The sequence below is a fragment of the Haliotis rubra genome, unplaced genomic scaffold (genome assembly GCF_003918875.1).
Source record: "Haliotis rubra isolate DU_JTF1 unplaced genomic scaffold, ASM391887v1 Scf635, whole genome shotgun sequence".
NCBI lineage: Eukaryota > Metazoa > Mollusca > Gastropoda > Lepetellida > Haliotidae > Haliotis > Haliotis rubra.
In genome coordinates this window covers 183,269-302,573 of record NW_025767341.1, presented here as the reverse complement: position 1 = coordinate 302,573, position 119,305 = coordinate 183,269, and the positions used below count along the sequence as shown (strand labels likewise).

At 40.4% G+C, this 119,305-nt stretch overlaps 2 protein-coding genes across 3 annotated transcripts; both read right to left on the bottom strand.

The window, feature by feature from the left end:
- Positions 1–843: 843 nt before the first annotated feature.
- Positions 844–17,402, bottom strand: LOC124256682 (signal peptide, CUB and EGF-like domain-containing protein 3). Of its 2 annotated transcripts, none has more exons than XM_046690653.1 (6): positions 17,069–17,401; positions 9,952–10,059; positions 9,025–9,183; positions 7,127–7,246; positions 4,862–4,981; positions 844–1,450 (listed from the first exon to the last, which is right to left on the bottom strand). In XM_046690653.1, exons 2-6 carry the CDS (start codon positions 10,046–10,048, stop codon positions 1,347–1,349), a joined length of 600 nt encoding a protein of 199 aa, XP_046546609.1. In that variant the 5' UTR covers positions 10,049–10,059; positions 17,069–17,401; the 3' UTR covers positions 844–1,346. The 2 variants fall into 2 exon arrangements, with proteins under 2 accessions (XP_046546609.1, XP_046546610.1); XM_046690654.1 differs by lacking the exon at positions 844–1,450 and adding an exon at positions 3,539–3,669 and having other exon boundaries at positions 17,069–17,402.
- A 13,512-nt stretch (positions 17,403–30,914) lies between these two features.
- On the bottom strand, positions 30,915–103,960 carry LOC124256692 (fibrillin-1-like). Its single transcript, XM_046690665.1, has 57 exons — positions 103,784–103,960; positions 92,486–92,584; positions 92,080–92,346; positions 87,997–88,125; positions 84,286–84,398; positions 83,437–83,736; positions 82,534–82,741; positions 80,881–81,134; positions 79,950–80,154; positions 78,440–78,679; positions 76,234–76,365; positions 75,597–75,791; positions 74,064–74,318; positions 72,426–72,657; positions 70,961–71,139; positions 69,741–69,902; positions 68,502–68,615; positions 66,846–67,029; positions 66,333–66,454; positions 64,811–64,927; positions 64,146–64,394; positions 63,022–63,141; positions 62,382–62,507; positions 60,130–60,261; positions 59,000–59,131; positions 58,106–58,360; positions 57,042–57,161; positions 55,080–55,205; positions 51,621–51,740; positions 50,884–51,021; positions 49,849–50,103; positions 48,554–48,820; positions 45,472–45,591; positions 43,641–43,775; positions 43,197–43,328; positions 42,636–42,770; positions 42,180–42,311; positions 41,650–41,784; positions 41,191–41,322; positions 40,661–40,795; positions 40,205–40,336; positions 39,662–39,796; positions 39,206–39,337; positions 38,742–38,873; positions 38,212–38,346; positions 37,749–37,880; positions 37,219–37,353; positions 36,763–36,894; positions 36,233–36,367; positions 35,775–35,906; positions 35,223–35,357; positions 34,767–34,898; positions 34,301–34,432; positions 33,076–33,195; positions 32,696–32,806; positions 31,453–31,517; positions 30,915–31,048 (listed from the first exon to the last, which is right to left on the bottom strand). The coding sequence occupies exons 1-56, from the start codon at positions 103,824–103,826 to the stop codon at positions 31,486–31,488; spliced, it is 8,640 nt and encodes a 2,879-aa protein (XP_046546621.1). The 5' UTR covers positions 103,827–103,960; the 3' UTR covers positions 30,915–31,048; positions 31,453–31,485.
- Between the last annotated feature and the right edge of the window lie 15,345 nt (positions 103,961–119,305).

Sequence of the window (119,305 nt, the reverse complement as noted above, 5' to 3'; positions counted from 1 at the left end):
AGTAGGGGACCTGATTAGGGCGAGTGTCGCAGGCGCTGTCGGTTATCCAAAAATACTGGAAGATCGAAAAGGTGACTTCGTTGACTGTACAGTCAGCACTCCAGTCCTTAAACAGGTTTATCTACCACGCCGTCTATGGCGCAATTATAACACTTTTACAATGGGCTCAAAGTCCTATTATGATCACTGTTGGTCGTAGAGTTTCATTCCATTACATATATTGTCGGCAACTTTTCATTAACGATTCAGTCAGGTTATATCTCAAACATATCGGAACAGATAACTGATTTTGCATAGGGAATCGCTGGTGATCTTAGTCTTTATCCCGGCTGGGACAGATTAGCTGTTCTTTATTCCAGTATTATCGTCAGTGCATTTCTGTCCACCATATCGAGACGGCCATTATCACCCTCAGGCACTTGTGTTGATTCCTCGATCTTCACGTAAAGTGGCTGCCTGTGAACTGAAATATGGTAACTCAGAATTACTATTTTTTTACGGGTTGTATGCGTGTTGCGTTACCCTATATTTAATGGTATCAATATTTTGCCATTACATATAGCAAATGTACTTATCCAAACCACAATTTAACTTTCCGCAAGAATAACGAAATTTTAAAGTGTATAACGGCAAACACTGTCTCCTTTTGTATTGTTGATTTACTGTGGGACGCATGACATTATTAAGTGATTCTGGCATACAACCCCCAAGAAATCGCTTAAGAATCAATAACCGAGCAGAATGGCAATAACTGCTTTACCTTGAACTGCAAAAACATCCTTGACCCTACTCCTTGAATTTTTTCAGACATTGAATGTGACGTTGAGGTACTGCGTTCCTTTCTTGGTGGAAGGCTTCTTCCATTACACTAGGATATTGTACTGTAGTAGGATCTTTCAGGCGTGCGATCCATAATGTCCAAAACATGCTCTATAGCATTGAGATTTGGTGGGCCAAGTTAGAGTTGCTACCGCCTCTTGATGTAAGAAATCACCAACGGCAAGAGCACGCACGATGTGACAAAACATTGCTTCTCATGAAGGCTGGTCTTGTAGAGGATGGTTATCGAAATGTGGTACAACCCTATCTGAGATGTCAATGGCGTACCGTTGTCCATTCAGATTTGTCGGATCGTCAAAAACAACGGCGGTTGCGATACTTTATTCCATGTGTACATTTTGGCAATTCAACCACTTTCAGCATGCAAACAGACTAAGGCTTACTATTCACATCGAACCAGGCCAAAATGTACCCTGTCCGTATGCCCAATATGTCTTGCAACACGGCCAGTAGCCCTCTCCCAGAACCCATAGATTCCTTTAACATGTTCGCGTGCTACAGAATCCTCACTTGTTCATTGGAATTCGATCACACGACATTGTGATTTTATGTTTTGCTATCTTCTTACATCTTTCCCTGGATGTGACTTGATCTGGACCCCATTTATTCCCTGAAATGAGGTATAGTAACATTTTGTTATTATTGTGTCATGATCTATGTCCTTTCTGTATTAAAACAGGGGGGCGATGGAGTGGCCTAGTGGTTAAAGCGCCCACTCGTCACGCCAAAGACCAGGGTTTAATTCCCCACATGGGTACAATGGGTGAAAGTTCATTTTGGTATCCTCTGCCTTGATATTGCTGGAATATTGCTAAAAGCGGCGTAAATCCATACTCACTCACTTTCCATAACACGCCATCGATGTTGGCTTCGTGTTTTTCTTGGTCTCTGCTGATGGCTTACCTCGGACACCAAGCCAAGAACAAGCCAGCATCAATGTACCGTTCCAGAGAGGTAGAACCGTACAGAAAATTCTTCATACCAATGGCAGACCAACCCCAACAAACAAAGAAGACTCCACAAGTGCAGTTAACCAAATAAAATGTGACTGCGGTCATTCGTTTATAGGCCAAAGTACCAGGCCCCTCCCTGTAAGAATTAAAGAACACCAACCTTCAGAGAAGAGCAAAGACTCTGTGCTCAGACCACAGCATCCTTTGGAGCAGCATTAAGGTACTCCTCAGCTATCAGGCCACTACAAGACTGAAACTACAAGAAGTCATTCACACCTACCAGCCAACAGAGACCAAGGTTATTGCATACGTACTGCCTACGATCAACTCCTAACTTAACAGCCTTAATTCCATCTCTCATTTCGCTCATTGTCCATCTCATTGCGGGCTTGCTCATAATCTCTTCCTTGTTATAATCCTGCATTGTATAAACATTATCCTTATTGTGTAAACACCCATCACACTTTGTACATCAGCCGTATGTATTGTGTACACCAGTTAACATCATCAGTCTGTATAAACATTATCCTTACTCATGTGTATAAATGCTTTACCTGCAGTACTGTACATCATTTGCTTGATAACGGTGTTAGCCGTGAAGATCCGGGTTTGAGTTGATCTTCAGTAACCCATGTTTGTCGTAAGAGGCGACTAAACGGATCGGGTGGTCAGGCTGGCTGACTTGGTTGACGTATGTCATCGTATCCCAACTGCGAAGATCGATGTTCAATCACTGGATTGTCTGGTCCAAACTCGATGATTAATAGGCCGCCGCCATATAGCTGGGATATTGCTGAGTGCGGTTTTAAGCAACAAGCAAGAAATACACCGACACATTGTATATATTGTAATAAAGAAGTTGTATATTCATAAAACTGCCTCCCTTGTTCTTCTAAATGTCAGCTTAGTTTGATCCTCAGTTTATATCCTTGTCTGACCCGTGAAGATCCGGGTTAGAATTGATCTTCAGCAACCCATGCTTTTTGTAAGAGGCGACTAACGGCACCAGGTGGTCAGGTTCTCTGACTTGGTTGACACATGTCATCGTATTCCAATTGCTCAGATCGATGCTCATGCTGTTGATCACTGGATTGTCTAATCCAAACTCGATGATTTACAGACTCGATGATTTGCATTGGTTCTGATCAGGGTCAAACTGTGCGCGTTATGTAGCAATATGAGACCCTGGACCAAGTGGGCCCTAGTTTACGCCTTTTCTATGTTAAAAATAATTGGCCTTGGTTTTTATCTTAAGCATTCATTTATATGTTTACTCACTGTCAACCCCTGGGTGTGCCTTGTCACTTCAAGTTGCTGAACTTTCCAAGCTATACATCGGATCTCCAAGCTAGTGATGTTTATATTTGTTTGTGTAGTCCCTTCTTTCGTTTTTTTTGTACATGAAAATAAATGTTGTTTCAAAAGTATAATTTCGTAGTATATTTTTGATCAGTTATAACGTCATATGCCAGTTTCAAACAGCGGATCAGGAGAGAATGGAGATGTTAAACAAAGCTGTGTATACTTTACATCACCATAGCAATGAAGTGACCCAGGGAGAAGCGCATCCACTATTATTGTGGGTGTTTCTCATGGTCAGATTCAGTGGGAGGAGGGTTTGAGAAACAATATACGAAATGATATATTGTTGACGATACAACTAAGAAGTTACGATGTTTGTGCAAAATCTTGTGCAGAATCTTGATCTTATCAAAACATTGCCATTAATTTTGAACGTTTGTCTGTTTTCTGTGAAATATATATATAATCTGAAAAGAGTGACAAGACTTTCCATTGCGTTAAAAGACTTTCCCTGTTCGGAAGCGTTCCGAATAAGACATTGGAATCTTCTCTTCAGCAGTGTTCCCAACCAGACCTGGAAACAAACTCTTGGTAGTGTTCAGTTGTGTATCAATAAACTGCAAATATAATTCCTGACATGGCCCTTTATGGATGCCCCGTCTACTAGTAAGCACTATTTACACCTGCCTTTATGGAGGCACCTTACAAGGGAAAGCTTGCATCTCCACCATGATAAAAACAAACAAACAAAAACATCAACAACAAAACAAACAAAAACAACAAGAAGCAGAACAGAAAAAAAGAGATGCCGAACCAACTCGCCATGGTAAACAAAAGAAAAAATGAAAGAAATTGCGCCTGTAAGAACATATTTCGATTGTACATCTTAAATCTTATTTTTATCTTGTTTTGTCCTTATGGCTTAAAATACGTACAACGTTCATTTTATGGTTACACGGTGTATGGATAGATATTATAAGTTGCGAGTAAGGCTGCATCACAATTGTCATATATTAGGATAAAACGTAAAAGAGTTAACGAGCATAATACATGTGTGTTGTTTCGAATCGGTTTATTTTAACACTTTCAGTGGCAATCGACAGACAATATAAACAAAGGGTTTATCTCCCTTTATCACTTTTCATAGCGCTCAATGAGCGTGCAGAGCGGAGATATATGTGACCCTGTGCTGTAACCATAGATGGGATAATCACTTCTGTAGCTGCCACGGAATATGCTTACCTTTGGATCAACGTCTGGACCGTCTTCCTGGTCCTCAATGACGGCATCAGAGTGTCCAGGCGACTCACCTGTTGCTGTTCCAGTTCCATGTCTAGCTCAACAGTCTCTCAACCCGTCACTCATGTCTCTCACCCTTCTCTCATGTACTTTCACCCCTCTCATCCCTCCCCTTTGTACATTCACCACTCTCGTCGTCTCTCTTCACTCTCACGCACTCTCCAATAAAGCTTCACAGTGACAATACGCCTTACACACGTCAGGACATAATAAATAATTCGAAGGGGGATACAAATAATAAAACTATATTTATATAACATTGTTAATCACAATCAGTTTAAAAATAGAACGTTATTTAATACAAAGTGTGATTGCATCTGCATCTTCATCTACGGATGCAACCTAATGTACAACATACCATATTTGTATACTTATCACATGTTTATTTTATTGTTTACGAGAGAGAGATTTTATAATGTAAGTGTATATCTGTATTTCTACCAGTCAAACCTATACTGATATCTCACCCGTGCAGTTGTTACCCTCCTCCTCGTAGCCCTCAAAACAGGTGCAGTTGAATCCTCCATCTGTGTTTGTGCAGTTCTGTAGACACGTGTTGAGGTCCGGATCCAGACATTCGTCGACATCTGAAAGGAGAAGATAACTCCTTCCTGCTACCTCTACGTGAACCGTGTGGCATTTGAGACACATTATTACCTTGAACACATAACAAGGTAGACCCTGAAAACATAGCATCATGGTAGATGTTGAACACAAACTCCCCGGAACACATAAGTAGGAAACTCCTGAACACATAACAAATTCGACCCTGAAAAATAGCTACTTCGTAGATGTACTACACGTAACTCTCCGGGAGACAAAACTAGGAAACACCCGAACACACAGCGAGTTAAAACCCCGAAAACATACTTGCTAGCTTCCTGGTAGATGCTGAACACATAACTCCGGAAGACAAAACTAGGAAACCCCCCGAACACATAACAAGTTAGACCCTGACAACATACTTATTAGCTTCCTGGTAGATGCTGAACACATAACTCTCCGGAAGACAAAACTACGAAACCCCGGAACACATAACAAGTTAGACCCTGAAAACATACTTATTAGCTTCCTGGTAGATGCTGAACACATAACTCTCCGGAAAACAAAACTACGAAACCCCGGAACACATAACAAGTTAGACGCTGAAAGCATACTTATTAGCTTCCTGGTAGATGCTGAACACATAACTCCGGAAGACAAAACTAGGGAACCCCCGAACACATAACAAATTAGATCCTGACAACGTACTTATTAGCTTCCTGGTAGATGCTGAACACATAACTCTCCGGAAGACAAAACTAGGAAACACCTGAACACATAACAAGTTAGACCCTGAAAACTTACATTTCTGTAATGATTTGATTACAGTGCCTATCTAATTTTGAATTCGTACTAACGGATGTTTTTTGCTGCTGAGTATATATATTCTGGAAAGAGTGGCAAGGCTTTTCCACTGCGTTAAAAGACTTTCCCTGTTCGGAAGCGTTCCAAATAAGACATTGGAATCTTCTCTTCAGCAGTGTTCCCAACCGGATCTGGAAACAAACTTTTGTTAGTGTTCAGTTGTGTATGAATAAATAGCAAATATAATTCCTGACATGGCCCTTTATTGAGGCTCCGTCTACTAGTAAGCACTATTTCACCTGCCTTTATGGAGGCACCTTACAAGGGAAAGCTTGCATCTCCACCATGATAAAAACAAACAAACAAAAACATCAACAACAAAACAAACAAAAACAACAAGAAGCAGAACAGAAAAAAAGAGATGCCGAACCAACTCGCCATGGTAAACAAAAGAAAAAATGAAAGAAATTGCGCCTGTAAGAACATATTTCGATTGTACATCTTAAATCTTATTTTTATCTTGTTTTGTCCTTATGGCTTAAAATACGTACAACGTTCATTTTATGGTTACACGGTGTATGGATAGATATTATAAGTTGCGAGTAAGGCTGCATCACAATTGTCATATATTAGGATAAAACGTAAAAGAGTTAACGAGCATAATACATGTGTGTTGTTTCGAATCGGTTTATTTTAACACTTTCAGTGGCAATCGACAGACAATATAAACAAAGGGTTTATCTCCCTTTATCACTTTTCATAGCGCTCAATGAGCGTGCAGAGCGGAGATATATGTGACCCTGTGCTGTAACCATAGATGGGATAATCACTTCTGTAGCTGCCACGGAATATGCTTACCTTTGGATCAACGTCTGGACCGTCTTCCTGGTCCTCAATGACGGCATCAGAGTGTCCAGGCGACTCACCTGTTGCTGTTCCAGTTCCATGTCTAGCTCAACAGTCTCTCAACCCGTCACTCATGTCTCTCACCCTTCTCTCATGTACTTTCACCCCTCTCATCCCTCCCCTTTGTACATTCACCACTCTCATCGTCTCTCTCTCACTCTCTCACGCACTCTCCAATAAAGCTTCACAGTGACAATACGCCTTACACACGTCAGGACATAATAAATAATTCGAAGGGGATACAAATAATAAAACTATATTTATATAACATTGTTAATCACAATCAGTTTAAAAAATAGAACGTTATTTAATACAAAGTGTGATTGCATCTGCATCTTCATCTACGGATGCAACCTAATGTACAACATACCATATTTGTATACTTATCACATGTTGATTTTATTGTTTACGAGAGAGATATTTTATAATGTAAGTGTATATCTGTATTTCTACCAGTCAAACCTATACTGATATCTCACCCGTGCAGTTGTTACCCTCCTCCTCGTAGCCCTCAAAACAGGTGCAGTTGAATCCTCCATCTGTGTTTGTGCAGTTCTGTAGACACGTGTTGAGGTCCGGATCCAGACATTCGTCGACATCTGAAAGGAGAAGATAACTCCTTCCTGCTACCTCTACGTGAACCGTGTGGCATTTGAGACACATTATTACCTTGAACACATAACAAGGTAGACCCTGAAAACATAGCATCATGGTAGATGTTGAACACAAACTCCCCGGAACACATAAGTAGGAAACTCCTGAACACATAACAAATTCGACCCTGAAAAAATAGCTACCTCGTAGATGTACTACACGTAACTCTCCGGGAGACAAAACTAGGAAACACCCGAACACACAGCGAGTTAAAACCCCGAAAACATACTTACTAGCTTCCTCGTAGATGTAGTACACATAACTCTCCGGAAGACAAAACTAGGAAACCCCTTCGAACACATAACAAGTTAGACCCTGACAACATACTTATTAGCTTCCTGGTAGATGCTGAACACATAACTCTCCGGAAGACAAAACTACGAAACCCGGAACACATAACAAGTTAGACGCTGAAAACATACTTATTAGCTTCCTGGTAGATGCTGAACACATAACTCTCCGGAAGACAAAACTACGGGAAACCCCTGAACACATAACAAATTAGATCCTGACAAGCGTACTTATTAGCTTCCTGGTAGATGCCGAAGACATAACTCTCCGAAGACAAAACTAGGAAACCCCCGAACACATAACAAGTTAGATCCTGAAAACATACTTATTAGCTTCCTGGTAGATGCCGAAGACATAACTCTCCGGAAGACAAAACTAGGAAACCCCTGAACACATAACAAGTTAGATCCTGAAAACATACTTATTAGCTTCCTGGTAGATGCTGAACACAAAATTCTCCGGAAGACAAAACTAGGAAACCCCAGAGCACATAACAAGTTAGACCCTGAAAACATACTTATTAGCTTCATGGTAGATGCTGAACATACATAACTCCCCAGAAGACATAACTCCCACAGAACAATTTAGACAAACATATTTATTAGCTAGGAAACCCCCAGAACACATAACACAATTTCCTGAGGACTTCATGGTAGATGCTGAACACATAACTCTCCACACGAAACATATTTATTAGCTTCCTGGTAGATGCCAATATAACTCTCGAAGACATAACTCTCGCAGAAGACAAAAACTAGGAAACCCTGAACACACATAACAAGTTAGATCCTGAAAAACATACTTATTAGCTTCCTGGTAGATGCTGAACACATAACTCTCCAGAAGACAGGGAAACCCCTGAACACATAACAAGTTAGATCCTGAAAACATACTTATTAGCTTCCTGGTGGTCAATGAAACCTCCGGAACACATAGGAAACCCCTTAACATTAGACCTGAAAACATGCTTATGGTAGCTGCTGAACATAACTAGATGCTGGAACCCCAGAGACATAACGATTTAGGACTCTGACAACATATTTATTAGCTTCCTGGTAGATGCGAAACATACTCTCCCAGAAACCCCCCTGAACACATAACAAGTTAGACCCTGAAAACATACTTGCTAGCTTCCTGGTAGATGCTGAACACATAACTCCGGAAGACAAAACTAGGAAACACCCGAACACACAGCGAGTTAAAACCCCGAAAACATACTTATTTGCTTCCTGGTAGATGCTGAACACATAACTCTCCGGAAGTCAAACTCTAGATATGTAACCCCCGAACACAAATCCCGGAAGACAAAACTGGGAACCTCACAATCATGGTTTAGCACAATAATTTTATCACAATTAGTTTGAAAATATAACGTTATTTGTTACAAAACGTACCAATTAGGGCCTGTGTCAAATCTGGTAGATCTACTCACCATCACCTGAAGACTGAACATCTCGCTTCTCTCGCTCCTGTTGAAGGTTGGTCTCTGAAGGGAGTAGGTCAGAATTCAAAGCGTCCTCTGACAACAGGTCAACTTCTGACGAATACTTCCGGTACAGGGATGTAAAGACCGCAATCTGATATTCATCTTCTAGAATTGTAACATTATGAAAGAATTAAGACTTGTCCATGTGTGCCCCACCCTTATAAATATACAACAAAACACCCTTGTCTCAATACACGCTTTCCATAAACGCATTTTATTGTCTTCATTGGCATATTGTTACCTAAGTAATGCATTCCTACTGTTAAACTGTAAATTGTCAAGTGCATGCTTTCAACGTCCCAACAGTATTTCACATGGACTTGGTGTTAACATATTGTCGCCTGTCTGTCTTTCTCAAACCCGGGGAGATCCGGGGTAGAATTGCTCTTCAGCAAACCAAGCTTGTTAACACATGTCATCGTATCCCTACTGTGTAGATCGCTACTCACGATGTCAATCACTGGATTGTCTCGTCCAGAGTCGATTATAGTTGCTGAGTGCGGCCTTAAACAATAAATGTTCAAAATCATGTGGAACTGGTTAGAGGTTTTCTTCAACATAGAACCTCGATGTCTGGAGCTCCATTATCCAGTCAAAGGGGCCCCTAGTGCATAATTGATTACACATTCCTCAAGCTACGAAGATGACGATTGTCCAAGTAGATACCGGTCAGGACTGAGTCCAAAATATAAATGAAAATGAATTAGGAGTGGGTTAACTAGTACGGTGGTCATCAACATATCTTGGAAATGTTGGCAGGAAATCAGATCTGTTACACAAGAAACAGTGACTCCTTACAATACCTTCAGGGTGACCAAAAGGTAAGAGCGCAAGTTAAACGTCATTTGCTATTGTTTTCAAGAGAGTTATCACCTTCAGGGAAGTCGGCAGCCGGGTTGAGCGTGGGTTGTGTGAAGAATACTGTCGCGATTGCAAGCCATCGAAAGTATTTCCATCTGTTTGGACTCATACCTCTTACACCTGGAAATATACAATGTTATTGAAGCGTATATTAAAAACTTTGCTGTGGAAAAAAAATTGGATTCAGAACAATTTACGAGTGCCACGCATTACCATTTTGATCTCGTTTCACATGTCAACATATTGTCGGGTAAATCACAATATGACGTAGACATTTTGATCTCGTTCCACATGTCAACTTATTGTTGGGCTAAATCCCAATATGACAAAGATATATTTATCTCGTCTCACATGCCAACTTGATGTTGGAGGAAATCCCAATGTGACCTTGATATTTTGATCTCGTTCCACATGTCAACTTATTGTTGGAGAAAATCCCATTGTGACCTTGATATTTTGATCTCGTCTCACATGGCAACTTGATGTTGGAGGAAATCCCAATGTGACCTAGCTATTTTGATCTCGTTTCACATGGCAACTTATTGTTGGAGGAAATCCCAATGTGACCTTGATATTTTGATCTCGTCTCACATGGCAACTTATTGTTGGAGGAAATCCCAATGTGACCTTGATATTTTGATCTCGTCTCACATGTCAACTTATTGTTGGAGGAAATCCCAATGTGACCTAGCTATTTTGATCTCGTTTCACATGTCAACTTATTGTTGGGGGAAATCCCATTGTGACCTAGCTATTTTGATCTCGTTTCACATGACAACCTAATTGGAGGAAATCCCAATGTGACCTAGATATTGTGATCTCGTCTCACATGTCAACTTGATGTTGGAGGAAATCAAAATGTGGCCTTGATATTTTGACCTCGTCTCACATGTCAACTTATTGTTGGAGGAAATCCCAATGTGACCTTGATATTTTGATCTCGTTTCACATGTCAACTTATTGTTGGAGGGAATCCCAATGTGACTTTAGACATTGGTCTTGGACGTTTACCATTTGGCGAACTTCACCACAACGAGTGCTATTAAACAGAGAAACGTATTCAAGATCAATCTTGGATACTAACCAATGATTTCTGTCACACATGCATAACGTAAGTTTGCAAAGCGAACGGCACCACTAGGAAGGGGTGGAAAATACAACAGCCCAAGATATGTCAAGTTTTAAACTACTGGCAATTGGTCACGAGGTGTAACACAACATAACATAACATAACATCACATCACATCACATCACATCACATACCATCACATACCATACCATACCATACCATACCATACCATACCATACCATACCATACCATACCATAACATAATCTCCCAAAAAAGAAACGCATCATGAAAATAGCAATTTCATGTAGCAATGAATTAAAACGTGATTCATTTTACAAAAGGTTTTGCTCTGTTTATGAGTCCTATGGTGTTTATGTTTTGAAACATCACAACAAAACGCACCATCCGTAATATACCCGTATTTAACAGCATGATTTTCAATTTCGGCGTGTAGTGTCACAGGATACACAATTCACATGCAATGCACGTGAAAGTTGGGGATCAGATAGTCTCAATGATGGGTATAAAAGGTTGATCGCTGTCTGTCGATTATTCACTGTATTTGGAATATTGTTGACGAACGCAAAATGCCATGTCTAAGTGAAGCCAACCGTCATATCGCCATTGGTTTGCTTGAAGCTGGCCAGTCTCAACGTGCAGTTGCCCGACGCATGAATGTTCACCAAAGCACAATTTCACGTCTCTGGGAGAGATATCGCCGGCAGAATGCGGTAGCAGACCTCGAGCGACCACTGCGGCGCTGGATCGCTACATCCGGGTACATCACCTGCGTCATCAAACAGCTACGGCGACCAGTACCGCTCGACAAATACCCGGATTGAGGAGGCTTTCTGCACAGACCGTCAGGAACAGGTTGAGAGAGGCTGGTTTACGTGCCAGAAGACCTTATTTTGGCCCTGTGCTTCGACAACAACATCGTCGACATCGAGTTCAATGGTGCACCAACGTTCAGGCCTGGAACCTACCGAATTGGCGTCGAATCTGGTTCAGTGATGAATCACAATTTCTATTGGAACGACGCGATGGAAGAATGCGGGTGTACTGACGTCGACGTGAACGTTTCGCCGACGCTTGCGTACCCCAGGTGGACAGATTCGGCCGGGACAGTGTTATGATGTGGGGAGCGATCACCTGCCGTAGGAGAAGTGATTTGGTGATGATCCAGGGTAACCTGACAGCTCAACGGTACTGTGACGAAATCTTACGCCCACACCTCCTTCCAATCATTGATCGCCAGAGGGAGTTGTTTCAACAGGACAATGCCAGGCCCCACACAGCACGTCACACTAGAGACTTCCTCCAGAACCACAACATCAATGTGCTCCCCTGGCCCTCAAGATCACCGGACTTAAACCCGATCGAACATCTGTGGGATGCCCTGGACAGACGGGTGCGACGCCGTAACCCTCAGCCCCAGACACTTCAGCAACTCGCACAGGCACTACAGGCAGAGTTGGCTGCGATTGGGCAACACAAGATTCTGAGACTTATTCGTTCGATGCCGAGGCGATGCCGTGCAGTTCTGGATGCCCACGGTGGTCACACGAGGTATTGACTTCAGCGCCACCACACGTCTCCATGTGACACTCAAACTGACTTTCCTCGAGTTGGTGCCAAAGACGGATAAGTCTGCATTCCCAGTGTGCAATTTCGCTATATTTCATTGACTCATAAAGCCTACAAGATGTTTCAAAATAAACATAAAAATACAGTTGAAATTCTATATGCGTTTCCTTTTTGGGAGAGTATATAAAACAAAGCAAAACAAGAAAAGACATGACATAACGATTTAATATGGTGAAACGTGAAAAGTTTCATCTTGTTTTCATCGTGTTTCCATCTTGGGAATAGGGTTGGGATACGATGGGAATTGGGATACGATGGCATGATAAAGCAAGTCTGTAAACCTGACCACCCGATCCCGTCAGTCACCTCTTACGACAAGCATGGGTTACTGAAGATCTGTTCTAACCCGGATCTTCGGGGTCGTTTCATCTTGTACAGGCATTTGTTTTCGAACTGTAATCCATATCAATCAGGCATGCTTGCACAGAAACAAACGGGTTTATGCCCGGACTGTCGACAACAAGAAATAATCCGTCCAAATTACTTGGCGACAGTCCGGGAAAAGGGAGGTGATGTTCTACATGAGTGATTTCACTCCCAGTGTTCTCGAAATTAACAAACTAATTAAAACAGAGTGTGATATATATATTAGACAATATATTTATTCAGTCAATATAACAACATACATGTATCATATGTCACACAATATAGCATATTTGTTAATATATTTCATAAAGCTCACACAATATATTTGTGTGTGTGTTTTATATAAATAAGTGATTTCTGTTGGTGTATAAGTAATAAATATATAAAAGATGAGTCCAGTTATTTCTACTTGCCAAAAGTCGTTTATATGTGCACTGAAGTAATCTGAATGTTCAGCCAGGATGAAGCAACTCTGACACATGGTCTGTGTAATTCAAATCAGTAAGTCTGTCGGCAAGAAGGTCGGCCTTCAAGGATCGAATCCTAGCGTCGATGATTCGGTAGCGACGTCTACGGACAGGATCTCTCTGCTGACCTTGGATCTGCTGAATTTTTACTTCAGTAGATGACTGTTCTTTTTGTAGCATTCGCACAACCTCAAATACATTCGGATGTGTCTTCATGGCATACTTGTTGATTTTGTTGTGCCAACCTTCCAAATTATTGTTAGTTCTGTGTCCATCATTTTCAAAATGATTCCAAGTTGACAGTGTCCATGGACCTTCTACCCAGGTGGTAGTAACGTAATCCATCAGCTGTGTCGCCTTTTCACCTAGTGGTGCGTCTGCAATGGCATCAAGCCAGACATCTTCAACTTTATCCAGAGGCACTAAAGGTAGAGCTGCAGCTCGACGCACTAGTCTTTTCACATTGTTGTCTGACTTGTACTCTGAAGCAAGGCCTACTTTCTGTGTGACTTGAACGCATCAACCTTAGTAAGAAACGGAATAGCAGGATGGTTGTGACCTTGACCGACCATATTCAGCAGGTTGTTTTCTGTAACCAGATATGATGGACAGGTTGGATCTGTACATCTCCAGTATGTTTTCTGACCTCTGCGTCTGTTGACTCTGTACTTGAATCCATTGTGGTAAAGATTCTGACCTCTATGAATGTTGTCAATCAATTAAACCCGCACCATAGCATTTGCCATTTTGACAGTGGTAACAAAATATTCATGTTCTATTATATATACCCACATGCGAAATGTTTACAAAAGCATTTCGATAATCCTTCTACTCCCAATATCACAAAATAATTTGTAAGCTCTCTGTTTCTCATGTTGTTGCATGTTAAACTCCAAAATGGTAATCCTTCCACTCGCATAACGTAAAATAATAATCTGGTTTTTGCAACCTTAATTCTCTTGCAAATTGTTAAAAAGACATTCTCTTTAATCTACTTAATTCATTTACTCATGATACGAGCATAGCTGTAGCCGCCATGGCCACTTGCAACCACTAAGCAAACATTCTCTTTCATTATTTAACACCGTCACGGTATGTTGACCACGCGATGTCGACATTCCGGGTTTTTTGTTTTGTCGACGGTTAGGAACATCCTATTTTTCATTTGTCGACAGATCGGGCTGACACCAAACAAACAGAAACATTTGGTAATCAATACGAGGTTACTGACAACTGAAATATGCTCCAAATGGCTACCATAAAATTCGTGAATATTTTTCTTTGGTGGGTGACCCCTGAAGATCCGGGTAGTGGTGTTGCTGTTACTGTCGGTCATAATGCAAATTCTGAAAAAGTGGATGTACTTAAGGTGATATCAAATTGAACCCTTGACGATCCGGGCTAGAATGTGTCTTCAGTAACCCATGCTTGTCGTAAGAGACGACTAACAGGATGGGGTGGTCAGACTCGTTGACTTGGTTGACACATGTCATCGTATCCCAATTGCGTAGATCGATGCTCAGGCCGTCGATCACTGGATTGTCTGGTCCAGACTTGATTATTTACCGACCGCCATCCTAAAGTTGTAATATTGCTGAGTGCGGCGTAAAACTTAGCTCAATCAATCAATCATTTTTTGGTGGGTGGAGTCATCAATGTTTGTAAAAGAGCGTATGACCAGTTCAGTCGTGCCAGAAAAAGTACGCCCGACAACGACAAAATGCGTCCTGAATAGAACTCCGTGTGACTTGTTCAATAGGGATAGATAACACACAGTCTACTGTAGTCTGTGAAGTGTGGACATAATGCAGCGTAAAAATCTCCCTTTTGTTCCTGATACCTCACAGTCACGTTGCATCAGTACAATGGACCCCAGCTACAACATTAGATCTCGCGAAAACGGATGTGATAAATCTTCTGTTGCACCTTCAGTTCAGTAACTCAGTTTATCCCGGATTTACCGAGCTCGATGTTTTGAACAAATGTTGCCTTGAACTTAATTGATATTTTCCCAAGTATAAAACAATAACAACGCTTACTCTCATAGGTTAGGTTGAACTCTCATTTGCGTGTGTGTGTATGTGCGCGTGTATGCGTGCGTGCGCATGTGCGTAATCATACATGTTCCAATAACGGTGATGACTTCCAATAACGGTGATGACATATACAGTTGGTAATTCCATTTTTTATTTGAACATTTTTGCCATTATACTTTGAAAACACCCACCCCAAAACAACTCGCCATTACGGAAGGATTAGACGAATATAGAATAAGTATTTCTGTGACAGTCGGCAGTATTCTATCCGTATCTTGGTGTTGCTCCCAGTAAACAATTTTGATGTTAATTGACGCTACACAAAGCTACGGAATATTCCACCTTATTTCTCTAACAAATTCTCGATTCGGAACATCCCGGACCTGCATGAGAAGATCAAGCTATCTAGGTCATATTGGGATGTTCCCCAACATCAAGATCCGGGTAATATCCGGGATCATTCCAGATAACATCCGTGAAGATTCGGGTTAGAATTGTTTTTCAGTAACGCATACTTACTGAACCCATTGACACATATCATCCTATCCCTGCTTAGATCAATGCTCATGATGCTGATCACTGGATTGTCTGGTCTAGACTCGATTATTACAGACCGCTTTCATATAGCGTTAAACAACAAACCAAACCAAACCGGAACATGCCACAGGGGCAGTGGGGTAGTCTGGTGGTTAAAGGGTTGGCTCGTCACGCCGAAGACCCGGGTTCGAATCCCCACATAGGTACAATGAGTGAAGCCCATTTCTGGTGTTCCCCGCCGTGATATTGCTGGAATATTGCTAAAAGCGGCGTAAAACCAAACTCAGTCAGTCAGTCAGTCGGAACATGTCACAGTAACAACCCTCAGGCAATGTATGTGAATTGAAATAAATATATAACTGCAACAGGACTTAATTGCCTTCAAATATATGTGCTCTTAAAATCAATCATACTATTCTCCATGTTCTTATCATATTGGAATGATCAAAATGTACGAATGTTTGGCCATTGCAAAGCGGAAAAAAGTGTTTACCTGTCGGATCTACAACTCATACGAAAATAATATATTTTGTTTGGTGGGTTGGGGTTGGGTTGATTGGGCGGCACTGTACAAAGCAAACACAGCAGTATGGCGATCGTAACTCCCAGACCTTAACACAGACCTACGTCAATCTCAGCGCAAAGGTCGTTTTGTACCACACCACCCTGAACGTATAAGTTCTGTTATTTGAAAGCAGAAGTCTTAGTAAGTGAATTGTTATCTGTTTGTCGTTAGAAGCATGAAGCATATAAAATACAATACAGATTAATATCAGGGATTTATGACGAAAACATTTAAACTATGAAACATTTCGTAGCTGTGTGCAGCTACAAGTTGAAATCCTAGCCCTTTATAGGGAGTTGGAGAATTGTGGTTACCGCACGCAGCAATAGCAGTTAAATCATGGTGGGGTATATATTATGACAAGCATGGGGTACAAGCAACCAACTTACGCTTTCTGTGATATCAGCTGCGTTCTGAGCAGAGGTGAAAGACACAACTTACCTCGTCTGATCAGATGCACCTCTAAAGGAGTCCAAAGGTGAAAGCTGGTCACGTGATCGAATGCTACCTGTATTTGTATTCACATGAGAGCAGGTGCAGGACGACCTGGGCGTGACTACGTATTGACTTTAGGCACATACAATTGAACCTGGATTCCTTTCAAGCGTGCACGTATTTATTGTGGACAGAAGGAAAACCACACGGTCTTAGTCTCTATGCATGCCCATCATGCAAAACGAACGAGGGAAAAACAAAGCGCCTTTGAGCAGCTGAGCTTAGCTGGATATCGGCGCTATACAAATGTTAGTATGTATGTATCATACCACTCCGTGTGTTATCTACACATTACTATGTTGTACACAATCATATCATAAAATACGTTGCTTCAAAAAGGAAGTAATAAATTAAAATCAGCTCCAAACATGGAGGGTCTAGAGGGGTGGGAGTACACAACCCGCTAATATACACAATATACATTTTGTGTATCTTTTGTTTGTTTGTTTGTTGCCACCGTATCCCAATTGCGTAGATCGATGCTCATACTGTTGATCACTGGTCCAAACACGATTATTCACAGACCACCGTCATATACCTAGAATATTGCTGAGTGCGGCGTTAACCAACCGACCAATAGCATTACATGTTGCTGAAGTTGCAAATGTGTTGGCGAGTGAGTAGGTGTATCTGCGATGTGTATTCATCAAGGCAACAAAAGATACACCCACGTTCATCTATAGTCCGTTTGGCTCAAAATCAACCGAAATCTAACTCGAAAACGATAGAATTCAATGAAACACTGATCATAATCAAAACATCAGACCAACTCTGTGATTTTTGTGTACTAGACATGCAAAGAATATTGCATGAACAACGCTGCAAGTACTGTAAGTCACTGACAAAATAGTGCCATGGATCGATGTTGTAGTGTTGTTCTTACCGTTCTCAGTGTACATACAGATTCAGTAAGGGCAGTGATGTGCTATATTTAGAGTACTGTCTATTTGTGTCTCATCCTATGTTACATCTCAAGTCATTATGAGACCAGCATTGTGTGATGAGACTAACATTGTGTCATTATACCCTGTATAAATTGCCTAGTTGCAAGTGCCGCATACCAACTGGTTGAATTTCTAATTTCAGAGTTTTAAAATGCAGTCACCAAATGAGCATTGCGATCTTTTACTTAGGTTATTCAGGGAGAATAGAAGATGCTGTAGATTATCCCTGTTATAACTAATGGGTCGTATGACTAATGGGGTGCTGTAGATTATCCATGTTATAACTAATGGGTCGTATGACTAATGAGTCGTATGACTAATGGCTGACTGACTGAGTTTGGTTTTACGCCGCTTTTAGCAATATTCCAGCAATATCACGGCGGGGGACACCAGAAATGGGCTTTACTCATTGTACCCGTGTGGGGATTGGAACCCGGGTCTTCGGCGTGAGGAGCCAACGCTTTAACCACTAGACTACCCCACCGCCCCTATGACTAATGGGGTGCTGTAGATTATCCCTGTTATAACTAATGGGTCGTATGACTAATGGGGTGCTGTAGATTGTCCCTGTTATAACTAATGGGTCGTATGACTAATTAGTCGTATGACCAATGGGGTGCTGTAGATTATCCCTGTTATAACTAATGGCCATGACTAATGAGTCGTATGGCTAATGGGGTGCTGTAGGTTATCCCTGTTATAACTAATGGGTCGTATGACTAATGGGTCGTATGACCAATGGGGTGCTGTAGATTATCCCTGTTATAACTAATGGGTCGTATGACTAATGGGGTGCTGTACATTATCCCTGATATAACTTATGAGTCGTATGACTAATGGGTCGTATGACCAATGGGGTGCTGTAGATTATCCCTGTTATAACTAATGGGTCGTATGACTAATGGGGTGCTGTAGATTATCCCTGTTATAACTAATGGTCGTATGACTAATGGGTCATATGACCTATGAGGTGATGTAGATTATCCTTGTTATAACTAATGGGTCGTATGACTAATTGAGTGATGTACATTATCCCTGTTATAACTAATGAGTCGTATGACTAATGGGTCGTATGACCAATGGGGTGCTGTAGATTATCCTGTTATAACTAATGGTCGTATGACTAATGGGTCATATGACCTATGTGGTGATGTAGATTATCCTTGTTATAACTAATGGGTCGTATGACTAATTGAGTGCTGTACATTATCCCTGTTATAACTAATGGGTCGTATGACCAATGGGTCGTATGACTAATTGGGTGCTGTAGATTATCCCTGTTATAACTAATGGGTCGTATGACTAATGGGGTGCTGTAGATTATCCCTGTTATAACTAATGGGTCGTATGACTAATGGGGTGCCACCGTCATTGCGTCATCAACCAGGTGAAATATCTTCCAACACTTGGCACACGCCTTTGCAGGAACTGACAGTTCCAACAGCAGAGACACAATATTATCCATATGCGTTTGCGTTATTCTTTCTAAAGAACCTTATGCACTTTCCACTGACGACCCACGCATGGACAAAATGGAGAGTATCCGGGTTTGCACCCAATGCGTACGAGAATTTATGCTATTGACTAAATTCGCATTGCAGACCCTTAACTAGCTCGGGTAACGTATATTAAAACGAAGACACACCCCAACAGCAAGAAATGCAAACAACTTTATATATATTATGTAAATATATATTTTTATTTCAAGAATATGTAAATATTACTTTATCATAAAAGAAGTAGTAAATATGTATAACAAAACAATAATGAATATGTCTGTTAATCTCTCATACACTGTTGGCATATAAGGAATATATTTACAATGACAATATAAGTATGGTTCCCGATTTTAGATATCGACTATATATACACAAAGCGAGAAATACTGCACTCTAACATGATAACCCAGAGGCTCCAGCTGTACACATGACGGCAAGGGAGATAATCGCTCTATGGTAATGACACTGTACATTATAAGTGAAAGCCCTTGATCCAACCTGCACTTGGGGGGTTTGGGGGTGGTGGGGGAGAAAATAAAAAAATACACAACATGTATGGTGCCCAACTCTGCTCAGAAAAAGTGCACAGGAAAGCACCTTTGGGCATCGGACTGTGGTGGGTGTGTGAGACAAAGTTTAGTTTTACGCCGAATTTAGCAATATTTCAGCAATATCACGTCAGGGTACACCAGAAATGGGCTTCACACATTGTATCCATGTGTCAAAGTCAAAGTCAAAGATATTTATTGTACTTAAGGCCTCCGGCCCATATACAAGTAATACAAGTATATATACAGCACATGTTACAGACATTTCACAAAGAAATTACAGGTCAGATAAGATATTGCTTCTAAGGAAAACAGCTTGTTTTACATAAAGCGCAAGATTAAGTGTTACATTTTCATTTTGGGAGGATAGAATGGAAGCAAAGGCAGATGAAGGATATTTTAACAGGTAATTATTTGGGATATATTTTTTTCTTAAATCAGCATAATGTGGGCATACAAAAGCGAAGTGAATTTCATCTTCTATAGCCGAGTTACATAATGGACATATCCTTAAACGTCTCTCTATTGAAAATCGTCTGCCCTTATTTACTGATAAGTCTAACAAGCCCAATCGAAAATTGACAAGTGTGCGACTAATGTTTCTCGATGTCAATACAGATAGATATAGTTCTGGTTGAATTAAGCTCTTATGTGATCTATACAACTGGTATCTTGAACTATTGTCTAGGCAGTAATGCCATTCTTGATAATACATGCTAACAGATTGTTCTCGAAATTGCTTAAGAAATTGCTTAATATTACCAACTGCTTTAGCCACACAAATCCAAAGCCATGAGAAAATAAAAGAGTTCTAATATGAGACGCCCATGTTGTCTTACCCCCATCATCTAAATGTACAAGCATGTGGGGAATCGAACCCGGGTCTTCGGTGTAACCACCGAACACTTTAACCACTAGGCTACCCCACCGCGCCTGGAATGTGGTAGCGTTGTCTCTTTATGGCGCAAAACCAGTCCCAAGAAGGTAAACTGAAGATGTGCAGTTTGAGAACTAGATTTCCTGTGTTAATACAATCCTGTACTAAATACTTTACTTTCATTCCATTCCATTCTTGCATAGTTCCCTTCGGTGACACAAATATCACTCATCCTCGCGAGTCAGGGCTTTATTATTTTCTCTCGGTAAATACACGTGTACTGGACCTGGGCCCCGTTTCACAAAGTGATCGTAGCGCTACGACTGTCCTAAGTCTATGTTAAAGTATCCGCGCTATGATCAGCTTAGCTCTACGATAGCTTTGTGGAACGGTAGACTATGATGCTGGGAGTGTGCAGCGAGTGACGGACATGCGCGGAACCAGCCGCTCCATCGTGACCCAAACTCCACGATAATCAAGGTAACAAACAGCAAGCCTACAACATCGGTAGCATCATAGTCGACAGTGACAGAAATCTGATTAAATGTCAACCAAAGCAATATGTAGTTCACCGTCTCCGTGATATAGTGAAACAACTTTCAGTACTATATGGACCAATAAAAGTGGGTGTAAGTACAGTATTACGACCCTTTAAAAGTATACTGAACAAATACAGTTAGGCATCATGACTATTTGGGGGGATAAGAAGACATAATTCGTCTTGAATAAAACTAACACTAAATTGCCGATTTTTCAAAATGCAATTGCAATGGTTGATGATCTTTTTCCGTATTTATACTTCTGAAATGTTTCGTTATTTAGATGACTCAAAACACAATCAGTCATTGGAGTCATTTATGGAGATATAGATGGCCCTATAGACTATTTATGTTAAAAAAATCAAGAACATATTTGAACATATACAACTCAGCGTTTGTTAGAGATACTGATAATGTAATGTTTACACATACATACAAAGATACTTAATTAGGTATATGATGGTGTAATATATTATCCCTTCCAAATGGTGAGTGGCATACCAAGGATTCCTTTCCTCAGCATCCATAAAACCAGCAGGTAATCACACATTGCATCTGTCAGTCAACACGACGTAAGCACATACTCAACAGTCGTGAACCGTTAGGTATTTGTTGGTATGCATTACGAGAAATAACATACCAGCAATGCCAGCATACTGGAGAACAATAGCCAGTCACGTGTGCTCAATGTGTTCAGTGTATACAGTAAAATATAGTTTATACTGAATGATATATTATGAGGAAATATGTAATGTACATTGTCCTGGTTGCGGTAAGTGAGTTTAGTTATACGCCGCTTTTAGCAATATTCCAGCGGGGCTATTGGCTGCATCCTTGAGTTCCACAGATTCTTTTAATCAGGTTGACCATTCATGAGGCGAAGAAGACATGAATCATATGTCACATAATTGTGCAGTTGGGATGCCCTAATTGTGAAAACTCGCCACCGTTTTACTTGAAGAATACCTGACATACCCAACAGTCACCATCAAGGATTATTTGTGATTAGTTCTTGGCATTTAAATGTCGATATCATTCAAGCATGATTACAACATCCCATGGTGACTATGATTTATACAGTGAAGAGTGTTGCCAAGACGGCTTCTGATGACTGTATGCTTTCTTGCAAGGGTCTCAGGCACTGGAGAACGGGTGCTGGCGGCTGGACTGTAACACAAGGTGAGAAAGTATACTACATGCGGGTGTTGTCAGATAATTACAGGACACTATACAACATATGGAAGTTCTCACACAATTACAGGGCACTATAAAACATGCTGATGTTCTCACACAATTACAGCACACTATACAGCATGCTGATGTTCTCACACAATTACAGGACAATATACAGCATGCTGATGTTCTCACACAATTACAGGACAATATACATCATGCTGATGTTCTCACACAATTACAGGACAATATACAACATGCTAATGTTCTCACACAATTACAGGTCACTATAAAACATGCGGGTGTTCTCACACAATTACAGAACACTATACAACATGCGGGTGTTCTCACACAATTACAGGACAATATACAACATGCTGATGTTCTCACACAATTTCAGGTCACTATACATCATGCTGATGTTCTCACACAATTACAGTACAATATACAACATGCTAATGTTCTCACACAATTACAGGTCACTATAAAACATGCGGGTGTTCTCACACAATTACAGAACACTATACAACATGCGGGTGTTCTCACACAATTACAGGACAATATACAACATGCTGATGTTCTCACACAATTACAGGACACTATACATCATGCTGATGTTCTCACACAATTACAGTACAATATACAACATGCTGATGTTCTCACACAATTACAGGACACTATACAACATGCTGATGTTCTCATACAATTTCAGGACAATATACAACATGCTGATGTTCTCACACAATTACAGGACACTATACCACACACAGATGTTCTGAAACCTTCTCTAGACAACGTACCACACACAGAGATTCTGAAACCTTCTCTAGACAACATACCACACACAGATGTTCTGAAACCTTCTCTAGACAATATACCACATGCAGATGTTCTCACAAATTTTTTGCATACCACACACAGATGCTCTGACACATTCTCTAGACAGAACAACACATGCTGATGTTCTAACTTTACAAGAGAAATATATCACATACTGGTGTGGGCGATGGGGTAGCCTAGTGGTTAACGTGTTTGCTCGTTATGCCGAAGACCCTGGTTCGATTCCACACATGGGTACTATGTGTGAAGCTACCCCACCGCCTCTTCTTCACAGGATGTGTTATCACTGGATGGTCAATAGATGCAGAACCTTACCTTCAGTTGTGATCTCGACGAGGGGGGCGCGTTAATTTGAGGTCTTCTGATCTCGAACTGAAAGGTAACACAATATATTGATTAAATTTTGCCTTGAATGTTTTTGACAAGGTATCACGGGTACAAATAATGCAAATAACACTTCGTCAAATTACAGTTTATATTTGTCCGCTCGTTCTCTCAATAACGATGCCTTCGACTTGTTCGACTATTTTAGATAATTAGCAAGTAAGTGAATAAATAAGTACAAGGCAATGAATCAGATATATAAATGTTGTTTTTAATTCCGACAGGTAGTTTTAAGGAAGGCCTAACTAAAGTATTACAATCATGACTATACATATCCTTCACCCGAATCATTTTATCCAATTGTGGCAGAATGGATATGACAAGAACTTCGTTCATCAATTTAATTCATAAGATAATGTTTGTACATTATCTAAAGTCCTACAGCTGTGTCTACCGCTGATGTGAGGTGGAGAAAATATTCTATTGTTTTTTCGTTGCTTCGAGTATTATCTCGTTACTTCAAGTTTCTGTCCAATACTTGAAATTTAGAGTATTTCCTCGTTACTTCGATCATTTTTCTTGTCACTTCAATTATATCTTCGTTACTTCGAGTATTTTCACGTTGTTTTTAGTATTTTTCTCGTTGCTTCAAGTTTTTGGAAAAAAGTTGAAAGAACGAGAAAATAGTCAAAGCAACGAGAAATTTATCGAAGCAACGAAACAACAATTGAAGTAACGAGTAAATACTCGTAGGAAGGAGTAAATATTCGAAATTTCAAGTTTTTGAAAGAACTTGAAGTAACGAGAACATACTCAAAGCAACGAGAAAATAATCGAAGTAACGAGAAAATAATCGAAGCAACGAGAATTGTCCCTACAAAAATATTATATGCTATGAATGTGGCAGCAATAGGCTTTCGTAAATACAGACACTGATATGCAATGTTCAAGATTTATATCATGGTTCCATTGTACTCACCGTTTCATTCGGTGGCATGATCCGGTACAGGAAGTCCCAGGAGAAGTTGGAAAGGTCGGCGTCGTCAGCTGTCGGGAAGAAGTTGTGTTATTCATAATTTCAAACAGAAGAATGCAAATAAAACAACCCACATGTAATGACAGCAGATCTCACAGAGTCTACAACACATTGCGACTAAGTTTAGTTTTACCGCACTCAACAATATTCCAGCGGTCTGTATATAATCGAGTCTGGACCAGACAATCCAGTCATCAACAGCATGAGCATCGATCTACGCAATTGGGACACGATGACATGTAGCAACAAAGTCAGCGAACCTGACCACCCAATCCCATTAGTCGCCTCATACGACAAGCATGGGCTACTGAAGATCAGTTCTAACCCGGATCTCCACGGGTACAGCATGATGTCTACCACTAAGGCGCCGAAATTTGCTTTTGCAAAGTTGCATCCCTTGAGTGTTAAAGAATCCAATTGGGTTCGAATCTCACAGTCACCCTGAATATGATTATTGCTAGTCTAAACCATATCCGAGTTCTTTAGCTTTTTGGACGATTTTTGGAAACACCTTAAAACAACATTTGAGGCATTCTGTTAAGTAAAAAATCTGTTTTAAGCATCGACATAGCTACATTGAGCATTTTGTGGACATCTCTGTAAAACAGCCTATTCCACTCAGTACGCTGATGTGATCTATGTTGATGTGATCTTTTAGGATCACATCTGACATCATACAGGAAGTTTATTGAAAGAATCATATGTTTTGATAGCATTTTACGCCGTTTTGAACAGTAATGATAATATCCAGCCAGCTCAAATCACATTGATTATTTATCTTCAAATGATGGTTGCCATTTTCACAATAATTTCTCTTCACTTATAACTTATACTTTCTTTGTTCGGAACAGTTTGAACGTCAAATAATTATCTTCTGAACAATTGTCAGTTTCATAACAACTTATAACCGTAATAATGTTTAACTGAATTATTTAGAATGTCCCCACCAGACATTTCCCCATCACCTGATGACAATTCCCCACACCTTAGTTTTTTATGATTTGTGTTGTTGAGTTCTGGAGCAAAGGAGGATGTTATGTTGTTTTTGTAATTTTTATTTAGGTGATGATGTTATGTTGTTTTTGTAATTTTTATTTAGGTGATGATGTTATGTTGTTTTTGTAATTTTTATTTAGGTGATGATGTTATGTTGTTTTTGTCTGGACTCAACCTGAAGGGCCCGGGTAAGATTTCCAACATGGGTACAATGTGTGAAACCCTTATCTGGAGTCCCCCGCCTTGATATTGCTGGAATAGTGCTAAAATCGGCGTAAAACCTGACTCACTCACTCTTGTTTTGCTTCATTGTCACTTCCGTTACTGTTAGTATGTTTGTATACTGTTCATTGCTATAAAGAACCTACGTCGTGGTTGTTGGTGATCTTTAGCGAACCAAGCACTGTCTCTGAAGCTGCCCCGAGCATTCCTCTTTCTTCGCTTGTGGCTGTCGTCACTGGATGCCGCGGAGAGGGAGTCAGGGTAGTACATGCCGCGGTTGGCGCTGTAGAAGCCGCCGCGAGTGGCGATCTGACTGGAGAATGGTTGAAGGTTGGAGTCGTATCTGAAATATATTGCATATAGATGTACTTAGCAAAACCGATCTCTCGTAACCACCGCTCACTTGCCAACAACCTTTCTACTGGTCTAACTTTCTGCTGCTTCCTACTTGTACTCATACAACAACTCAACCTGTGTAATATCATTTCACTATCCTACTTGTACACCTACTGGCTAGTTTTCCATCTATATACTCATATATATACATATATATATTCGTTACATTATTATTTACAAACACCAAATTCAAAAACAAGCAATTCGTCATTCACATTACACAGTTACAATTTATGATACAATTGATCATGTCTACCCTATTTGTACACCTACCAGTTAGTTTTCGATTTCACTACCCTACTTGTACAGCTACTGGCTATTGTCTCATTTCACTTTAGCACTGGAACAGCTGCTGGCTAGTTTGCTAAGTAGTACAATTTCAACACCCTACTTGTACAGCTACTGGCTATTGTCTCATTTCACTTTAGCACTGGAACAGCTGCTGGCTAGTTTGTTAAGTAGTACAATTTCAACACCCTACTTGTACAGCTACTGGCTATTGTCTCATTTCACTTTAGCACTGGAACAGCTGCTGGCTAGTTTGCTAGACAGTACAATTTCAAAACCCTACTTGCGCAGTTCCTTGCTAGGTGTTCACTTCACTACCCTATCTGTATAGTTGTTGGATAGGTGTTAACTTCACTACATTTTAAGTACAAAATCCAGATGAGCTTTATTTTTAACCACCCCCAAAAACAACAACAAACAAACAAACAACCCCAAAACCACCCCCAACTAACATATATATTAATTACATAATTATTTACAAACACCAAATTCAAAGACAAGCAATTCATCATCCACATTACACAGTTACAATTTATGATGCTGGTCTACCCTATTTGTACAGCTGCTGGCTAGTTTTCCATTTCACTATCCTTCTGGTACAGCTGCTGGCTATTGGATCATTTCCCTCAACTATTTTTACAGCTGTTACTAGTTTTCCAGTTCACTACACCACTGTTACAGTACCCAACTGGAGAATGATTACATCTCAACTCGATATGCTGAAGTCATTCACTATATCTAGGGAAACTCCACTCACCGTTCATCAGAAGACCTCTCGAACTCCTTCCTCTTGTTTCTGATCCTCATGAAGATGATGGCGATGATGCACGCCAGGATGACGACGAAGAGAGGGATACCCACAGAGAGGCCGATGATAAGCCGAATGTCACCTGAACACGTACGTTATTGGATAAGTTTAAGAAGGTTCATTAGCATACACTGAGCATCGATCATATGAACAGATCGATCACAGTAACACTGAATTCGATTGACATCAACTACAGTCTGTTACAATATTTTGACACATAAAATTGATTTGAGGTCGTGATTTCTATGAAACAAAATGTGGTACTGATGGTTTATTCTTCATAAAGAAACACAATCAGTAATTGATGCACCGGTTGATTCATTCTTGATCCTTCTACAGAACCATCTGTGAGTGAGTGAGTTTAGTTTCACGCCGCATTCAGCAATTTTCCAGCTATATGGCGGCGGTCTCTAAATAATCGAGTCTGGACCAGACAATCCAGTGATCAACAGCATGAGCATCGATCTGCGCTGTTGGGAACTGATGACATGTGTCAACCAAGTCATCGAGCCTGACCACCCGATCCCGTTAGTCGCCTCTTACCACAAGCATGGGTTACTGAAGATCAACTCTAACACGAATCTACACCATCTGTGATTGATGTGGAATGGGGAATCGTCGTTTAATATCACAAGTGATCGACAGAGAATTTTTTCTCTATCGTAATATTATATTTTCAGGTGGAAAGGTATTTAATTCTATATCGTCACACAACGCCATCTATGACTCTGAAGAAACACATAATATTTGGCAAAACTAATTAGAAAGATGATTTCCAATCATCCTAAGAAATTATGTTTCAAGGAAAGAAACACATACACGACCAATCACATAATGTTGTACTTACTTTCTGCTGGGACGGTGCTGAAAGGTAAGAAAAAAATGATGCTGAAGATAAGATGCAACAGTTGGACTTGAAGTCATATTCTTTGATCCGCAATGTATATTTGACACAATTATTTGGTATCAAAATATTATTTTTCAGTTAAAGTAAGTTGACAAAATGATATCATACCTGCACGCTGGTATACCGTCAGTCGTGATGCAGACTTGATTACTGTCACAGGTGGTTTTACTGTGTACGTCACACGCATCTGCCGTCACTGAAAGATAACGGAGAATACTAATGACACCTTGTATAGTGTATAAGTGACAATTTAGCACAGATGGATGTTGAGAACGTCCAACATGGTGTACAAATAACAACACAGGAAAGAAGAATGTTGAGAACAAATGAAACGGGGTACACGCTAATAGGGGATATACAATACAAATGTAGTTGGGAACAGGGAAATGATATACGATTGGCAGTATAGGAGAAAGACCGTAAAGAACGAAAGAAAAAGGGTACGAGTAACAACATAGGGCAGGACAATGTAGAGAACAAATGAGACGGGGTACACGCTAATAGGGGATATACAATAGTTCAATGATGTACAATTGACAAATGACAACATAGGACAGAAAAATGATGAAAATACTTGTCATGATAATGCAGCACAGAGGAACTGTCATTTGACTTTATACACATTGTCAATAAAATGATGGTACATTTGTTTATTACATGTTACTATAACACGCATCATGTATTTTACATGGTTCACTCCGAAAACTTTTACAGAGAGTTGTCATGGTTGATTGAGTTTACCTACCCTCTTGTTATAATGGTATAGTCCTACGGGGGGATTAGAATCCTGTATAGGGGATTATAAACTATAGCCCCTCTTGTTTTCCGTATACCTAAATAATCTTGAACAACACTTATTTGACAGTACTGCAATGGTTTTAAATATGAAACGCAAACTAACAGTATTGACCATTTACAGCATTTTATTTCATCGTTATATGCAGATGATGCCGTACTCTTCAGTGAAAAATCTAAAGGATTTACCCAAATTCCTGAATGTCTTCTTTCATTATACTGTAAGAAATGGAAACTTACAGTAAATTTGTCCAAAATAATAGTAGTTATCTTTGGAAGCGGCCCCGCGAAATCTTCAAAACTTCACTTTACCTATGGAACTGAAACTATCGATATTGTAGATACATACGATTACCTTGGAATTAAATTCCACGGGAATAGGCGATTTGTCCAAACAATTAACGCACTTACGGAAAGCGCTACAAAAGCAATGTATTGCCTTTTTGTTATCATCCCAGATAATATATTACTGTGTTAACCATATCTGTGAAAATACAATAAAATCCCATGGTTACGTTTTGTGAAACATATCCTTGATAACTGCGGTCTATCCTACGTGTTTCTGAATCCGACTGTATTGCATATGCTCGACGCCCTGGCTTGTCTCAATGGTCGAAAACACCTACAGATCCAAGTTTTTCCAAAATTGGAAGTCTAATGTTGATTCAAGTTCCAAGGAGATTACAGAGCAGCATTAAACTAGTGCAAAAAGTGTGTGTACTATTTATTTATACTAGTGCTATATGAATAAGGTATTTGAAATAAATTGTCTTCATTATATGTAATTTTATGTTATGTTTTGTTGTATAGTATTTGAAATTGAAATATAGAAGTGAAATAAAATATACAATTGTCAAACTGTAGAAGTGCAAAAACTCCTACACTTAATTAATTGGACTGTTCCAATCACTGCCCAACAGGTAATAGCCAGGAGATTAGTGGTGCAGTGGACCATAAACTTTGTTGTTTTAAGCTGTAGAAGTTTTGGGAGGACACCTTTTACATCTATTGTGCTACTATTTACAACCTCCCAACTGATTACTGGTATGCAGTATTCGTCACAGACATATTCCTCCCTCCTACCCTGCACTTATTCTTTGGTGATATACAATCATTCGGGTGTGATCGTCCCCCAGAAAGGTGGATGGTCCACACTCGACTATTTACAGGTAACCATCATTATCTGGAATATCTGCCCGTGTTTAACGCCGCACTCAGCAATATTACAGCTATATGTAGGCGGTCTGTAAATATTCGAGTCTGGATCACACAACCCAGTGATCAGCATCGTGAGTATCGATCTAGGTAATCGGGATACGATGACATGTGTCAACCACGTCTGCGAGCCTGACCACCGGATCCCGTTAGTCGCCTCTTAAGACAAACATGGGTTGCTGAAGACCAATTCTAACTCGGATTTTCGCGGGTCGCCTCTCATGACAAGCATGGGTTACTGAAGACCAATTCTAAAGGGATCTTCACGGATATTATCTGGAATGACGCAGAGTAACAATAATCTGACAAGAATAAAAACTAATCCAACAAGCAGTACATGGTACGCCTCACCCACCGGAAACTCCTTGAACTGTTTGAGACAGAACCGGTGCGTCTTCTCCATTGATCATTAAGTTCGCATTAGTCAGGTTTGTCACTGCCTTTGTGAAGATTCCTTTCGGGTTATTTTCAATTTTCGTGTTAATATCGGTTGTGTAGTCAGCGATGACACTACCGTTCCTGAAACACAAGCCACAAACGTCACAATGATGACAACGTTGATAGTAATCTGTTACGCATGTATTTTTCGTGAGACTGTATTGCGTTCAGTGATTATCTGTGCAGATGCTGTAGGAAGGGTGAGGGATGGGGAGCAATTCGATCAGGCGTGAAATTTGGAACGAGAGTTAGGTCCCTGACAGAAACATGATGGTTGGTTGGAATCCTGTTCGCCCTGATCATGTTGTTAGGCCTGCCAGCACCATACCTGTGCTCATAGGTTCATCAAAGGAGGCAAACGTCTGAGAACTGTATCATTTTCCTCGAACATTTAGCTTATACGCCTTAAAAGACCAGTCAACTCCCTCGATCAATGTACCTATACAAGGTCTTCAGTACACTCCGAACAAGATGGAACTGCTCACCTGATTTCGATGACAATAAGCTGGACAAAGGCTTCACCCAGCTGCACTCTGAAGTACTTGATTAGCTGGAAAACATATAGAACGATAAACACTGTGAATAGCTCATGAGGTATAAAGTCAAGATTTTGACTGACTTTGGTTTTATGCCGCTTTTAGCAATATTCCAGTAACATCACGGCGGGGGACACCAGAAATGGGCTTCACACATTGTGCCCATGTGGGGATTCGAACCCGGGTCTTCGGCGTGACGTGCCAACGCTTCAACCATTTGGCTACCCCACCGCCCCGACAAGATTTAGAACTATAAACAACATAATGGGAATGTTGAGTGTGTCTGAGCCTCGGTAATGTACACCTTGAGGTGAGGTGAAATGGGGTTTAACGTCGTACTTGAGAATATTTCGCTCATATGACGACGTGCATGCGTGTGTATGTGTGACTGTTTGTACCAGCCCAGACTTAAGCTGGTTCTATAGTGCTAGCTGACTGAGATAATATGCCGCAGTTAAGCATGAATAACCCACTCAGACACATTATCCGAGCCGACCAGTCCTTATTGTACCTATTAATGCCGAGCGCCAGACAGGGATCAACAAGTACCATATTTTAACGTCTTTGGGTTTGACGCGGCCGGGGATCGAACCCGCGACCTTCCGCTCTCCGGGCGGACGCTCTAACCACTACACCACGGAGGCGGTCGCTTTATAACTTGAAGAGTGCTGGCGTCCACTGATTGTGGCACCAAACCACCGATTAGCTCTGATCAGAAAGTTTGGTTTAGCAGTATTATACCCATGCTCATGCTTTTCGTAATAAAGAGGTACATTACAAACAGTTGACCAAGTGGAGACGCTCTGATTTTACTGAAGAAATTTCAAGTGACGTGATCCAGGTTTCAACGTTATAATCATGTTCTGTTGGGTACAGAGTTAGACTGAGACTCAGGTGGACTAGTCATTTAAGGCGACAGAATTGCGTCCCTTGGGCGTTCCAGGAATCTCTGATCGTGGGTTCGAATCTAAGTTTGCTTTCATTTTGTTTCTAGGTTCTTAAACCATGCTCGTGGGTTTTACCTCAGTGGTAAAGGACTTGCACCAGCTCGGAATTGATATACTTGAAATACTGTTCAAAGTGGAATTAACGCAACTATATTAACTCAAAATCAAATAAACAACAATGCATCTGCAAGGCTAAAAGCGATATACAACATCACAGGACAACCTGAGACGCAACGTCATCTTACCGCATCCTGTATGTCTCGGAGAAGATCGAGATATTTCGTGGAGTTTTTTGTGCGAAGTCGATGTCGGAAACATCCTGTCCAGGCGGATAGTTGCATTGATCTTTTCAACAGCTGAAAAGATAGACACAATTCAAATCCTCTGTAGGAACCTGTAATGCCGGGATATACCATGACATACCTTGTGCTGAAAAACGTTGATAAGACTGAAGAGAATAGGAAGAAAACAATACACTGGAAATGAATTACACATTTTGCCTGTGTGTGAAAATCTAACACTTTGTTTGCTGATATAGCAGAAAAATATTTTACATCCACCGTGTAATAATAATAGTCATATGTTTCATATAGAAAGTGTGGTATAAATGTGGAGGATATATTACCGTCGCACGCCTTTCCGTCCTGGTTGAGAGTTTGCCCATCTGGACACTCACACTTGAATGACCCGTCTGTGTTCGAACAAGAACCACCACAGCCGTGATTGCCTTTACACTCGTCTTTGTCTGGGAATAAAAACATTTTCAAGTGTTTGTTTTTTTAAATATATATATTCCATTTCAATTAATATTTCATATACATGACATCATTGAGGTTTTGTCGGTTATTCTCAATACATACTATGACAGATGAATGTTTCATATTCCTTATAAAGGGATTGTAATAGTATTATTGTAGTGACAGCTATATAATTTTCATGAACCCATATACCCTTAATAATTTAAGGCAGATAAATCTTTCCACTCCATCTAGGGCTAAAACACTCCATTCCAGCTATAACTGGTGGGACATTCTGTATATGTCAAAACACACATTCAGGAAATCGTAGCAAGCCATTTTTTCGTTAGGTAAGGCCGAAAGGTTGCAAAGCTTTAGGTTTTAGATAGTATTTAGGGCTTTGACTTTTTAGCAGCAATCATGACAAAGCCCGGGCTTTTTGGTAGCTACGCCCCTGACCATTGTTACATGACCATGTGTGAGCATATCTTGAAGAACTGACACACACCGTTGTGCTGAAGTTGAAACAGACCTACGTAAATGTTTCGATATCAAACAGATATGGACATTAAATGTCTTGATTAGAGCCAAATAATTTCGTTCTATTTCAATCAGATATGGCCATTAAATGTCTTGATTATAGCCAGATACTTTTGTTCTTTTTCAATCAGATATCAAGCAGACATTGCCATTAAATGGCTTGATAATAGCCAAACACTTTCGTTCTATTTCAATCAGATATCTAGCAGATATTGACATTAAATGGCTTCATTATAGCCAAATACTTACGTTCTATTTCAATCAGATATCAATCAGATATTGCCATTAAATGGTTTGATTATAGTCAAATACTTTCGTTCTGTTTCAAGCAGATCTTGACATTAAATGTCTTGATTATAGCCAAACACTTTCGTTCTATTTTAAGCGGTAATTGACAATAAATGTCTTGATAATAGCCAAACACTTTCGTTCTATTTCAATCAGATATCAAACATATAGGTACATTAAATGGTTTGATCACTTTCGTGTCGTGTGTGTTCAAGTGTGTGCGTTTACTAGGACAATATATATACATGTATATGTTATGCAGAAGTTCCACCTTTGATGACATACCATCACATTTGTCTGTTGTAGCGTTCTTGACGTAGCCACTGTCGCAGTCGCAGGAGAAGGACCCGCCGGAGTTGCTACAGGTGGAGTTTGGTGTCCCGCTACATGTACTGGTGTTCTGACACTCGTCAATATCTGTGCCACACATAAGCAGACAGTATGGCGGATGTTGAATGAGAAAATATACTACATGTACATCAACAAAATACACATGAAAATCAAGTTAAATTGCAATCAAACGTTTGCAAGAAGCATGGCTTGATCCGTTGAAGTTTGTGACCGTGAAACTTTGAGGAAACGATGATGATAACGAAAGGGAGGAAGAAGAACACAAACTCCAAACAAAGAAACACACACATATTGTGATTTTGCTTTAACATCACAGCGTGGTGCAAGAGAGCGAGTGTGTGCGTTTACTGGGACAATACATGTTATGCACATGGCAGAAGTTCCACCTTTGATGACATACCATCACATTTGTCTGTTGTAGCGTTCTTGACGTAGCCGTTATCGCAGTCGCAGGAGAAGGACCCGCCGGAGTTGTTACAGGTGGAGTTTGGTGTCCCGCTACACGTACTGGTGTTCTGACACTCGTCAATATCTGTGACACATAAGCAGACAGTATGGCGGATGTTGAATGAGAAAATATACTACATGTACATCAACAAAATACACATGAAAATCAAGTTAAATTGCAATCAAACGTTTGCAAGAAGCATGGCTTGATCCGTGGAAGTTTGTGACCATCAAACTTTGAGGAAACGATGATGATTACGAAAGTGAGGAAGAAGATCAAATAACTTACACATGAAGATGAAAAATGTTTTGGTACATTGTCACACACTGTAAAGGTTGAACATCAGTTGCTACAGTGGAAGGAGTTCCAGCAATAGATGCTACATTTGTCGGTGGCGACTTCACTCACCATCACAGAGACTGGTGGTAGAATTCTTAGCGTATCCAGAGACACAGTCACAACTGTAGTTTCCGTCTGTGTTGGTGCAGTTGGAGTTGGCCAGTCCAGAGCAGATGGTTGTGTTCGCGGTACACTCGTCAATGTCTGACAAGGGACAAACAACTCAAATCAATCTCATTCACACAATCGCTTACACTTTGTTAAGCTACATGTCATGTTTCTTTTATACTTGGTGGTGGAATTAGCAAGAAACAGTGATGGTATTCAGTCAGATTGGTTGTATGCTGTTGATATTGGTATTCAATGAAAACATCAATATGTTTCTTCTAGCTATCATAGCTAGGAGCATCCTGTTATGATCTTGGGATTCCATCACGGATACTACATTTGAAGAAAAACACAACACAAGACAAACTCCACACAAACACAAACACACACACAAGCATACGCACGCATATATTGTGACTTTGCTTTAACATCACAGTGTGGTACAAGAGAACGAATGTGTGTGTTTATTGGGACAATACATGTTATGCAGAAGTTCCACCTTTGATGACATACCATCACATTTGTCTGTTGTAGCGTTCTTGACGTAGCCACTGTCGCAGTCGCAGGAGAAGGACCCGCCGGAGTTGCTGCAGGTGGAGTTTGGTGTCCCGCTACATGTACTGGTGTTCTGGCACTCGTCAATATCTGTGCCACACATAAGCAGACAGTATGGCGGATGTTGAATGAGAAAATATACTACATGTACATCAACAAAATACACATGAAAATCAAGTTAAATTGCAATCAAACGTTTGCAAGAAGCATGGCTTGATCCGTGGAAGTTTGTGACCATCAAACTTTGAGGAAACGATGATGATAACGAAAGTGAGGAAGAAGATCAAATAACTTACACATGAAGATGAAAAATGTTTTGTTACATGGTCACACACTGTAAAGGTTGAACATCAGTTGCTACAGTGGAAGGAGTTCCAGCAATAGATGCTACATTTGTCGGCGGCGACTTCACTCACCATCACAGAGACTGGTGGTAGAATTCTTAGCGTATCCAGAGACACAGTCACAACTGTAGTTTCCGTCTGTGTTGGTGCAGTTGGAGTTGGCCAGTCCAGAGCAGATGGTTGTGTTCGCGGTACACTCGTCAATGTCTGACAAGGGACAAACAACTCAAATCAGTCTCATACACACAAGCGCTACATGTCATGTTTCTTTTATACTTGGAGGTGGAATTGGCAAGAAACAGTGATGGTTTTCAGTCGGATTGGTTGTATGCTGTTGATATTGGCATTCAATGAAAACAGCAATATGTTTCTTTTAGCTATTTTAGCAAGGAGCATCCTGTTTTGATCTTGGGATTCCTTCACGGATACTACATTTGAAGAAAAACACAACACAAGACAAAACACAAACTCCAAACAAAGAAACACACACATATTGTGACTTTGCTTTAACATCACAGCGTGGTGCAAGAGAGCGACTGTGTGCGTTTACTGGGACAATACATGTTATGCACATGGCAGAAGTTCCACCTTTGATGACATACCATCACATTTGTCTGTTGTTGCGTTCTTGACGTAGCCGTTATCGCAGTCGCAGGAGAAGGACCCGCCGGAGTTGTTACAGGTGGAGTTTGGTGTCCCGCTACACGTACTGGTGTTTTGACACTCGTCAATATCTGTGACACATAAGCAGACAGTATGGCGGATGTTGAATGAGAAAATATACTACATGTACTTCAACAAAATACACATGAAAATCAAGTTAAATTGCAAGCAAACGTTTGCAAGAAGCATGGCTTGATCCGTTGAAGTTTGTGACCGTCAAACTTTGAGGAAACGATGATGATAACGAAAGTGAGGAAGAAGATCAAATAACTTACACATGAAGATGAAAAATGTTTTGGTACATTGTCACACACTGTAAAGGTTGAACATCAGTTGCTACAGTGGAAGAAGTTCTAGCAATAGATGCTACATTTGTCGGTGGCGACTTCACTCACCATCACAGAGACTGGTGGTAGAATTCTTAGCGTATCCAGAGACACAGTCACAACTGTAGTTTCCGTCTGTGTAGGTGCAGTTGGAGTTGGCCAGTCCAGAGCAGATGGTTGTGTTCGCGGTACACTCGTTATCGCCTGACAAGGGACAAACAACTCAAATCAGTCTCATACACACAAGTGCTACATGTCATGTTTCTTTTATACTTGGAGGTGGAATTGGCAAGAAACAGTGATGGTTTTCAGTCGGATTGGTTGTATGCTGTTGATTTTGGTATTCAATGAAAACAGCAATATGTTTCTTTTAGCTATTTTAGCAAGGAGCATCCTGTTTTGATCTTGGGATTCCTTCACGGATACTACATTTGAAGAAAAACACAACACAAGACAAAACACAAACTCCAAACAAAGAAACACACACATATTGTGACTTTGCTTAAACATCACAGCGTGGTGCAAGAGAGCGAATGTGTGCGTTTACTTGGACAATACATGTTATGCACATGGCAGAAGTTCCACCTTTGATGACATACCATCACATTTGTCTGTTGTAGCGTTCTTGACGTAGCCGTTATCGCAATCGCAGGAGAAGGACCCGACGGAGTTGTTACAGTTGGAGTTTGGTGTCCCGCTACATGTACTGGTGTTCTGACACTCGTCAATATCTGTGCAACACATAAACAGCCAGTATGGCGGATGTTGAATGAGAAAATATACTACATGTACTTCAACAAAATACACATGAAAATCAAGTTAAATTGCAAGCAAACGTTTGCAAGAAGCATGGCTTGATCCGTTGAAGTTTGTGACCATCAAACTTTGAGAAAACGATGATGATAACGAAAGTGAGGAAGAAGATCAAATAACTTACATATGAAGATGAAAAATGTTTTGGTACATTGTCACACACTGTAAAGGTTGAACATCAGTTGCTACAGTGGAAGGAGTTCCAGCAATAAAACATTTGCTACATTTGTCGGTGGCGACTTCACTCACCATCACAGAGACTGGTGGTAGAATTCTTAGCGTATCCAGAGACACAGTCACAACTGTAGTTTCCGTCTGTGTTGGTGCAGTTGGAGTTGGCCAGCCCAGAGCAGATGGTTGTGTTCGCGGTACACTCGTTATCGTCTGACAAGGGACAAACAACTCAAATCAGTCTCATACACACAAGCGCTACATGTCATGTTTCTTTTATACTTGGAGGTGGAATTGGCAAGAAACAGTGATGGTTTTCAGTCGGATTGGTTGTATGCTGTTGATTTTGGTATTCAATGAAAACAGCAATATGTTTCTTTTAGCTATTTTAGCAAGGAGCATCCTGTTTTGATCTTGGGATTCCTTCACGGATACTACATTTGAAGAAAAACACAACACAAGACAAAACACAAACTCCAAACAAAGAAACACACACATATTGTGACTTTGCTTTAACATCACGGCGTGGTGCAAGAGAGCGACTGTGTGCGTTTACTGGGACAATACATGTTATGCACATCGCAGAAGTTCCACCTTTGATGACATACCATCACATTTGTCTGTTGTAGCGTTCTTGACGTAGCCGTTGTCGCAGTCGCAGGAGAAGGACCCGACGGAGTTGTTACAGGTGGAGTTTGGTGTCCCGCTACACGTACTGGTGTTCTGACACTCGTCAATATCTGTGACACATAAGCAGACAGTATGGCGGATGTTGAATGAGAAAATATACTACATGTACATCAACAGAATACACATGAAAATCAAGTTAAATTGCAATCAAACGTTTGCAAGAAGCATGGCTTGATCCGTGGAAGTTTGTGACCGTCAAACTTTGAGGAAACGATGATGATAACGAAAGGGAGGAAGAAGAACACAAACTCCAAACAAAGAAACACACACATATTGTGATTTTGCTTTAACATCACAGCGTGGTGCAAGAGAGCGAGTGTGTGCGTTTACTGGGACAATACATGTTATGCAGATGGCAGAAGTTCCACCTTTGATGACATACCATCACATTTGTCTGTTGTAGCGTTCTTGACGTAGCCGTTATCGCAGTCGCAGGAGAAGGACCCGCCGGAGTTGTTACAGGTGGAGTTTGGTGTCCCGCTACACGTACTGGTGTTCTGACACTCGTCAATATCTGTGACACATAAGCAGACAGTATGGCGGATGTTGAATGAGAAAATATACTACATGTACATCAACAAAATACACATGAAAATCAAGTTAAATTGCAATCAAACGTTTGCAAGAAGCATGGCTTGATCCGTGGAAGTTTGTGACCATCAAACTTTGAGGAAACGATGATGATTACGAAAGTGAGGAAGAAGATCAAATAACTTACACATGAAGATGAAAAATGTTTTGGTACATTGTCACACACTGTAAAGGTTGAACATCAGTTGCTACAGTGGAAGGAGTTCCAGCAATAGATGCTACATTTGTCGGTGGCGACTTCACTCACCATCACAGAGACTGGTGGTAGAATTCTTAGCGTATCCAGAGACACAGTCACAACTGTAGTTTCCGTCTGTGTTGGTGCAGTTGGAGTTGGCCAGTCCAGAGCAGATGGTTGTGTTCGCGGTACACTCGTCAATGTCTGACAAGGGACAAACAACTCAAATCAGTCTCATACACACAAGCTTACACTACATGTCATGTTTCTTTTTTATACTTGAAGGTGGAATTGGCAAGAAACAGTGATGGTTTTCAGTCAGGATTGGTTGTATGCTGTTGATTTTGGTATTCAATGAAAACATCAATATGTTTCTTTTAGCTATTTTAGCAAGGAGCATCCTGTTTTGATCTTGGGGATTCCTTCACGGATACTACATTTGAAGAAAAACACAACACAAGACAAATACACAAACTCAAACAAAGAAACACACACGCATATTGTGACTTTGCTTTAACATCACAGCGTGGTACAAGAGGGGAACGAGTGTGTGCGTTTACTGGGACAATACATGTTATGCACATGGCAGAAGTTCCACCTTTGATGACATACCATCACATTTGTCTGTTGTAGCGTTCTTGACGTAGCCGCTGTCGCAGTCGCAGGAGAAGGACCCGACGGAGTTGTTACAGGTGGAGTTTGGTGTCCCGCTACATGTACTGGTGTTCTGGCACTCGTCAATATCTGTGCACACATAAGCAGATAGTATGGCGGATGTTGAATGAGAAAATATACTACATGTACATCAACAAAATACACATGAAAATCAAGTTAAATTGCAATCAAACGTTTGCAAGAAGCATAAGCTTGATCCGTGGAAGTTTGTGACCATCAAACTTTGAGGAAACGATGATGATAACGAAAGTGAGGAAGAAGATCAAATAACTTACATGAAGATGAAAAATGTTTTGGTACATTGTCACACACTGTAAAGGTTGAACATCAGTTGCTACAGTGGAAGGAGTTCCAGCAATAGATGCTACATTTGTCGGTGGCGACTTCACTCACCATCACAGAGACTGGTGGTAGAATTCTTAGCGTATCCAGAGACACAGTCACAACTGTAGTTTCCGTCTGTGTTGGTGCAGTTGGAGTTGGCCAGTCCAGAGCAGATGGTTGTGTTCGCGGTACACTCGTCAATGTCTGACGAGGGACAAACAACTCAAATCAGTCTCATACACACAAGCGCTACATGTCATGTTTCTTTTATACTTGAAGGTGGAATTGGCAAGAAACGGTGATGGTTTTCAGTCGGATTGGTTGTATGCTGTTGATTTTGGTATTCAATGAAAACAGCAATATGTTTCTTTTAGCTATTTTAGCAAGGAGCTTCCTGTTTTGATCTTGGGATTCCTTCACGGATACTACATTTGAAGAAAAACACAACACAAGACAAAACACAAACTCCAAACAAAGAAACACACACATATTGTGACTTTGCTTTAACATCACAGCGTGGTGCAAGAGAGCGAGTGTGTGCGTTTACTGGGACAATACATGTTATGCACATGGCAGAAGTTCCACCTTTGATGACATACCATCACATTTGTCTGTTGTAGCGTTCTTGACGTAGCCGTTATCGCAATCGCAGGAGAAGGACCCGACGGAGTTGTTACAGTTGGAGTTTGGTGTCCCGCTACACGTACTGGTGTTCTGACACTCGTCAATATCTGTGCAACACATAAACAGCCAGTATGGCGGATGTTGAATGAGAAAATATACTACATGTACTTCAACAAAATACACATGAAAATCAAGTTAAATTGCAAGCAAACGTTTGCAAGAAGCATGGCTTGATCCGTTGAAGTTTGTGACCGTCAAACTTTGAGGGAAACGATGATGATAACGAAAGTGAGGAAGAAGATCAAATAACTTACACATGAAGATGAAAAATGTTTTGGTACATTGTCACACACTGTAAAGGTTGAACATCAGTTGCTACAGTGGAAGGAGTTCCAGCAATAAATGCTACATTTGTCGGTGGCGACTTCACTCACCATCACAGAGACTGGTGGTAGAATTCTTAGCGTATCCAGAGACACAGTCACAACTGTAGTTTCCGTCTGTGTTGGTGCAGTTGGAGTTGGCCAGCCCAGAGCAGATGGTTGTGTTCGCGGTACACTCGTTATCGTCTGACAAGGGACAAACAACTCAAATCAGTCTCATACACACAAGCGCTACATGTCATGTTTCTTTTATACTTGGAGGTGGAATTGGCAAGAAACAGTGATGGTTTTCAATCGGATTGGTTGTATGCTGTTGATATTGGTATTCAATGAAAACAGCAATATGTTTCTCTTAGCTATTTTAGCAAGGAGCATCCTGTTTTGATCTTGGGATTCCTTCACGGATACTACATTTGAAGAAAAACACAACACAAGACAAAACACAAACTCCAAACAAAGAAACACACACATATTGTGACTTTGCTTAAACATCACGGCGTGGTGCAAGAGAGCGACTGTGTGCGTTTACTGGGACAATACATGTTATGCACATCGCAGAAGTTCCACCTTTGATGACATACCATCACATTTGTCTGTTGTAGCGTTCTTGACGTAGCCGTTGTCGCAGTCGCAGGAGAAGGACCCGACGGAGTTGTTACAGGTGGACTTTGGTGTCCCGCTACACGTACTGGTGTTCTGACACTCGTCAATATCTGTGCCACACATAAGCAGACAGTATGGCGGATATTGAATGAGAAAATATACTACATGTACATCTACAAAATACACATGAAAATCAATCTTAATTGGATGCAAACTTTTGCAAGAAGCTCGGCTTGATCCGTGGAAGGCAGACTGTCAATTTTTGTGGAGAAGATGATGATAACGAAAATGAGGAAGAAGATCAAATAACTTACATATGAAGATGAAAAATGTTTTGGTACATTGTCCCACATTATAGAAGTTGAAAGTCAGTTGCTACAGTGGAAGGAGTTCCAGCAATAGATGCTACATTTGTCGGTGGCGACTTCACTCACCATCACAGAGACTGGTGGTAGAATTCTTAGCGTATCCAGAGACACAGTCACAACTGTAGTTTCCGTCTGTGTTGGTGCAGTTGGAGTTGGCCAGTCCAGAGCAGATGGTTGTGCTCGCGGTACACTCGTCAATGTCTGACAAGGGACAAACAACTCAAATCAATCTCATTCACACAATCGCCTCCACGTGGTTAAGAGCTACATTTCATGTTTCTTTCATACTTGGTGGTGGAACTGGCAAGAAACAGTGATGGTTTTCAGTCGGATTTGTTGTATGCTGTTGAATTGGTATTCAATGAAAACAGCAATATGTTTCTTTTAGCTATTTTAGCAAGGAGCATGCTTTTATGATCTTGGGATTCCATCACGGATACTACATTTGAAGATAAACACAAAACCAGACAATCTCCACACAAACACACACACACGAGCATACGCACGCATAGATTGTGACTTTGCTTTAACATCAAAGTGTGGTGCAAGAGAACGAGTGTGTGCGTTTACTGGGACAATACATGTTATGCACATGGCAGGAGAAGTTCCACACTTTTGATGACATACCATCACATTTGTCTGTTGTAGCGTTCTTGACGTAGCCGATGTCGCAGTCGCAGGAGAAGGACCCGCCGGAGTTGTTACAGGTGGAGTTTGGTGTCCCGCTACATGTGCTGGTGTCCTGGCACTCGTCAATATCTGTGCCACACATAAGCAGACAGTATGGCGGATGTTGAATGAGAAAATAACTACATGTTCCTCACATGAAAATCAATTTTAATTACAGACGTTTTGCAAGAAGCATGGCTCGACCCGTGGAAGGTTGTGACCATCAAACTTTGTGGAGAAGATGATGATAACGAAAATGAGGAAGACGATCGAATAACTTACACATGAAGATGAAAAATGTTTTGTTACATTGTCACACATTGTAAAAGTTGAACATCAGTTGCTACAGTGGAAGGAGTTCCAGCAATAGATGCTACATTTGTCGGTGTCGACTTCACTCACCATCACAGAGAATGGTGGTAGAATTCTTAGCGTATCCAGAGACACAGTCACAACTGTAGCTTCCGCCTGTGTTGGTGCAGTTGGAGTTGGCCAGTCCAGAGCAGATGGTTGTGTTCGCGGTACACTCGTTAACGTCTGACAACAGGGTCATTATGTTGAAAAATCTTTGCATTGTGAACTACATCCAAATGTTAATACATGTATTCCCTTAACGTTCATCTTTGATTACAAGTTAGACTTACAACTAGTCTTTGAAGTGAAGATATTGTAAGGAAAAACGGTTCATAATCAAAATAAATATAATGAAAAGGAGACCTGAGATATTCTTCATTTTGACCATGGAAATCTAGACTTGCCACATATTCAGGGTCTGTATGATACACTAAATACAGGTGTCAATGAGGATTTCAAATATACATTGGCTGACTTGGTCTGACCACATTTTTAAGACAAAATGTGATGAAAATCAGATCGTGCTGAACGATGTTTTTATTGGAAAAGAGTTTGCATACATTGTTTCAGTTTTAAGTATACTGAACAGCAAAAGAAACGCAAGTTTCGAAAAAATGAAATTTAATGAAGGTAAGCTTTCATGTTTATGGAACGGTCATGGCAAAGTGACGTCATGATCCCCGATGAGATGAGGTCATGCAATTTGACGTCCATACGAAACACTGGCACAAACACAACCACAGTGCAGCAAAGCCACAATTTTAGCACGTGCATCGACGGTTCTGGATGGAAAGCATGCATTTCACTCTGAGGTATCCTTTATAAAGGTTTGTGTCAAAAAACAGTTCAGTATTGACGCTAGGAGGTGTACACGCCACACAGACGATGCCTAGACTAACGACTGAGCTGAGGGGAATGGCCATTGGAAAGTTGCACGGAGGTAACTCTGCAACCGCTGTAGCTAGACAATTGGGCTGTCATTTTACTGCCATTACACGACTTGCTCAACGTTATCAGCAAACCGGGGTTGCTGCTGATAGTCCCTGTACCGGACGGCAACGAGTGACAACTCATACACAAGATCGGTTCATCCGGGTCACTCATCTAAGGAACCGAAATCAAGCAGCAACAGTAACAGCAGCCTTAGTTCTTGTGTCAAGGGGAGCAGTGTCCAGCGATACGATTAGGCGTCGTCTTTGGGCTGCCTGAATCCACTGCCGAAGGCCATATGTGGGGCCAATTTTGGCACGTCAACAACGCCAATGACGTTTGCAGCCCTCACAGCAAGGGTGTCGATGGATTGTCTGGCTCAGAACAACATTAACATTTTTCCATGGCCGTCTCTTTCCCGGATATGGCTCCCACTGAACATTCTGGGACGAAATTGGACGGAGGATTGGGGCAGGTAGACAGCCACTCACACTTGCACAATTGGAATAGAGATTGGTGTTTGGGCGGAACCAATTGCCTCAGGCGTCCTTTCAGGCTCTAGTGAACTCAGTGAGGCCACGTTGCACGGCCTGTGTGCAAGCTCAAGGTGGCTATATGCGCTACTAAAGAGACTGTCACTTTTCGCGTTCAGGGGTATCTCCATTTGACGGACTGTGATCAATTTGAACTTATTGCAATTCAATGTCAACCGCAACTTTTAGCTGTTAAATTGACGTTGTTTTCTATAGAAAAAATGATTAGACATGATTTTGGTTGTCTTCTATTAGAAAACTTGACAAAAAGCCAGACTTGCGTTTCTTTTGCTGTTCAGTATAGTATAGTGTGATATGATGTTGAACAAGAAGCAAATGTATTTTCATAAGTTTTATATTTATCAGTGTATTCCTGTTAAACACAGTAAAATTGTTTGAAATATCTAATGTCTCACCAGTGCAGTTGTTACCCGTCCCATCGTAGCCATCAAAACAGGAGCAATCATGCCCACCTAAAGTGTTTGTGCAATTCTGTGAACATGTGTTGAGATCTCCGTCTAGACACTCATTGACATCTGAAACATGCAGCATATACCTGCACATGAATACATACAGTGTTGGGTGTGGGCATATTGCTATATGCACACACACCCTTATGGGTAAAGCACATACCATTGCATCATACTCAGCATATTGGTCTAGCACATACCATGGCATTATACACAGCCTTATGGGTCTAACACATACCATTGCATCATATTCAGCATATTGGTCAAGCACATGGGTCATTCTCAGAAAAAGGCCAAATTCATGCTATGAAAAATATGAAAATACAAAGCATCATATTGAATTATCTCTGTATTGTTTTGAATGGTCAACACATTAAAAAATGCAGTCATGATAATTTGCACACAGGAAAGTAAAAAATATTTTTAAAATAAATTTTTTAAAGTATCCACTGAAAAAACCCCGTCAGTGGTGTAACAAGCATAAAAGTAATTTTTTCAAACTTTGATGTGAGATTAGGAATTTTTCACTTTTGTCACTATTTACAAACTATTTTTTTTAAAAATGTAAATTAAATCATTTTATTATTCTAACAAATTTAATTGTAAATTTGGCAAAACTGTCTTGGTGTGAGAAGAATGAAATGGTAACATATGATATTTCTTCTGATATAACTTGTATACTTAAGACTAATCATGTGTGATGTATACATTGGTATTAAAGCTGCTTTCAGTTATCATAAAATATCAGTCTAACTGTTAAATTAATTTTTTGAAATAATTAAATCTTAGCAAATACGCATGTTACACCACTGATATTGTTTGTTACCCCGCCTGTTACACCACTGAATTTTCTGCAACTTACTAGAGCAGTAAACCAAATCAACAGCCATATGATGCTTTGAATTACTGAATAATCATCATTGGAGAACGATTTTCAAAATGTGGCATTGAAAAACTAATAATATAAACAGGTAAGAATAAAATTTACAAATTCAAAGAATACTGTGAAACCAATGACATGTTGTGTTACACTATTGACTTTTCTTTACCTTACTGCAAAGATAAATCCAAATTAATAGCCTTTAATTAATAATCAACAGATTTGAACAGCTCAATAGCAAATTCTGAACACTCAGATTTTAAAAGGTTTTTCAAAAATAATATAACAAAACAAAACAATTAACATAATGTAGTAATATTGTCACACCAATGACATCTTTTGTTACACCACTGATTTTTCTTGAATTAACTTAACGATAAATTCAAATTAATTGCCTTTAATTGATCATTAACAGATCAATAGCAAATTCAGATCACTCAGACTTTAAAAGGCTTTTCAAAAATAATATTAAAAGCAATAAAATGAACATATTGCAGTAACATCGTTACACCAATGACATCTTTTGTTACACCACTGATCTTTCTGAACTTTATATACTAATATACCAGAACAAATAACCTTCACAGACTTTACATGACTTAATGGCAATAAAATATACTGGATAAATACAATGCAAAGCAGTTAGGTTTTGTGAACAAGTGTTTTAAATGAACATTTTGTCAGTGGTGTAGCAAAAACTGTCAGTGGTGTAACATTTTCCCATGTTATACCAATGACAGTTACACCACTGACCTATTCCCACTTTTATGAACTTTATAACAATTAATGCTCCCTAACCACTGACCAATGTTGATAAATGTTGATGTTTCCTTAACTTTGATGTACTTCAAATGAACAATGTTATGAAAAAGTACATATGAATAAGTAATCAGCGTTACACAACTGACTCGATAAAAAGTTATGATACAAAGTAGACTCACCAATTGCAACAAACTTCAAGATCAAAATAAAATTTGGCCTCCACTAAACTCCTGCCATGAGGAGGAAGGCATCAGCAAAGGGACCAGTTAGTATTCCATATTTTACTCAAGGGGGATAATTATTTATGTCACAAATGTATATTCGTTACACCACTGACTGTGACATTTTGGACAGTCATTGTTTTCATCATAAGTATGTGATTTTTTTTTCTTTCAATATTTCATGCAGGAATGCGTTTTTAATATTGGTATTTAATTATAAATCTTTAAAAAATATATATAAATGGCCTGGAATTTAAACTTTATGGTACTCCAAAGTAATGTCGCTGTCCACTGACAGTGATTTCACCCAAAAAAAACCCCAACTTTGTCCCCAAAATAACAAACAGGTACACCATTTTACATCATTATGAGGAACAGAATACATTTTTCTTTGAAAAAAAAAATTGAAATAATATTTTCAGAGAAATGTGCTACTGACCAAAACTTGGGCAAATTTTGAGAATGACCCATATACCATTGCATCATATACAGCCTTATGGGTCTAACACATACCATTGCATCATACTTAGCATATTGGTCTAGCACATGCCATTGCATCATACTCAGCATATAGGTCTAGAACATACCATTGCATCATACACAGCATATAGGTCTAGCACATACCATTGCATCATACTCAGCATATAGGTCTAGAACATACCATTGCATCATACTCAGCATATAGGTCTAGAACATACCATTGCATCATACTCAGCATATAGGTCTAGCACATACCATTGCATCATACTCAGCATATAGGTCTAGAACATACCATTGCATCATACTCAGCATATAGGTCTAGAACATACCATTGCATCATACTCAGCATATAGGTCTAGCACATATCATTGCATCATACATAACGTTGTGGAACTGGTACACATTATTCCATACATATCAGTAGGGGACAAGCACATATGTCTACATAACCATAATTGTTCATGTGTTTCATGTTCTTGGGACATTATTCACACACAATGGTGAAGGGAGACTGTTTTAGGTCGGTATAGTGTTTTCGATATCACCAAGGGTAGTCATAAACTGATAAAACCCCATATATATCGAACTTATTGAATAAAACAACACAACAATGTCACCATGGTCCGTGTACACGCCCAATTTATGGAATACACCCACTTACGAGGATCCGAAAACTGGTTCTTACCATCACACATCTTAGTGGTAGGATTTTGCAGGAACCCGCTGTTACATCTGCAGATGAAGGAGCCGTTTGTGTTGTTACAGTTGGAGTCGGGTGTGCCGACACATATGGTGACGTTGTCTGTGCATTCATTGACATCTTCGCTGCAATTATCCCCCTTCCATCCAGTATTACACGTGCACGCGCCATTAGTGCTGTTGCAGGCGACGGAGTTGACGCCACACGTGCATCTGTTTGCACAGTTCTTACCCCAGTGGTTTGAGTCACAGGCTGAAATATTGGAAATGTATTCTTCAGGAACACCTTGTACACCTTGTACGTACAGGGCAATGGATAGACGGAGCCTGAAGGCATCCTCGGTGTGTTGTGCCATCTGATATCCGATATTTACAGAACAGCAAGACCCGATATTTACAGATGAGCAAGACCCGATAATTGCAGAACAGCAAACAGATCACTTAGCAGCAATATTCCAGCGGTCTGTAGATCTTTTTATTTAGCTTAAGTTATCTTTAAACAACAACATTCAATCATCGGCAGAATGAGACGCAAAACGTTTTGCCATGATTTTTCCTGAACGGTCATAGAGGGAGATAACTCGCGATGGCTTAGTTTATGAAAAAATATCGAATTTGAGGTTTAGTTAAACGACAAGTGAAATACAGAAACATTTTACTTTATGGATATATTTATTGACAGAAACAAATAAGAAATTATGGCAACAATTGTATTACTCTGTTTATAATCATTATTGCATACGCCAACTCTAAAATTTCGAAGCGATCAGCCGTTTGGCAGCCACATTCCATCTAAGGTAAAGGTCATTCGTACAACCCGTGTAGTGTGTCACATAACAGATTTGAGGAGGTGTACGGTTCGTACACCCTGGCAAATCCGCCTACATGGTTTGTTATGCTTTGGGTATTGACCAATCAGAATTTATCTTAAGGGTAATAAGATGTCATATGTCAACCAAGTCACTAATCCTGACTGACCACCCGATCCCGTTAGTCGCCTCTTACGACAAGCATGGGTTGCTGATGACCAATTCTAACTTAGATCTTCACGGGTCGTGTGTGTCAGATAGTACATTACCATCATTGACGAAATGTACTTAATTACTATGTCACAGTACGGGTTTTGACTTGCCATATAGCTCTTGAAAATGTGTGAAAAAGTCATTGCGACATTCTCTGCCCTGATGTTGCTAGAATATTGCTAAAAGTTACGTACTCATCGTACACGTATACATTTAGGAATATTATATTGTTCGTAACCGATGCGATATTAGTACCCACCTTGACACGAATTGAACGCTGTCCTAAAGAATCCGTCATCACACTCGCAGATGAAACTTCCGTTTGTGTTGGTGCAGAAGCTGTTAGCGCTGCAGTTGGTGGTGTCGCACTCGTTCACGTCGTCGGAACACGTGTCCCCCTCCCATCCTTTGAGACAGGTGCATGAGCCGTTGACCTTATCGCACGTCACAGTGTTGACAACGTTGCAGCTGCAGTTACTCCTGCAGTCTTGTCCAAAGGTACCTTGTACACAATCTGGTGGAATGGAAGAGTACTGTTACATCACTGGTAGTATGATGCATGTGTTCGCTGAGTGAGTGAGTTCAGTTTTACGCCGCACTCAGTAGTATTCCAGTTATATGGCGGCTGTCTGTTAATAATCGAGTCTGGACCAGACAATCCAGTCATCAACATTATGAGCATCGATCTACGCAATTGGGAACCGATGACATGTGTCAACCAAGTCAGCGAGCCTGACCACCCGATCCCGTTAGTCGTTTCTTACAACAAGCATGGGTTACTGAGACCAATTCTAACCCGGATCTTCACTATGATTCAGAGATTTCTCTAAAGCTTCAGCCTTCAAGGCCTCAGTAAGGTTTTCAAAATGTTTAATATTACACCCGCGTATGATATTTCCAAATTTCATGTATCGGACGAATATCTGATGCAGTTTCCTATATTGATCTGTACCGTATGTCGACGTACGTTTCCTCATGTATAATTGCGTTGCCTTTGCATGCGTTTGATTGGAAGAATACAATCACCTTTTCGCGGACGCCTGGGTAGTATTTGTGTGTATATGGGTGCGTGATGCGTGTGTGTGTGTGTGCGTGTGTGTGTGTGTGTGTGTCCTGTCTGTCTGTGTCTGCGTGCGTGTGCGAGTCAGGTGTGGTGTAGGAGTTGTGAGGAATAGCTGAAGTTACAAAGACACGTTGTAAAGGTCGTAAGTGACCACCTACTAAGCTGGGCCCCATCTCGCATATGGCAAGGTTACGCGCGCAAAGGGAGCCGGGAACCAGCTTAACCACCTACCTGCACACGTGACACCGTCATTCTGGAGTTTGGAGCCATTGTTACAAACGCACTCATAGCCGCCGCCATTTTCTATGTTCCTGCAGGTGGCGCCCCCTGTAGCACAAGGATCTGTCACTTCTGTGCACTCGTCGACATCTGAATTATACGACATAATTTCAGTTGAAAAACAGTAAAATAGGGTGAATTTGAAAACACAAAGTTGTACACAGTATAACGTTAGACAAAGCCCAGTACTAAATGGAGCACATTAAAACGCCATATAACAGGACACTGCAAGTAACACAATGAAGCAGATACACTGAAAGCGACCTTGAGCCGACTTCAATCACGCACCATTTCAAAGAAAAAGGAGGGTAAAATGCACTTGTTCATAGTTAACCCACTTCTGTATCCACGTGGGAACAAGAGTGAGTGAGTGAATTTGGTTCTACGCCGCTTTCAGGAACATTCCGGCTATAACATCGAGGGCATCCGTCATTGTAACCGTACGGGACCTCTTGAGCCTGACAGGAGAAGGCTTAATCACTAGTTACCCCACCGTAACGGGAGTACCTCATTGATCAGAGGTCGCGGCACCGCGGCGTAAAACCCAACTCACTCACTAATCAGCATATTCTGTCCTCCGCGTGAGTATATAACTGTGCATCAACAGGTATTTAGGACAGTAGTAATAAAGCATACGTACTAAACAGGCATCGGACTATCGTAAAAGAAAGCATTTATTTAGAACTCACCAACGCACAATGATGAGTTTGAAGGGTGTTCCTTGAATCCACTGTTGCAGAAGCAGGACTCGTTCCCTTGGTCCACCTGACATCCCTGTAAACACTGGAGTGTCGTGCACTCGGTCGCCGCTGTAACACAGACGGTGTAAAACATGGTCAGGTAAGATGATGATAATCACCATTACATCACATAAAGACGAAGTTTAAAGATTGAATGAGATGATCAGCTGAACACGACCATAACGTAAAGACAGTGTTTAAAGATTGAATGAGATGATCAGCTGAACACGACAATAACGTAAAGACAGTGTTGAAAGAAGGAATGAGATGATCAGCTGAACACGACCATAACGTAAAGACGAAGTTTAAAGATTGAATGAGATGAGCAGCTGAACACGACCATAACGTAATGACAGTGTTGAAAGAAGGAATGAGATGAGCAGCTGAACACGACAATAACGTAATGACAGTGTTGAAAGAAGGAATGAGATGAGCCGCTGAACACGACAATAACGTAATGACAGTGTTGAAAGAAGGAATGAGATGAGCAGCTGAACACGACAATAACGTAATGACAGTGTTGAAAGACTGAATGAGATGGGAAGCTGAACACGGCAATAACGTAAAGACAGTGTTTAAAGAAGGAATGAGATGATCAGCTGAACACGACAATAACGTAAAGACAGTGTTGAAAGAAGGAATGAGATGAGCAGCTGAACACGACCATAACGTAAAGACGAAGTTTAAAGATTGAATGAGATGAGCAGCTGAACACGACAATAACGTAATGACAGTGTTGAAAGAAGGAATGAGATGAGCAGCTGAACTCGACAATAACGTAATGACAGTGTTGAAAGAAGGAATGAGATGAGCAGCTGAACACGACCATATCGTAAAGACGTGTTTAAAGATTGAATGAGATGATCAGCTGAACACGACAATAACGTAAAGACAGTGTTGAAAGAAGGAATGAAATGAGCAGCTGAACACGACAATAACGTAAAGACAGTGTTTAAAGAAGGAATGAGATGATCAGCTGAACACGACAATAACGTTAAGACAGTGTTTAAAGATTGAATGAGATGATCAGCTGAACACGACAATAACGTAAAGACGAAGTTTAAAGATTGAATGAGATGATCAGCTGAACACGACCATAACGTAAAGACAGTGTTTAAAGATTGAATGAGATGATCAGCTGAACACGACAATAACGTAAAGACAGTGTTGAAAGAAGGAATGAGATGATCAGCTGAACACGACCATAACGTAAAGACGAAGTTTAAAGATTGAATGAGATGAGCAGCTGAACACGACCATAACGTAATGACAGTGTTGAAAGAAGGAATGAGATGAGCAGCTGAACACGACAATAACGTAAAGACAGTGTTGAAAGAAGGAATGAGATGAGCCGCTGAACACGACAATAACGTAAAGACAGTGTTGAAAGAAGGAATGAGATGAGCAGCTGAACACGACAATAACGTAAAGACAGTGTTGAAAGACTGAATGAGATGGGAAGCTGAACACGGCAATAACGTAAAGACAGTGTTTAAAGAAGGAATGAGATGATCAGCTGAACACGACAATAACGTAAAGACAGTGTTGAAAGAAGGAATGAGATGAGCAGCTGAACACGACCATAACGTAAAGACGAGTGTTTAAAGATTGAATGAGATGAGCAGCTGAACACGACAATAACGTAAAGACAGTGTTGAAAGAAGGAATGAGATGAGCAGCTGAACTCGACAATAACGTAATGACAGTGTTGAAAGAAGGAATGAGATGAGCAGCTGAACACGACCATATCGTAAAGACGTGTTTAAAGATTGAATGAGATGATCAGCTGAACACGACAATAACGTAAAGACAGTGTTGAAAGAAGGAATGAAATGAGCAGCTGAACACGACAATAACGTAAAGACAGTGTTTAAAGAAGGAATGAGATGATCAGCTGAACACGACAATAACGTAAAGACAGTGTTTAAAGATTGAATGAGATGATCAGCTGAACACGACAATAACGTAAAGACAGTGTTTAAAGAAGGAATGAGATGAGCAGCTGAACACGACAATAACGTAAAGACAGTGTTTAAAGATTGAATGAGATGATCAGCTGAACACGACAATAACGTAAAGACAGTGTTGAAAGAAGGAATGAGATGATCAGCTGAACACGACAATAACGTTAAGACAGTGTTTAAAGAAGGAATGAGATGATCAGCTGAACACGACAATAACGTTAAAGACAGTGTTTAAAGATTGAATGAGATGATCAGCTGAACACGACAATAACGTAAAGACAGTGTTTAAAGATTGAATGAGATGAGCAGCTGAACACGACAATAACGTAAAGACAGTGTTTAAAGATTGAATGAGATGATCAGCTGAACACGACAATAACGTAAAGACAGTGTTGAAAGAAGGAATGAGATGATCAGCTGAACACGACAATAACGTAAAGACAGTGTTGAAAGAAGGAATGAGATGAGCAGCTGAACACGACAATAACGTAAAAACAGTGTTTAAAGATTGAATGAGATGATCAGATGAACAAGACCATAACGTAAAGACAGTGTTTAAAGAAGGAATGAGATGAGCCGCTGAACACGACAATAACGTTAAGACAGTGTTGAAAGAAGGAATGAGATGAGCCGCTGAACACGACAATAACGTAAAGACAGTGTTGAAAGAAGGAATGAGATGAGCCGCTGAACACGACAATAACGTAAAAACAGTGTTTAAAGATTGAATGAGATGATCAGCTGAACACGACAATAACGTAAAGACAGTGTTTAAAGAAGGAATGAGATGAGCAGCTGAACACGACAATAACGTAAAGACAGTGTTGAAAGAAGGAATGAGATGAGCCGCTGAACACGACAATAACGTAAAGACAGTGTTGAAAGAAGGAATGAGATGGGCAGCTAAACACAAAAAGAAATGCCTGGTCCGAGACATTAAAACAGCAGAATTTCTACACAGCAGGCGTAATTCAAATTTATCAATGCACCTGGATATTCCGGTTAATCGATCACAGCCGTCAAATGGTAGGGGCAACGCCAGGTTGCAAATACTTACCTTTTTAGGCACTTTTCGTGAATGGCGGATGGTACCGGTAGGGCAGGGCGTGGTTACCCTTTTTGCAAACACCTACTGTGATCACCGATTGACAGTGATCCATTCAAATACATTTCACAACCGTTTTCCATTTTACACCAAAACGAATATATTCATGAGGATAGACTAGACTGTGTATTCTTTCGCACGGACGCTATATTTTAGATGTAATTACACAAACATGGGCTTGACGAAAGGGATATGGTGAGATACGGGGTGAATTTTGGAGGGGGGATGTGCTCTATGTTTGTCGTATATAGACCATTGTAACAGATGAACCATGTAAATCTCCACTGTGTTATAGTCTAATCGTATATTGTTGTCTAATCTCATTTGTGGACCACTGACCAACACAGGAGCGTCTGTCGCTGGCCTGGAGCAGGAAGCCGGGGCGGCAGCTGCAGACATAACCTCCATCAGTGTTCCTGCAGTTGTGTTGACACTCGTCCTTCCCTGTCGCACACTCGTCAACATCTGTAACAACAATAGTATATGTCAACGTGGGCTCTGAACGTTAAGAGGGTGGGGTACTCTTTTGTTTAAAGTGCTCGCTCGTCAGACTAAAGACCCTGGTTCTATTCCCCACATTGGTATATCTCTGGTATCCGGTGAGAATCTCTAAAGTGTTGAAAGTTTTCGCTCGCCAGACCAAAGACCCGGGTTCTATTCCCCACATTGGTATCTCTGTGGTATCCGGTGAGAATCTCTAAAGTGTTGAAAGTTTTGCGCTCGCCAGACCAAAGACCTGGGTTCTATTCCCCACATTGGTATATCTCTGGTATCCGGTGAGAATCTCTAAAGTGTTGAAAGTTTTCGCTCGCCAGACCAAAGACCCGGGTTCTATTCCCCACATTGGTATATCTCTGGTATCCGGTGAGAATCTCTAAAGTGTTGAAAGTTTTCGCTCGCCAGACCAAAGACCCGGGTTCTATTCCCCACATTGGTATATCTCTGGTATCCGGTTAGCATCTCTAAAGTGTTGAAAGTTTTAGGTCGCCAGACCAAAGACCCGGGTTCTATTCCCCACATTGGTATATATCTCTGGTATCCGGTTAGAATCTCTAAAGTGTTGAAAGTTTTCGCTCGCCAGATCAAAGACCCGGGTTCTATTCCCCACATTGGCATATCTCTGGTATCCGGTTAGAATCTCTAAAGTGTTGAAAGTTTTCGCTCGCCAGACCAAAGACCCGGGTTCTATTCCCCACATGGGTATATTTCTGGTATCGGGAGAGAATCTCTAATGTCAACATTATAGAGTCATTTTGAGTCATGATGCATCCACATTGTCAAACAACAAAGTTGAAATTTTGTTCTACAAACATTCAAATTAGAAATTATTATTTTCCTGGAACAGAATGGCAATTTTACGGAAGCGTAGTAGGGGCACGGTGAAATTTTTGTGTGTGTCACTATCTCCTACGTAGGAGTTATTAAGTCCTACGTAGGAGATAGTATGTGTCCTACGTAGGAGATACTATGTTCTGCGTAGGAGATACTATGTCCTACGTAGGAGATACTAAGTCCTACGTAGGAGATCCCCACTAAGGAGATACTAACTCCTACGTAGGAGATATTAAGTCCTACGTAGAAGATAGTAAGTCCTACGTAGGAGATATTAAGTACTACGTAGGAGATAGTAAGTCCTACGTAGGAGATATTAAGTACTACGTAGGAGATAGTAAGATCAAAAAAATTTTCACCGTGGCCCTACTACGCCTCCATACAATTTAACTGGAACTTAGGCTCTCATTTTTAATATTACTCGTGTCTAGTTGATATGGGCGGCCTGTGGCTTGTCCACATTACAATGCTATTAGAATACGTGTAAGCACCTGTTAAAACCCATGGGGCGGTGGGGTAGCCTAGTGGTTAGGGACCGTTCATAACTTATGGCTAGGGGGTTGATGATGATTTTTATGGAAAAGCATCTACAAAATTGTACAAAATTCATGACCCCCACCACCCCAGATCATGACCCCACCACCCACAGATCAAAATGAGTCTCACACTCACACACACACACACACACACACACACACACACACACACACACACACACACACACTCACTCACTCACACACACACAAACCATACCTTAAAATCATCATCACCCCCGCTAGCCATTAATTATGAACGGTCCCTTGAAGCGTTCGATCGTCACGCCGAAGACACGTGTTTGATTCCCCATATGGGTACAACGTGTGAAGCCCGTTTCTGGTGACCACGCCTTTATATTGCTGGAATAGTGCTAAAAGCGGCGTTAAACTATACTCACTCACTCACTCACTCAAACTCACTGTTAAGACTCACCTCTGCATCTGTCCGTCTCTCTGACATAGCCATCGTTGCACTCGCAGACAAACGAGCCTACGTTGTTAATGCATTTCTGGTCACAGGTATTCAACGCTTGTTCATCACATTCGATGATATCTGAACAATCAAGAATGAATATCATCAGTGATAAGCGGTACACTAAGCAGGAGGTTGAGATAGGTTGAATGATGTAGAGGGTTCGCATCGTTCACAGGTCTGTTTGCTCTCCATTAGCTAACCACTAAAGCTTTTAAGGGATAAACAATTTAAGTCACTGTGTTGAAATAATAATTTATTTACTTTGTCTGTAAATAAAGAAAACATTACCATAGATGAAATGACATGAAATGTCTAAAGGTTTAAGTATTATTTTCTATTTTCTGGAATCGAACCCTTATTACTTATTTGGCGGGGTGGTGGGGTAGCCTAGTGGATAAAACATTCGCTCGTCACGCTGAAGACCCGGGTTCGATTCCCCACATGGGTACAATGTGTGAAGAACATTTCTGGTGTCCCCGCCGTGACATTGCTGAATATTGCTAAAAGCGGCGTTAAACTAAACTCACTCACTCACTCACATACTTGGCACAGTTTCAGCTGTCAGAACTACCTTTTTTAATTCAAACCACTTTAACACGATATGTTTTAGGCTCTTCTACAGTGAGCATTTTGAGGTATGAAAGATTGTTTTCCCTTTATAAAATGACGGCTTGTAAGAAAATACCCTCGAATTTGTTACGGGGGAGTAACGGACAGAAGTGAACTAACAGAGCCCGAAGGTCTCGCGAGATGCTACTTCCGATACCAGATTTCGGTGACAAGCGTGTATTAAAACAGTTCTGGTTCCAAACTGCGCCACCGACAAATGTCACTTTAGTAGACCCGACCAAGTGTACTACAACACAGAACTTTCAGAAAGAGAAGTCAGGTGAGATAATATCCTCAAAATTGTTACGGTGGAATAAAGAACAGAAGTGAACTAGTTGTTAAAGGAACTATATCTGACTGACGATTATTCAAAACTATAATTAACAATAGACTAAAATATTGAGTCGTCTCACCGTCGCAGGTGTTGGTGACGTTGTTAAGTCTGTATCCGGATCTACACACACATCTGTAGGAGCCGGGATTGTTGACACAGTCGGAGCTCTGCGGACAAACAGCCCCTTGTGCACACTCGTCCCTGTCTTGGTCGCACCTCAGCCCCAGCCAACCGTCCTTACACTGGCATCCCTCCTTCTTGTCGCAGGTGGTAGCGCCCACGCCACACCCACACTCGTTGGCGCATCCAACCCCCCAGTGCTGATCATCGCATTCTGAAAAAGAGACATCATATGAGATCCGGCTGTCCTGTTCAAACCATCCTGGGTCAGGATCCACAAAGCGGTCGTAACGTTACGACCTATCGTAACTCAATCCTTTATCATTCAGTTGGCTTAGTGTGGCATAGTGCTTCGCTCGCTTCGTGGATCGGGACCCAGAGGCGTACCTTAGGGATTTTGAAACGTAAGTAAACGTGTTACAATACTTGTGTCTCTTACACACTAAACAAACGCACCTTGTACACTATGTATGAAGACCCGTGACGATCCGGGTTAGAATTGATCTTCAGTAACCCATGCTTGTTGTAAGAGGCGACTAACGGGATCGGATGGTCAGGCTCGCTGATTTGGTTGACACATGTCATCGGTTCCCAATTGCGTAGATTTATGCTCATGCTGTTGATCACTGGATTGTCTGGTCCAGACTCGATTATTTACAGACCACCGCCATATAGCTGGAATACTGATGAGTGCAGTGTACAACTAAACTCACTCACTCACCTGAGTTTCATTTGAGTGATTCAGTATACATATTTATATGTCAGCATGTGTATCCTTGCAAACTCAACCATTTGAAAGAGAAGAAGGACTAAACCCGTGGAGGACATGCCCCAATATTAAACATGCACTCACCTCTGCACGTGGTTTTATCATTGTCGAGTTTGAAGCCAATTGGACAATTGCATTTAAACCCTCCATCGGTGTTCTCACAGGTTCCGCCGCCGCTGCATTTGTTCAGCGCTGGATCGTCACACTCAACAATATCTGCAGAGGACATTATCAAGATACAGTTTATCCATCATTAGATGTTACCAGAAAAAGAATCACCTTTGAGTTACAATTTACAAATTAAAGTTCATTTGTAACAGGGCGGTGGGGTAGCCTAGTGGTTAAAGCGTCACGCTGAAGACCCGGGTTCGATTCCCCACATGATTACAATGTGTTAAGCCCATTTCTGGTGTCCTCTGTCGTGATATTGCTGGAATGTTGCTAAAAGTGGCGTAAAATTACACTCACTCATTTGTAACAATGATTCGAATACAGGGTCTTTGGTTCCTCTCAATTTTCGGTGACCTTAAGTTTTCATTTCCATATTTGACTGTATATCCAGTGGGTTTCCATGGTGACCGACAGATTTACATGTTCGTGTTTGACTGTATCGTTGCAGTATCCATGGTGACCGACAGACTCACATTTCCATGAGTGTCTGTACTCTGTCACGTTGCCATGGTGACAAACAGACTCATTTATAATGCCTGACTGTATCCTGGCAGTTATAGACTTTCGGACTCACATGTATTCTGTCAGCTGCCAACTCGTGGCACTGTACGAAGTCACGCCCAGAGCAGGGTATGATTGCCGCAAGAGACTGCTGTATGGGTCCTTCTGTGGTCAGATTCTGTGGCCAGGTTTTAGACCTGATTTCTTACAGACGGCGTTCTTGACAAACACAGAACCACATCTGTCAGTCTCCATGGTGACAGAAGATCTGCCAGTACCAATGGTGACAGTGACTCACCAAATCTGTCAGTACCATTGCGACATAACAGATTTGGTCCACCAAATCTGTCAGTGCAGATGACAGAAAGACTCATCAAATCTGTCAGTACCAATGGTGACACTGGACTAACCAAATCTGTCAGTTACTATTGCGACAGAAAAAGACTCACCAAATCTGTCAGTGCCCATGGCGACTGAAGACCCATCAAATCTGCCTATCCCCATGGTGACAGAAGACCCACCAAGTCTGTCTGATGACTCACCTATACACGTCTGATTGTCTGTCCCAAGCTTGTAACCAAGGTTACAGAAACAAAATGCCTCTTCCGTTTCCGCTTTGACCGTGCAACCCTGGTCACAGTTCAGGTTCTTTACTTCACTGCACACATCCTCCACTGGAATACGAGCAAAGTAGTGGTCAGCTGAATTATACTATACACCCGTGCATTAATTAAGCACCACCCTATTTTGAAAATAAAATGTGATGCTACAGAAAAGTTAGGGTATAGCCATCAATTTAATCAACATGTAGTTAAAGAAGCTTTAACCATTGACAGTTTTACAAATACCATAACCTTTTCTATTCTTTGTGAATGAACATGTTGATGAAAATGTGATGGGACTGAATTTTACCCAAAATAACTATTCCTCTCCTGCTCAAACTACACAATTAAATTAAGTTTTGACTAAAAATAACAATTCTGTTATATACCAAGATGACATTTACACATCAAGTAAGCTTTAATTATGCATAACCAGGAAGAACCCGAATGTCAAAGATTCAGACCTTTTTCCAACAATTCAGATTGCTGATTGACAAAAACTCAAAAAGGCCACATTAATAAGATTTTGGAATAAATCTTTTATGATTTTGAGTTTATTGTATTGAATAAACACTTCTCCTTGCCGGATACTGATAATTACAGCTAAAATGTGTTTTGTTTGTAAAGCAACTTTTACTGCATTTTAAAATTTTACTTTTTTAGTTTGACTGTAACTTTTCCTAAAATCTTAGTTTACAAACTTTCATCCATTCACAATAAATAACGAATTTATAGGCCACATAACAATCAATTCTTACTTTCAATTTTCAAAATAAGGTAACTTGTTTTAGGACAGAAAAATACCTGTTTTAAATATAGGCAATTATCCTAATTAAAGTACATGGTAATTTCAATGATGTTTTCTTTTTGAAATGTTAAATGCTTGCTCTATCAAATTATAAAGGGTATTTTTTGGAAAGAGTTTAGAATTTCATTTCAGACAAAATTAATTGGTAAAAATACAGGGTGGTGCTTATTTTATGCACGGATGTATACTTTATCTGAGACTCTGTACCTCATCCCTTGCAACACGACGTACGCAAACATGGACAGACCAACTGCATTCAACCCTTAGAACGTAGTGTACGTTATGAAAAAACACTATTCCGTTTATAGGACAAGTGTTGTCATATTAGATCAGGAATAAATATGCAACTAGACAGTTAGTAAACTTACTCAATGACACCTTAGGTGAGTAAAATGGATATTTCCAGCCATATAGTAACGGAAAATGAAATACCCACTGTTTTCATAAAACAATAAAAATTAAAGGGTTCAGTACCCACATGAGCTAAATCTTATCTGTCATCGAAACTGCACTCAAACTTAGAACGTAGTTAACACTATTCCGTTTGGTCACAGGAATAAATGGCAACTAGACAGAAACCGTGCATACCTAATTGCTAAAGAAACTGAAAAACGGATGCCTGCACACAATGCGTGTTTTAGTCGTACGTTTGTGGCCACCACACTGTGTCATCACTGTTGTTCAAGATGCTAATTAGGCAATTAAGGTGACAATAAACTGCAGACTAATCCACTAAACCCAGCCTTCTAATCCCCACCTAATAAATACGAAAATACATTTTAGAGCCCACTTCATATTTCATATTATATTTAAGCAATATGGCATAGCATCATTTCAGAACATCAAGCACATACAGTTGAAGTTTTACATAACACAATAACGGATACACAATAACAACATTTCACAACTTCCTTGTGAATTAGAAAATACTGTTACAGTTCACTTCACGTTATATTCCATAATATAATAAATAAATACAGGAGCAGAATATTGTACAGAAAGATATATATATCTAGTGTAAATGTAGTTAAGTAATGTTTCATGTCAAGAGAGATTTGTTTATAAATGATTCTACCCTTGGAGATCCGATTTAGAATTTGACTTCAGCAACCGATGCTTGTGGTAAGAGACGACAAACGGGATTGGCTTGTGAGGCTCGCTAACTTCGCTGACACATGTCATCGTATTCGAGGCTCGCTAACTTCGTTGACACATGTCATCGTATTCCAAATGTGAAGATCGATGCTCATGATGTTGATCACTGAATTATCTGGTCCGGACTTGATTATTGACAGACCGCAGTCAAATAGCCGGGATATGGCAGAGTGCGGCGTTAAACAACAAACAAACAAACACTATAAATGATTCACCTCTCTTTACCTACCTTGTTCACAAGTCGTCCGGTCATCCTTAAGTCGATACCCAAACTCACATTCACAGTTGTAGCTGCCATCGACATTGACACATTTCTGACCGCAGTCATTCTGTTCTGTTTTGCATTCATTGATATCTAGAAGGACAAAAATAACCGTGTGGTTAAGACTGGATAGACTAGTACTGAGGGTGAAATATCTGGAACGTTACGACATGTCGTAACTCTATAGTTTATCATAAGCTTACGGATGTCGTAGCGCTACGAACGCTTTGTGTATAAGGCCTGGAGAAGATTTCAAGTTATAAAGAACCGAACATAAAGTCATTACACACAGGTGTATATAGGTCGTATAAGACTGCGTCCCGCTAAAGTGTCGCGCTTAAACACGCTAAATCAGGGGCGGATACAGATTTTTAAGAAAGGGGGTTGCACACTGTTGAGAAAAGGAGGGGTGCACACTTCATTTTCACCCGGTTTCAATGGTCATTTAACAAACTTTTACAAGACCCCTCCTCTGGATCGGCTTATGCGCTAAATCATTGTTGGTTTTTATCCATCCAACGTCTACCCTAAAATGGCCGCAAGAGGGACACGAGTCGCCATTCGGCTTGTCCAGTAATGATACGAATTTTCCCGAAGGGTTTCTCACCTCCACACTTTTTTTGGTCGTTCTCCGTGTATCCGGGCTTGCAGGAGCACGTGAAGGAGCCCTCTACGTTGGTACAGACCTGATCGCACGTGTTGGCATCCGTGACGCACTCGTTCTTGTCTGCAAAAGTATGGCAACTAATTATGATTCTCGAAACAAGATCACATATCACCAACATCGCGATCATTTGTCTTTTTCGAAATCTGAACCCGTGAAGCTTCGGGTTAATCCATGCTTGTCGTAAAAGGCGACTAACGGGATCGGATGGCTTGAATCGCTTACTTGGTAGATGCATGTCTTCGTATCCTAATTTGCGTAGATCGATCTTCTTGAGATCAGTCATTGAATAGTCTGGTCGAGACTTGATTATTTAGAGAACGCTGCTGAACTATTACGTTAAACAACTAAAGCGGCCATAGATATTCCAATGCTGGGATTCGACCTTCTTATCTGATGATGGACGCCGTTTCCCCATGACTGAAGAGGTTAACCCCGTCAGTACGCTGACAAGGTACGGAAGTCATCTGTGGGATGACGCTACGCCCTGCTACATACTCCCCCTTCTACAGAAGGCACATCTAGGGCCACATAGCAGGGTCCTCGGATTTATTTTGCTCAAATTTAATGTGGACTTGGCTCAGCCCCAGGTTGGTGCCAGTGTAGAGGCCAATAAAGTCGGACGCCTTGTCCACATGTCTAAAGAGTTTAACTCCGTTAGCAAGCTGTCAAGCATGTCATATATTGGATGGCTCGACGCCCATCAACCCACCAGGGTCGTAGACATTATTTTTGCTAATTTGCTAATTTCTGTTCTAATTCTTGTCAAATATAACTACAAACTTATCAGAACAATGTAAAAGATGGTAATGCCTCTGTGTATCATACTGACTACACTATTCTTTGAAAACAAAGCATCACCAATGCAGTCACCATGTACAGTAAACATGTTATTCTTCATATCATAAATTTGACAGGGGTCTTTCTTTCAGTGATGATTGTTTTTCCATCGACATGTAAGTGATGTTTTGTTACATTCATGATTATATGTGAATCAACCTATCGGGCTTACACGAAAAAATGCGTGCTACGCGCCTGCACACAAGATTCGATCATTTTAATCGTACCTGTGCAGGTCCCATTGGCTTGCTTGTCGTATCCAGTCGGGCATGTACACGTATATGAGCCGTCGTTGTTGGTGCAGATTTGACCCACTGGACATGGGCTTTCGTTACACTCGTTGATATCTATGTCGCACTTGGTTCCACTCCATCCTACCTTGCAGATACAGCCCCTGACGTTATTGCAGCTGGTGGAACGGTCGCCACAGTCGCAGCGTTGGGCACAGTCTTTACCGTAGTTCAAGTCTTCGCATGCTAGAACATTCACACAGTCATCATCATGTTTATCTTGGGATATGTATGTTACAGTGAGTCAGTGGTCGAGTGAGTGAGTTTAGTTTACACCGTTTGTAGCAATATTCCAGCAATATCGCGGCGGGGGACACCAGAAATGGGCCTCATACATTGTACCCATGTGGGGAATCGAACCCGTGTCTTCGGCATGACGAGCGAACGCTTAAACCACTAGGCTACCCCACCGCCCAGTGAGTCAGTTGTCAGCTCGTCACGCCTGAGGACCGGGTTCGATTCCCTAGATGTATATAATGTTTGAAGCCCATTTATCTGGAGTTATCAGTTGTGGAAGATCGTTTCAGCAGTGTACATACTCACTGTCTCAAATGTAGATTGATAGCTTGAACATTGACAAACACGTAAAAACGTCAACTTACCATCACAGGATACCTTGTCTGAAGACAGCCGGTACCCGTCAAAACACGTACAGAGGAAGCTTCCGACGGTGTTGTTGCAGCCGTGGGCGCACGGGTTCTGGTCGCACTCGTTGATATCTGACAAAAAGGCAAAAAGAATCATGCGAGGTCTCTCCCGAAGCAGATCATAGCTAACTGACAGACGTTTAAAACGTCAATATTTGCCATCTACAGAAACAGATTCCATTGGTTCTTAAAGACAGCAACATAATTTAAAACATCAAAACCAGAGAATAATATCCGTCATCTGCAGAAACTGATTCCACTGGTTGCTAAGGATGGTAACAGAAGTTAAATCGTCAACGCCAGAGAATAATTCCCGCCATCTGCAGAAACTGATTCCATTGGTTGTAAAAGATGGTAACAGAAGTTAAATCGTCAACGCCAGATAATAATTTCCGTCATCTGCAGAAGCAGATTCCATTGGTTGTTAAAGACAGCAACAAATGTTAAATCATCAACGCCAGAGAATAATTTCCGTCATCTGCAGAAACAGATTCCACTGGTTGTTAAAGACAGCAACAAAAGTTAAATCGTCAACGCCAGAGAATAATTCCCGTCATCTGCAGAATCTGATCCAATTGGTTGTAAAAGATGGTAACAGAAGTTAAATCGTCAACGCCAGAGAATAATTTCCGTCATCTGCAGAAACTGATTCCATTGGTTGTAAAAGATGGCAACAAAACTTAAAACATCAACGCCAGAGAATAATTTCCGTCAACTGCAGAAACATATTCCACTGATAGTAAAAGATAGCAACAGAATTTAAAACGTCAACGCCAGAGAATAATTTTCGTCAACTGCAGAAACTGATTCCATTGGTTGTAAAAGATGGCAACAGAACTAAAACATCAACGCCAGAGAATAATTTCCGTCATCTGCAGAAACATATTCCATTGGTCGAAAACGGCAAAGCAATGACGAAGACTATATCAATGAATCGCTGCAAACCAGTGACACCAGGTGTCCGTAAAAAGGGCAACTACGTCTGGTGTAAAGTAGTAATTGCCACTCAAACAACTCGCGTGAAATCGCGCCTTCAGAAGGAGTCACTTGGTTGGGTCCTTTAAATGACATTTGGAAATTTGTATGATTAACAAGGGAGATCACTCTATCTGTAATACAACGTCTTTAATGAATGCCCCGTTTCGATATAGATCTTATTACCGTTTTTAGATATGTAAATGAAAGTTGCATATCCGTTGAGTTATCCCCCTTGTTCACCAGTTGATGGGGTTCCATGTAAAATTGTGTCTCAGTATCAATACAGTCTCGAGTGCGAGACGTAACACTGAAACATTTATCACATCTCAAACTGCGTTACATAATGCTTGGATTCAATGTCCACCAACACTAATATTAGAGAATCCGATAAGTATTGCCTCTAAACTGAAGGGCAGTATTTGTGAATATGACAATGAAGTAAACTATAAATAATGATATTTAAGAGTAAACTTGGTGTAATTCCCGGGAAGAAACATACCTTTGCATGTGCTGTTATCAGTTTGGTCAATTTCATATCCGTTTTCGCAGAAGCATTTGGCAGAGTCCGCCAAGCAACCATAGGAACAGTTTAGTGGGTGACATAGATTTTTGCTGTTGAATCTGAAATAGCAGATAAATATTACAACTAGCACTTACGTTGCTACATCCGGCGAATGATTTGCATATAGTTATCATGATGGTGTATCAAAGATACGGTTAGTTCTAGACCTGTATCAGCCAATTCTTGTCATAGATAGTTGAAGACCCGTGAAAATCCGGGTTAGAATTGGTCTCCATCAGCTCATCCTTGTCGTAAGAGGCGACTAACGGGATCGGCTGGTGAGGTTTGGTTGACATATGTCATCGTATCCCAATTGCGTACATCGAATGATTATGCTGTTGATCACTTGATTGTCTAGTCCAAACTCGAATAATTACAGACCGCCCTCATCTAGCTGGAATGTTGCTGAGTGTGGCGTTAAACACCAAACAAACATAATGATTGTATTGCATTGGTTCACTGCAGGCATAATCATCACCTACAGAGGCAGGCATCAAGTGTCTACCTGTATTGCACTTCCTTGGATCAGGTGTATCCTGCGTGAAACCAGCATTACAGCCACAGAAGAAAGAAGGTACGGTGTTGTTGCATATCTGTTGGCAGTCATGAAGGTTCTCAGTACACTCGTCGATGTCTGCAACCGCAACGTTTTAAATTCATGAATACATCATGTCTTGCATACAGGGCTGGAAATAACTTTAAATTTGCTAGTGTACTCCTGTACAGTGGCACAAGTAAAATCACTTGCCCTGATAATGTTTCCACTATACTGGCCGACTTTCTTGTTGATTTTTTTGAATAAACAACATAATTAACATTGGAAAGTCAACTGGACACCGGTACAGTGTGATAGACAAATATGCTTGCCCGACAGAAAAAAAACACTGGACTCGGGCGTCGGGCAATGGGTTATTTCCACCCCTGGCATAGGTATGTATTTAACACCTGACTGCTAGACAAGAAGCCGTATGAATCCACTGCCTTGATATTGTGATACAGCTAAAACGGGATTAAACCAAACTCACTCACTCACCCTTAACATTTACATTAGGCATGTAGCGGAATGGTGAGGCCGAAATGTAAACTATGAGTCTTCAATAGTTATAACTCCTAACATACACAACTGTATTCTTTAGAAATACTAACTCATCGCCTAGCACATGTAAATCAAAGCCATTATTTGAGCACACGCGAAAGAGCAGTAATGCGAAATGCGAATGGTCTGAATATTGTCCCACCGTCCTCTATATAAGACTGAATTCAAATGTTCCTGAATTATTATAGTTATAAATTGTATTTACAAAGCGACTGACGCACAATTATTACCTCGTCCAGTGGATCGGTATACCATTCTCAGCTCCCCGAGGAATATACAATTGATACTGACTCAAGAAGGTTAAAGGTCACTCAGAGGCCCAGATAAGCTGCGTATTTGGGTAAAATACGCACAGAAAATTTCCAATTACGCATTGAAAAATAATTGTTGCGTACCAATTACTAGTACGCATTTAAAATGTTAGATAAGCACAAAGTTTAAAACATATGCGTACGGAATATATCTATAAAAATCACTTGCGTAATGAAAAAGACATCGATTGGTATCAAGCTGTATTGTTAGTATAGGACAAGTGTTGTACTGTCAGTACAGGATGAGAGTTTTTTTATGAAATCATTTCCATTATATTTAAGTTGGTTTTGCTTCAGTACTACATAAGGCAGTACATACCTGCTTAGTAAACTTACTCAATGGCATATACTGTGAGTAAAACCACTGAAATACCCACATATTTGAAAGCAGTGGGTAACGGAAAATGAAATACCCACTCCAAAAAAATACAGTGGGTACGGTACCCACATGAGCTAAATCTTATCTGGAGCTCTGGGTCACGTTACCATCTCATTCTACTGAATATTTCGTAGGTCACTTGCCAAAAGAGGTGCCACATGGTACATGTGTGCTTTAGTATGGGAAGAACCAATGTTCAAGAATCTCTCATTCATTCATTCTATACACGGTCAACTACTTCTCTCACTCACTCACTCCGAATGTTAGCTCAGGTGTTGTTGGTATGTTCATGGTAGAGACTATACTATGACATGGCTTACCTTCACAAACTTTGTTGACGAGCCTGTAGCCGGCCATACATGAACACCGATAGCTACCCTGTGTATTCGTACAGTTTTGGTCACAGGGGTTTGATGAGTTGCATTCGTTGATATCTGATCATGAAAAAAGATATCATACGAAATCAAAATACATTATTTGCTTTACGCTAAGGTAAATTAATTCATACTGAAGCTGTCAAGATTGTCATAACTGTCTCTGGTCTTAAATATTACTCCTGTCCAAAACCGAATCTCCAGAACCTCTCTTATGTGACCAGTTTCGGTCATAAGTATTTCCATAATTTCATATGCCCTTTTCACTGGAATATACCGAGGAAGAAAATATATAAAAGTGTTCTAAAAACTCAAATATAAACAATGCAACCATTGCCGATAACATGTCCCTTTGACTCAAAACACATGTGTTTGTCTACAAGTATCATCACACATTCGTCACAATTCTAACTTAATTGAACATTAAAAAAAAAAAATCAAATATTTCGCTCATGAACAAAAAGGCAGTTGAGATTTGTGCAGTGATACACATTCTGCTATGCCTTAACATAATCAAGTTTTGATGATTTAACATAACCAAGACACGAGTTCACAATATATTGCTGGCTGATATTTTTTCACGCATGGGTAGTTCTATTTTCGCTCATGGACGAGATATTTAAATAACGGTAAATTTGGGTTGAGTTATGAGCCATGACAGTAGTAGACAAACCATTGTCTATTAAATAAACACGAAAGCAAAATATTCTCGCTCATGGACGAGACGTTTAAATAAAGCTATAAATTAGTTGAATCAAGTTAAAATGGATGGTTTCTATGTACCATGCTGCTTGCTGGTTGGTTGGTTGGTTGTTTTAAGCCGCACTCAGCAATATTCCAGCTATACGGCGGCTGTCTGTAATAAATAATCGAGTCTGGACCACACAATCCAGTGATCAACAACATGAGCATCGATCTGCGCAATTGGGATACAATGACAAGTGTCAACCAAGTCAGCGAGCCTGACCACCCGATCCCGTTAGTCGACTCTCACGACAAGCATTGGTTACTGAAGATCAATTCTAACCCGGATCTCAACGGGTGCTCAGTACAGCTAGGAGATCTTTATAGATAGATCAGACAGACAGACAGACAGATTGATTGAAGTGTCATGGAATATGACTTTGCGCCTCGACTAGGAACGAGAATAACCGTAAAAGGTGTCGTGTGAGTCGAATTATTTACCTGTACATTTGTCCCCCTCTGCCTTATATCCATCAGGACAGGCACTGCAGTTGTAGCCTTGTCCGGTGGCTACCTCTTGCGCCGGATCCAGGTCTGTGCAGTTCTGGCCGGTGAAACACGGGGAACTGACACAGCTGTCGATGTTCTGGCTGCAATCGTCACCTGCCGACCACAAAACATTGCATTAGAATTCCCACACATGACAAGAAGAGGATTTGAGATTAGTGAGTGGGTGAATTTAGTTTTACGCCGCACTCAGCAATATTCCAGCTATATGACGGCGGCCTGTAAATAATCGAGTCTGGACTAGACAATCCAGTGATCAACAGCATCGATCTACACAATTGGGATACGATGACGTATGTCTACCAAGTAAGTGAGCTTGACCACCCGATCCCGTTAGTCGTCTCTTACTTGCTTGCTGATGATCAATGCTAACCCGGATCTTCACAAGTAATTTGACATGAGATTTGAGTGTAAGGTTATGGATTCATATCATAAACAACGAACTCTGTATATAGTACGCTATAACCGTAGCTCGATATACGCACTTCCTCTAAAGTGGCCGGAACCAATAAACAATTAGTTTTACCCGTCAGTTCGATATAAACATGTTCGTTATGGATGTAGTGCGTTGTTCTCAGATTACGTACATGTTATGTCATTCCATTTCCTATGATGGCCTTACAGTGAGTATTTATTAATGTATACATGACGTATGACCTACATTGACATGAAGTACATATAGTTTTACGAACACCCGGTGTCATCACCATTTGATTTACGAACACCTGGTGTCATAGCCGTTGAATTTTTATGAATAGCTGGTGTCGTCACCATTTGATTTTTACGAACATCCGGTGTCTAACTATTTCACAGCGCGAGGTGGGGTAGCCTGGTGGTTAAAGCGTTCGCTAGTAACGCCGAAGGCCAGAGTTCAAATCCCCAAATGGGTACAAAGTGTGAAGCCCATTTCTGGTGTCCCCCGCTAGATATTGCTGGAATATCGTTCGTAAACCTAAGAATTCTTAACTTTGATCGTAGCCAATGTGTTAAGAATGGGCTTAAGAAGTTCGTAGGGCTACGAACGTTTCGAGAATAGCTAGCCTGATTCTTAAGGATAGAGTTGATTATGATATAGCCGGAACTGTACAAAAAGAAATTATGATAATGGAAAGAGTTTTGTCTTATTCATTTTGAAGTAAACTATTCACACTTACCTGTCCACCCAGTGTTACAATCACAGGCTGCCAGGGGAAGGGATGCGGACGCTGCCGTATTCTGGTCGGCGCGTGAGCGGCTGAAGTTGCAACTCCCTTGGTCGGAACAGCGGTCGCAGACCAGTATCTTTACTTCCACCGTCTCCGATGACGTGTTCTTGGAATCCTTCACTACTATGCTGTGGACAAAGATAAATGTCCATGATGCTTCGGTATGAGTGAATTCTATAACTTGCAACCCTCTCGATATACACGGAGTGAGTGAGTAAGTGAGTGATTTTAGTTTTACGCCGCTTTTAGCAATATTCCAGCAGTATCAGAGCGGGGGACACCAGAAATGGGATTCACACATTGTACCCATGTGGGGAATCGAACCCGGGTCTTCGGCGTGACGAGTGAACGCTTTAACCACTAGGCTTCCCCACCGCCCCGATATCGACGGATACCTGTTTACAATGATATGTGTACTATATGAGTACATACGTATGTATGTATGATAAGAGTACGGATATGTGCCTATTTCACAGAATGCAATGCATAAAAATCTGACCACGGAGTCCTTCAACGAGCACTATATTTTTTTATACTAGATTTCGTTTTTCAGCTGTAGCTAAAAAAACAGATATAATTTCAAATAAACCCATGAACTTAAATAGTTTTGTCACGCATTTTCTGGGATGATATCATTTTCCTAAGAAATGTTTAATCAGGATCTTTCGATTTTGTATGTTTCCTATTTATTTTGATGATATAATAATGTAAGAACTGTAACTAAACTGAATTAATTAATTCTTCCAATATAAGAAGAATTAATTAATTGTTATAAGATTGAGAAGTGAGGATACACCGAGTTGTGCCAAACGTTTGAAACATTTGGATTTATTAAGTTGTGACAGTAGAGAGCCGTAGCTGAATTTCGTTTAGCCATGTGAATCATAGATAAATATAGCTCTGTTAAACAATTATGCTTTTACGCTGAATCCTACGGAAGCCTTTTAGGGCCATTCGTTTATTATTTTTTCCGTGAAATTTCAAGATACTACTTTTTTCTTGAAATGTCATCTTATTATCTTGAAATTTCGTGAATGTAACTTAAAATTTCAACACATCTTTATGAAATTTTAAGATAACGATCCTGAAATTTCAAGAGACATATAAAGTTCAAATTTCAAGACAATGATCTAGAAATTTTAAGATAAGAATTTAAAATATCAAGATCGTTATCTTAAAACTTCAAAATGATTACGTTGAAATTTTAAGTTACGACCTCGAAAGTTCAAGATAATAAGTTGACATTTCAAGAAAAAAATGAAAAAAACCCCTAATTGCCCTAAAATGCTTCCGTACAATTCACTTGTGACATCTAATTGAAAATCAAATACAGAGTCCGAGAATTGATGAACACAGTTAAGACATGATTGGGAAGTACCTTGAGTCCATATAATTTGGCTTTGGTGCCACTCACCTTATTTTACTGGCGTTAGCTGACGTGGGTGCAAATGAGACTACGGCACTTTTCTCGCTTCCAGACTGCGTGCCCTCCGTTAGGGTGAGACCATCTGGCTTATCTATAACCTCGTAGGTGATGGTGTCGCCGCTGTCGGTGTCTGTAGCGTTCAGGGAGAAGATGGCTGCTGATTTTCCGAGAGTCACATGAAGCACGGTGGTGTTGGAGGTGAGCGATGGTATCGTGTTGGCTGTACAAAATTCATGCGGGCAGATTGAATAATATTCCAAAATGACAGGAAAAAAATATTAAAGCCAACTTAATGACATACTAACAAACAAATGGCCACTTTCATCTAAAATCCTTCAATATGATAGAATACAGGTAAATAAATTAGAAAACAACAGCTGGTTTGTTGTTTAATGACCGCATTCAGCAATATTCCAGCTATGTGGCGGCGGTCTGAAAATAATCGAGTCTGGACCAGACAATCCAGTGATCAACAGCATGGGCATCAATCTACACAATTGGGATACGATAACATGTGTCAACCAAGTCAGCGAGCCCGTTAGTCTTCCTTCACGACAAGCATGGGTTGCTTAGGACCAATTCTAACCCGGATATTCACGGGTTAGGATGTTGCTGTACTGTAGACCATAGACATCACAGAAAACCTGAGCTCGTGGGTTATTGTTAAGGGTTAAGATACATTTAAAGTTGATGGTCAAAACTTTTAGAAAGGAGAATGTTACTTAAAAAGGGACCGGCAAACAAAGATGGGATATATAATTTTTCGGGATGGTGTTGGCTTGGAAGTTTGCGAAACACGTATATATACTAAGCAGCAAAAGAAACGTCAGTTTGGAATTTTCCTTCGCAGAAACGGATAACTGTACACTCATTTAATGATTTGATTGTATATTTTTTTTTACAACATCTCCAATTTTCCTGAGCAAAGACATTCCTTCCCAAACTCAGAATGGAGCCCAGGAAATGGTTTCAAAAACGCAACCTGATCTCGGAGATGGTACGGTGTTCTCCATGATTTCCATGCAACTATTATTATTATGTCCATTTCCGTAATGATCTGATTACAGTGCCTATCTAATCTTGAATTCGTACTGACTTTCGTTTATTTTGCTGCTGAGTATAGTTCCCGAGATTATGGGGGTAAAATAACAATTCTTTCTTTCTTTAAGTGATAAAAAGGGCATCTTTTAAAGAAGTGACCCAATTCATTGTCTGTTTTTGAAGTCCAATTTACGGATGTGTATCACACATATATGTATTTATCTCTATCGTACTGATGTAGTTCCATGTAATTCAGTGTACAATGCCCTGAAGCTTTCTGTAAGTGGAGTTTCAGGTTAGAATAGATCTCAGCAAACTATGCCTGTCGTTAGAGGCGACGCAGGGGGGTCAAGTGCTCTGATCTGGTTGATGCATATAATCGTATAACAGTTGCTTACATCGATGCTGATGATGTCAATCACTGTATTGTCTGGCCCAACACAATATTTACCTGGAAGATGTAACAAACAAACAATTCCCAGGTAAAAACTTCAAATGAAAGTCGATGACTAAATTACACCTGCAAATCTGAACACACAGAATGAATATAGCTAATAACTTGGTGAATATGGCCGTTCCACGCACTTTGCTCTTCTCGCTCCTTTTTAACACCCTCGTCAGTCTGTTTGGTAGAATCTGCAACTGCCTGGTCCCCGGTAGCCAGGAAGTCAAATATACACGGGAGGTTCTTCTCGTCCCCGCCACATGCAGCAATTGACGCATTCCGATCCGTCTCACTGGCCTCGTCATAGAACAGAGGCACGAAGTCTGGGTGGTAATAGTCAGAGGCGTTCTTTCGTGGTGGATACAAGAACAGGGATTCTGTCAAGTTGATCTGCCCTGGAAACAGAGTGTATGTGAGTGAGTGAGAGAGTTTGGCTTTACGCCGCTTTTAGCAATTTTCCAGCAATATCAGGGCGGGGGGACACCAGAAATGCGCTTAACACATTATACCCATGTGGGGAATCGAACCCGGGACTTCGGCGTGACGAACGAACGCTTTAACCACTAGGCTTCCCCTCCGCCCCAGATGGATTCTGGGTAGATGAGAGTTAGTGAGATTTTACAATAGCAATATTCTAACACGGAAATATGCACCAAACATCGTTGCAGTGGTGGGGTAAGACATCAAGATGGATTAATGGATGCTTACAACAAACATCGTTAATTAATCACTGAAGGCTTGCGTACGTCATTCCAGAATATGTTCCGTTGACATTAACACGCGTTGTTACTCGTTGTCAACAATGTGCGCATCCTCCACATCATTTTGGTAAACCCTCACTAACCCAATGATCTAGTCACGTAGCCCAATAACCCAATGATCTAATCTCAAATTACCCGCCCTTGATTACAATACTGATTGCCCGCGCTAACGTACCAATCAGAATGCGAGTTCCCAATCAGCTTCAAAGTTCGTGACCTGCTCGTGTTGTTCCGGGACAAGCCGGAAAAGGGCGAATGGTGACGAATTCAGCTTCAATGCTGGGTGGGCAATAACATGGTAACAAGTCCAACTGACAATGATCAAGTTTGCGTGAAACTGAATATTGAAAAACTGACTGATACGCAAACGAAATCTGTTTGATGGTAAGGATGTGTATGTCGCCATGAACGAAGATAGTGGCTCTGGTTCCTAGGTAACACGAGCCACCTCCCTTACCATTTCCCCAGCGTTTGATTGTTATGTAAAATGTTAGTGCAATTAAGGATGTGGCCAATCGCAAAAATCACTTGAGTAGATCCATTTGTCAATAACCGAAATGCGAGCGCTCCAGAAATAGAGGATGCATGATATGCGATGCAATCAAATGCTAATACTTTGACATTCAGGCACTAGACTGTTTACAGACAGTGAGTGAGTGAGTTTAGTTTTACGCTGCACTCAGCAATATTCCAGCTATATGGCGGTGGTCTGTAAATAATCGAGTCTGGACCAGACAATCCAGTGATCAACAGCATGAGCGTCGATCTACGCTATTGTGATACGATGTCATGTGTCAACCAAGTCAGCGAGCCTGACCACCCGATCCCGTCAGTCGCCTCTTACGACAAGCATGGGTTGTTACACCCAGGAACAAAATATAGGGTGTCACAGTTAACACACGAAGTACTTACATGTTTTCCCGAATTCGTATATGACCCTCTCTGGTGAGTTGACATCCAGATTGGTTCCATTAGGGAAGGTAAGATCGTCGGACTTGTCATCGTTGAAATTTCCCATCAACCCTCTTATTTTGTTCTTAAATGCAGCCGTCAATCCCACAGAGACGGTGAGAAGTTTGGGACCAAGCACCACCCGCACGGAGACTCCTGTTGGTCCAACGGTACATGTTGCGTTAGGCCGATCAATTAAAATATTTATATTGCGTTAAAACCGACGACATTAAATGATGGACACATGCGTGCCACTTTGTTTTAGAGTGGGTCAGGTGAGTGAGTTTGGTTTGACGCCGCTTTTAGCAATATTCCAGCAATATTACGGCGGAGGACACCAGAAATGGGCTTCACAAATTGTACCCATGTGGGGAATCGAACCCAGGTCTTCGGCGTGACGAGCGAACACTTAAACCCTTAGGCTACCCCCACCGCCCCGTGGGTCAGGTGAAGGAATTACCGTCAAGGGTTTTACCACACTGCAAACACAACCCACTGGAATACACAACGCACAACACATACTGAACATACACAACAAAACGAACACTACACACACAATAACACAAACCCCTCCACATATCTCACACTTTGCGTGTACCTGAGGGGAAGAACCCAACGACGTCTTCGCCTTGCCGACTAACCGTCAACCCGCCATTGCCGGTCTCCGTGAAGTTGCCGTCCTTGGCGAAGGCCAGAGACAAGTCTTTTCCATTCCGGTAGATGATGAATCCTGTAAAGAGAAGCGACAAAACCCAATCCACATCCATAAGAAATCTCTGCTAGAAGCAGGGTCGATTGTACACTTGTGACTATATCACGAGCATATACATGTTTCAGCTGTATTACACCTGCATGGTGCTGTTTGTAATCAAATTGAGTCTGGACCAGACAATAAAGTTATAGTCACCATGCGATACGATGACAGAGCATGTGTTTATGAATCACTATGGAATAGTGATGAAACTAGGTGTTTGCAAAATGTGAGCGTATCCTGCCCCACCAGTTGCACCAAACGTCTAGTCAATTGTTCACCTGAAATAACAGGGGACCGTATGGTACAGGTGGAAATAGGGATTGAGACTAACCAGAAAATACTACAATATATGGACAGAATCACTAACATAACACTATTAGTTACACGGTGTTTTGAAAGGGTGTATGGGACTTTAAGATCCTTGTAAATTCCGTATTTCCCGAGGCGCAGTTCCATACACCCTTTCAAAACACCGTGTAACAGATTTTTCACCTTTAGGATGTCTTTATTTATCCCATCTTTGAAAACCAACATTGAGTAGAAATAACAAAAAACGACAATAAACATTATATCAAATAGTCAAGCTCATAACGGGAGAAAACTCGTGAAGGCTTAGGTTATGATAAAATGGTCGAATTTGAGATTTGTGTCAAACGACAAATGGAATACGTAAACATTTTATTTTTAAAAATTACAATTGACACAAACAAGTAAGAAATTATGGCAACGATTATATTACTCTGTTTATACTCATAATTGTATACGCCAACTCTAAAATTCGAAACGATCAGCTGCTTGCAGCCATATTTAATCTAGGGTCAAGGTCATTTGTACAACCAGTGTAGTGTGTCACATGACAGATTCGACGGGGTGTACGATTCGTACACCCTGGCACATCCGCTTAATGGTTTCGTGTGCTTTGGCTATTGACCAATCAGAATTCGACAAATTTATCTTAAGGGTAATAAATTCACATATACTACCAGGTCATGGAAAGCGTATACTCGATCTGACCAAAATTAATTACAAGCCTTTTCCACAGTCGCCGAAGCACTGTGTCCTTTAAATCCAAATATCACTATGACAGATACGCCTTTTTTTAGGCAGGCAGTGTATGACTTACAACGGATATAATAGTTTTGGCCGGCATTATCATCTGCTAAAGCCTGAGGTCGAACACGAACTGCCCAACGTTGTCCTACGACAGTTGTCACCATGTTAAATCGTCTCCTAAAAGCGTAGATCGATGCTCATGGTGTCAATCACTGGATTGTCTGGCCCAGACTCGATTATTTACAGACGGCTGTGTTATTGTAGGAACATTACTGAGTGTGGCGCTAAACAACAGGGGCGTAGGGACGGTTTTCAATTTATTTTGCCTTAGCTGTACATGTAAGGCACCAAAGGAGTTACGTCCCTTAGTTTACCCAGCTCTGTGGGGTACTCAGCATCAGCTAGCTTGTTCAGATGTGCATAGTTGCCAAGGTAGACAAAATGTAGGTACAGTCCGTTTGGCTCAAAAGCGGACCGATGAATTGCAATCTAACTCGAAAACTAACAAACATAACATACTCAATGAAAACGCTGATCATAATCAAAACATCATACCAACTCTGTGAGGTTTTTGCAGAATTTTTGTCCTAAAAGTAATAAAGTTGTTTAACAAACTATCATTAAAATATTGACACAGTTCACTGTTTGTTACGAGGGAGGAGTGCAGAGAAAGGGACAGCCAGTGTTCGAGAAGCACGTTCACAGACAAAGTTATTTATTCATTAATCTGTGCTGTGCCGTCTCCATCCGTTCTCGAACACCTGGCTGTCCCTTTCTCTGCACTCCTCCCTCGTAACAAATAGTAAACTGTGTCAATATTTTAATGATAGATTGTTAAACAACTTTTTTATTTTAAGGACAAAAATTCTGCAAAAACCTCACAGAGTTGGTATTAGTTTTCGAGTTAGATTGCAATTCATCGGTCCGCTTTTGAGCCAAACGAACTACAGTTTTCTTCAGGTGTGCCTCATTCCAAAGGGAGGTAATTTAAATTTACCGTTCTTAGATGGAGACAGTTCCACGATAAAGGTATCGTTAGTGTCCGTAGCAGCGAAGGCCGTGAAGACGGTAGCCGTGGTGAGATTGCCGTCCTTATTAAGAGCCCTTTCCGTTCTGGCTTGAAGGGTAAAAGTGGCATTAACGTGGTCCGCATCAATCATAACGTACTCGCCGAAGCCGTTGAAGATGTAGGTGAGCTCATCGAGGGTAGTAATGTGCGGGTCACCAAAACCGTTGGCTGGAAAAGTCGTTATCAGCGTTTTAATACTGGCTGGGCAATATTCAAAAACTTATTGATAAGTCGTTATCAGAAGTTTAATCCCGGCAGAGCAATACATAAACACTTGTCAATATGTCCTTAGCAATACTTAAATACTGGCTGGGCAATATTTCAAAACTTGTCGATAAGTCGATTCAGAGCTCCAGATAAGATTTAGCTAATGTGGGTACTGTACCCACTGTATTTTTTTAGAGTGGGTATTATGAATGTTGAGTGGGTATTTCATTTTCCGTTACCCACTGCTTTCAAATATGTGCGTATTTGAGTGATTTTACTGACCTAAGTATTATGTCATTGAGTAAGTTTACTAAGCAGGTATGTACTGTCTTATGTCATACTGAAGCAAAACAAACTTAAATATAATGGAAATGATTTCATAAAAAAATCACTCATCCTGTACTGACAGTTAGTGTTGGGAATTGGTTAAAATCTAATAATTGATGATTGGTCTATTACAACCGATCAATCATCGAAAATAATTGGTTAGTCATCTATCAAATGTTCCTGTTATTTTATTAATGCACACAAAATAATAAAGAAAAAACATTCAGTAATTTGTTTTTTTTCCAAATTGCATAAAGTCCATTTGCAAATTTTGTATATTTAAATGATGATTTGTATATTAGGAACACATATTTTCTGGATTCTTTAAGATACATTTAATCATGACTTGTAGTGCTTATGAAATGTAAATTTAATGACACAGACAAAACCAGCCTTGTGAAAAATATTTGTTAATGCAAACAAGTGTTCCAAGATTGGTCGTGTTCGATTACGAGAAAACATGTTCGATTGCTTGGTCGTTTAGTCACTGCGACCAATCTTCGATTATTTCAATTAATCGGACCACCACAACTGACAGTACAACACTTGTCCTATACTAACAATACAACTTGATACCAATCGATGTCGTTTTCATTACGCAAGTGATTTTTTATAGAAATATTCCGTACGCATATGTTTTAAACTTTGTGCTTATCTAACATTTTAAATGCGTAATTGGTACGCAACAATTATTTTTCAATGCGTAATTGGAAATTTTCTGTGCGTATTTTACCCAAATACGCAGCTTATCTGGGCCTCTGGTCAGTCGATATCAACAAATTAGCGATTTCCAACATGGGTACAATTTGTGAAGCCCATTTCTGGTGTCCCCCGCTGGAATATTGCTAAAAGCGGGTAAAAGTAAACTCACTCACACACTCATCCTTCAATAGGTTTTACTTACCCCACCAGAAAGGGAATGAACGGGAACAGAATCTCTGGGGTCGGATGTCGAAGAAGAGATCGCATGTGTTGGATTGCTCACAGCAATAGTATCTTCCAAGGTAATCTGCCCGGTAATGCTGCCCTACAAATCTGGGATCATACCTCTGCAGCGATCCAGATTCGTCATCCGACGTCAACAATCTGGAGTTCCTATAGCAACATTCCTGTAGAAATAAAAATTATCACAATTTAAAAAAAAATGCAAAATGGAACAAATCGTTAACTTGCCTATCTGCTTAACATTGTCAAAGCTAACCATTAAAGACCTTATTCATTTAATACACCAGTTATATATTATGTCATATGTTTTCTATCACATTAACCCGTGAAGATCCGGGTTAGAATTGATCTTCAGAACCCATGCTTGTCGTATAAGAGGCGACTAACGGGATAGTGGTCAGGCTCGCTGACTTGGTTGACACATGTCATCGTATCCCTATTGCGCAGATTGATGCTCATGTGGTTGATCACTGGATTGTCTGGTCTAGAATTGATTATTTACAGACCACCGCCACATAACTGGACTATTGCTGAGTGCATAACATAAAACTCACTCACTCACCCTTTATTACAGTGAGAGCGACGTTCCGGTGTAGGATCAACACCGTTATCAAGCAAGTGATGATAACGGTGTTGGAATCTGCATCTAGATTATTTACAGACCGCCCCCATGTAGCGTTAACGCTGGCTCTCCTCATCCCTTAAATTGCGTCAGACCTCTCGACCCCGACTCAACTTTGGCTCCCCTCACACACTGAACTTAAATAATGGAACGCCTTTTTGCCTTGCGACACCCTTTCTACTTCTAACACAACGAAGTGACGTAACTGTAATACATATCAATAGTTTCCAAATTCATTTGATTAATAATGCGTGAATACACAACTTACCCGTGACAATGGATATGACCACCAAGTGAGGAACGATGTGTAACAAATACTGAATTGACCATTTCGGTATTTAAAACTGGACAGGTAAAACCGCCAGTCTCTGTTCATCCACACTGAGCTGCAGGGGCAGTCTGACAGGTAAAAGGTCCACCAAAACTGAAAATCCGGTGACCAGGTATTGTACCATTGTCTACACAACGACACGAAGTTCGTCACAGTTCCGCCGATGTCGAAGACATACACACCGGGTGTACCTGAATTGTACAAAATATATCATTTCAAATTAAAAGTCTCTTTTCGAAAGAAATAACATCATAGATTTAAGTTTGGAGATCATTGTTATCTTTGAGCAATATACGTGTGACACACTTACAATGTAATAATTTGGAGTGTGTATACGTTCATGCATTTGAGTGAGTGAGTTGGGTTGGGTTTTACGCCGCCTTTAGTAATATACAAGGAATATCACGGCGGAGGACACCAGAAATGGGCTTCACGCATTGTACCCATTTGGGAAATCGAACCTAGGTCTTCGGCGCTTTAACCACTAGGCTACCCCACCGCCCCACCTGATTGGTAATTATGTAGGGAATCGCGGGGTTGCAGCGTGAAGAGCGAACTCTTTAACCACTAGGCTACCAAACCGCCCCTATGCATTTCAGGCCCTGATTTCTCGATTTTGAGAAAAATGCATTTCCCACAATGAACTAAAATCGATATTAAACTCAAACATAGTAGACAATTTGAGTATGGTGGATAGATTATTTAAGTTGTTTGGGATTTTTTATTTAAAAAATGCAGTTGAGTTAAACATTCAGCTGTTTCAACTTGTCCAACTCAGTTTGAAATTTGAGTAAAAACTTAAGTTTGTTTCGAGAAATCGGGGCCAGGAGTAGGTAGGGCGGTGGGGTAGCCTAGTGGTTAAGGCGTTCGCTCGTCACGCCGAGGACCCGGGTTCCATTCCCCACATGGGCACAATATGTGAAGCCCATTTCTGGTGTTCCCCGCCGTGATATTGCTGGAATATTGCTAAAAGATGGGTATAAGTAAACTCACATACTCACTTACTCACTCGGGAGTAAGTAGGGTTTTGGGCAGTTGTAATGAGCAGCCCGGACGTATCACAGAAACAACGGGGATGGTCTAGAAACAAACTGAAGACATTGGAGAAATCGATGGAATCGACTCTTTGTCTACTGGGTTATTCCTCCAAGAATTGAGGACTTTGAGACCCGGCCGTTCCTCGACATTATACCTCCATTTACGTGAGCGTGAGTGAGTTTAGTTTTACGCCGATTTTAGCAATATTCCAGCAATATCAAGGAAGGGGGGACACCAGAAATGGGCTTCACACATTGTAACCATGTGGGGAATCGAACTCTGGTCTTCGGCGTGCCGAACGAACGCTTTAACCACTGGGTTACCCCACCGTCTCCTCCTTTCAATAACCACTGCCGGACAGGATAATAACAGGCACAATATGGAACCGAACATGGAATCACCGACCTTCCGCTCTCGAGGAATAGGCTCTTTACCTTAGAACTGTGAGATTGTCACGTTTCATGATCAAGCTGGAAATTGTATTTGCATTCGCGGTCCCCTACAATGTATTCAGTGATGTTGTGGTCGTGGTGTGACGACGACGCTACCTACCTGTGTTGCTGCCGATACCGGCGTTTGTATAAGCCGACCGCCTCCCAGAGACGATAAGGACCACCTGTCTTGGGTCTTGAGGATTGGAACTTTCATAGCCGATGTAAATTGGAATGTCATCGCTGACCGTCCAGCCCATTTTGTTGTAGGTATACAGGGCATACGTTGACTGACCGTTTGTTATCAGCAACACTTGAAACGTGGCAAACTACACAACAAATAATGTAGATATATTGCAATAATAGTGAGTGAGTGAGTGGGTTTAGTTTTACGCCGCTTTTAGCAATAATTTTATTCCAGCAATATAACCTGAGGGTTACATAAAAAATGGGCTTCTCACATTGTACCTCACTGTCCCTGTCGTAATAATATGGCGACAAAACATTTCCACATCCGCATAAGAAATCTCTGCTAAAAGCAGAGTCGATTGTACATTCCGACTATATCATAAGCATGTGTTTGTTTGTATGTATGTTTTACGCCACGCTCAATAATGCTACAACTGTATGACAGCAGTTTGTAAATAATCGAATCTGGACCACACAATCCAGTGACTGACAGCATGAGCATCGATCTACGCAACTGGGATACGATGACGTGTGTAAACCAAGTCAGCGAGCCTGACCAACTGATCCCGTTAGTCGCCTTTTATGGCAGGTAAGGGTTATGAGTTACGGAAGACAAGTCTGTCTGTCTGTTCGTCCGTCAGCCTGTCTGTCTGTATGTCTGTCTGTCAGCCATACCTCACAGAATCACATACTTTTGTACACAAATATATAGACACAGATTCACTCATGCACTGACTCGCCACCTCACTAAATCACACACACACGCGTGCGCGCACATGCATACACTCACTCTCTCAAGCACGCATTCAGTCGCTCAATGGAACTGATTTCTCACCTTTCCAAAAGAGGTTTCGCCCTTCTGTGGAACGTCATTCCACGTAACCACCAACGCCCATGTTGCTGTGAATGAGCGGTCAGAGATGTACTTCTGAATCCAAGTGGAAGCTCTTTCTAGCATAATACTGTTGGATCCGCTGTATGCCTGGTAGTATATGGCAGATGAGGAATTCGTCACCCCGAACTCGAGGTCAATGTCGGCCCAGTATGGACACAAGATGTTCTGTCTATTTGTCGGCAGCGATGGAGAGTATGGACCAAACGGCGTCCCAAAACTTATTACGCCATTCGTGGAGATCTAGACGGAAGGAAGGACACAGTCAGGAATGACAGAAAGTTGGTTGGTTGGTTTTGTTTAATGCTGCACTCAGCAATATTCCAGCTATATGGCGGCGGTCTGGAAATAATCTAGTCTGGACCAGACAATCCAGTGATCAACAGCATAAGAATCGAATCGTGTGGTGGTGTATGTATGTAGCCTGTTTATATACCATATATACTCTCCTGTAATAGTAGAATACTTCGAATGTATTCAATGGTGGAACCCGTGAAGGTCCGGGTGAGAATTGATCTTCAGTAACCCATTATTGGCATGAGTATATATCTCTGAATTTATATTCATGCTAGAGTACATCTTAATTACATTCGGGGCGGTGGGGTAGCCTAGTGGTTAAAGCGTTCGCTCGACACGCCGAAGACCCGGGTTCGATTCCCCACAAGAGTACAATGTTTGAAGCCCATTCCTGGTGTCCCCCGCCGTGATATTGCTGGAATATTGCAAAAAGCTGCGTAAAGCCACGCACACTCACTGAATTACATCCACGTCATTACCTTTTTCTGAACTTACATATATGTCATAGTAAATTTTCGATGAAAATGGTATTCCATCCTCCGCTTCTATTTTCTGAAAACCTTCATCCGCGGTTGCCATTGCTGTACCCGAAGTGAAGTCAAACATTTCTGTTGAATGAAAAAAACATCGATCTCATAACTCATAACTGTCATTCAAAACCCGCAGCAGCATTAGGTAAATGAGTAAAACTTAAAGATCATTGCGCGTGTATTGTAACCTGCACACACGAGTGTGTATTTGGGCTTACATGTGCGAGTGCGCACGTGTGCATGTGTGTGCGTTAAGGAGAGGGCTAATGCTAGTTTTATCCTGCTAGCCAACTGAGACACCATGGCACGTTTTATGACGTTGCCGGATTAAAACCACCGACCTTCAGGCGCTGTACCCACTCGACCAAGGACGCAGTGTGCTGAGAGTGATTGAGTATGGTGACCATGCCCATGGGAATGATTGGCTATGTTGACTATGTAAAATGAGGGTAATTGGTTATGTTGACCATGTGACCTGGTCGTGATTGGTTATGTTGACTATGTAAAATGAGGGTAATTGGTTATGTTGACCATGTGACATTGTCGTGATTGGCTATGTTGACTATGTAAAATGAGGGTAATTGGGCATGTTGACCATGTGACCTGGTCGTGATTGGTTATGTTGACTATGTAAAATGAGGGTAATTGGGCATGTTGACCATGTGACCTGGTCGTGATTGGTTATGTTGACTATGTAAAATGAGGGTAATTGGGCATGTTGACCATGTGACCTGGTCGTGATTGGTTATGTTGACTATGTAAAATGAGGGTAATTGGGCATGTTGACTATGTGACCTGGTCGTGATTGGTTATGTTGACTATGTAAAATGAGGGTAATTGGGCATGTTGACCATGTGACCTGGTCGTGATTGGTTATGTTGACTATGTAAAATAAGGTTAATCGGTTATGTTGACGATGTAAACTGGTCGTGATTGGTTGTTTGTTGACGATTTGAACTGATCGTGATTGGTTGGGCGGTTCCCAATGTGCCTACATCTCAGTTTACCTTCACTGCTATCAAAACAAATCCATGCATGAGTGGTTTATGTATTGGGTTCCTCCAACCTATGTCAGCAAAGGAGCTCTTCCATTGGATGAACAAGATTTAACAATAAAAAGTAATAATAAGTATTACAGTATGTATGGTTTTACTATCTGCATAGCAGTATTAGCACAGTTCTACTGAAGTCATCATGGTCACCATAATGACACAAGTCACTGACATCACTGAAGTCACATAATCACAAAGATCAATCACTGTGCAATGCCACTGAAGTTTGACTAGATGTCCCACGGCGTCAATGAATTGCAGCGGTGTTTTTCAGCCAGTGGACAACTGGTCTTTCAGTCTTTGTATTTTGAAAGCAAAGTCTTTGTGGATTCGGGACCGTTGACGTCTGGTACCGCCGTGTTCCAATTGTCTCCTGAAGATGCGTTCTTCAGACTCCATCTCCTGAAGTTCTGTTATAAGTTCGTATATGTTAGGATGGGCTTTCTTGACTCAACCCGTTGTGAAGCCTTCTAAGTGGTTGTTGGTGCTTGGTCCAGTGTTGCTGTGCTGGTTCCACATTCTGACAGGGGAAGCTGGCTTCGTAGCGTAGTAGTCGTTGAATGTTTCGATCTTGTCACCATCTGGTCCAGATTCCTGACGTTGTCGGCTTGCAAAAGCGGCAAAGCAGCATCTCTTCTGACATGGGACTGCACGGGGATCGTCACGATACTCTGGAGCAAGACCTTTCTCTGAGACATGTCGCCACAGTGCTTGAGGTTAATGGAAAAACACCCTCTGATGTCAGCATCTGGAAAATGGTCTTCGACTGCTCTGATTACGGTACACTCTAAGTCAGTCTGCACGAGTATCTGGAGACAGTTCAATACCAAGTCGTCTTGAAACCTCTTCTGTCAGCAAGGTGAACAATTTGGTGTAAGCGTCACGGTACTTGTTAGGTAGGACAATGTACAGTGTACAGCTGCAGCCAGAGATTTGGACACACTAAGAAGGTACCGTCCATGTATATAGCGTCCCAGTCGGTTAGAGTCTCCAGCATCTCTGAAACTGTCGTCCATCTGTGGTCTGTGTCCATGTTCCTTCTAAAGATACGTCACAGCGCGTCTGTGGCAAGGTGGAAGAAGAGCCTTGGAGGTACATAGCTGGTTTCACTCTTGGGAAAGTGGCAACGGTCGCAGCAGCATCGTCGTCGAGTGAAGCTATCTGATCGTTGTAAATCTGCTGAACAGGGTTGATGTCGTTGCCAACACGCTCAGTAGACGGGTCAGGTCCTCATTCTCTGATGGATTGGTGTGGACTTCATTGAGTGTGGCAATGAGGTCACCTATGGTACTACAACGCCGTCCGGTAATTCCGCGCACCTAAGCACATCAATCGCAAGCACATCGATCGCATGATATTTACCTAGAAATATAAGTTTTATTGACGACTATAAGATTCTAACGTTGCATTATGCCATACGGTTGACCTTACTGGCGTTCTGACGACATCGCTTGCTGTCCGGTAATTCTGCGCAGCAACTGATGCGCATAACATCCAGCTTGAGATCGGAAGAATGGAAGCGTATTAGGGCCAGATTATTTTAAAGTATTTACTTCATCAATATAAGGAAGAGTGTTTCCTATTAAATACAATTATAAATAATGAATAAAAAGGTTTAAAAGTCAGAAGAAAACGAATTTTCATAAAACTGTCAATTTATCTGTCAATTACTGTTATTTACTTACCTTTAGTGATTAAAAGCCAGTCCCTTGTAGAAATGTCCCGATTTCAAACGTAAATGTGGTAGCAGACGATGTTTACCTTTGATACGGAAGTATGCCATTGCAGCTGCACAGAATTACCGGACGCGCGGAATAAGGGTCATACCTATTCTCTAATTAGGGGTGTATTTTCAGTTCCTAATGTGTCTACACAACTTTTGTAGTCAAATCAGGAACAAACCAATTGGTTATGTTGATTATGTGAACTGGTCGCGATTGGCTATGTTGACCATGTGAACTGGTCGTGATTGGTTATGTTGACAATGTGAACCGATCGTGATTGGTTATGTTGACAATGTGAACCGATCGAGTTTGGTTATGTTGACCATGTGGACTAGTCGTGATTGGTTATGTTGGCGATGCGAACCGATCGTGTTTGGTTATGTTGACTATGTGAACTGGTCGTGATTGGTTATGTTGACTATGTGAACTGGTCGTGATTGGTTATGTTGACTATGTGAACTGATCGTGTTTGGTTATGTTGACTATGTGAACTGGTGGTGATTGGTTATGTTGACTATGTGAACTGGTCGTGATTGGTTATGTTGACTATGTGAACTGATCGTGTTTGGTTATGTTGACTATGTGAACTGGTCGTGATTGGTTATGTTGACTATGTGAACTGGTCGTGATTGGTTATGTTGACTATGTGAACTGATCGTGATTGGTTATGTTGACTATGTGAACTGGTCGTGATTGGTTATGTTGACTATGTGAACTGATCGTGATTGGTTATGTTGACTATGTGAACTGGTCGTGATTGGTTATGTTGACCATGTGAACTGGTCGTGATTGGTTATGTTGACCATGTGAACTGGTCGTGATTGTTATGTTGACTATGTGAACTGGGGTTGACTGGGTGTGTTAACCGTGTGAATTGGGCAATCTCAGAGTTTTACCTACCTGCAAAGCATTCCTGATCTCTCCGGACGAACCCGTCCTCGCACTGACACTCGTAACCATTCGTTAGGTCGATACACACGTCAAATGGGCCTTTACAGTACTCTCTTTCATCACTGTCACACTCATTTACTGAAAATACAGGTGTATTGAGATGATACATTTCAATAATAAAACTGAAATAAAAATGCAAAACTACTGACTCGTAACACATGTTATATTTGGGATTACACTGTCTTAGTAAAGTACCGATTCTAGTACTTTTTGGGTTGAGTCCCATCCGGGATTCGAAGCCACATCCTCAAAGTCAGGCACCAGTGGAAGCCGCGGTGGCTGAGCGGTCTAGGCTTCCGATGGGATGGGACTCAACCCCAAAAGTACTAGAATCGGTACTTTACTAAGAAAGTGTAATCCCAAATATACTACCCATCAAAAGTTTAGACTCACTTAAAGCACTTACTATATGTTATGCATATACATATGGTTACATCGAAGATGAATTTCTCCACTAACTTGGGGGAACCAACTGAAAACGTAATGCAGATGAATTGCACGAGGATCATGCATCAAATTGCTGTAAAGCATGTGCAAATATCATGCATGTGAACAGCTGCGTTTTGGTGTAAAGTTGTATTAAGAATTCGCCAATTTTCACTGAGTTTCACCATTTATTGAACTCATGACAATAATCTTTTCAACGTTACAAATATGTTTTACAATACATGATTTCATGTGTAAACAGTACCTTTAAACAGTACGGAAAGTTTTGCAAAATTTATTTTAGAACAGTTGACTTAAGTAAATGGCTACATTTACGCTAGTGAGTGTAAACTTTTGATGGGGAGTATATAACATATGTTACATTCACCACTTTCTAAAATGGAATTGTGTATTTCATACTGACTCGTATCCCATGCTCGTTTTAATACAAAACTGCAAGTAAAAATAGGCTCGTCTCAAAACTGTTTTAGTATATATTTTTTTTCTGAAATTCTACATTATCTGACAAGAAGAATTATTCATCCGTTTGATGACTGATACGCATGCAAAAAACAATGTATTGTTACATTATGGTGATGTGTTCTATTGTGTTATCATTGGTTTATTGGTTTATTTTAAGCTGTGTTTCGGGGCTTTTTTCAGCCTTATTACGTTTTGGTAATGTTTGTAATCGTTTTGTCAAATCTAATATTCAAGAGTATACCGTTTTGTCTTGCACTATACATATACTTTAATCTTTTGGTAGCACGTTTATGAGCATGACTATTGATTGCGATTAAGTTTTCAGGTGCAAGAACCAACTTTGACGGTTTGAGACAAAAGGGTTAATTTGTACTTATTATGGCTATTGGGGACTCTAAAATGAATTCGACATAACTGGGAATACGACACATCTAGTTCGAGACATCAGGGTAACAATAATTATAAAGGAAATCGGCAGTTTGACACAACCGACAATTCGTCTCATCCGATTTCGAGACATTGGGGTTCGACTGTATTTCCTTGTCATATAAAAGGTTCGATATCTCCAAATGTGTCTTAATAATGAGAGCGACCAGTTTCAGTATCATATATACAATTGGTACAGGTTGTTGTAAACGTTCCCGGTAATTTTGTCGATATATGACGAAAACCTTACAAGGTGTTCCTTAAATAATGCTAAGGTTATCATTAATAGTGTGTGATGTTTTTAACATGAATGTTAAGGTGTACAGAATTTATTGGTTTTATAGATTTACAGTGATTGACATCATGGGTGTTGAAGTACGTGTGATACGATGACATGTGTCAACCAAGTCAGCGAGTCTAACCACCCAAGCCCATTTAGTTAGTCGCCTCTTCTGAAAAGCATGGGTTGGTGAAGTCCGGATTTTCAGGGGTGAAATATGACTTGAAGAAAACAGTAGTAACTATTGATGAAAATGAGTTCAAAAAGAAATCAAGAACAGTGAGATGACAGAAATACAGCTCAACATGACATTATGGTCTCTCGTTATTTCAAGTTCATTTCAGGAATGTTTCCCTTTGTCGAAGTACACGTTAAGATCCGGGTTAGAATTGGTCTTCAGCAACCAATGCTTGTCGTAAGAGGCGACTAATGTGCTCGGTCAGGCCTTCTGACACATGTCATCGTATCCTAGTTGCGTAGATCGATGCTCATGATGTTGATCACATGATTTTCTGGTCCAGATTCAATTATTTACAGATCGCCGCCAGAAAGTTGGAATATTACTGAGTGCGCGTTAAATAAAAAACCAACCAACCAACCCTTGTGGAAGTAACGACAAAAAACCTCAAAAGTTTGAGAAAATAATTGAAATAACCATAAAATTAATTGGAACAAGTGAAAAAACCCAACATTTTGATTATTTAAATATGAACTTGAAATAATAGAGAAAATAAACGAATGAAACCGAGAAGGAAAATGAAATATCGAGACATGTCTGTTTCTGTTTAAAACATGAATATATGCAAGCAAATTGGAACTTTTAGTCCTTTGTATTAACAAGCATAACCCAACAGTAATACTTTATGATTTGTAAGAGAAGTAGTATTGTGAGCCTTATTCTGTACTTTTAGGTTTAACACTGCTTTTGTTCACTGACGTACTTGGGGATTCATAAAGGAGTCGCAAGGTGGTCACATTCGACTCCACAAGGATTCCACAAAAACAAGGTGGGTTGGAACACGTTTTATCATAAGTCACAAAATTTCAATCAAGGTTTACCTGCATTTCAACATCAACTCTAATCAACGGTAGATGTTATCTGGGTGTCTTTCTTCATCCATCTGCAATTCCCGCTTCAACAATCACTGTCACACTGTGACTGTATATGGTCGACATAATGCCCCTTGATGGACTAAATTTGCAATACGCCTACGTCTAATGCTAACCCTTTCGTGAACACCTGGTGTCATCACCGATTTTCAGTGATCCATTCATGTATACTACCCATCAAAAATTTAGACTCACTCGTGTAAATGTAACCACTTACTTCAGTCAACTGTGCTAAACTAGATTTCGCAAAATATTCCATACTGTTTTAAGGTACTGTTTACACATGAACTGATGTATTGTAAAACAAATTCGTAACCTTAAAAAGATTATTCTCATGAGTTCAATAAATGATGAAACTCAGAGAAAATTGGCGAATTCTTAAGAAAACTTTTCACCAAAACGCAGCTGTTCACATACACGATATATACACGTGCTTTTCAGCAATTTGATGCATGATCCTCAAGCAATTCATCTGCATAAGGTTTGTAGTCGGTTCCCCGAAGTTAGTGGAAAAATCAATCTTCGATGTAACATATATACATAGTGAGTGCTTTAAGTGAGTCTAAACTTTTGATGGGTAGTATAATATACACCAATAGGGACAATTATACCGGTGAATATCGTCATCGAAAATGAGCCTCAGATACGTACACAACAATCTATTGAATTACATTATTTCTCTATGAAGCAATAAAACTTGTAGTGAATCTTTGATCCGTAGGAACCTGAGTATATGATATTTTGTGGTATGTTTATTTCACTATGAATTTCTGTAGACAAGTACGTGACACATAGACGCAACGTTCAAACAATCAACAAAGATATGGCTTCAAAACACGTTTTCTTTTTTATACTCTACATTGAAAAACCAATACAGTGTATACACCACGGCTGACACAAATGCACGGCAACTGAAGAATGTTCTAACAATCAACAAAGATATGATATGAAAACATTTCTTTTTTATAGTCTACATTGGAAAGCCATTATATAGCATTGTATGCACCGCGGCTGCGACAGATGCATGACAACTGGAGAATGTGATCACTTGGGCGTAGATCAAACACACACACACAGAGTCCCCACACACCCCCTTGTTTTTCAAACTGCAGTTCAAGGTTAAACATGGGCATCAGGGGGCATTCGGATTCAGGAGGTGACACTGTATGCAGGAAAAACACTACAGCCTTTTGTCTGTAACTGCCTCTAGTTACAACCATGGAGTTAGTTTAGGGGGACATAAAACTTCTACTGAAGCATCCTGGGTGTGTTTGAAGTTACAGAACCATGACATGACGTGTACTCACAATCACCAGAGGATTCGTATACCTCTCTCTTGTGCCGCTCGTGTTGCAGGTTGTACTCCGAGGGGAGAAGGTCGGAATTCAAGGCGTCCTCAGAGAACAGGTCGACCTCTGTCTCGTATTTCCGATCTAGAGACGTGTACCTGACGACTTCTACTCCTTTTTCGAAAGTTTGAAAATCTCTTGATTTCAAACTGGTGTTAACTGGTTTCGTCATAGAAATAAAGGATTCCTCCTCTAGGAGTGTAGCGAGGTCATCGTGGTCGAGATCTGGAAATGAAAAGAATTGATCCTGAGAGGAAATCGATTAGACACATAATAATAAGTCGATTATATAGCACATGCCCATCCCTGGTATGACATAAGTCATTATGCGATGTAAAATGTGTACTTGGCCACAAATTCCTACCTGTTTCGGCAGCTGTGACAACGGTATGGAACAGAAACACAATCGCCACTATCATCAGCGGGGGAACTTTTCGCCTGTGAGGAGACAGTCTCAGGACGCCTGAAAGTAGAACATAGATGTCATATATCTTGGTAACATTCTAGACCCGTGAATATCAGGATTAGAACTGGTCTTCAGCAACCCGTGCTTGTAGGGGGCGACTAACGGGATCGGGTGGTCAGGCTCACTGACATGGATGTCATCGTATCCCATTTGCGTAGATCGATGTTCATGCTGTTGAACACTGGATTGTCTGGTCCAGACTCGATTATTTACCGACTGTCGCCGTATAGCTGAAATATTGTCATGTTAAACAACAAACAAACAAACAAATGGTAACATTGTCAGAACATCATGTATAAATCTCATACAATTATATATGAACTACTTTGTATATTCCCCTCCCCACGGTCAATTGATATTACCAGATTGGTTTAGTAACTGAAACTATTTCACGGCGATTACTTTCGGTAAGAGTGTGTTACTTCGTACTTTGTGACAGCTCGTTAAATCGGTTGTGCATTCTCTGTCTTGTTCACGTGTCCATGCGAATCAGACATGTAAAACACACACACACACACACACACACACACACACACACACACACACACACACACACACACACACACACACACACACACACACACACACACACACACACACACACACACACACACAGACACACACACACACACAGACAAAATCTTTGAACGCAAAGCAGAATATTTGTCCGAAACTGACAACAACCTGAATGCCATTTTGTCAAGTTTATTCATGGACTGCCAATACATAACCACGTAACTTTACAATAATTGTAGCGCTAAGATTGCGCTGTGCTAATGGATCAAACTTTGTTATTAAGTATTTGTTATCACCTTCCATAGCTTAAAACATCTTCCGTAATGATCATTTCAAATATCCTACGAATCAGATTCTACAGGTCGTGAACTGATATAAAACGGTGGGAATTAAGTTAATTGACCAGTGACCAGGCGAACGGGAAAAAGGGTACATGTCCAACCCTCCACAACGCCAGTCACACGATCTGCTAGAAGCTCCCGTAACTCACCTGAAATGCAGTGAAAATTGGCGAATATACGGTGATCACTGTATATGGCGTTCTATTTGCTTTTAAGTTGTTATTTAAAAAAGAAATCAAAGAATAAGAAATTGTTATTTAAACCTTTAAAGTATCCGGTGCCCTCGCTGGTTTTTAATGCTCCAATCCTCGCGGGTTTTTAATGCTCCAATTTATGTAATTGTGTGACGGCCTAAAGATACACGTTCATGTACGTCATCACTATACTCACATCCTGGAAGAAATATTCTGTAAACACCCATGTCACAAACATTCCCCGGAGAAAAAAAATACCTTAGTGTGTAAAAGTATATACTTATCGTCATGAGGAAATTGTGATTTTGCCATTAATCAGTCTGTGTACTAATTGTTTGATCGACATTCTAGAAGCTGGTGAGTCAATTGTGAAGCCTGCACGACTTATGGATAACAACGTCTTGATCTACATCGAAACGTCGCTATATGCAAGAAGCTGTTATCCATAAAGTCGTATCCTAATTATCAATCTAAACAAAAAAGACTAACCTTTAAGTAAGAGGAATATAATTATCTCAGCCAAAAAAGAAATACAAGATAGCTTTAAACAGTTTTTAAGCTTACTTACGTCAAACTGGAAAGTCACATTTCAAATCCTTCGATGATTTAGCTTATAACATGCTTGTGCATTTAGATGATAGGGGTAAGACAACATGGGCGTCTCATATTAGAACTCTTTTATTTTCTCATGGCTTTGTATTTGTGTGGCTAAATCAAACAGTTGGTAATATTAATCTATTTCTTAAGCAATTTCGAGAACAATCTGTTAGCATGTATTATCAAGAATGGCATTCCTGTCTAGACAATAGTTCAAGATACCAGTTGTATAGATCACATAAGAGCTTAATTCAACTAGAACTATATATCTATCTGTATTGACATCGAGAAACATTAGACACACACTTGTTAATTTTCGATTGGGCTTGTTAGACTTATCAGTAAATAAGGGCAGACGAGTTTCCATTATGTAACTCGGCTATAGAAGATGAAATTCACCTCGCTTTTGTATGCCCACATTATGCTGATTTAAGAAAAAAATATATCCCAAACAATTATTAGTTAAAATATCCTTCAGCTGCCTTTGCTTCCATTCTATCCTCCAAAAATGAAAATGTTTTACGTAATCTTGCGCTTTATGTAAAACATGCTGTTATCCTTAGAAGCAATATCTAATCTGACCTGTAATTTCTTTGTGAAATGTCTGTAACATGTGCTGTATATATACTTGTATTACTTGTATATGGTCCGGAGGCCTGAAGTACAATAAATATCTTTGACTTGACTTGACTAACTGCTGTTCACCTGTAGTAAGGAATTGACATGTCACTTACCATTACGTATGTAAAATTGTGCAAATTATTGTCAGAATTCAGATTTGAATATATATTATACACAAACGAAATATTGCGTCCATATTCAGCCCAGTTATACACAAGGCAGCGCTCGAAGGAAGAGACAGTTTATCGCCAACTGTATCCCAGTGTCTTCAGGGAAACACATGGTGGTATAGGGACAGGATATACTAGCTTGTATAGAGATGGGATATATTCGCTCATTCGTTTATAGTTCGTATATAGAGAATCTCACCCGAGTGTCTTTTGATAATCAAACATATCACCACGAGTTGATAAAGTTACAAATATCCGAGGCTTGCAGAGGAAATGTTTACTTTCATCAATGAGTGTTGATATATTTGATAATCAAAAGACACAAGGGTGAGATTCTATTTATCATAAAAATTTATTCTTTTTTAGTTTTCAATGTAAAATGAACATCTCTGAACATGGTACTGCCATTAGACTTGCAGTGCAGCAATGTCATAGCATTATTCATGAAGTTCATGACGTCATAGCATTGTCAGGGCATTGTACAAAATCTACTGTCAAAACGATATCTCCCAGGAGATATCTCACACAAACTACATCTCCCGTGGAAAACAGTTTTGGATGATAAAAGTTGTTATACACATGCTAGTAAATAGTAGGTAAGTACTGTTTTAAATATAGTTGGTGTGACTTCGTTGGTATTCAGGTGGTATATACTTTGTGTTATAGAGATGGTATATTCTCGCTGGTATTTAGCTAATGTGTATACTCGCTGGCATATTGTTCGTATAATTTCGCAGTTCCCTAGGGTAGTCGATACATACTTTAATTGATAAATACTGGTTAGAATATTAACTGTCGTGTCAATGAGAGTATACAGCCACGTTTGATGGATGCTTAAGAACCTGAGCAGAATTGGTTACACGAAGGTGATGTGTTTGGGATTCGTTAAGAGCCTCAGGTTTGCATTTTCAGCGACTGTTTATAGTCGAGTAACGTTTGAAAAATATTGTACTATTTTTTTCAGATTTAGTTTTAAAAATTTAATTTATACATATTTTTGCGCTGTAGTGTAGTTGATATACAGTCGACTCTATTTAGTTGGTAGATACTCGCTGATACTTAATTAGTCTATACCACTTGGCATATAGCTGGTATACAATTCCTGGGACATCTTGTTTGAGAGGCATTTAAAAGTTAGAGCACGAAGGAAGGATAACAATATATGGATGAACAACTTCTTTACTACAACGAGAGCGGCGTTTCGGTGTAGATTCTAACACTGTTATCATTACTTGCTTGATAACAGTGTTAGATCCTACACCAAGACGTCGCTCTCACTGTATTTTAAAGAGTAAGTGAGTTTAGTTTTACGCCGCACTCAGCAATATTCCAGCTATATGGCGGCGGTCTGTAAATAATCGAGTCTGGACCAGACAATCCAGTGATCAACAGCATGAGCATCGATCTATGCAGTTGGGATACGATGACATGTGTCAACCAAGTCAGCGAGCCTGACCACCCGATCCCGTTAGTCGCCTCTTACGACAAGCATGGGTTACTGAAGACAAATTCTAACCCGGATCTTCACGGCTGACGTTTGGGTGTAGGTTCTCACACCGTTATCAAGCAAGTGATGATAACGCTGTTAGAACCTACACCCAAGCGTCGCTCTGATTGTGATAAAGACGTTGTTCATCCATATATTGTCCGACATTATGACAGCTGGCACAAAATGTAGTCTGTACTAGATATTGACGTGATCAGTTTTGAAGTAGTAGGACGTGTCCATGCATTGGGCCCGGTCAGGTCAGTGTTAGGCTGGTATCGTGTGTCGGTATGATACTTCTAAAGCCCCATAATAAATAGCCTTGTCGAACACACTCAGAAAACAGATTATGCAAATGACTAAGGAGCTTCATATCAAGCATTTGTTTCCACACATAAACACAATGCTTAATTCCTAACAGAACATCGTCTCACAAGCTCACTGTGACTCACACTTATGAATTCAAATCTGGCTCAAGCTACATCGATGGTACAATCTTTATGTGACTCACGCTGCGTCGGTACTAAACTTCTGATATGCTCCTGTTAAAGACGCTACTGCAATTCTCATTTTCTAAAGCTCCAACGTTATGGGAATCTAAATAGGATTCACACTACACCCTCAGTAAAATCCCAATGTGGCTTACACCACAACTGAACTCCATATTAACGCACTGAAGTCCTAATATGACAGGCACTACATCACTACTGAAATCCTAATATGACAGGCACTACATCACTACTGAAATCCTAATATGACTGGCACTACATCACTACTGAAATCCTAATGTGACTGGCACTACATCACTACTGAAATCCTAATATGACAGGCACTACATCACTACTGAAATCCTAATATGACTGGCACTACATCACTACTGAAATCCTAATATGACAGGCACTACATCACTACTGAAATCCTAATGTGACTGGCACTACATCACTACTGAAATCCTAATATGACAGGCACTACATCACTACTGAAATCCTAATATGACAGGCACTACATCACTACTGAAATCCTAATATGACAGGCACTACATCACTACTGAAATCCTAATATGACAGACACTACATCACTACTGAAATCCTAATGTGACTGGCACTACATCACTACTGAAATCCTAATATGACAGGCACTACATCACTACTGAAATCCTAATATGACAGGCACTACATCACTACAGAAATCTTAATATGACAGGCACTACATCACTACTGAAATCCTAATATGACTGGCACTACATCACACTGAATTCATCACTACATCACTACTGAAATCCTAATATGACTGGCACTACATCACTACTGAAATCCTAATATGACAGGCACTACATCACTACTGAAATCCTAATACATCACTACTGAAATCCTAATATGACTGGCACTACATCACTACTGAAATCCTAATATGACTGGCACTACATCACTACTGAAATCCTAATATGACAGGCACTACATCACTACTGAAATCCTAATATGACTGGCACTACATCACTACTGAAATCCTAATATGACAGGCACTACATCACTACTGAAATCCTAATCCTAATCCTAATATGACAGGCACTACATCACTACTGAAATCCTAATATGACAGGCACTACATCACTACTGAAATCCTAATATGACAGGCACTACATCACTACTGAAATCCTAATATGACAGGCACTACATCACTACTGAAATCCTAATATGACAGGACTGGCACTACATCACTACTGAAATCCTAATGTGACTGGCACTACATCACTACTGAAATCCTAATATGACAGGCACTACATCACTACTGAAATCCTAATATGACAGGCACTACATCACTACAGAAATCCTAATATGACAGGCACTACATCACTACTGAAATCCTAATGTGACTGGCACTACATCACTACTGAAATCCTAATATGACAGGCACTACATCACTACTGAAATCCAAATATGACAGGCACTACATCACTACAGAAATCCTAATATGACAGGCACTACATCACTACTGAAATCCTAATATGACTGGCACTACATCACTACTGAAATCCTAATATGACTGGCACTACATCACTACTGAAATCCTAATATGACAGGCACTACATCACTACTGAAATCCTAATATGACTGGCACTACATCACTACTGAAATCCTAATATGACAGGCACTACATCACTACTGAAATCCTAATATGACAGGCACTACATCACTACTGACTAATGAACTCCTACATCACTACTGAAAATCCTAATATGACTGGCTACATCACTACTGAAATCCTAATATGACAGGCACTACATCACTACTGAAATCCTAATATGACAGACACTACATCACTACTGAAATCCTAATGTGACTGGCACTACATCACTACTGAAATCCTAATATGACAGGCACTACATCACTACTGAAATCCTAATATGACAGGCACTACATCACTACAGAAATCCTAATATGACAGGCACTACATCACTACTGAAATCCTAATTTGACTGGCACTACATCACTACTGAAATCCTAATATGACACTACTGGGCACTACATCACTACTGAAATCCTAATATGACAGGCACTACATCACTACTGAAATCCTAATATGACTGGCACTACATCACTACTGAAATCCTAATATGACTGGCACTACATCACTACTGAATTCCTAATATGACAGGCACTACATCACTACTGAAATCCTAATATGACAGGCACTACATCACTACTGAAATCCTAATGATGACACTACATCACTACTGAACTACATCACTACTGAAATCACTAATATGACAGGCACTACATCACTACTGAAATCCTAATATGACAGGCACTACATCACTACTGAAATCCTAATATGACTGGCACTACATCACTTCTGAAATTCTAATATGACTGGCACTACATCACTACTGAAATCCTAATATGACAGGCACTACATCACTACTGAAATCCTAATATGACAGGCACTACATCACTACTGAAATCCTAATATGACAGACACTACATCACTACTGAAATCCTAATATGACTGGCACTACATCACTACTGAAATCCTAATATGACTGGCACTACATCACTACTGAAATCCTAATATGACAGGCACTACATCACTACTGAAATCCTAATATGACTACTATACTGAAATCTAATATGACTGGCACTACATCACTACAGAAATCCTAATATGACAGGCACTACATCACTACTGAATTCCTAATATGACAGGGACTACATCACTACTGAAATCCTAATATGACTGGCACTACATCACTACTGAAATCCTAATATGACTGGCACTACATCACTACTGAAATCCTAATATGACAGGCACTACATCACTACTGAAATCCTAATATGACTGGCACTACATCACTACTGAAATCCTAATATGACTGGCACTACATCACTACTGTAGTCCTATATGCTATATAAACAAAAGAAGTTTTGGAGTGGTCATGTTTTTATGGGATTGATCATGCATAATCTGTGTGCTCAATGACAGCCACTTGTTTGTCCGTCAAAATTGTCGTATTTCCTCCAATAAAAGCCTCGTCTTATATATCTTTAAGATACTCTGGCGTTTAATTACAACGATAACAATCGCCAGAGTTCACTGCACACATGCTACCCGTCGTTTTATCGACTCCCAGCGAATGTTCAAGGAAATTCGGTAAGTTGCAAAAGGTACTGTAGCCTAAAACAATATTCACTCTCAATGTCGACGCGGCGCATAAAAACACACATGCTGCCTTTGGTGAGTTTGGGAACACCCATTCTCTTCCCACAGAGGTTACTTGTCATATCTTCCTACGAACCTCTGTTCTAATACGGCCCTTTCATGGTGCGAGTGTTTAGGATTCGTGATTGGTTGCAATCAGATTTAGTTGTGCAATCAGCGACGTTGTTTCAAAAGTGATCATTCGCAAGGCTTCGGTAATTTCCGTATGCTTCGGGAAAAACTAGAACCTCTTTACCTGCGCGATGCGCAAACGTTTCTTCTAGACAGAACTCAGTCCTGTAATGGCGGGTCGATGGCGTCTCCATTTTTGATATTTGTGGTCCCACATTTGCTTGCATTAGTCAGGTTGGAGCTAAGTCGATGTAACACGTGTTCTGATTGGATAGAAGGAAGGGAGATAATTCGTGTTGCGATTTTTGGCCGATAGGGGATTTTAAGAGAACCGGGAAATATGGCCGTATTAGAACAGAGGCTCGTAGGAAGATATGACAAGTAACCTCTGCGGGAAGAGAATGGGGAACACCCGGTGTCCTTCTTTTGATAAATATTGAAAAAAACTGGTCAAGGCAGAATTTGAAACCAATGAACCCAGAATAATGGTTAACTTATACCCTTATGAGCAGGATGATGGGTTCACTGTAAACATGCCATCATGCTTATAATACTTCACTGGCTTCCCTTCACGGTAGATGGACTTATACTAGTAGCACAACAGGATTGAGATGAAAAGGTTTTAAACGGGTCCGTTTTTCAATGTTGAACCAGATTTTGCATTCTACGGAAGCCACCAAGCGAGGAGAGCTGGCTTTGACACATGATCTCACGCCCCGTCTTACAGACGCGAGACTCGGAGGGCGTGAATGTTATACAATTATACTACAGGTGCACGCAGGTAGAAAATGTTAAAAGGATGATTTCATTCTCGAGGATTCCTTGTGCAAGAGGCGAGTACTGCTGGTAGAGCAGTAGATTTTCACCCTTTTCACCTGATGTCATTACCGATGTATTCCCGTAATTTCCATCGTTGATTTAACTTTAAGGCAAATGACATTTGTTTCACCAGGCAAACGAGACTGGTTTTTCTCTGGCGTGGAAAGTGAGTGAGTTCAGTTTTACGCCGCAATTAGCAATATTCCAGCAATATCACGGCGGGGGACACCAGACATGGGCTTCAGAGATTGTGCCCATGTGGGAAATAGAACCCGGGTGTTCGGACGAGCGAGCGACTTAACGGCTAGGCTACCCCACCGCCCCCTGACGTGGAATGGTTTGAACAACATCAGGAGTATTATCGTGCTGTTGACGCCAAGTTACAGCTCCAGGGGTGTTAATAAATTATCATACAGAGTAAATAGCGTAACGTGTCGTTGTTGTTGACGTATTGTCCACGTTTGGGCAATTTTGTAACCACCGTATGCCCTAAGGCTCAGCAGGGGTGTACGCCAAGGATTAGATATAAATAACCTTTTGTTTAGCCTCTGCATGAAAGCATTAGCTGTATAGATGAGATTTGGTGGAAAGAGCCTACCATCTACTATTGTTGTGCTAACAACTGTCTACAAAACACCACTGAATATATTTGCATTGTTGTCGAGAGGAGAAAGCAAGGATGCAATGATAGGAGACAAGAATGCGATGGACATTTCATTTCATGCTTTACTTTCTTGCTTCGTTTTAGGATTTCTATCGGCCGTAACTGAAGGCCAAAAGAAGTCCCGTCATGATTGTAGCTGGACATTCCATCTAAACACCGCTCTCCTGTACACTCAGAGAAGCAAAGATGTCCGGTCATGATGGTAGCTGAATATTCCATCTAAACACCGCTCTCCTGTACACTCGGAGAAACAGAAATGTCCCGTCATGATGGTAGCTGAATATTCCATCTAAACACCGCTCTCCTGTACACTCAGAGAATCAGAGATGTCCCGTCAGGATGGTAGCTGAATATTCCATCTAAACACCGCTATCCTGTACACTCAGAGAATCAGAGATGTCCCGTCATGATGGTAGCTGAATATTCCATCTAAACACCGCTCTCCTGTACACTCAGAGAATCAGAGATGTCCCGTCATGATGGTAGCTGAATATTCCATCTAAACACCGCTATCCTGTACACTCAGAGAATCAGAGATGTCCCGTCATGATGGTAGCTGAATATTCCATCTAAACACCGCTATCCTGTACACTCAGAGAATCAGAGATGTCCCGTCAGGATGGTAGCTGAATATTCCATCTAAACACCGTAGTACACTCAGAGAATCAGAGATGTCCATTGAATATTCCATCCAAACACCGCTCTCCTGTACACTCAGAGAATCAGAGATGTCCCGTCATGATGGTAGCTGAATATTCCATCCAAACACCGCTCTCCTGTACACTCAGAGAATCAGAGATGTCCCGTCATGATGGTAGCTGAATATTCCATCTAAACACCGCTCTCCTGTACACTCAGAGAATCAGAGATGTCCCGTCATGATGGTAGCTGAATATTCCATCTAAACACCGCTCTCCTGTACACTCAGAGAAACAGAAATGTCCCGTCCTGATAGTTGCTGGACATGCCAAGTAACTATCGCTATACTGTAGCTAAAAACCAATATGCTTTAACTCAATAAAACAGGGATATCTTGCCATGATGGTAGCTGGACATTCCAACTAACCATTATGCTTTAGCTCAATAAAACAGGGATATCTTGTCATAATTGTACCTGGACATTGTAATAAACCAATATCCTTTAATTCAATAAAACAGGAATATCTTGCCATGATGGTAGCTGGACATTCCAACTAACCATTATGCTTTAACTGAATAAAACAGGGATATCTTGTCATAATTGTACCTGGACATTGTAATAAACCAATATCCTTTAACTCAATAAAACAGGGATATCTTGCCATGATGGTAGCTGGACATTCCAACTAACCATTATGCTTTAACTGAATAAAACAGGGCTGTCTTGCCATAATTGTACCTTGACATTGTAATATACCAATATCCTTTAACTGAATAAAACAGGGATGTCTCGCTACAATGGTAGCAGGACATTGTAATTAACGAATATGTTTTAACTCGATGTAGCAGTGATGTTCCGTCAAAATGGTAACTGGACATTCAAACCGTATTCGTATTATGAAGAAAGAGTTAATTCAATGTACCTCCCTTCTGCTAATCATCTTCGCCCCTCATCCTCATCCTTGTTCCTATCATTCAGCATCAGCATCCCTTTGGTGATTGTCAAACACCAAGCTATGCAGTGAGTGAGTGAGGTTTTACGCCGCTTTTAGCAATATTCCAGCAACACGACAGGGGACACCAGATATGGGCTTCACACATTGTACCCCTGTGGGGAATCGAACCCAGGTTTTCAGCGTGACGAGCGGGCGCTTTAACCATTAGACTACCCAACCGCCCCCAAGCTATGCAAATCCTTCGCCCATATCATCTCAACTTATATGCCCTGTACATACAAAAATGGCGAAATACGTTATATGTTTTTGTTCGCAAGGAACACTGAACGTTAACGCGTAAAATCGATATGTATGCCACTTCCTACCTGCTAAACGCCTAACAGTTGGCAGCATGGTGTATGGTGTCATCCACAAACTCGTGTGTGGATCGAGAGGAGGTTACATTTCACTTACATCTTTGATTTCACTAATGTATGAATATTATCTACATGCATGACAACTGCCTTTTTCCCAACAATGTCCCATAATACCCAATGTGTTGACGAAACTGATCGTAGGTATATTTGGTACTACCTCTATATATAGGAGGGAGGGGCTTGGAGACATGGCCGGTGGTATAAGCAGTCCCCGGCGAGTATAATGCAAGGATCTGATTGGCTATCATGGCTTCATATGCTGTCAACAACCCGTTATTATGTGAGTCCGAAGTCGGTAAGGCAACCGGGAAGTATTCACAGTAGGGGACAGACACGCACCTTATCGGTGACTACATTAGTCGGACTTCTTGAACGAAAAAAAACACGATCTGTCATCTGGGAACGATCCCATAGCTCGTGACTGATAAAATAGGCGTTAACCCTACATAAGTTTAACTGCCGGCAAGAGGGTTGTTTGGAAAGATTATTGGTTTTGAACAAGGAGACATTTACATAGATGCAGTTGGTATTATGTTGCTGTTCCTGCGGAGGCACACTAATCGTGAAATAGTTAACCCAATTTGTTAGACTTTGACTTATGTCCCTTGAAATATTAAACAAAAGTCCCAAAACCCTTCCCACATTCATAAGAAATCTCTGTGTATGTGAATCACTATCAAATAGCTATAGTGATGTTCTCAGGTGTTCGCGAAAAGCTGTGGGTATCCTTCCCCGACGGCGGCATGTTTTGTGTTACCGTCATGAACATATGCAATGGCTAGTGAGTTGTTCACCTGAAAATAGTCGGGAAGGTATGGTGCCAGTGAAAACAGGGAATTGCATCTGACATTATTTTGTCACTGAAAATTCACATTTGGAAATGTACTCCACCTTTTCTACCATAAAAACATTTGGTTTCAGAAGTTCCGCAAAGTCACATTGTGTATATATTGCATTTCATAGTATCTTGCCTTGGCCAAATCAATGTTTTCCCCTCTATAGACTATGTTTGATGTTTGCATGGTATAGTATCTTGTCTTGGCCATATCACTATATGTATAGGTTAAGGTACCTTAACATACTTACAAAATGATACATCGACAAAATGAATGATATGCATAAATAAACCGATAGTCACATTATAATGTCCTAATTATCCAACACCCGTATCGTGAAATGGCATCTACCACGGAGAAAAGTTTCCAATCATAGCACGTGCATTACGTGTTGGTCATATGCGTGGTTTATTCAATATCATTCAAGCTGCGAGATTTCGGACAGCGAAGACGGCTTGTTTGTAACCCAGAGGAAGTTTACTGTGATTAGCGATGACAATGTTTCGCGTAGTCGTTTTGGACCTGTTTTGGCTAACGACGATTTAAATAAAAGGATTGAAGACGCCATACCCGATAATACCAAATATAAAATACGAATATGCCGTGACTGCATTCAACAAGTGGCAAAATAACAGACTTCATTTGTCCATTTCCGAGAATTTGACTACATCAAAAGTATGTCTGACGACAGATATCAAGAACATAGACTTTTCCGTCTTAAATGAAGCACTGAAATATTTCATTTTTGAAACCAGGCGTGAAGACGGATCTCGTTAAAGTCCCAGTCGCTCTATGGCATGTTTTGTGGCATACAGGAGTATCTTCGTTCAAAGGGATCTACTATAAACCTGTTTGAGGACGACACGTTCAAAGAAGCCCTGGCGTCTCTCGATGCTGCAATGAAGGAACACGCTGCTATTGGATACGGCCCAGGGAGCATTGTTCAGGCACAAGCAATAACTGTTGAAGAGGAGGCGTTGCTTTCCGAAAAGGGTATTTTAGGAGATTCGAACCCAACTCAACTGCATCAAACTATGCTGTTCCCGGCAGGACTCCGTTTTGGCCTAAGAAGGGGGCAGGAGCATCGAAGCCTGAGAATGCATAATAAGCCACAGATCACTGGGTCCTTCCTGGATTCGTCTACTGACAGACGGTATGTGATATATCGTGAAGACGTTTCCAAAGCTAACGCCGAACTTCTTCAGTCTGATTGCTGGTACATTGATTCACCTGTTGGGATCTGAAAAGGATGTGTGAAATGGGCGGACTACAAGGAAAACGTACCAATCACTCACTGAGGGTCTCTACAGCAACGCGCCTGTATGATGCAGACGTTGACGAACAACTCATATCCGACCACTCAATTACATAAATATTTCCTCTAATATTCACTGTTCACCGCCCTTAAAATTGTCCTGAAGGAAAACAACGTTTTTTCACTGATAATATTGGGCCTTCTGTGACACTTTATGACAATGACAAATGAGCTGTAAAGTTCACGTGTATCATTTTCTAAAAACATTTCAGGACATAGGAGCAACGCCGTGCGCTTGTACAAACGCTCCACCTCCTCGATGCAAGCCAATGTATCAGACGTTCTCTATGGGAAGAAGCCGCGAGTGAACACCCCTTCAGCAACAGTCACCCGCGTTGAAGATTTCGAATCGGCAAGGGAAACAACTCAATCTACTGATGAAAGTGTTGCAGTAGTGCGTTCTCAGGAGGAATCAGGCGCCCAAAGCAAGAAACGTCCCATTTCGCTTGTTAACATAAACCTGTAAATTTGAGATGAATAAACCTTTCATGGCCCTTGACTTGGTTCTTTTTGAGACTGAAATAGAGACTTCAATGAAGTTGGTAGCTTTCTGATCCATAGGCGATGTCACTGACAGTACTATCTTTAGTAGTTCTATCCACGAAGAAAGAACCACTAAACGTTCTGTCTGTAAAGTAAGCGCTCCCATTCGTTCCATCTACACCGCCAGAAGGAACCGAAAGTTCAAATGGACCTGTCCACAGGTCTTACCAAGAGGTTTTAGTATGGCCGTTTACAATGGGATGACCTCACATGAGTTTTGTAATCCCCGCTATAGACTGTTTGATGTTCGCTTGATGAATCTTACCTTGACCATATCAATATAAAAAAAACGTCAGTACGAATTCAAAATTAGATAGGCACTGTAATCAAATCATTACAGAAATGGACATAATAAGCGGATCAAAAACAATTTTTGTGTACGATATCTTGATACATCAATAAATAACAATTTCAAGACATTACGTGAACGTTTGCAGTCCATTCAGACTCTTGACTGCAGTATCTAGTGTGACCACCATGAGCGGCAATAACTGCAGCACAGCGTCTATGCATGGAGTGTACCAATCGATTGATGAAGGCCATTGGCACCTGGGGCCTGGCGCAATAAATCGTCTGTGTTCGGCCTTGGTATGACATTATTCAGTCTCCTCTTAATTTCATCCCAAAGATGTTCAAGTGGGTTTAAATCAGGACTAAGTGAGGGCCACTGCATAATGTTGCCACCGTTCAGCTGTAGGAAGTCCCGTGTAGCTCTAACAGTATGGGCCCGGGCGTTATCATGCTGGAAAACTTGCTGTTCCGATGACGTGCGAAATGTGGTATGACGTGGGGTCTAAGAGCTTGGTCGATGTAGCGCACCGCTGTGATGCCGCCTCCTCTCCCTGGACCAAGGTTCTGGAACAACGGAGGACCCACTCTCTGGTTCTGGTTAAGGTGTAGGAAGATGAGGGGTCCAGAGAGTATGAAAGGAGAGAATTGAAAAGAAGGGAGTGAAAGCGTGACTTGAGTTTTACGCCTCTTTTAGCAAAATTCTCTCAATAGCATGTCAGGGACACCAGAAATGGCCTACACACATTGCACCCATGTTGGGAATCGAACCCGGGCCTTCGGCGTGACGAGCAAACACTTTAACCATTAGGCTACCACACCGCACTTATGATGGTACACCAATTAAAAGGACGAGAAAGGGAACCTGGTAGTTGAAAAGAGTATCATGTAGAGAAAATGTTAAAAGGGACAACATGTAATAGAGGAAAGAGTGAAAAATGGAAATAGAATATTCGCAAACAGTTTAAAGAGGAAGACATGGAAATAGTTTCACAGGGAGAGCAAATGTAATTAAAACGAGAAGTACAAATAGACTTCCATTGGAAAGTGGAAGACAGGGAATGTGATAGTTGAGAGTTAAAGAGGACATGAGGGAGAAATATGAGATGGGTGGAGTAAATGGATGGTGAAGAATGTGGGACGATTGGAAGGGTTGAGAAGGGAGGGAAGTGATAGTTTGTGGGGAAAGAAGATACGCAAAACACGACCATTTAAGAGGATTCGTCAAAATTTTAGCAGGGACAGAGTTGACAAGCGTCACTGATCCACTCAGGGTTATGACACAGAAAGGGGATTGGGTATCCGGGTATCCGGGTGTCGGGTGTCGGGTGTTGGGTGTAACCCACTTTCTGGATACTTCTCCTTTATGTATCCTGGGTAACGAAGCGTTAACGGCGCACGCTCATGATTACAAATGCCATCAGGTAAAGTCTTCCCAGAGGAAACGATAACTCATATGGCTTTAGAATTTATGCATCATATATATCTGCTGTTGAAATCTAATCCATGATATTTTTTCTGATGGCGTTTCTCTGTTAAGATGGTGTGCAATAAGGTATTGCATCCCTTGTGGGCGGTGACGCAGTTCGGACAAAGGAATTCAGAACCTCAAGCGTATATTTGAACCTGATGGTCCTTCTTACGGGGTTTTCTCGATCTCCCAACATTTGGGACCGTAGAACAACACGGGGATTAAGTGGCGGATGGGTCCTCCTTACATCTCAGCAACATTCGGGATTGGTTATATCGGTTTTTCCACACACTGCAGCTCTTGACCTGAAAGTGACACAGCTAAAATGTAAAGTATTGCCCTGCTGTGTTGTATTGTTGGACCTAAATTGCTAAGTCATATTACCACGTGGACCACCTGACGTGCCTATGTGAATACGTGCCACCAGCTAGTTATTATTCTGATAAAGTGTGGATAGGTCGATAGGTTTATGTAACTCGTGAGGTATGTTGATATGCTATCATTTTTTATGGACATCACACTGTGATGCTGGCAGATCTCCCTTTCATCGGGACCCGTGAAGATCCGGGTTAGAATTGATCTTCACTAACCCATGCTTGTCGTAAGAGGCAAATAACAGGATGACACATGTCAATTGTGTAAATCGATACTCATGCTGTTGATCACTGGATTGTCTGGTCAAGACTCGATTATTTACAGATCGCCACCATGTAGCTGGAATATTGCTGAGTGCGACGTAAAACTAAATTCACTTCAAAACAGTTTGTCAATGAATAAAAACAGTCAGCCTATACAAGTCTACTCCCAACTGCAAGGTTATCGAGTGGCCTAAAGTAACAGTTGAAAGCCACATCGGCGTTAACGTTTATCGTACCAATACGATATGCCATTCTATATGTATAAGAACGGATATCGTATGGCCTCGTGGTCAATAGTGTATCGCAAGAGTGAACGTACGCCGAGTGACCAGTAAGTATATCTGTAACAAAACGGATGCCGTATGGCCACATGGTCAATAGTGTGAATCGGAAGCGTGAACGTCGAGTGACCAATAATTCTAATTCAAGTATTTATGAAACAAAGCAGATGATGTATGGCAAAAAATGCGTACCCTCGATTCCCTTCAGCGTTTGCAGCTTTTGGAGGGTAACTCTATTACAGCCTCTTATACTTGTCACCAAAGACCCTACATGACTGGATTTCATCCATTTTCCCCTGCTGTGAAATTGACAGCCTTGCTGAACCCTCACCCACTTTTCCACCCGGTATAAGACAGCGGACGGTCTACTTGTGTTACGGCCTGTTATTTTCAGAAGCTGCCATAACGTGTTCTCGAAATCGTAAATTTGATCATGAACTTTCACTTGTTAACTCAATATCGTTCTCGTATACACATGTGACTCTCTTGATTTTATGTCCCATTTTATGAAGAGAGATGTCACAAAAACACCAATATTACAAAACTGGCTTTTGCTTTGAGTCATCGCCGTCTTTGCAGGAGAACCCAGTATATAGGCCAGACACATGTTCCCTAATGGGTGTGTAACAAGCGTGTAAAAAGTGGGGCAACATAGGTTTATGGAAATTCCCATAACTCGATTTTATTACTCCTGTCAAATATTGATTTAACGACAGTCAGTACGTTAAACTTTTTAGTTTTAGTGTTATGGCGAGGGTGGAGCACAAGATTCCAAAGTCGAGCTTGTGTAACCAGACCGGCACGATAGCCCTAAAATGATTTTTTAACAACTTCGATATGCCACTGCGCGACATTTCAACTCTTTCTCAACGATCACTAGTTAAACACATGATGACGTTCTACCGGCTATACCACTAACATACTACCACTTCATACTATGAAGTATATCGAAATATATTAAAGAAGCTCTTGCTGTTAGAAAATCTGTTTTACCTTCTGTAAGTTATCTGCTTTCTTTCTCTGTATAATTTTGATACTCTTTATATTGTAAATTGTTTTCTTATTGTACATGGGCCAACGGCTTATAAATCCGAAATAAAAATAATTGAACTTTTATGATACAACCATGGTGCCTATCTCCGCATTTACTGCTATTGTACTACCACTATTAAGTATACCATCGACTTTACTAGTATTTTACTATATGTATGGTAGATAATACCGCGGGCCAGCTACAATACAAATATGCTACCATTATTGCCCATACTTTCATCTTACTTACTGTATAGTATAAGACCGATATGTTGGATGCTACCGACTATGCTATGAATATAGTACCGTAGTTTACTATCTGCTATATTTTACTATATATTACCTTTGCTACTATTACTACGGTCATGGTGTATACTATCTGCTATATTTTACTATATATTACCTTTGCTACTATTACTGTGGTCATGGTGTATACTATCTGCTATATTTTACTATATATTACCTTTGCTACTATTACTGTGGTCATGGTGTATACTATCTGCTATATTTTACTATATATTACCTTTGCTACCATTACTGCGGTCATGGTGTATACTATCTGCTATATTTTACTATATATTACCTTTGCTACTATTACTAGGGTCATGGTGTTTACTATCTGCTATATTTTACTATATATTACCTTTGCTACTATTACTACGGTCATGGTGTATACTGTCTGCTATATTTTACTATATATTACCTTTGCTATATATTACCTATTACTACGGTCATGGTGTATACTATCTGCTATATTTTACTATATATTACTACTTTGCTACTATACTATCTACTATATTTTACTATATATTACCTTTTACTATTACTACGTGGTCATGGTGTATATACTATCTGCTATATTTTACTATATATTACCTTTGCTACTATTACTACGGTCATGGTGTATATTATCTGCTATATTTTACTATATATTACCTTTGCTACTATTACTACTACGGTCATGGTGTATACTATCTGCTATATTGTACTATATATATTACCTTTGCTACTATTACTACGGTCATGGTGTATATTATCTGCTATATTTTACTATATATTACCTTTGCTACTATTACTACGGTCATGGTGTATATTATCTTACTATATTTTACTATATTATTCATGGTGTACCTTTGCTACTATTACTTTGCTACTATTACTACGTCATGGTGTATACTATCTGCTATATTTTACTATATATTACCTTTGCTACTATTACTATCATGGTTTACTATATATTACTATTATGGTGTATACTATCTGCTATATTTTACCTATATGCTACTATTACTAGGGTCATGGTGTATACTATCTGCTATATTTTACTATATATTACCTTTGCTACTATTACTACGGTCATGGTGTATACTATCTGCTATATTTTACTATATATTACCTTTGCTACTATTACTACATGGTCATGGTGTATATTTTACTATATCCTTTGCTATATTACTTCATGGTGTATACTATCTGCTATATTTTACTATATATTACCTTTGCTACTATTACTACGGTCATGGTGTATACCATCTGCTATATTTTACTATATATTACCTTTGCTACTATTACTACGGTCATGGTGTATACTGGTGCTATATTATACTATATATTACCTTTGCTACTATACTATGTATACTTTTTTACTATATATTACCTTTGCTACTATATTACTACTATCTGCTATATTTTACTATATATTACCTTTGCTACTATGGTCATGGTGTATACTATCTGCTATATTTTACTATATATTACCTTTGCTACTATTACTATATTACCTTTGTCATGGTGTATATACTATCTGCTATATTTTACTATATATTACCTTTGCTACTATTACTGCGGTCATGGTGTATACTATCTGCTATATTTTACTATATATTACCTTTGCTACTATTACTGCGGTCATGGTGTATACTATCTGCTATATTTTACTATATATTACCTTTGCTACTATTACTACGGTCATGGTGTATACTATCTGCTATATTTTACTATATATTACCTTTGCTACTATTACTACGGTCATGGTGTATACTATCTGCTATATTTTACTATATATTACCTTTGCTACTATTACTACGGTCATGGTGTATACTATCTGCTATATTTTACTATATATTACCTTTGCTACTATTACTGCGGTCATGGTGTATACTATCTGCTATATTTTACTATATATTACCTTTGCTACTATTACTACGGTCATGGTCTATGCTATCTGCTATATTTTACTATATATTACCTTTGCTAATATTACTACGGTCATGGGGTATACTATCTGCTATATTTTTGTACAGAAATACATCATTTGTTCACACACCCATACTATAATAACACAGAAATAAATCGATTGACATTGTCAATAATGTTTACTCTTGAAAATGTTTTTCAAGACATGATGTTTACTACCTGCCACAATTTGGTGATAGAGGTCAAGCTAAGCCTCACAGCATGGTGTGTACTACGTCAAAGTACACACGTAGAAAGACGATCAAGGGTTCTAGTGTTCCAGAAGACTTCTATACATTTGAAGGGACGGGGGGCCGAAAATTATTCATAATTTAATCATTAACTATTCAAGATGGGGATTAGAGCCACATTTCTTTACTCATAATCCCCTTGAATGGCTGAAGGACAGGGGCGACGTTGAATCTCTTCAACCGAAAGTAAATTCTCTTTCAGACATATATCATTACATTGTGTCGCCCTCACGCCAATGGTCAGTGACCTTTCATTGTGGACATCAATACAACAATATCTCTGAGTAATTTAACGTAAAGTTGACGGACATCTCCTTTTAAGGTTGGCAGCTCATGTATGCCTGTCAATCCAAGTAGATCATTTATATGATAACAGGCATTGACTGTATGGTATACGGGTAATATTCAGTCAAGGATGTATGGCAGACAAGGTATAAAGTAGAAGATGGAATGCAGATAAAGCAATTTTCAGTTTGCTGTTTGATGCCGCAACATCCCAACTACATGACACCGGTCTCTTAATAGTCGAGTCTGGACCAGACTATCTAGTGATTAACATCATGAGCAATAGGGGTACCATAAAATGTGACGAAAACTTCTGACCATCCGACCCCGTTAGTTGCTTCTTATGACAAGCGTGGGTTGCTGAAGATCAATTTTAACCAGGATCTTCACGGGCCAATTTTCAGTACTGAATGTATAGTGGATATGGTAATATTCAGTTGAGAATGTATGGCAGAAAAGGTAATATTTAATAGAAAATGTACTGTCGTCAAATACATAATATGAAATCTGTGCCAAAGATTCCAATTGACAAAACTCTCTATGATAGTCAACCATCCGATAGTCAACTATTTAGTCAAATCAGCCTCTTTATGTCGAGCAGTATCTTTGCAGCTGTAACATTTGACGCTCACATTTCACAAGTTTTGAGGCACACTGGAACATGCCCTTTTTACCAAGGTTCCAAAGAGCGTTATGTGATTATTGTTCTGAAGTAGTTTGATCAAGGTTACATTCAAGGCCTCAGTAAAGTTTTTATTTGGAAATGTTAGTTTTGAAATTTGATACATCATGATCAGTGCATACAATCAATTCACTATTCAGATTTGTCCCATATGTTCCCATGTTGTTTTTAAAGGTTGAACTATTGCCTTGCCTCTGCATGTGTTTGTGAGGGGTACCTTCAGTATACGCTCACCGTTTCGAGACCACTTGGTATCATTACTATTTGATAGTCATTCAAAAAGCCTACCCATGATATAGTCGGAATCGTATAGTTGACTCTGCTTACAGATCAGATCCTTATAGAGATGGAAAGAATTTTCCAACCTGTTTTCTCTGATGTTGAGACAGTTTGTTTCAGTTGCTTTTTTCCTTCTCACATTTGCTTGGGATGAAGACGTCAAGCCAGTGTTCACTGATGCTCAAGTTCCTAACTACCACTTAAAGATAATGATATGTTCAATACAAAGGGTACAGGCTGACAATAACTTTTTACACAGAATATATATTTAGAATATTGACATGCAGTAAAATAATGTACTTATCCCAGTAATTTACAGTAACGTTTGGCCAATACTACGCATTTAAGTTGCAACATATACGAGATGAAGTCACATATTTGTTGAAATCTTATGCAGCAGAATAGCAATATATCTGTTGCAAATATATGCAGTTAAGTAATTATTATATTTTTCCCCAAACATGCTTTAGAGCAGAACTTAATGTGTACATGCTGCGGTGGGATCGTGAACCAGCACATCTGTATGCAGCGGGTAATAGGAGCGATTGTCGTTTAATGTTTGAAGAGATAAAGTATTAGATCATGATTTAAAGCGCTTTTGAACAGCAATTCATTGCTCGGTACCAGCGTTATTCATGTGTATATTTCTATTTATTGGTAGAATTTAAGAGCTAAAATTGATTTATATCCTTGCAAAAACGCATGATCTTGTTTATACAATCCTCGTCCCGATCCGTTATTTGCGATTCTTGTCGACACGACTACTCACAAAATTACTCTTTTTTCTTGACGTTACGAGGGTTTTATCATGTGATGTGTACATAGCCCCTTGTGGTAAGCAGTCCAAGCGAATGACCCCGTCTAACATGGAAATCGCTAGGTTACACGTCCTTCCTCATAGTATAATCATATGCACACCTACCAGGTGAGTTCACGTACAGGTATGTGACCAGGTTATGCAAGAAGTGCCCCTTGCCGTTGCTGGACAGTACCACAAATATTCCAATATGTGTGTCACTACTGAATGTGCTATACTTGTGAATGGTGACAGTTCGTGTCACAGGCGGACACCAGTTTTCGTTATAATGTTTGTCCCAGTTTCAACTTCTCTCTTAAATAGAAGCGACAAAACCCTTTCGAAAAACATTCCGCATTCATAAGAAATCTCTGCTAAAAGCAGAGTCGATTGTACAATTGTGACAGATCATTCCCGGGGACTGCATTTAACGCAACATCACATTAATCGACTACGTTGGCAACGTCGTGACCGTACTCGAGTAATGATTAGAGATGAAAATAGAAGCGACAAAACCCTTTCCACATTCATAAGAAATCTCTGCTAAAAGGCCGAGTCGATTGTACAATTGTGACTATATCATGAGCATATATTTGTTTCAGCAGTATTACAGCTGTATGGTGTTGTTTGTAAACAAATCGAGTCTGGACCAGACAAAGCAGTGAAGGTCACCACCGTGTACGATGACAGAGCATGTGTTTATGAAGTACTATGAAATTGGGATCAGAAACATATGCTAGGTCTAGTCAATTGTTCACTGAAATAATTCGGGAACGTATGATCTAAAATAGGGAATTGCAAGGGACGTCATACCATAAAACGTCTTGAAAGCTTTCCTGAAGCCTTGAATGTTGTAATGTTGAGGTAATAGAGAAAGTCCAATCATCTTAGTTTAAACGCTTTCTACGGGTTGGGAAGTTCTCTTCTAATAAGGCCCTTTTAGGCGATACAGGGCGTTATCCTCGTTTCATTCTCAGCCAAGTTAGAGTGGTTAAATATTGGTGTAAATTACTAAAGATGGAACGACAACGATATCCTTATCAATGATATAATTTATTAAAAACTCTTGATGATAATGGTTAGACCAGTTGTAATTGGGTTTCAAATGTTAGATATTTGCTTTTTACTTGTGGGTATTCTTTTGTTTGGATTGTGCAAGACTTTTGTTATGAAGACTTATTTCTATTTTCATTTAAACAAACATTACAAGATGTGTATACTATTCCAAAAACGAAACGCATAACCTAGAAATTCTTGCTGCTTCTAATTGCAGTTGTTCTAATTTATTTGCTTGATATTTAGCACATCCATCCCATACTTCACACGCATATTCAAAATGGGGTCTTATGAACATTACGTAAATTCTATTCAATACAGAGCGCGGTAATAAAAATTTGAGTTTACGTAGAGAAGATATCATTTTTGAAGTTATTTTTACAATATTATCAATATGGTCAGACCATTTACAATCTTTTGAAAATGTTAATCCCAAATGTTTATGATTATTAACTGTTTTGACACAAACCCCGTTAAAGTAGAGATTTAGTGCATCAACATTCTTTTGCAAGGAGAAAAAGATTGCCTCAGTTTTATCAGGATTGTATGTTATAAGCCACCGCTTTGCCCAAGCCCGCAGCCTTCCAAGTTTGAATTCAAATCTCTTTCAATGAATAGACGATCATGAGAAGATGAGCCAAGAGACGAATCATCAGCAAATAATCGTGTCAAGCAGTTTAAATCATCAGCAATATCATTGACATAAACAAGAAATAAGAAAGGACCGAGGACTGACCCTTGAGGGACACCAGCTTGTAAATACCCCGGCTTGGATAGGGCTCCATTCACAAAGACGCTTTGTGAACGATTACTTATGTAATCTGCTAGCCAATTTAACAATGAACAATGAATTTCGTATTTTTCTAATTTCAACAATAAACCTTTATGCCACACACGATCAAAAGCTTTAGAGACATCACAGAAAACCATACAATAGTGTTTTTTATCATCTAAAGCCGCACAGATTTGGTCATATATTTCAATTAATTGAAAACTCCTTCAAAACGAATGCCAGACAGTGCATGCAGTTGCAGCATTGTTAAAACATACATTTATTGCTAGATAATTAATCCTATTTGTACTCACTTGACATTATAAACACATTATATATTAACTGTGAAATGGGCCATGAGGCCGTATGATACCGAATAAAGTGTCTGTCTGTCTGATCAAACAAATTCTGAGCAAGAGTGATATGACGCTCCTTGAAATCCTGATAAAAACAGCACGATGGATTGTACCTCAAAAGTTCTGAAATGCAAACACCAAAAGCTGGAGCTGTTGGAATGTTGTTCGACATGAAAGGGAAGTTGACTATTGGAAAGTTTAAATCATCCCTTTTGTCATACAGCCTTGTAGAGAGTTTTGTTGTTGTTGTCATTCTGAATATTTATGCATTGACGCATTCCTGCTTCAAGAAGGAGTTCTGTAAATAATCGAGTCAGGTCTAGACAAACCAGGGCTTGACATCATGAGCAAACTACACGCTGCAGTTGCAGGGTGACCTGCTAACAACGATGTCAGAGAGCCGAACCACCCTGTCGATTAAGTCGTTTCTTGCGACTAGCAAGGGTTGCTGAGGACATGTTCACAGCTGGAATCCCCACGAAGGTATCAGTTCACGTCCATCGAATATACGGGTATGCGATTACAGCCACGTTTCAATGCAATTCTTGACCCGAGAACAATTGGTGCACGGTTTTGTCTTTAGAGCGTATACACAGAAAGGTTATACCCTATATAAAAATTTTGTTATGGAAGTTGGTGACATGACGGTGTAGTTTGATGAATCTTTCACCAGTTTCATGTAAGTCTCTACAACTGTAACAGCTGAATGCTAAAAGGGGTTATTTAAATTGAAAGCCAGTTAGTAAGATCTGAAAGCTATAGATAAAAGATGAAAGTGGGCCGACAAGTGCTGGTTGATGTATGTGCAGGTTTGCAATGTTTTACAAATACATTTTGAAATGTGGTGTCAAGCTCGTACAATCGGATAGTTTCTTATGAGTGAGTGATTTTAGTTTTACGCCGCCTTTTACAATATTCCTGAAATATCACGGCGGGTGACACCAGAAATGGGCTTCACAGATTGTGCCCATTTTGGGGAATCGAACCCGGGTATTCAGCATCACCCGGATCTTCAACCTTAACCACTAGACTATCCCACCGCCCTAATTCCTTATGAACAAGGATGTCTGAAAAATATTGTGCCAATCGTCCCGTTAAACCTGTTATGCAAAATCAAAATGTATACTGTTCTTCCACCTCCTTATTCTAATGCAAAGCCAGATTGTTGACATACTCAACAGGCAGGATTAACAGGATTAACGTGAAACTGGACAGATTTACAATATCTCGTCCCTTGTTATCTCAACGTGTCTCAGTTGACCCGATAGACGTCGCTGCAGTTGGAATTAGGGCAGAGGAATGAGCAACCATAAACAAGTACATAACGTCACTTTTTTTGACCATATAGCAACATTCTGAGGTACGGAGTACTGAGTTTAGTACGTTTGTCGGAGTCAGGCATCTAATCGCCAGCACACAAAGTAAGCGATCTAACCCCCTCAGCCACCGAGTTTTCAGGAAATATGATGCCTAGGTCACGAAATACATGAAAACACAATGCCATTAAGAGAATATATTTGGGATTACACTTTCGCAGTAATTCGAAAACAAACAGAAAACTGAAGCTATAAATATAACCTAGAAGAAATGATCAGCAAAATGATTATAATTCTGTATGAGTAATTCCTTCAATGACCATTTCGGCAGGTTCGAAATATCTTTTTTTAAAAGATACACTTATTAAAAGGTGAATACATTTCAAAAACCTCGATCATCAACATTTGGACGAAAATAAAACCATCAAGGTTTAAATCAGAGGTATCGTGTTCGTCTCAAACACCAAGACAGATGAAAATCAAGCCATCCAAAGGTGATTCATGGTTCATCTTTTGTACACATGGATCCTTTACAGTAATTATTGTACGTATTGGAGTACAGCGGTTTAAAAACAGTTGACTGCTTTAGCCCAGGACGCATTCGGTAAGGGCATGATCTTTTTATGTGTTTCACCTGGATCATGGGTTGGTCGGTCGGGAAAAATACAAACAAACTTAATAAAGACAAAATTGTCTGAATAATGTTCTTGATTCTCATATATTGTAATTCTTATAGCAATGTGTCGCGTCCTTGGACTTGTGGCAGCGACTGATAAACATTTTATATAACAAGGCGGTACGTTTTAGGTTCGAGTCGGCGGTGTTGGAATGACAAAAACAATTTTGGTTTTTTTGTTTGTTATTTTCTTTTTGTTTTGGGTTGGGGGCGGGTGGTGGTGGCAGGCAACAAAAGTGGAAGGGTCGGTTGGGCGATGAGTAACACTAAAAATAAAAATGCTGCCCTAAGAGGTGTCCTAGCGCCATCTTTTTCAATGGTTTGTTGTCTAGACATCTGGAAGGTTGTCCCGACTTACGGCAA

Excerpts from the sequence above, each read along its gene's own strand:
- LOC124256682 (XM_046690653.1), bottom strand. The coding sequence starts at position 10,048 with ATGAGTCCAAACAGATGGAAATACTTTCGATGGCTTGCAATCGCGACA. Across the intron at positions 9,184-9,951 it reads GGCTGCCGACTTCCCTGAAG|AAGATGAATATCAGATTGCG; the intron begins GTGATAACTCTC and ends TTACAATTCTAG. Across the intron at positions 1,451-4,861 it reads GGAGGGTAACAACTGCACGG|GGAATAAATGGGGTCCAGAT; the intron begins GTGAGATATCAG and ends ACCTCATTTCAG.
- LOC124256692 (XM_046690665.1), bottom strand. The coding sequence starts at position 103,826 with ATGACACCATACACCATGCTGCCAACTGTTAGGCGTTTAGCAG. Across the intron at positions 84,399-87,996 it reads AGATCAGGAATGCTTTGCAG|AAATGTTTGACTTCACTTCG; the intron begins GTAGGTAAAACT and ends TTCATTCAACAG. Across the intron at positions 60,262-62,381 it reads CCGGACGACTTGTGAACAAG|TGGAGGATGTGTGCAGTGAA; the intron begins GTAGGTAAAGAG and ends CTCGTATTCCAG.